The sequence below is a fragment of the Rattus norvegicus genome, chromosome 15 (genome assembly GCF_036323735.1).
Source record: "Rattus norvegicus strain BN/NHsdMcwi chromosome 15, GRCr8, whole genome shotgun sequence".
NCBI lineage: Eukaryota > Metazoa > Chordata > Mammalia > Rodentia > Muridae > Rattus > Rattus norvegicus.
In genome coordinates, this window is record NC_086033.1 from 84839101 (window position 1) to 84983279 (window position 144179).

General features: G+C 42.4%; 4 protein-coding genes, 1 long non-coding RNA gene and 2 pseudogenes across 51 annotated transcripts in view; 2 read left to right on the top strand and 5 right to left on the bottom strand.

The window, feature by feature from the left end:
- Tbc1d4 (TBC1 domain family, member 4) overlaps positions 1–9776 on the bottom strand; it is a 178121-nt gene extending 168345 nt beyond the window's left edge. The window contains exon 1 of one of the 3 annotated variants that reach the window (NM_001427219.1): positions 8698–9593. In NM_001427219.1, the coding sequence (NP_001414148.1) occupies positions 8698–9195 (498 nt within the window). In that variant the 5' untranslated portion in view covers positions 9196–9593. Of the gene's footprint in view, positions 1–8697 lie in introns of all 3 variants that reach the window. The other 2 variants (XM_039093969.2, XM_039093970.2) reach the window with 2 other exon arrangements.
- Uqcr10-ps1 (ubiquinol-cytochrome c reductase, complex III subunit X, pseudogene 1) lies at positions 27643–28075 on the bottom strand (annotated as a pseudogene).
- On the bottom strand, positions 42969–50024 carry Commd6 (COMM domain containing 6). 3 transcript variants are annotated; one of them, NM_001109105.1, is made up of 4 exons: positions 49759–50024; positions 49658–49669; positions 46379–46531; positions 43448–43925 (listed from the first exon to the last, which is right to left on the bottom strand). In NM_001109105.1, the coding sequence occupies exons 1-4, from the start codon at positions 49867–49869 to the stop codon at positions 43875–43877; spliced, it is 327 nt and encodes a 108-aa protein (NP_001102575.1). In that variant the 5' UTR covers positions 49870–50024; the 3' UTR covers positions 43448–43874. The 3 variants fall into 3 exon arrangements, with proteins under 3 accessions (XP_063130637.1, XP_063130638.1, NP_001102575.1); XM_063274567.1 differs by lacking the exon at positions 49658–49669 and having other exon boundaries at positions 42969–43925; positions 49759–49894; XM_063274568.1 differs by lacking the exons at positions 49658–49669; positions 49759–50024 and adding an exon at positions 46761–46992 and having other exon boundaries at positions 42969–43925.
- Uchl3 (ubiquitin C-terminal hydrolase L3) lies at positions 49747–102995 on the top strand. 17 transcript variants are annotated; one of them, XM_063274573.1, is made up of 10 exons: positions 49747–49878; positions 50967–51036; positions 56239–56355; positions 72773–72901; positions 73586–73742; positions 74119–74204; positions 75681–75728; positions 92923–93114; positions 97750–97825; positions 101792–102993. In XM_063274573.1, exons 4-10 carry the CDS (start codon positions 72827–72829, stop codon positions 101992–101994), a joined length of 837 nt encoding a protein of 278 aa, XP_063130643.1. In that variant the 5' UTR covers positions 49747–49878; positions 50967–51036; positions 56239–56355; positions 72773–72826; the 3' UTR covers positions 101995–102993. The 17 variants fall into 17 exon arrangements, with proteins under 17 accessions (XP_063130643.1, XP_063130639.1, XP_063130648.1 ...); XM_063274569.1 differs by lacking the exons at positions 49747–49878; positions 50967–51036; positions 56239–56355 and adding exons at positions 60762–61098; positions 61204–61215; XM_063274574.1 differs by lacking the exons at positions 49747–49878; positions 50967–51036; positions 56239–56355; positions 92923–93114 and adding exons at positions 60951–61116; positions 80658–80780 and having other exon boundaries at positions 101792–101850; positions 102770–102993.
- A 6455-nt stretch (positions 102996–109450) lies between these two features.
- Positions 109451–110275, bottom strand: Hax1-ps3 (HCLS1 associated protein X-1, pseudogene 3; annotated as a pseudogene).
- Positions 110276–139942: 29667 nt separating this feature from the next.
- On the bottom strand, positions 139943–142604 carry LOC134482002 (uncharacterized). The gene is made up of 2 exons (XR_010057998.1): positions 142214–142604; positions 139943–140179 (listed from the first exon to the last, which is right to left on the bottom strand). It is a non-coding gene; the product is annotated as an uncharacterized LOC134482002 (long non-coding RNA).
- Lmo7 (LIM domain 7) overlaps positions 142589–144179 on the top strand; it is a 202866-nt gene continuing 201275 nt past the window's right edge. For 19 of the 27 annotated variants that reach the window (XR_010057841.1, XM_039093521.2, XM_039093520.2 and 16 more), the window contains exon 1: positions 142606–142917. Coding sequence is in view for 26 of the 27 variants with exons in the window: in XM_039093521.2 (XP_038949449.1) it covers positions 142849–142917 (69 nt within the window). In the remaining variant the exon portion in view is untranslated. Of the gene's footprint in view, positions 142918–144179 lie in introns of all 27 variants that reach the window. The other 8 variants (XM_063274456.1, XM_063274460.1, XM_063274459.1 and 5 more) reach the window with 7 other exon arrangements.

Below are 144179 nucleotides of genomic sequence, written 5' to 3' on the forward strand. Positions count from 1 at the left end.
CCCATGTGCAGACACAGGCTCCCACTCGGGAGCCTGCATTTTCCAATTGTGAAGCTGGTCCTCAACGGCCCTGGTGTTTCAGATAGGTCCTCATCATAAGGCTGCTGCCACCTTGAAACTGGGCAGCTCTGTGGACAGGTGTTTGCCTTTCCCCAGATATTGTGGTTCTTCCACAAGGTCAAGCCACACTAATGTCCGCCTCAAGCCAACAGGATGAGTGTACTAGTTACGGTTGCTGGTGCTGTAATGAAGCATCATGACCCAAAGCAAGTGGGGGAGGACAGGGTTTACTCGGCTTACACTTCCATCACTGAAGGAAGTGGGTAGGAATATAGAGGCAGGAGCTGATGCAGAGGCTGTGGACGGGTGCTGCTGACTGGCTTGCTAAGCCTGCTTTCCTTACAGGACCCAGGACCATGACACCAGAGGTGGCACCATCCATGATGGGCTGGGCCCTCCTCCATCAATTACTCAGAAAATGACCTACAGACTTGCCTACAACACGACTTACGGTGGCATTTTCTCAATGGAGGTTCCCTTCTCTCAGATGACTTCAGCCTATTTCAAGTTGACACAAAACTAGCCAGCTCAAGGATGAAACAAAAGGTGTATATGGCAAACCAGAAAAGCCATCTCTGTGCTTGAGGATGTGGCTCAGTGGCAGAGTGCTTGCCTAGTACATATAATCCCCAGTGCGTGAATGCATGCACATACATGCACACACAAAATACACACACACAAACATACAAATACACAAATACACACACAAATACACACACACACAAATACACACATACACACACACAAAATACACACACATTTATACACACACAAATACACACATACACATATACCCACACACGAAATACACACATACAAACACATACACACACACATACACACATACACACACACAAATACACACACAAACACATGCACAAAATACACACACATACACAAACACACAAAAAATATACACAGGAACACATACATACTTAAACACACATACACAAATACACATACATAAACACATGTACACAAACACACACAAAATGCACACACAAACACATACCCACATACTCAAACCCATACATACACAAATACTTATACATAAACACACGTACACAAACACGCACCCCCACAAACAAATGCACACACTAATAATAATAAAATAACTTTTTTGCCTTTGAGACAAGACCTCTCTCATACCGGCAGTCCTGGAGCTCGCTATGTAGAATACGCAGGGCTTGAACTCAAAGATGGCTGCCTGCCTCTTCCTCCTGAGTGCTGGGATTAAAGGTATGTGCCACTATATCTGGCTACGAAAGAAATCTAGGCATGTCGTTAGTCATAATGCAGTGTCCAAACCTTTAATATCTTTGTAAAAACTTTAAAGAAGTTGGGCATGGTGGAGCACAGCTGTAATCCTAGCTCTCAGGAGGCAGAGGCAGGTGGATCTCTATGAGTTCAAAGTCTGGCTGATCTACACAGAGTTCCAGGCAAGCCAGGACTACATAGTTAGACCCTGTCTCAAAAGAAAACACAAAACTAAAAACACTTTGATTTGGGGATGGAGATGGTGCTCAATAATTGGAGACTGACTGTTTCATTTCCCATCATCAACATGCAGGCTTAGAAACCATCTTTTACTCGAGTTCCAGGAGGCCGTCTTCTGGCTCTCTGCTGGCCTTTGCAGGTACTAGCATGTAAGTGGTGAGCATACATACATGCGGGCAAAACATCCATCGCATGAAATAAAAACTAAATTTAAAATATCATTTAATTATGTGTGTGGAGGGGTGTGGTCTGGGCCACGTGATTGCAGGTGCTATTGGTGGCCAGAAGAAATTATGCTCCCTGCAGTAGAGTGACAGGCTGTTGCGAGCCATCTATGGTAGGCTGGGAGAGGAACTCCAGTCCTCCTCAGGAATAAGGGTGACATGATTTTATGTTTTTCGTTGTTGTTATTTTAGTTTTGTTTCTTGTTTTGCTTTGTTTTGAAACAGGGTTTATTTCACTATTGTAGCTATGGCTATCTTAGAAAGCTATGTAGACCAAGCTGGTGGGGAACTTACAGAAATCCACATGCCTCTGCTGGGTTTAAAGGTATTTACCCACACTAAATCTTAACCATATCTCCAGCTTCAACATCTACAATCTCTAATTCTTACAAGCATACACTGACTTAATTATTAAAATGTATATGTTACAATGTATAAAAACTTTTTTTTGAAGAGGGGTCTCACATAGTCCAGGCTAGCCTCGAATTTGATATGTAGCCCAGGCTAGCCTTGAATTCGATATGTAGGTGAGGATGACCTCCAGCTCAGATCCTCCCATCTTCATACCCCAAGTGTGAAAACCTTTAGATTTGTACCACTACACTGTGTGTATGGGTTCTGGGGGTGAACCCAGGGCTTCATGCGTGCTAAATAAGTAGTCCAGCGACTGTACCATGTGCCAGACCGCAAACTTCCTTTTAAATGAAGAAATGTTAGATGTGCACAGACTCTTTTTGAAAGGAAGTAAAGATACCTACTTGCAGATTTGTGACCTCTCCTTGCTCGTGAGAAAGAACCATGTATTCCACAACCCAATTTATGCCAATGGGATCTATAAAGAGTTTAGACAGACACATCCTTTACTAATTTAACATGCTAAAGCTAACACTGCTTTCATGTCATGCTACAGAGACTGAGACAGATGGGGACTGCTGGACACACCATGACATACACTTAACCTCCTCTTCGTCTCTCCTCATACCTGAAAGACCTGTACACGTTAAGTCTTTCCAGCCGAGTGCTTTTCCTGACACACATTCTTACCTCTAAGGAAGAGGTGTGAACCCAGGGGGCTTATCACCATGGCAACCCAACACAACAGACACAAGCTATCAGCTCAAGACTTCCATCTCTGAGATCACCCGGAAATCCACCCTCAGAAAAGACATGTGAGCAGATATTCTGTAAAACATTAGCCTTATCTGCTAGACAAGCCTCTAAGTCAGTGGCCCAAGTGCAAACTCTGTGATTAGCTGCCCTGAACGTGTGAAGGCCATTCTGCCTTGCCCAATCCAGGTGTATAGCTTGTTATACATGGGTAAACAATCTCATGGCGGTGTCCTCTTTCACAATAAAAGCTATCCCAAATCAATAAACTATATGGTCGTCCTCAAGGTAGATGCACATCAGAAAAGGGATTGCCTTGTGAGACAAAGGAAGGCAAGTTCACTGGAGATGTTTGCCCTCCACTGCTCTAGGCTGCCTTGTAGACTTTGCTCAGTGAATGAAGGAAAGAGTAGGCTCCCTCAGCAAAGAGCTTGACTCTCCATTTCAAATAAAGAACATGGGACAAAGCAAACAGAACCCTCTGTCCATGGCAAAGGTACCCAGAACCTTAGCCTACTTCGTAGGAAGCAAACCCATAATGATAAAACTGTTGAATGTGTCAGCATGTCTGGCTGAAGAGTCGCCGCATTAGAGAATGCTCACTGTGAATTCTACAAAGACGGTTGTTCCAACTTTGCCAACGGAGTCCTATGCAGCCAACGGAGGTGCACAGGGAAATGTGGCAGACAGTGCCAATGACTGAATTCACCAATTTCCCAAATATTTATATTTGGTGGAAACTGGAGTTACCTGAAACCAAACCTTCTGTGTATTGCTTGAACCAAAGAGGGTTCTTAAGTGTTTAAAACATTTACCAACGCTTTGAAATTGGAGACAGACAGACAGGCAGACAGACAGATAGACAGACATCCAATTTCTTCATTTTCTTGTGAAATCAAAATTTCAATGCAGAGTTTGCATCCATTCCTGTAACTTCCAGATAGAGCTGAGTACCACACCAAGAAGGGACCCCCACCCCCGTTCAGTTCCCCCACAGTCCTCATGCAACTCTCTTCCAAGGCACTGGAGGCTCTAAAGTTGGGAACTAATTCTTAGCAGAGCTGGTCTCTATAGAGACCACATCTGGCCCTTCGAATAAAAGATTCCTGGCAGGACTTTGCTCAGTTCAGAGCAAATGAGAGTACAGCCCTCCCCTGTGTAGTCTATCTTTCATAATATCAGAAGGTGCTATCAAGCTACCAAGAGAGGGAACAATAAATTGTCCTCTAAGTGTGACGCCTATGAACCACAATGGTGACCTATAAAGCAAGATATCTGTAACAGCGCACTATCGGTACTCACACCTTGGTGGTAAGCACTAGCTGTCTAGATGGGTTTAAGGCCCACTCGGGAGTGAGATCATGCCTAGTACTGGAAACCTAGCCAACTACCCAAGGTGAGGAAGGTCAGGGTCCCAGAGGTAAACCTATGACATCACCACTTATTAGAGCAGCATAATTCCTACCTGCACTCTAATACTTATCCTCGTACTGACAGTTACTCTAGAGTTCTACTGGCTGACAGTAATCTTTGTACTACAGTTCTCACCCACCATCAAAGAAGCTGCTTGTCTTCCTTAGGGTTTTACTGCTGTGCACAGACACCATGACCAATGCAAGTTTTATAAAGGACAACATTTAATTGGGGCTGGCTTACAGGTTCAGAGGTTCAGTCCATTATCAAGGCAGGAGCATAGCAGCATCCATGGTGCAGGAGGAGCTGAGTTCTACATCTTCATCCGAAGGAAGCCAGGAACAGACTGAGCATCCTCAGGCAGCTAGGAGGAGGGTCTCCAGGCCCACCCCCCCACAGTGACGCACTTCCTCCAACAGGGCCACACCTTCTAACCATGCCACTCCCTGGGCCAAGCATAGGCAAGCCATCACACTGCTCTTTGCAGAAGACAGAGACCATTACAGAAAACTCAACAGGTCAGCTGCAGAAAACAACTGATCCTGTGGTACCCAGCCCCAATGGATACATCTACAATACAACTCCTGGAAAGATTGTGAGAACAAGAATCCCACTGTGAGACTGTGTCTCCTGAATGACAGAGGAGCTACAAGCATGATACCTCAATGATACTGCTGCCTAAACAAAACCTGAACAATAATACCAATAAAAATACTAGGGTAGAAGGGGGAGCTCTCGTTGGACCCCACCCCTACACAAAGAACTACAAGCAATTAATAACTGCTGAGAAAGAATTGGTCTTTCCCACATGGCCCCTCAGAGGCCCAAATAGCAGCTGACTGAGACAGATGCAGATACTTACACCCAACCAATGGACTGACGTCGGGGACCCCTGTGTTTGAGTTAGGGAAAGGGTGGAAGAAGCTGAGAAGGAGGGCAACTCCACTGGAAGACCAGCAGTCTCAACTAAACTGGACCTCTGAGATCTCTCAGACACTGAGTCACCAACCAGGCAGCACCTGGTTGATATGAAGCTCCAACACAGATACAGCAGAGGACTGCCAGGTCTGGGTTCAGTCAGAAAAGATACACCTAACCCTGGAGAGACTGGAGGTCCCAGGGAATGGGAGGCCTGGTGGGGGGCAGGGGATAAGGTTGGAGGGTGGGGTGGGAGCATCCTCATGGAGACTGGGGAGAAGGAATGGGATGAGCAGAGGGGAGGGGGATAACAACTGAATGTAAAAAAGATTAAAGATTAAAAAAAAGAAGAATTAGTCTTTCCCAAGGATGAGCCCCCCGGACTGGTCACCAAATACAAGTGACCAGCCCTGAAATCATATGCATAATAAATGTTTTATTACATATTGTATATATATATATGAATATACATATAAAGGAATATATAAAAGGATATACAGAGCAAGTCATATGTGTATATTTATGCATACATACATAAAAAATAATTAAAGAAAAAGAAGGTATGAATCTGAAAGATAGTGAGGAGGGTGTAGGAAGGACGGGAGGAAGGACACATGAGGGGCTAAAGGGAGGAAAGGCAAGGGAAATTTTGTGGGTTTTTTTGTTTTGGGTTTTTTGTTTTGTTTTGTTTTGTTTGTTTTTGCTTTTTGAAATAGAGTTTGTCTCTGTATACCTGGCTGTCCTGAAATTCGCTCTGTACCTCACGGTTGAACTCAGAGATCTGTCTGCCTCTGCCTCCTAAGTGCTAAAATTAAAAATGCATGCCACCATGTCTGGCTTTAAAAAATAATTTTTTCCCTTAAATCCATATAGGTAAGGGAGTGTGGAGAGTTAGTCTAAACATTCTATGTGTAAAGTAATAGCACATTCAGCCTCTAACACTTAAATATACAGTGGAGGGAAATCCAAGCGTGTGCATAATTGACCCCAAATCCATGCATCCAGAAGGGACTCAGTAACTACTACTGAGAGCCCAGAGTGCCAACACCCACAAAGAAATGAGCAAAGATACTTCACAGAGCAGATCCAAAGAAAAAAGGGTAACTAACCTAAACCAGCCAGGGTCACCACAAGTCTAAGGCCGGGAAACTGTAATGTATTCCTTCTTCCTAATTACCAGAGCCATAATATTGCATTGGGAGACAGTAAAGAGACTGATAACTTTCCAATTTCATTTGTGAGTTTTAAATAAATACGTGTAAAATGAACCTGACTGGCCACCCACGGTAGGGAACTTCATTTGTAGAGAAGTATTCTGTTGCAAACATAACAATTAAAATCACCACCAGGAGGCCTCAACCCTACATAGGGAGCTGTAGGCAGCTCAGGAATGCTGAGTCTTCCCCAGGGACAAAAAGCAATTGGTTATCCAATGGTCAGCCCTGAAGCCATACATACAGGTAACATTACACAGACCTAGCAGCTTGATTTCATACATATACTGTTTTGATAATATGTATATTTCATATCTATCATATCGTATAGACATACATCATATATATTTATACCAAAACAATTAAAGAAAAAAATAGGCCGTGAATTTGAGAGCAAGGAGGGGTTCATGGAAGGGCCTGGTGGGAGAAAAGGTAGTGGGGAATGATGTAATTTTAGAATCTCAATAATAAAAGAAAGTCTAATTGCCCTCTTCATATTACCAGTTCTGGTTGTTTAAGGCATTTGTCTCTTGGGGGCTGGTACAGTAGGCCAAAAGCACTTCCTGCTCTTCCAGAGGACCAGCGTTTGCTCTCAGCACCTGACAACCGCCAGTACTTTATAACTCAAGGGCATCCAGAGCCCTCTTCTGGCACAAGTATGTGTACACACACACACACACACACACACACACACACACACACACACACAATTAAATATAAATGAATCTTTAAAAATAAACAAAAAGGTATTTTTCTCTTCTACAAAGTAATGAAACAAACTAAAGGCAATTCTCTTACTTCAGTTTTGTTATAGGACTTCTATGGAACGCTAGTACGAAAAAATATTCTTTTTCTCAAGCAATATTTTTAGAATCCAATTATGGAGTGATAATAAAATGAGGACTTATTATAAGCTGTTCTTCTAGTCTTAATTTCCCAGCTACCATAAGAATACCATGTAATAGAACCTGTATTCATTTATGTTTAGTCAACGAATTATATTTTTAGAAAACAGGACAGGGTGGGGCTTTAACATTGGAAAGCAAACAAACACAGAAAACACACACACACACACACACACACACACACAAACATTCTTTCCACACTTCTAAGCCTGTTTCCCAAGGCACAGTTACTAGAAGATTCCCTCTTTCTACTAGAGCAGTGGTTCTCAACCTTCCTGAGGCTGTGACCCTTTAATACATTTCCTTACGTTGTGGTGACCCCTAACCATAATATTTCGTTACTACTTCATAATAATGACTTTGTTACTGTTATGAATTATAATGTAAATATCTGATATGCAGGATCTCTGATATGCAACCCCCAGGTTGAGAACTGCTGTGCTAGATAGACCTGCCCCTGCTTATTAAGGAACTCAAGGTTCTATTTAGTACCAGAACACTTCTAGTTAGAAAACTCCGGAGAGGGTTGGGGATTTAGCTCAGTGGTAGAGCGCTTGCCTAGGAAGCGCAAGGCCCTGGGTTCCGTCCCCAGCTCCGGGGGGGGGGGGGGGGGGGACAAGAAAACTCCGGAGAAGAAATACTGAACATGAAGCTAGAAGAGTATAACACTTTTAAAATGACATTGAAACCTCTATCACACTGATTTTTAAGTTACTCAAGTATGCATTTATTGTCTCTGTGGGTGCGGAAAACCAGCAGAAAGGTCTTCCAATTCCAAATTCGCAGAATCATACTTAGCTAACATTCTGGCACGTCTAACTCTTCCCTAGCCTAGCCTCGGAAATCACACATCCCCAGGCCCAGATACTTAGAGATACTTTGGTGACAGTGACGCGCTAGCCAAACTAGTATAAATGCAGGACTACCGAGACTGAGAGCCGGTGCCCCGTGGTCTCCGGCGCTTCCAAGAAACACATTTGCGCGCACACACACACACACACACACACACACACACACACACACACACACATTGATGAAAGCCACGCAAGTCATCCATCACCAGTCACCAGGATCCTCCTGGGATCCGCGCTTTTCCTTGAGTCTTGCCAACTCCTACCGGGTCCCAAGACCACTGAGTCTACTTTCCCCTCTCCTGCTCAGGGCAGCCAGCTGGTCCCTAGAACCAATCCAGCCGCTTTCCCCCCACTCCCATATCCCAAAACGGAACCAGGAGAGCACTCGAGCGCGCCACGTGGAGCGCAAGCCAGCAGCCAAGATCCAAGACAGTTCTTAAAAGAGAGGTCACTGCCTCGCCAGTCCTCGCGGCTCTTAGCCCCGCCCCTGGCACCTAAAACTTACCTGGTTAGGGTCCGTGGCACGGAAAACGTGGCAGGCCATCTGTGACTCGGGGTCGTCGGGCTGCGCCTTGATCAAATAGGCAAAGTAGGTGAGGTCGTGGCTGTTGTGGATGAAGCGCGAGATGTGCTGAGCCTTGTGCTCGAAGATGAACACCCCGGTGTTGGGCTGTACGGCTCCGGAGCCTGCGCCCCCGCCGACCCCGACACCTGGCGCGGGGACGCAACGCAGGAAGGGGGCGCTGAGCACCAGGAGCACCTCCCGGGCCGCGGGCGCCCCGCAGCCGCCCGCCTCGGGCTTCAGGCTGCGCCGACGGATCTCGGCCATGAGCCACGGGAGCATAGGCAGCGTGGTCCTGCGATCCAAGCAAGACCCTCCCACGTACCATAGCCGGAAGCGCTTGTCGCCAGGCTTGGTGGCACCTGGCTGCGCTAGGGCAATCGGCTCCGGCTCTAGGGGGTGCGGGAAAGGCTCATCCTGAATGCAGCTAGGCGACTCCATAACTCGCGCCTAGCGAGGGCACCGCGCCCCCAACTCTCACTGTGCAGGAGCGGAGGAAACTGCTAACTGTCGTCCCAGGCCCCCGCGCCTGACTCGGTGCCACCAGCCTTTAAAGTCCGTGCTTCAGCGGCCCTGCCCCATGCGACACTTCCCCGGGCACGGCTCAGAGCCTCTGGCTGCAGCTCAGTAGACTAGCGGGAGACACAGGCTCACGCGCGCATCCTCCTTCCTGGAAATCGCGTCCCGGGGCCGGTCTGTCCTCCCGCCGCCCGTCCGTCCTCGGGGTCAGGGACCAGGGCAGCCGCGGTCTCCTGCTCCAGCTCCTGCTCCTGCTCCTGCTCCTACTCCTGCAGCCCGCTGCGGCCGGCGCGCTCGCCCTGGGCTGGCACTGGAAGGCTGGGCGGAGAGTGAAGCTGTGGGCGGGAAGGGGCGACTCGGGGCGGAGCTGACTCCTAGCAGGGTGACCGGCTGTCACCTGGAAGGTCGGGGGTGCCCGCACGGCCCGCTCAGTCTCGGAGAACTACTCCAATGGAAAATAACAAAAACAAACGTGGCCTCGCGCGGGCGGCTCCTGCACCCGCCGACTCTGCAGCCCGGCTCGCTGCTCCTCCTCCAGGGTTCCCGTCCCTCCCTCGTTCCTTCCTTCCTTCCTCCCAGGCTGCTACTTTAAAACCGGCTGCTACTCCGCCCCTAGTCCGCGGGAGCAGAGCTTTCCTAAGAAGCTGAGGTCGCCTCCCTGCTCCTTCCTCCAGCCTCCGCCCCTCACCTCGCCTCGGGGGGCAGCCGTACCCAGCCGAGGTAGGGCACTTCCCGGAGCAGCCTGGCCTCTCCCCTCCTGGAGACTCTACTGCCCCCTGGAGAGGGGCTGCTCGCAGTGGGTTGCTGGGATTTTGTTTTTGAGCAATATTTGCTTGGTTTTATTCTGTCTAAAGCCTAAATATTACTATGTTCTGCATCCTTTTTCCTAATCTCAAGGACTGCTCAGGTTTTCTCTCAGTTCTATGGCAAAATAAATTCCAATATTCCCTTTAAATTTTAACATTGCTTGATATGAATCTTAAAATACAAAGAAGCTAAACTTCTTTACCAATGCCCACTTCAGAGCTAATGCAAATTCATGAGGATGCATATTTCAAAAGAAAACATTTTAGGGGTAATTTGATTATCGTAATATTAAAACAAAACAGAAGAATATAATTCCTTTTCCGTTCTAGCAGATTAAACCGGCTTTATTATTGCTGCTGCCGCGAGTTTATTGTTAATATTTTTAAGTCGAAGTCTCCTTCCTGAATAATACAGGTTGACTGGAACACTCCATCCTCCTGCCTCAGTTTTCCAAGACCCGGGGTTATAGGAATGTACCATCATCCTGGGTGAACTCTCATACTTTCTTTATTCCTTTGCTGGACAATACGAGATGAGCCCAAGAAAAACAAAACGAAGGAGGAAACTTTAAACTTAACTTTTTTTTTCCAGGTGCTTAAACTCTGTTTTGTTTTGTTTTTTGTTTTGTTTTTTTGTCTTGTTGTTTTGTTTTGTATTTAGTGATCTTGCTTGTTATTTTCTCTATGGTCATTTTGCTTCCTGTTCAGACAAGTCAATGTGCTCAAATATGCTACACTTCTGGGGCCACCACGTAGCTAGCCTCTTCTTAATGACCATCGGAGCTCCAGGATAAGATGTTATGGATTGGTTGAAGTCATTCATTTTAAAAATTAAAAAAAACCTCTTTGCAGAATACGACCCAAGTCTTCAAGGAGCAATTAAACACTCTGAGAACACACACAGAGTTAGTCTAAGACCACAGCACACACAGAACACACACAGAGTTAGTCTAAGACCACAGCAGAAGATTGCGGACACAAATCTCATCTCCCAAAGCTGAACATCTGACACTTGTGAAAGCAGTGACTCAATTACAGAAGCCATAGAGATCCCTCCCAGTCAACCAGTGGGCAGACTAGGACTGCATTTGGAGCCCCACTGGGCCAGTTCCTTCTGGCATAATAAATTCAAGCAAGAGAGAATAAACTTTGGCGATTGATAGGAAACCAGAGATAGTGTCGTCTATCACACAAGCTAATGTGGTTGTACCGGTCAGCCCACTCTTTATTTCAATGATGCTTATCTTTCGTTTATAAATAGTATGATTGCACGGTAAGATGGCTGTCTCTGCCCTCTTAAAGTCAAACATGGTCGTGTGACGTGACAGTGATGTGTGAACTGAAGTTACTTGGGTCACGTCTGAAGTACAATCATTTCATTGGAAGTGGAATGGTGGACACTCGACCCACTCTTGCTCTCCAGTGGCTATGGTGAAAATAGCACATCCAGATGGTGGTGCCTCGTGATCCGAGAGGATCTTAATGCTGAGCCATCACTCTGTGGACAGCTGTCCTGGAAAATGACAGGAGCAAGAGAGACTCCTCACTCAAAAATAGTAAACTCTTGTCCCATTAAGCCACTGAGATTGTGAGTGTATTTATTTCCTTATAAACCTATGCTAGCCTGTCAAATAAAATGTGCATTCACTAGTGTATACTTGCCATAACCTATCTTATAAATACTGATGGAGTTGACTCAGTAGTTACAGGAACTATGTGGTAAACTATTAGATTCTTACAACTACTGTCTCGCACCCCCCAGAACCTACAGAATCATTCACATATAAAAAGCACACAATCTTGTAATCATCCTTCGAATTGTGAAGACAATATGTGTCTTGGTTAGGGTTTTACTGCTGTGAACAGAAGCCGTGACCAAGGCAACTCTTATAAAGGACAATATTTAATTGGGGCTGGCTTACACATTCAGAGATTACCAAGGTGGGAGCATAGGCAGCATTCAGGCTGACAAAGGGCTGGAGGAGTTGAGAGTTCTACATCTTGTTCCCAAGGCAGCCAGGAGAAGACTGACTTGCAGGCAGCTAGGATGAGGGTCTTAAGCCCACACCCACAGTGACACACCTACTCTAACAAGGCCACACCTCCTGATACTGCCACGCCCTGGGCCAAGCTTACATAATCCATCACAATATGCCACTGTAACATAGAGGACTTTATTACACAGCACATGCAGGTAGGCATATAGTGTTTACAATGCACTGAGGCAAACCTCCAACAATAACCTCCAGTCCTTCCACTCTCAACCCCAGCTATTCCAAATGAAGGCCGAAAGAAGATGTGCAGAGACGGCGTTTCCAAAGACCTGGAATCCTCTCTTCTGTGGAATCTTGGAGAAATCTGTATCTATCATGCGCAGAAATGAACTTCACATACAGCTAAAATGACCCTCTATTACCCAAAATAAAATCGTACCAATATTACTAAAAAGCTGTAAGGTGCACTCAAGTCCTTAAATAAATAGCACATGAGAAACAGAAGGCCTTGAATTAGTGTAAATTTGTAAGATTAGAAAGACTTGGAGGTTTGTGGTAGCCTTTTACCCTGATTTCTTCCTCCCAAATAAAAAGGGTCATCCTCCCTCTCCTCCCCAACTCTCCCCCTCTTTCTCTTTCTCTCACGTACAAGCGTGCATTCACACACACACACACACACACACACACACACACACACACACGTACACATGCACTTTTTTTTTCCTGCTTAAAAATAAATATGCAAGGCTGGAGAAATGGCCCACTGGGGAAAGCACTTTCAAAGAACCTGTGAGGACCCGAGACAGAATTCTCAGAAGCCATATAAAGCCGGGAACAATAACACTGAGTCTTCCCAGAAACTCATGAACCAGCTAACCTGGTGGACTTAGTGGCAAACAACAAGGAGATCCTGTTTCAAAATAGAAGGCAGAAGATGTTCTATTTACAGAGAGAGAGAGAGAGAGAGAGAGAGAGAGAGAGAGAGAGAGAGAGAGAGAGAGAGAGAGATCAGCCTAACAAAAAAGTAAAAATAATAACAACAAATGATTGCATGCTTCTGTCTTTATGAGGCTTCTGAAGTTTCTTCCCCTCTGACTGACTGCCTTCTCTTCCCATCATCCTGTAACCTCTTCTGTCCTTCACTACAACACCCTTCATTCTTCAAGATCCAGTGCAAAAGTCACATCTCATGAGGCTACCCTAGCTCAGCCATGCCTAGGAGCTGCCTCTCTTTGCCCCCTTTCCTGTGCATCCCTGTGCACCCCAGTAATACACTCTTGTTACTTTCTTCATAATTACTGAGTGGCTCTCTGTGCCCCTGCAATAAAGCGACTCCATCAGGATGGTGTCATTTGGAGGGGTCCAGGAAGGAAGTCATTTTTCTCTGCTGACTTGAAGAATTAAAAAAGTCAAGAAAGACAAGGTCAGAGCAATCAGCAGAGTTTTACTGAAAGTGAAAATGCACATGAAAATGCACATACAAGGCAGCACACACAGAGGCACTTCGTGAAGGGAAAGAACCAGAGCTGGCAGCCAAATCTGCCCACGAAATCAAGGCTTCTTATGTTTCAGGGCGGAGTCGAGGACCCTCTTTCGCCCTCCGAATTGGCTGGCTTGGGCTGTTGCTAGAGGATTGAGTAACAAAGACAAAGAAGTTGATTGGGTTCCACCAGAGGAGCCGTCAGCAGATGGGGAAGTTCTGATGAGCCAATCCCACTTGGGGGACTGGGGATGGGGGAAAGAGTGGGGAAAGTCGGCCATCATAAAAATGATCATACATGGGGTTGGGGATTTAGCTCAGTGGTAGAGCGCTTGCCTAGCAAGCGCAAGGCCCTGGGTTCGGTCCCCAGCTCCGAAAAATAGAAAAGTAAAAAAAAAAAAAAAAAAAAAAAAGATCATACATGAATTTACCTTAGGCATTTTCCATGTCTGCAGACTAGTGAGCTGTATGAAAACTCTTAGTCCCACAAAGAGAGTAGCCGAAAAGAAGGGTTTGACTTGCCTCACACTTCTCTCCCACAGCAGCTGATAATTACTGGGTAGATAATAAGTATTCAGTGAGCGATAGGGTTGAATAAGTAGCTAATTAGAATTTACAAAAAAACCGAAGAGATTTACTATCGCAGAGGTGATACGCCAGATTCTTAATTAGATAATGTCTGGCTAGCAAATAGATCCCCTGGATAATGGCGAAGCCTAGAAAATGAAAGGATTGCCTTCCTAAAAGGAGGGTGGAGTTCTGACTGGGATAGCATAGCCCTGATGGAGGGATGGGGTTTCGAAATGCTCCCAGGGATTCCCCCGTTCTCTGAGACCTTGCCCAGCCCAGGTAGCTGGGTCATTCAAGGTTCCGACTTGAGGGAAAGCATGACACAGCAGAACACTGAGAACAAAAGAGCCTGTTCTTAGCATACACTGCTTCAAAAGCCAGAAGCTGGCAAAGGCCCCGAGGATGTATCTTTCTTGCTGTAGATAGTAAAGAAAAAGAAAGAAATCCTCAAACTTGGAAGACAGAGAGACAAAAGGTAAAAGGGCTTAAGTTCTGCGAGTCTCCTGAGGGGAGATCTTCGCTCTGTCTCTCAAGGTGAGGCCAATGAATGGAAGCTGTAGACCCTGAAGCAGAACACTTGCTACTCTCCTGGGACGGGGAACCATTTGTCTTGAGTGGTAAGGGAGCTGCAACTTATTTGCTCATGCAGCCCAGACTGGCATGCTGTCACTAGGAGGAGGAAGAGAAAGATGATGATGATGATGATGATGATGATGATGATGATGATGATGATGGTGGTGGTGGTGGTGGTGGTGGTGGTGGTGATGATGGTGATGATGGTGGTGGTGGTGGTGGTGATGATGATGGTGATGATGGTGGTGGTGATGATGATGAGAGTGGTGGTGGTGAGGAGGAGGAGGAAGAGAGGGGGAGCAGGAAGAGGAGGAGGAAGAAGAGGAGGCGGAGGAAGCTGTATGATGTGGTGGTGGTGGTGATGATGACAATAGTGGTGACGAGGATGGTGGTGGTAAGGAGGAGGAGGAAGAGAGGGGAGGAGGAAGAAGAGGAGGAAGAGGAGGAAGAGGAGAGGAAGGAGGAGGAAAAGGATAGCAACTTATGAATTATGTAAACTGCTGCCCTGGGTGCACCTACTAGGATATACAATAGAGGAGTAGCCCCATTTCTTCCTCCCAATGCCTCCATGATTTTCTGGAACATTCTGCCATGAAGCTTTAGACAGGGAAGGAAGGAAGGAAGGAAGGAAGGAAGGAAGACAGACTTCAGTATGGGAGCCAAAAGTGACACAAAATATAATATATAGCTTAACTGAATTCTTGATCATATAAGAAGCTTGATTTATTCCCATCTACATACAGCCAGCCCAAATACTGCATTTTATTGGTTACTTCTCTGTTGCCTAAAACACCAGGACCAAGGCAACTTAGAAAGGTTTTATTGGAGTTTAGAGCTCCAGGGGGATAAGAGACACAGCAGGAGGAGCGGAAAGCAGAGAGCCCACCTCTTGAACGACACGCACAAAGCAGAGAGGGTGCGCTGGAAGTGGCACGAGGCTTTCGATCTCAAAGGTCACCCCCAGTTCCACACGTCCACCAGCAAGGGTGAACAACCCAAATCTCTCCCCCGCCGCCTGCTCATTGTTCAAGTGACCAAGACTGTGGGGAGCACTTCTCACTCAAACCACCCCATTCCACTCCACGGCGTCCTTGGCTTGAGGCCATATCATAATGCAAAAGATGCATTTGGCCGAACTTCAAGAGTCCCCATAGTCTTTCACCGTCTCAACATTGTTTAAAATGTCCAGAGTCTCTTTGGAGACCCAAGACGATCTCTTAATGGCAACCCTTTGTAAAACCCTTCCTGCAACACGTATCTTTCTCCGGCTGATTCCACTTCCTGTGTGCAGCCTCCTTAACGGATATCCCACAGGTGTGACATCTCCAAGGTCTAGGAGGCTCCACGTAACACAGGCTTCATCTTCACAGCTTACGAAATAGCTTTTCGGGGCTTTCACGCAGGGACACCTCTGGCACACACTGGTCTCAGCCCGCTCTCTGAAACCACAGAGCAAGTACCTGCTTCACGCTTTATCCTTCATGCTTCCAAGCCAGCCCTAGGTGGTGACGCTACCGAGTTTGCCTGGAAGCCTGGGGTGGGCCCTGCACCCCTTGAATCATATTAGCCGCAGAACTCTTATTCAGTTGCTTTCTAGGAGCAGGAGCCCCCTGGGACCCACTTTCACAAGGAGAAAGGTTCCCTTCCCTTTATTTCAGGGGTCTCATCATAGGAAGGTGCTGATTTTAGCCAGGCAGCTCCTGCCTTTAATCCTAGCACTCAGGAAGGCAGACGTATCTCTGAGTTTGAGGCTAGCCTAGTCTACAGGGCAAGTTCTAGGACAACTGAGGCTTTACAGAGAAACCCTGGGATAAAAAAGCAAAACACAGGAAGATACTAATCTCTTGGACCCTGTCAGCAGCACAAGCCTTTGATGCAACATCAATTTTCCTGGTGCCCTTTTCCACTTCCAACTGTAGGCTTTGTATTTCTTCCTCCACAACTTGCTCTTTTCCATATGCACAGATATGCACAAGAAGTGCTGAAAACAGCCAGGCCATAGATCTGAGGCTCCCTTGGAATCAGTTGCCTCTACCAAAGAAGTTAGTCTCTGACTTTTTAGTGTAGCCTGTGGCAAGTTCTCGGGACATTCTTTGCTCAAGTTTTACACGAGCAGGCCTCCACAGAGCACGCCGCTCTCGACGACTCTGTGCTCCATGTTCACACTAGAGTGGACTGTTAAACTTATAGAGTTTAACCACCTTCCTAGTTGTGAAGTCCTCCTCATTCCCCTTCCCCCCCCCCCAAAAAAAAAGTCAAAACCGATATGGTCAGTGTCTTCACAACACTGCCCTTACCAACTTCTGTCTTAGTTACTTTAATGTTTCCACAGCATGGGGGCCCCAAGGGAGGAGTTAGGGGAAGGACTGAAGGAGCTGAAGGGGTTTGCAGCCCCATAGGAAGAACAACAATATCATCCAACCAGAGTCCCGAGAGCTCCCAAGAACTAAACCACCATCTAAAGAGCACACATGGAGGGACCCATGGCTTCAGGTGCATATGTAGCAGAGGGTGGCCTTATCTGGCATCAATGGGAGGAGAAGCCCTTGGTCCTGTGAAGGCTCCATGCTCCAGTGTAGGAAATGCTAAGGTGGTGAGGTGAGGGGAGCACCCTCAAGGGGGTGGGGGGGGAGGGAGAGATGAATAGGGTTCATCTAGGGGAGGGGTTGGGAGGAAAAGTCGGGAAGGGGATGACATTTGAAATATAATAAAATAACCAATAAAACAAAACAAACAAAAAACACCATAACCAAAGCCGGTTAGAAGGAAGGAAGTTTATTTGGGCTTACTGTCCTGAAGAGGCCATCACAGTGGGGAGGCATGGCAACAGGAAGGTAGACAGCAGGAACTGAAACACATCTTCACACTCATGCAAGAAACAGACAGGGCAAGCCGGAAGAAGGGGCAGGAGGCTTTTCATCACAACACCCACTCCCTAGCTGCCTACTTTCTCTAGCAAGACTTTTCCAACAAAACACTCCCCATCCCCCCCCCCAAAGAAAACCACCAGCCGGGGAGCAAGTGTTCTAATAGCTAGCACTAGGGGGAATGGCTCTCCTTCTGCTCCATGGGCTGATGGCTAAGCTGGTTCTCTGACTCTCAGGAGCACAGATGACCTTTGTTAGGCTACCTGGCCCCTACTGGGCAAGCCTTTCTAACACATCCCCCTTTCTGATACAGAGTCTTTTGGTTCTGTTTCTCAAGAGAGTTCTGCCTAATACAAATGCTAACTGGAAATTGGTTGACCATTCAACCAGCAAAGGCACAGTGTAAGGTTAATGGTATAAATTCCCAGAAGTATGATTTAAGTGGCAAGTTCTTGATATTCTGACTAACAAGGAGTCAAAGGGTCCTGGAATCTCAGGAAACTACACTGTTACCACCAGAAGACGTCTTTGTGCCCTACAGCTGGGGACTTGCACATTTCTTTTCTGTTATTTTTTTTTCTTATTTACCTTACGTTTTCCCCTTTAGTACAGTCAGAAATCAACCCTTTTCTTCCTCCATGAGTTGACAGAAGGTTATAGCAGCTCCAATCTAATGTCAGAAAACAGAGCACCCCCACTCTTGCTCAGGAAACCATTCAGACTTGGCTCTGAATGTTGCTGTGTAAGAAGTCACAGCAGAATTAGATCGAGTGTTCTGAATGGCCAAGCCTAGATGGCATGCAGACCTGTGAAGATGTTTTTGGAGGTTATTTCAAACTTCCTTGTGTTGTAATAAATATTCTTGAGTGGGGAACAAAACGTCCATGTCATTATTACATCCAAAATCAATCCTAAAAAAAATAATTTAAAAAGAAAAGGAAGACATCATAAACCAATTTAATGTACAAGCATATATACACAATTCTGCAATAAAATCCAAATTAAATGCAGCAGTTTACATATGTGAAAGATAAGCTGACAAGAAACAGATTTCACATAGTCATACATTGCTTTGTAACAGGGATAGTTCTGAAAATTGCATTGTAGAAAACATGGTTCATCATTGGAATACATCATAAAATGTACTTACATGGTTGGGGGAGGAAAGGATAAAATAAAAGTGTATCGTGTGTAAAAACTTTTAATGTACCTCCCCGGACTCAGATACCACGACACCCCTAAGTGATGCACTGTTATTAGACAGCCCAGATATATGCAGTCTCTTGAGGACCAAAAGAACACCATGCGTCATATGCAACTGTAAACTTATCTAAATAATATAAAATTATCTTTAATTAGTAAGTACATTGATATGAGGATAAAAAGATGGCTTAACAGTTAAGAGGACCTGATTGCTCTTCCAGGGGACCTAGTTTTAGACCCCTAACACCCAGATGACTCCTATCTGACTGTAACTCCAGACAGCGCCCTCTTCTGGCCTCTGATGATACTGCATACATGCAATACACACTCATACGAGGCAAGCAAAATTTTTTTTAATTTAATTATTTTTTTTATTTAGAGAATACTTTATTAGTTATTGTAATCAAACCCACGTAGATAAGACCTTACATATTTAATACAGTGCGTTACCCCTGTACAAATGGAAAAAACTTAAGTTCAACATTTCTAGACCAATATGGCTGTTAATTTCTGTACAGTGCCAACTCAACACAGTAAACGGGGATACTTTTTTCCAAAGTTGACAGCACAGCTAAAGTTTCAAAAAATTCAAATTATATATCTGTATATATATATTTATATTTATATAAAAAGACCAATAATAGCAGTGTGTTATGCATCAACAGCAGCAACAGCTTTTCCAGGTTCTGCAGTCAGTCATCTGAACAAAACTGTAGAGACATCCAGCACACTCCATTAAAAAAAAAAAGTAAAAAAACAAAACCCGAGAAAACAGCACAGTTCTGTTACTCTTGTGGTACCTGGCACCATTTTTTTTTTTTAATTAGCTTCTCAATCATCATCTGGAAAGAAAACATTCTGAGCAACATCATTAAAAACAGCTCTGATAAAGCACGGTCACTACTACGTATCATAAAGCAGGTACAAGCTATTTTACATCCACAGAGGTATGATACAGTACTGTCCTACATCTATAATACTAGAGGATACAATTTAAAAGGCATTATTTGAGACTTGATTCTACTTTTCCAGCAGAGGGCCCAAAGGATGGTGTGACACAGCTTTGTAAAGAAACATACTCTAGACAGGATTTCCTTTCACTAGTGGCACAGTTCTAAGGATTCATTCTCTCCATGAATGTCAGCTAAAACCGTTATTAAAAAAATGAAATATCCCTAAAACAAAACCGTATAACCACCGGATTCACATGAAGATGACCTAGTGGAGACAAGCTGGACCTCACCTTACCAACAAGCTATCAAATCTGTTATGTTTAAACAGTGAGACCTCCAAGGAAGGAGAGAGGCAAGCAAAATTAAGTTTAAAAAAGTATATGACCGGGGCTGGGGATTTAGCTCAGTGGTAGAGCACTTACCTAGGAAGCGCAAGGCCCTGGGTTTGGTCCCCAGCTCCGAAAAAAAAGAACCAAAAAAAAAAAAGTATATGACCCTTGGTTCTGCTGAGGTTGGACCCCCCAGTGTAGGGAAATGTCGGGGCAGGGGGGCAGGAAGGGGGTGGATGGAGAGGGGAACACCCTTATAGAAGAAGGGGAGGGGGAAGGATAGGGGGCTTATGTCGGGGAAATCAGGAAAGGGAAAAACATTTGAAATGTAAATAAAAAATATCCAAAAAGAAAAAAGTATTTCAATATAACATATATATTCAGAGTTAAAATACAAAATTCAAGTGATCAACCCAGATGGACCCACTCTATAAAGGACAGAACCAAGAAAAAAAGTATACACATCTAAGACAGTAGATTAAAATGTCAAAATATTAAAACTTCCTAACCATGTCAAATGCCTAAGAAAGCACTTGGTAAAACTTCACTCCTAGTTTATTCTACTAATTTATCTGGAATCAGAACACTGTCACCTTGATAAAGGTTACTGATCAGATTTCAATAAGAAATGTTCCTCATGGGTTCACGTATTAAAGTTGCCAGCTGATGGTGGATTTTGCAGAAGTACCTCCTGGGAGCTCTGACCTAAACAATGCATTAATCTTTGAAGGATTAATAAATATGATAGCATAATTGGGGGATGCTAAAAGTAGGAAGTGGACATTATCTTAGGGTTGCCATTGCTATGACCAAAAGCAACTTGGGGAGAAAAGGGTTTATTTCATTCACAGTTCTACATAACGGTTCATCACCAAAGCAAGGAGGCCAGGAACTCACACAGGGCAGGGGTCTGGAGGCAGGAGCTAACGCAGAAACCATGGAGGGATGCTGCTTACTGGCTTGCTCCACAGGACTTGCTCAGCCTGCTTTCCTCTAGAACCCAGAACCACCAGCAATATCCAGAATGGTCTAGGCCCTCTCTCATTAGTCGCTAATTAAGACAATTCCTTATAGACTTGTCTGCAGCCTGATCTTACACACTCAGACACATACAGATGGTAGATGAGTAAATATATGTAATATTTTTATTTAAAGACAGTATTTTAGAGAATGAATGGAGTGCTTCAACTGATTGTGAATCAAATGCACAGTACCTGTCACACAGAGGATGATTCATAAATATTTTATAAGTGAATTTATCTAGAGCTCTGTTGGATTCCAAGAATAGAATCAATTTGTTTCAGCAATTAGAAATTTTTCTAGAGAAAACAGATTTTCATTCTTGTCTTAATTTAGGACGATACGCAGGGAAAATGTATGTGCCCACAATGGTCTGCGACTCTATTGTGATAAACCCAATTTAAAGGGTAAAGGGGAGCACAAAGTTAAAATGAATATTAAAACACAAAGTTAATAATGTATGCCTTCATCATAAATTGTCCCACTTCAGCCAAACACAGGGCCACAAACTGTAAAATACTCTATGCTTGCATAAAAATACCAATATGGAGATATTAAACACAGTCTGTCCACACTTTGCCACCAAGTGAAACCTCACGATTATGCATTTTGTGCATTTGTATTAGCTTCATGACTGGCTTTCTCTAGGGAAAACCTTTACAACTAAAGGCAATATTAATGTCTCAATAAAACTGTCCTCCTGGGAAATTGTTTCTTGCTTGTTTTTTTTTTCAATAGGTCCTTTTTTAAAAGTTTAACAATCAATTTATTTTAAATTTTGTGAAGAGTTATTTTTCCTAGTTTTTGAAATATTTACTTATTTATTTATCTATCGGTTTTTGAGACGCCTCCTTCTATGTTGCTGAAGGTGGTTGTAGGCATAATGTTTTTTGTGCATTGTGTAAAAGTTATTCTTGTGTTGTTTAAATGCTGAATTCTCTGCCCTCAAATCTTATTTCAACCCAGACACTTCATTGTAATGATTATATCAAGAATCTTCTGTTGCAAGTTTGCGTTAACAAATCTTACCATTTATTCTCTACCCTGTGAATAAATGCTGATCACCCATTGGCTGGGCAGAAGAGAGAATAGGACAGGATGTCTACCAGCGTGGGTGGAGGATGGGGGTGGAAATGCAGATGACTGCAAGGAGAGGGTCCAAGAAGACAGCATGAGAAAAAACATCTGAATCCCAAAGAGCCAGATCAATAATAATATGCAAGTATCCTGTGTTCGTGGCTGGGAGGTAGCCAGATTAGCTTAGAGGTTACGGTAGATCATTTAACCGCTCAGCTCTTGAGGGGTTAGCTTGAAATAAAGCATGGTTTCTCTGTGTCGTTATAGGAGACTGACAAAGGTAAAGAAATACAGCCACTGGATTAATTCACTCTTTACATTTATATCAAAAATATTTCATCTTATGGGTGATCTTGAATTCACAGCCCTCCTTCCTCGTGTTCCCCTTCCTAGTCCTCAGATTACAGACGTGTGCGACGTGCACTATCATGTGTCAGTTTCATTGTTGTCTTAGATATACTTCCTTCTACCTTTCCAACATGCCACGTGCACTGGAATTGTCACCATGATGCAGATTTCCATAGATGTGCTTACAGGAAGACTATCTGGCTCAGGGCTGAACCTTTGGGCACTGGAAAAGGTAAAGGCTAAAGCCCCAGGTGAGGAAGGAATTCCCCCTGGTCAGTGAAGGCTGAGCAGCTTGAGGGTGGCCTTTGTCTGACTAGACATTCAAAAGGAATCCATCCCTCACATGCTGAGGCTTTGTGGTGCTGAGAAGAGGAGGACGCTCACACCACTCCCAAGAGGGCCAAGCCGAAGAGAAAGCAGGTCAAACTGGCAAAGCCGGAAAACCTTAAGGTGGACAGAAACAAGGAAATGAGATGCTGGCATCGAGTGCCTTGGTTCTCAACTGGTGGGGCGCGACCCTTTTGAGGATCAAACACCAGTATCCTGCGTACTGGATAAAAGTTACAATTCCTAACAGTAGCAAAATTACGGTAATGATGTAGCAAAGAGAATAATTCTGTGGTTGGGGTCCCCACTACATGAGGAACTATATTAAGGGGTGACAGCACTAGGAGGGTTGAGAAGCACTGTTCTACACTGTCTTCACATGAATGGGGTGCTGGAGTTTTCAAGCCAATCACTTTGACAGACGTGGCAGTGAGGGTTATCTGGCTTACTGCTTCAACAAACAAGGCAAGTTAACTGTGTGAATTAAGAAAAACATAGGAAATTAATATGTAGGTATGTGTGTGTGGTATTAAGGACGGGACTTAGGGAGCCTTAGCACTTACTGCTGACCTGCTAGATCAGATCTGGGAGAAGGGGCAGCACTGTGTCCAGCTGTGGATTCACAGGGGAGCCTACCGGGGTTGAATGGAGAGTTTCAACTCCACGGCACATAGGAAGTCCTAGATACACCCTAGAAACCAAACAGAAAGTCAAAAACAAGAAAGAGGCTTGTAAGGAAGAAGTGGGGCTGCCAGGCATGAGGGAGAGGTAAGACAGTGGGGAGAGAGTAGCCACGATGCATTAGACACATTTGTGTGAAATTGTAAAACAAAAAAAAAGTATTAGTAAAGCAAAATAACAGCTAGAATGTGGGGTGATGCTTTAACACAATGTTGATTCTGTAGTAGTTTTGTCTGACACCCTATGTAGCATTCTTTCTTGATGTGTAACTGACGCCTCAAAAAGACATGTTGGGGAGAATGTATGTATATGTGTATGTGTGTATGTGTGTGTGTGTCTGTGTGTATATGTCTGTGTGTGTGTCTGTGTGTGTCTGTGTGTCTGTGTGTGTGTGTCTGTGTGTGTATGTGTCTGTATGTGTCTGTGTGTGTCTGTGTGTCTGTATGTGTGTGTCTGTATGTGTCTGTGTGTGTGTCTGTGTGTGTGTTTGTGTGTGTGTCTGTGTGTCTGTATGTGTCTGTGTGTGTCTGTATGTGTCTGTGTGTGTGTCTGTGTGTGTCTGTATGTGTCTGTGTGTATGTGTGTGTGTCTGTGTATGTCTCTGTGTGTGTCTGTGTGTGTGTTGCCTTCTGCCAGATCTGTCATTTGCTAACAGTATAGCAGTAAGTAACTAAGGCTCCATAAGTTCCTTCCTTAAAATCACACACACATACCTACATATTAATTTCCTATGTTTTTTAATTCACAGTTACTTGTCTTGTTGTTGTTGAAGATAGATAGATAGATAGATAGATAGATAGATAGATAGATAGATAGATAGATAGATTATAGATAGATAATAGGCAGATATATGAGAGAGAGAGAATTGTAGAGCTTGAGTAATAACTCAGTCGATGAAGTCCACGAAGCACAAGCCTAGGCTCTGGCTTGCATCCATGGCAGCCACACAGAAAGTGCATGTGGCACCAGCTTGCAGTCCTGTGGCTGAGGAGATGGGAGACGCAGGTCTTTGGGGATTAGGAATGACTTTGCTTGACATGCTCTATTTCCCAAGTGACTACTGTGTCCCGGGTGCTGGAGCAGTCTTGCCATCCTCACAGCACTTGCCTTAGTAGAGATGCAGGGGAAAGGGTGCTGCTGCATGCCTCTCAGAAGGAGGTTGGTGCCATAACAAGTGTCTAAAACATGTGCCACTGATTCCAGGACCATGTGGCAGACAGGAAGGACATTTTCAGTAGAGGCTCCAAAAATAGCAAGGGAACTAGTGTAAGGGGCTGAGGGAGCGGCACTAAACATACAATCATTCAGGAGGCCGGGCAGATGCCACTTGATGCACTTTCGGATTGAGCAAAGAGATTTCAAGCAGAAAGAAGAGAGCTTAGAATACAATATGACACTTCAGGGAAGGAGATAAATTCAGGAAATGAGTGGTCAATTTGAAAACAGAGAACTATAGAGGCGTTAGGATTTGATGGTCTAGTGGGAAAAAACCTTCTTGTTTCCAAATCCTCATGCAAATAAAAGATTCTCAATTTAAGAAGTGGCATTAAAGGGCTATAGAGAGACTCTGTGATTAGAGCATTCACTGCACAAGCTGCAGGGCCAGACCCCAAGCACTAATTCCAGAACTCTGGAGCTAGCTAAGGGGATCCCTGGGACAAGCTGGCTGGCTTACGGTGAGACTCTGGTGAGACTCAGACCCTGCCTCAGTAAATGAAGTGGGAAGAGATCAAGGAGGACACCTGAAATCTACTTTTAGCCTCCAAATGCATTTACACACACATACACACATGTACCTGTACATGCAAACATGCATATATGCAAATGTATACCACACACATATACCCATGCAAAAGAAGAGAAAATGGACTCCTAGCTGGGAGTGGTGCCCCACGACTACAGTCTCAGCTCTCAGAAGGCTGTGGTAAGAGTGTCAGTCATGGTGAATGTAACGAACTCAGTAAGTGTCCTCGCTGCTGGTTCATCTCCATCCAAGAGCAAATTCCACCCTGTGCAAGCTTTATGTTACTGGTGTCCATTTTTCTTAATCTCCTACTGCTCGCACTCAGGTTTCCAGAACTTAGCCGCACAGGTTGTAGAGCCAAGCCATGGATTTGTACCAGCTGTGAATTCATCCAGCACAGGAAGTGTCAATTCCATTCATAAAGCAGATGGTTACCCCTATACCAGTCATGCCACTGTTGCTGGAAGGTTTAGTAATGAAGCATGCAGAGTCCGGCACGGGGTAAAATCAGTGGTGTCTGATATTCAACAGAACACAGTTTGGAATGTGTCCTCTCCAATGCTGATATTTTCCCACAGTTTTCTGTGTACACCTCTTAGGGGAAAGCTGTTGGCTTCTTCCTTAGCCTTGTGAAAAGATTCACTAATTATTAATACTAGAAGTAACGCAACCTTCTGCCATCCTCTCCCAGCCTTTTACTCTTCCCCTCAACAGCTATTTAAAGAAGTATAAGTGCCTTTAAGTCTTGGTTCTTGATTGAACATGCATTAGCAAACACCCTTTAGACCAATAGTAGTTTCACCATTGCCTATTTAGTCCCCTAATTTTTTCCATAGCACTCATTGGTGGAGTGTTACCTATTGTGAACTGAATGTAGGACCTCGAGCATGTTAGCCAAGCCCTCGACCAGTGAGCTGCATCCCTAGTCCAAATTTTTGTTTTAATAAATACAGCACATTTGGGGCTGAAGAGATAGCAGTTAAGAGAACTAGCTGCTCGTCTAGAGGACCTAGGTTGGATTTCCAGGGCCCACATGGTGGCTCACAGTCTTCTATAATTGGTGCACAAACATACGTGCGAACAAAACTCTCATGCCATACACATAAAATTAATTATTAATTAAAATAAAACAGTTATTTATAAAAAAAACTGATGAATTTTAGGAAGAGGGATAAGAAATGAGAAGGATATATGAAAAGTAGATCAGACTAGCTCACACACACTATCTGGAAATAGAGACTACTACTTCTAATTGTATACTGGAGGGGCAGAAGAAGAAAAGGAAGGTGTTTTTAGCAAATCTCAGTGTTTTTCATTATAGGAAACAAATGGAAAAATTACTCAGGGTGTGACACGATGATAAACAACCGTATGAACACAAAGGCAGGGCACATCAGTGAGAGAAAACTCAGAGGGAATGAATAAAAAGACTATTTCAGTAAGATTTGCACACCCACATATATTAATATATAAAATACGACAGGGCTGAGTGAGGAAGACAGAGTGGACGTGAATTTATTTCATATTATTAAAGAATATTTGACACTAATGAAATCTGAAATGGTCAGAATTTCCTAATGGATCAGACTGAACAGGAAGATGTAGATACAGTACAGTACCTCATTACATTTATTAGAAGGTTCCCGGACTTAAGAATCTTCAGACACTGCGCACCGAGAGAAACAGGCTGCTCCAAGTTTGAAGACGTTTTCTGTATCTATGTGTAGAATTACCGAAACTCCCTAATTTTACCTCTCCTGTCCTAGGGGGTCAACTGGGAGGGGCCTGAGAGGTGATCCTGGACTGAATGCTACCAGCTCCTGCCATTTGTTGGCACTGGAGAATGTCGGTCCGCTGTGTCTAGATCTTTGAATATTTTTTGTCATTTTTAAATCATTATTATTTGTAAATGTCACATCGTGTGCCCCAATCCCACACATTTTCCAGTCTTTCCATATCTACCCTCTACCCTTGTAACCTCCCCTGAAAAAGAAAATAAAAAATAAAACATCTCACTGTGGACGCTGTCCTGTGTCACACTGTGTCACACAGCATGTCCCTTTGCCCAAACACCTTACTTGGAAATGTTCGTTGCAATGAGTCATTGGTCTGGTTCAAAGCCTCTGGCTTCTGCTACTCTCTCAGTACTGGATCCCCACTGGGACTTCTCTGGGATATCCTGGTGTTGCCCTGTGTCATGGAGATCCTGCAGCTTCGGGTCTGCAGGAACAATCCCTTCATTGCTCTAACAGTTCATGGGTAGGATAGATGATGGAGTAGGCCAGCTCAAAACCCAGGATCTGGGCCTGGGTAGTGGCTGAGTAGGTCAGCCCACCAGCTCACTAGCTCCTTCGCCAATGGTTTTTTTTTTTTTTTCTTTTTCTTTTTCTTTTTCCGCATGAACAATTTACATTTATGTGTTGACAGCCGTAGTCAAATGCACTTCAAACACAGCAGAAGTTAGAGTCCGTTTGTACGGTGGAGGCGCTGCTTGCCAACGCACTGGTGGTCCATGAAGAGACTTGAGGCTCATCCTCAGGCTGAGGCCCCAGCTCCAGGCTGACAGCTGACGGGTGCCTGTCCCTTCTGGCCGGAAGGCGCAAGGAGTTACTCCTGGTTCTCGTACTTGTGCTTTATGTGTTTCCACAGTTTCCCCTCCTTGCTGTGATCATAGATCGCGTCTGCACCCTGATCGAAGGCCCGCTCGAAGAACAGGGAGCTCACTGCGATGGTGAGGGCGAAGGTGGAGGTCCTGTGGAACAGCAAGGAGTACAAACGCGAAGCGACCGTCGGCGACGCCATGTTGCCTCATTGACGAACTGGCGCCACTAGCCAATGGGGTTTTTAATGTCTTCTGAAAGTCTTAGGTCTGTGGAGGGGCGCCCAGGAAGCAGGATATCATTTGAAATGTAAATGAATCTTCCTGGTTGCTGCCACTGCAGAGAGCCTGTGGGCAGCACCCCACGAGCGAACCTGAGCCTCGGGACCACAGGTAAGACCAAATTTTCTGCTGCAAGAAAGCTGCCTGGTGAGCTTGGGACACACCGAAGCAGAATTTCTCTAGGACCGGGCACGTTCTGTGTTTACCTGAAGTCCCACACCCGCGGATCCCGGCCCGCAGCAGCTCTCTGCTCCCAGACCCGGTGAGAGAGAGACCCAACCGCCTGGTCAGGTGGGCACTCCTGAGGCTGCAGAGCAGAAGAGACCACCAACACTGCTCACCCCTGCCCACATCCCTGGCCCAAGAGGAAACTGTATAAGGCCTCTGGGCTCCCGTGGGGGAGGGCCCAGGAGCGGCAGGACCCCTGTGCCTGAGACACCGCCAGAACCTGAAAGAAACAGACCGGATAAACAGTTCTCTGCACCCAAATCCCGTGGGAGGGAGAGCTAAACCTTCAGCGAGGCAGACAGGCCTGGGAAACCAGAAGAGACTGCTCCCTGCACACACATCTCGGACGCCAGAGGAAAAAGCCAAAGACCATCTGGAACCCTGGTGCACTGAAGCTCCCGGAAGGGGCGGCACAGGTCTTCCTGGTTACTGCCGCTGCAGAGAGCCCGTGGGCAGCACCCCACGAGCGAACTTGAGCCTTGGGACCACAGGTAAGACCAAATTTTCTGCTGCAAGAAAGCTGCCTGGTGAACTCAAGACACAGGCCCACAGGAACAGCTGAAGACCTGTAGAGAGGAAAAACTACACGCCCGAAAGCAGAACACTCTGTCCCCATAACTGACTGAAAGAGAGGAAAACAGGTCTACAGCACTCCTGACACACAGGCTTATAGGACAGTCTAGCCACTGTCAGAAATAGCAGAACAAAGTAACACTAGAGATAATCTGATGGCGAGAGGCAAGCGCAGGAACACAAGCAACAGAAACCAAGACTACATGGCATCATCGGAGCCCAATTCTCCCATCAAAACAAACATGGAATATCCAAACACACCAGAAAAGCAAGATCTAGTTTCTTTTTTTTTTTTTTTTTTTTTTTGGTTCTTTTTTTCGGAGCTGGGGACCGAACCCAGGGCCTTGCGCTTCCTAGGTAAGCGCTCTACCACTGAGCTAAATCCCCAGCCCAAGATCTAGTTTCAAAATCATATTTGATCATGATGCTGGAGGACTTCAAGAAAGACATGAAGAACTCCCTTAGAGAACAAGTAGAAGCCTACAGAGAGGAATCGCAAAAATGCCTGAAAGAATCGCAAAAATCCCTGAAAGAATTCCAGGAAAACATAAATAAACAAGTAGAAGCCCATAGAGAGGAGACACAAAAATCCCTGAAAGAATTCCAGGAAAACACAATCAAACAGTTGAAGGAATTAAAAATGGAAATAGAAGCAATCAAGAAAGAACACATGGAAACAACCCTGGATATAGAAAACCAAAAGAAGAGACAAGGAGCTGTAGATACAAGCTTCACCTACAGAATACAAGAGATGGAAGAGAGAATCTCAGGAGCAGAAGATTCCATAGAAATCATTGACTCAACTGTCAAAGATAATGTAAAGCAGAAAAAGCTACTGGTCCAAAACATGCAGGAAATCCAGGACTCAATGAGAAGATCAAACCTAAGGATAATAGGTATAGAAGAGAGTGAAGACTCCCAGCTCAAAGGACCAGTAAATATCTTCAACAAAATCATAGAAGAAAACTTCCCTAACCTAAAAAAAGAGATACCCATAGACATACAAGAAGCCTACAGAACTCCAAATAGATTGGACCAGAAAAGAAACACCTCCCGTCACATAATTGTCAAAACACCAAACGCACAAAATAAAGAAAGAATATTAAAAGCAGTAAGGGGAAAAGGTCAAGTAACATATAAAGGGAGACCTATCAGAATCACACCAGACTTCTCGCCAGAAACTATGAAGGCCAGAAGATCCTGGACTGATGTCATACAGACCCTAAGAGAACACAAATGCCAGCCCAGGTTACTGTATCCAGCAAAACTCTCAATTAACATTGATGGAGAAACCAAGATATTCCATGACAAAACCAAATTTACACAATATCTTTCTACAAATCCAGCACTACAAAGGATAATAAATGGTAAAGCCCAACATAAGGAGGCAAGCTATACCCTAGAAGAAGCAAGAAACTAATCGTCTTGGCAACAAAACAAAGAGAATGAAAGCACACAAACATAACCTCACATCCAAATATGAATATAAAGGGAAACAATAATCACTATTCCTTAATATCTCTCAATATCAATGGCCTCAACTCCCCAATAAAAAGACATAGATTAACAAACTGGATACGCAACGAGGACCCTACATTCTGCTGCCTACAGGAAACACACCTCAGAGACAAAGACGACACTACCTCAGAGTGAAAGGCTGGAAAACAACTTTCCAAGCAAATGGTCAGAAGAAGCAAGCTGGAGTAGCCATTCTAATATCAAATAAAATCAATTTCCAACTAAAAGTCATCAAAAAAGATAAGGAAGGACACTTCATATTCATCAAAGGAAAAATCCACCAAGATGAACTCTCAATCCTAAATATCTATGCCCCAAATACAAGGGCACCTACATACGTAAAAGAAACCTTACTAAAGCTCAAAACACACATTGCACCTCACACAATAATAGTGGGAGATTTCAACACCCCACTCTCATCAATGGACAGATCATGGAAACAGAAATTAAACAGTGATGTCGACAGACTAAGAGAAGTCATGAGCCAAATGGACTTAACGTATATTTATAGAACATTCTATCCTAAAGCAAAAGGATATACCTTCTTCTCAGCTCCTCATGGTACTTTCTCCAAAATTGACCATATAATTGGTCAAAAAACGGGCCTCAACCGGTACAGAAAGATAGAAATAATCCCATGCGTGCTATCGGACCACCATGGCCTAAAACTGGTCTTCAATAACAATAAGGGAAGAATGCCCACATATACGTGGAAATTGAACAATGCTCTACTCAATGATAACCTGGTCAAGGAAGAAATAAAGAAAAATTAAAAACTTTTTAGAGGGGCTGGGGATTTAGCTCAGTGGTAGAGCGCTTACCTAGGAAGCGCAAGGCCCTGGGTTCGGTCCCCAGCTCTGAAAAAAAGAACCAAAAAAAAAAAAATATCTGATGCCCTCTTCTGGTGTATCTGGAGACAGCTACAGTGTACTTATAATAAATAAATAAATAAATCTTAAAAAAAAAAACTTTTTAGAATTTAATGAAAATGAAGATACAACATACTCAAACTTATGGGACACAATGAAAGCTGTGCTAAGAGGAAAACTCATAGCGCTGAGTGCCTGCAGAAAGAAACAGGAAAGAGCATATGTCAGCAGCTTGACAGCACACCTAAAAGCTCTAGAACAAAAAGAAGCAAATACACCCAGGAGGAGTAGAAGGCAGGAAATAATCAAACTCAGAGCTGAAATCAACCAAGTAGAAACAAAAAGGACCATAGAAAGAATCAACAGAACCAAAAGTTGGTTCTTTGAGAAAATCAACAAGATAGATAAACCCTTAGCCAGACTAACGAGAGGACACAGAGAGTGCGTCCAAATTAACAAAATCAGAAATGAAAAGGGAGACATAACTACAGATTCAGAGGAAATTCAAAAAATCATCAGATCTTACTATAAAAACCTATATTCAACAAAATTTGAAAATCTTCAGGAAATGGACAATTTCCTAGACAGATACCAGGTATCGAAGTTAAATCAGGAACAGATAAACCAGTTAAACAACCCCATAACTCCTAAGGAAATAGAAGCAGTCATTAAAGGTCTCCCAACCAAAAAGAGCCCAGGTCCAGATAGGTTTAGTGCAGAATTCTATCAAACCTTCAGAGAAGACCTCATACCAATATTATCCAAACTATTCCACAAAATTGAAACAGATGGAGCCCTACCGAATTCCTTCTACGAAGCCACAATTACTCTTATACCTAAACCACACAAAGACACAACAAAGAAAGAGAACTTCAGACCAATTTCCCTTATGAATATCGACGCAAAAATACTCAATAAAATTCTGGCAAACCGAATTCAAGAGCACATCAAAACAATCATCCACCATGATCAAGTAGGCTTCATCCCAGGCATGCAGGGATGGTTTAATATACGGAAAACCATCAACGTGATCCATTATATAAACAAACTGAAAGAACAGAACCACATGATCATTTCATTAGATGCTGAGAAAGCATTTGACAAAATTCAACACCCCTTCATGATAAAAGTCCTGGAAAGAATAGGAATTCAAGGCCCATACCTAAACATAGTAAAAGCCATATACAGCAAACCAGTTGCTAACATTAAACTAAATGGAGAGAAACTTGAAGCAATCCCACTAAAATCAGGGACTAGACAAGGCTGCCCACTCTCTCCCTACTTATTCAATATAGTTCTTGAAGTTCTAGCCAGAGCAATCAGACAACAAAAGGAGATCAAGGGGATAAAGATCGGAAAAGAAGAGGTCAAAATATCACTATTTGCAGATGACATGATAGTATATTTAAGTGATCCCAAAAGTTCCACCAGAGAACTACTAAAGCTGATAAACAACTTCAGCAAAGTGGCTGGGTATAAAATTAACTCAAATAAATCAGTTGCCTTCCTCTATACAAAAGAGAAACAAGCCGAGAAAGAAATTAGGGAAACGACACCCTTCATAATAGACCCAAATAATATAAAGTACCTCGGTGTGACTTTAACCAAGCAAGTAAAAGATCTGTACAATAAGAACTTCAAGACACTGAGGAAAGAAATTGAAGAAGACCTCAGAAGATGGAAAGATCTCCCATGCTCATGGATTGGCAGGATTAATATAGTAAAAATGGCCATTTTATCAAAAGCGATCTACAGATTCAATGCAATCCCCATCGAAATACCAATCCAATTCTTCAAAGAGTTAGACAGAACAATTTGCAAATTCATCTGGAATAACAAAAAACCCAGGATAGCTAAAGCTATCCTCAATAATAAAAGGACTTCAGGGGGAATCACTATCCCTGAACTCAAGCAGTATTACAGAGCAATAGTGATAAAAACTGCATGGTATTGGTACAGAGACAGACAGATAGACCAATGGAATAGAATTGAAGACCCAGAAATGAACCCACACACCTATGGTCACTTGATTTTTGACAAAGGAGCCAAAACCATCCAATGGAAAAAAGATAGCATTTTCAGCAAATGGTGCTGGTTCAACTGGAGGGCAACATGTAGAAGAATGCAGATCGATCCATGCTTATCACCCTGTACAAAGCTTAAGTCCAAGTGGATCAAGGACCTCCACATCAAACCAGACACACTCAAATTAATAGAAGAAAAACTAGGGAAGCATCTGGAACACATGGGCACTGGAAAAAATTTCCTGAACAAAACACCAATGGCTTATGCTCTAAGATCAAGAATCGACAAATGGGATCTCATAAAACTGCAAAGCTTCTGTAAGGCAAAGGACACTATGGTTAGGACAAAACGGCAACCAACAGATTGGGAAAAGATCTTTACCAATCCTACAACAGATAGAGGACTTATATCCAAAATATACAAAGAACTCAAGAAGTTAGACCGCAGGGAAACAAATAACCCTATTAAAAAATGGGGTTCAGAGCTAAACAAACAATTCACAGCTGAGGAATGCCGAATGGCTGAGAAACACCTAAAGAAATGTTCAACATCTTTAGTCATAAGGGAAATGCAAATCAAAACAACCCTGAGATTTCACCTCACACCAGTGAGAATGGCTAAGATCAAAAACTCAGGTGACAGCAGATGCTGGCGAGGATGTGGAGAAAGAGGAACACTCCTCCATTGTTGGTGGGATTGCAGACTGGTACAACCATTCTGGAAATTAGTCTGGAGATTCCTCAGAAAATTGGACATTGAACTGCCTGAGGATCCAGCTATACCTCTCTTGGGCATATACCCAAAAGATGCCTCAACATATAAAAGAGACACATGCTCCACTATGTTCATCGCAGCCTTATTTATAATAGCCAGAAAATGGAAAGAACCCAGATGCCCTTCAACAGAGGAATGGATACAGAAAATGTGGTACATCTACACAATGGAATATTACTCAGCTATCAAAAACAACGAGTTTATGAAATTCGTAGGCAAATGGTTGGAACTGGAAAATATCATCCTGAGTGAGCTAACCCAATCACAGAAAGACATACATGGTATGCACTCATTGATAAGTGGCTATTAGCCCAAATGCTTGAATTACCCTAGATCCCTAGAACAAACGAAACTCAAGACGGATGATCAAAATGTGAAGGCTTCACTCCTTCTTTAAATGAGGAAAAAGAATACCCTTGGCAGGGAAGGGAGAGGCAAAGATTAAAACAGAGACTGAAGGAACACCCATTCAGAGCCTGCCCCACATGTGGCCCATACATATACAGCCACCCAATTAGACAAGATGGATGAAGCAAAGAAGTGCAGACCGACAGGAGCCGGATGTAGATCGCTCCTGAGACACAGCCAGAATACAGCAAATACAGAGGCGAATGCCAGCAGCAAACCACTGAACTGAGAATAGGTCCCCTATTGAAGGAGTCAGAGAAAGAACTGGAAGAGCTTGAAGGGGCTCGAGACCCCATATGAACAACAATGTCAAGCAACCAGAGCTTCCAGGGACTAAGCCACTACCTAAAGACTATACATGGACTGACCCTGGACTCTGACCCCATAGGTAGCAATGAATATCCTAGTAAGAGCACCAGTGGAAGGGGAAGCCCTGGGTCCTGCTAAGACTGAACCCCCAGTGAACTGGTCTATGGGGGGAGGGCGGCAATGGGGGGAGGGTTGGGAGGGGAACACCCATAAGGAAGGGGAGGGGGGAGGGGAATGTTTGCCCAGAAACCGGGAAAGGGAATAACACTCGAAATGTATATAAGAAATACTCAAGTTAATAAAAAAAAAAAGAAATGTAAATGAATAAAACGATGTATGTAAAAAAGAAAGTCATAAACTAGTTAATAAACTTGTTACAGAGCTGGAAAGATGCCTCCGTCATTTGTAGCACTTGCTCTTGCAGAGGACCCAGATTTGGTTCCCGCCACTCACATGGGGGCTAACAACTATCAGTAGCTACAGTTCCAGGAGACTCTTGGAAGTCGTCTTCTAGCCTCTTGGGGTTCTAGATGCAGGTGATACACAGACATACAGTCAGGTATGTCTCACACACATACACTTTAAAACATAAATAAACTTTTTTTTTATAAATAAACTTTTTAAAAATGAATTCTCTTAGAGACATAACAATACCCTCGCTGATAAACAGGACGGCCTCCTACGCGGAAGGGAAGGAAAATACTTTGTACGGCCACGACTGTGTTTAAAGTCTTAACAATAAACACAGAATGATAATAAGTTGTGGCATTGCTCTCTGATTTTCTTCTTTTTTTAATCTCAAGGAAATTTTTATTTGAGTTTATAAGAAGGAAAAGGTCTCAGCGCCGGCAAATTGTAAATCTTGGCAGCTCCCCAGGGGAGGACAGTGGAGAAGAGAAGGGAAAAGCCCATGTTGTCTGAAGTAAGCAGGCATGGAGGTCAGACTTATAGCAGCAGGTAGACCCAGGGTGGAGAGGAGACCTTTAGATAAAGAGGAGAAAGACGTGTTGTGGAAAGCATGCTTAGAAAAGAGGTATAAAGGAGAGAGAGGAAAGCTACACTCTTTTGAATGGTTCAGAAGAGGGAGCAGACTTATGAAACCACATGGCCGCACACTATTGGAGACTGCCATTACACTACAGTCTTGAAAGTAACTGTTTTTGCAGGGTGATGGTGAGTGCCTTTTATCTTAGCATTTGGGAGGCAAAGGCAAGCACATCTCTATGAGTTCAAGGCCAGCCTGGTCTACAGAGCAAGATCCAGGATATCCAAGGCTACACAGAGAAACCCTGTCTCAAAAAGCCAAAATGGAAGAGAAAAAGAAAAAGAGAAAAGAAGAGAGAGAGACAGAAAGTGGGGAGAAGAAGAAGAAGAGGAGGAGGAGGAGGAGGAGGAGGAGGAAGAGGAAGAGGAAGAGGAAGAGGAGGAGGAAGAGGAGGGAAAAAGAAAGGAAAAACTTGACTTTTTTTCTTTCTAGTTTTTTTTTTTTCATTTTTGTTTTGGTTAGTTGGTTGGCTGGTTGGCTGGTTGGTTAGTTGGTTGGCTGGCTGACTGGTTGGTTGGTTGGTTAGTTAGTTGCCTGGTTTCATTCTGGTTTTTGAGACAGGATCTTGCTATAGATTTCTAGGTTGCATAGACCTCACTTCATAAACCAGGCTGACTTCCCAAATATAAAGATTATAGATGAGTGTCACCCTTTTGTGTACATTATTAATTTTCTTTTATTTATCATGTTTGACGCAAGGTCTTGGTAATTGATGTAGGTATCCTCAGACTCACAATCCTCCTGCCTCAGCTCTTAAGTGCTGGGATTATAGGTCAGGTATATGTTGGGGTTCAAGAATCGCCACAAAAACCACTCAGACCCTGCTCTCAGTTAAGTAAGAATTGCTTGTTTAATGGACACTCCCAAGACTCATCCATCAGGGTCACAAGCTAGACTCAGGAGCTAAGGCTGGACCTTGAACATTTCTCAGGGTCAGCTTATAAAGAAAAGAAACCACAGTGAGCACGTGTTCAGATGCAGGAAGTGTTGCCCAGTGGTCATCTCTGCCTCAAGCTATTTTGGCTAACTAGACAGAACAGACCTTTATTCGATTGGTCCTAAGTGGAGATTCTGTTTGTCAAATTTCTCAAGGTTAACCAACCTCAGAACATGCAGAACATAACAAGGTATGTGGTCTGAGTGAAGTTATTTTTTTCTGTCAACAATATGAAATAGGTGGCAGGCAGGCATGGAACAAAATGGCCACAGCTATGCTAGGAGGAGCAGGCCTCAATGGTATGTACCACCACAGCAGGCTGTTTTCTGGTATTACTCCCTACTCGTATGCCAGTGAACCAGGACTACTTGCCTTCCACTCTGCACCATGACAGGTGAGAGTCCTGAGCTCATTTAGAACGATCCCTCTGTCAGCTTCTCAGTACACACAATGCTTTGATGACTTTAGTCGAATCAATGCTTGTCAATGATCTAAGTATAAAACCACTTTTGAAAACTTGCCGGAGCCAAGCAGGTATCATTCTGCTGCCAGTGTCCCTGAGTAGCTAGGTTTTACCAATCCATGTGTCACCAGTCAAAACATAAATGGTCTGGAGCGAAACCTACTTCAGTTCCGCAGCATGTATGATTCAGCCCAATAACGTGACATAAGCTGCTGTGTGAACAAACATGTGTATAAGCTGACATGCTCTGGTCTTTAGACCTTTCATAAGACATGGTAATGTTCCAAAAGGTAAACAGATTTTAGTATGGAGATTTTCATATAAACACAAAGTCAGTAGTATTTTATCCCAAAGAACTTACTGTCCAACTGCTGTTAATCGGGGATGACTTGTCACCTGAGCCTCCCTTACCATCCCCTCCCTCAGTGGCTTTTGAACAATGCCTACTCATTATTAAACCATGGCAGCTGAAATGATTCTTATTTATTTATTCATTTTCGAGACAGGGTCTCACTGTGTAGCCTTTGCTGTCCTGGAACTCAATTTGTAAACCAGTCTATCCTCAAACTCAAAGGTTTGCCTCCCTCTGCCTCTGAAGTGCTGGGAATGAAGGCCATTATGACCAGCTGATCATAATTATTTTCTTAAAGCAATATAATACAATTGTCATAGTCCAAGATAACAATTTGCTGTCACAAATCTTGTCGCATGACTCCTTTTGTAGTCTGCTTGAATCAGAATTTAAATAAGAGCTGTGTGTTACCACTGTGCACACTCTACTCTTTCTTGAGTTGTTATTGCTGTTGTTTGTCTTTTGTTTGTCAAGGCATGGTTTCTCTGTGTAACCTTGGTCGCCCTGGTCCTTGTTCTGTAGATCAGCTAGCCTCAAATGCACAGAGATCCACTGCCCTCTGCCTCCCAAGTGCTGGGATCAAAGGTGTGCACCACCACTGTCCAGCTGAACACTCCTTTAATCTAATAATTCCTTCTCCCTGTCTTTTATTTTATGCTTTTTTGAGTGCAGGGATAAAGAATTTGAGCAACTCAGACTTCTATCTGACCCCGTAGAATACCTTGGATTGCTACAGTGGGGGTGTGTGTAGTCAAATGACGGTTTAGCAAGAACAGAGAAGTACAGTCAAACAAAGGAAACTTATAATCATCACCATGGTTAAGGTGAATTAAAAAAAACCTTATTAAAATTTTCAAATTTTTATATTTATTTCTAATTTATGTGTGTGGGTGTTTTGTCTACATGTATGTCTGTGTACCATGAGTGTGCCTACTACTCTGAAAGGTCAGAAGAGCTTCTCAGATCCTCTGGACCTGGAGTTACAGTTGTGAGCTGTGTGTGGACACTGGGAAGTAGACACAAGTCCTTGGGTACGCTAGCTAATGTAGGTGCTGAGACAGCCTGAGGCCCTGGGGAGAGCTGTTGTTTTTGTGTGGTCTTTGATGTCTTATTCAGATGTGGGATTACTAAATCCTATTGTATTTCTACTTTCAAGGAAGTTGGTTTTGTTTTGTTTTGTTTTGTTTTTGCCACTCTTACCCCACAGTATACAGTTCCAAGTTTTCCACATCCTCATCAAACACATCTATCGTCTTTATATTTTCCATATTGACAAAGGGAAGGTAATATCTGTCAGGAGTCTGATTTACATTGCCCTGATGATTAAAACGTCTTTTTATCGTTGGTTGGTGTTGTGTTTTCTTTAAAGAAATGTCTCAACCGCCCACATTTTTTATTTTGTTTGAGACAGGATTTCTCTGTAGCTCGGACTGTCCCGGAACTTGATCTGTAGACCACACTGGCCTCGAACTCAAGAGATCCACCTGCCTCGGCCTCCGAGTGCTGGAATTAGAGGTGTGCACTCCCACCACTCAACTCAACTGCCCACTTTTAATTGGATTATTTGCTCTTTTGCTTTTAGGTTGATGGATGGTTTTAGATACTCTGGATATAACCCCACTTCCAAAATGTATACCCTTTAACTGTTTTTTCTTATTTCATAGCTTGGCTTTTTCCTTGGATCATTGTTTGTAGGCCTGGAGTCATTTTGACATAAGGTTATTCATTCTCTAAAGGATAGCGTCCATTCTCATGGGACAGCAACTCTACTGGAATAGGTAAAAATCGATTTTATAAAGTGCTATTTGAAGTTATGGGGTCATGGAGCTTAGGACTTAAAGATGTTGTTTCTCTCAAGTCAGGGTTACAGATGATGCAGTAATGTCCCTGGAGGCTTTCAGAAGCTTCTACATTCTGCTGAGGTCCCGAGATGACTGTATTTTATATCTCTTTGACTGACAAGATGTGTAAACGCCTTCCAGGATATAAGAACTGGATTTCTAAGTCAGACTACCTAGGTCGGTGGCCCATCTTGACCATGAAAGCATTAGTTGCATTTTCTTTTCACTCTGACTTGGGCATTTGTTAAAAAGGATAACAGTACATACTTTAAAGGGTGGTGGTAAGAATTAAACTTTGTAAAGTGTTTGGAAGGTGCCTGTCACATAAATAATGTCTAAACGCTATCAGAAATGAGAGTACCAGTGATTTGCTCTAGCTCTCTAACATGAGGCCCATGCACATGGAGATGAGTATTTCCATATTCAAATACAAATGCCGCTCCCAGGGGTAAAGTTTTTTTTTTTTTTCTAGTTTACACACTTATTTATACAGCAGTCAGGAACTTGGTGTCTGCACACATGGAGAGACTGAGATAAACTAAACTGGTAAAGGGTGTCACTGGGCAGGTGCAGATCCAGGAGGGACATACAAGGCATTCTCTTGCTGTCAGCAAGCAGCTTTGGGGCCCTAGCTTGAAGTCTAGTATAAGAGAAGAGTTGGGGTTCACCAGGTTATAAAAAAGGGAGCGGGGATATAGGATAAAAGGTAGATTCTCATATCTCCTTTTAGATTAAGATTGTATTATTGATAGAAGTTTAAAGTTATTTCGCCCAATTTTTGCTTAATGTATTTTACCTATGCAATTCACTTTAAAATGTAAAGTTCTAGTCTTATGAAAGCTACTATTGCAAACTCTTTAGTATACTTAGAAAAGCAAGTTAGCAGTCACCTATAAATAATCTTATGTGTAGTCTTGTTGGGTACTAGTTTAATTACAGAAATAAGCTCTATTTAGCCTATGTTTTCAAAGTTAAGCAGAAAATAAATAGCTATTATCAAGCAATGTTTGTCCATTTAGATAGACTGAGATAGGTGATCCTTAAACACTTCAGAGATCTTAAGAATATGGCATTTAAGATGTTTAGCTCCATTCCTTGTAATGAGCTTATGGGCTTCCTTACAAATCTGTTGTCCCTTGTCCCTCTCCCACGGGTTCATCCCTAAGTCAGGCCTCTGAATACAGTCCAACTGTCAGTACAGGTCAGCGTAGGCAAAGCTCCACGAACTACTTCTACCGCAGTACTTTTCCCCCTACACTTTATTTTGATCATGTTTTATTTTCCCTCAACTCCTCTCAGATCTTTCCCATCTTTGTTCATGTTCCTTCCTTCTCAATAAAACAAGAAAAAAAATGAAAACCAAAACAAACAACCAGTAAGACGAAAATGTTGAAACAAAAATGCAAAAGCTAACAAAAACAAAGGAAGGAGAAACACATGGAATTTCGTGTTGGACAGCGTCTCTGCAGCCTGGCCTGGAGCTTCGCGGACACACTCAACATCACATTGCTCTTAAATCAACCCTTGGGTGCTCTCTCTGTTCCCAGTCCCTGTGTTCAATTCTAATGCTGCAACTAGCCACTCCCGCTGGTACCATTACTTACGCCATTGGGGTACCAGGCATGCAGAGAGGGGGAAAGTATCCCTTCCAGAACCTTGACTTTGGGTTGAGTTTAATGAAGAAGTTGGAACCAGCTCTGGACCCCCCAGCGCATGCAGGATGAGCAGGACGTTGCTACACACGTGTCTATCACTCCCAAGAGTCTCACAGCTGTGCACCTGGACTTTTCACCGTGGGTGGACTGATGTCCCATCTTTAAGGGCCATTTAGGTGTCTTCTGTATGTTTCCTAAGCTTGTACAACACCCAGAGGGTGCATCACTTGTATCGTGAAATAGGAGCGAGTGTCAAAGGTAGGCATTAGGTCAGCATCCTTTAACAAACATCTTTTTCGATGCAGTTTGCATAGGTTTTGCAGAATTTCAAGTTATCTGATTTTCTCAAAATTTCCCCCTTCGGTTGACTAAGCCCTCTAGGATGCCTTTAGCAGTCCACTCGTCTCTTGTGTATTCATCCTCCACATGTGCCCTCACTGTAATGGAAGAAAAATTACTCGTCCTCTAACATTTGTTCTTTCTCACTCTGTGGGACTTTTATTTCGTCCAGTCAGGCTATTATTTAGAGGAAGCCTCTGGTGATATAGGCTCCATCGTTTGTTCTTTGTGACTTTTTATCATTTCAGTACCAAAGACAGGAGAGGTTGAAAAATGCTAAGGAATGATTTATAACCAAATCTCAATATATTTTGGGTATTTATAGCCAAATTATGCTAATTGCAATCTAGTCAATATAGTTCTCGAGTCCACCTGATAGAGGATGAGAGATACAATCTCCTGAGAGGTCTAGTTGAAACAACGTATGAGGTAACATTTTCTCTTCTTTCTAAGGGCATATCCCTGGACTGAACTTTCTATATAAGGCCTAACTGTTTTGCAAACCAGGTACCATAGGGGCTGGAGCAATGGGTCATCAGTCAAGAGTATATGCTACTTTTGCAGGGGATCCAGGCTTCATCCACACCCATCCCCATCTCCTGTTCTAAGTGATCTGATCTCTTCTGGATCAGAGGGTTCTGCTTGACTTTCCACCAATGTGAGAAATTTGTGGAGACTCAGAAAGATGAAGAAAGCAACCGTTAGCTCACCACAGGTGTGGTAGGTAACTTAGTTACTGTTTTATTGCTGTGAAGAGACACCATGGTAGGAGCAAGTCCTACAAAAGAAAGATTTAATAGAGGGCTTGCTGGCTGGGCAGTGGTAGCACATGCCCATGTCCTAGCACTTGGGCAGGAGAGGCAGGTAGATCAATGAGTTCAAGGCCAGCCTGGTCTACAGAGTGAAATCTAATGCAGCCAGGGCTACACAGAGAAACCCTAACTTAAAAAAAAAAAAAAAAAGATAGAAAGAAGAGGGCTTTCAAAGGTAAGTCATCGTTATCATGGCACACGCGCGCGCACACACACACACACACACACACAGGCGGTGGGGGGAGGCAGGGAGGACAGCAGGCAGGCGTGGGGTTGAGAGCTTATATCCTGATCTGGAGACATGCAGGTAGAGAGACACTGGACCTGGCAAGGGTATTTGAAGCCTCACAGCACCTCAGTAACACACCTCCTCCAATAAGGCCACACGTGGTAGTCCTTCCCAAATAGTTCCACTAAGTGGGCATGGAGAATTCAAACATACGGGCCTATGGGGACCAATCTCATTCAGAACAGCACAGTACAGCAGCCTGGACATGGCAGAGATGTGTAGATACTACTGCGGGACGCTCTGGTGTAGATACTACTGCGGGACGCTCTGGTTTGTGCTGCCCTCTGCAAATTACTGGTGATGCATTTTCTACAAACAGCAGCAGCAGAAACAGCCGAATGCAAAGCTAATGTAAGGAGAACTGGTTTAGTTTAACCTGATTACAAATGTCTGAGGAAGAGAGCCTTATTCTTCTCACTAATTCAATAATTTCTTTATTTCATGAGGCATGTCATAAAACTGAATTTGTAAAGCAGTTTTAATCGATTATTACTTTCTTAACTTCATATAAATTCTAGACAAGATTTTATTTATAGTTAGTTGTTATCAGTAAGATTTGAAAATTTTCTTTTTTTCTTTTTTCTTTTTTTTTTTTTTTTTCGGAGCTGGAGACCGAACCCAGGGCCTTGCGCTTCCTAGGTAAGCGCTCTACCACTGAGCTAAATCCCCAGCCCCGAAAATTTTCTAATACACAGAACTGAGTTCGATTTAATAATATCCCTACTTATCTGTTTATGAAGATATAACACATAATTTACACACATTAGTGGTCAACGCACTCACTTTTAGCTCACTGACCAGGCTAAATATTGGTCAGCTCTAAAATAAGGGTTTATCTGATTTTTTTAAAACTTATTTTTAAAAATTAGAAGTGAAATCATTTTTTTAAAAAAAGATTTATTTATATATACACTGTAGCTGTCTTCCGACACACCAGAAGAGGGCATCAGATCTCATTACAGATGGTTGTGAGTCACCATGTGGTTGCTGGGATTTGAACTCAGGACCTCTGGAAGACCAGTCAATGCTCTAGCCCGAAATTCTTTTCTTAATTATTTTTACTCTATATGCATTGGTGTTTTGCCTGCATGTGTCGGGGCCTCCAGTACTGGAGTTACAGGCAGGTGTGAGCGTCCACATGGGTGCTGGAAATTGAACCTGGGACCTCCGGAAGAGCAGCCAGTGCTCTTAACCTCCAAGCCATCTCTCCAACCCGAGAAGCCAAATTTTCACCGTTTAAATATCCTGTGATCCATATGCAGTGCTCTTCTGGAAGGAAGAGTCCATCACTTTAGAATCATGAATCAGATCTCACACAGTCTCAATTACAGCAGCTATTTCCTTGAACTGTCTGTAGAAATTCTGGAGACAAAGGAGAAAATATTAATTTTGCTTTTAAAGGATATTTATGAAGTTTCTTTAAGTAGATCTAATCAGCAGATATATAGTCAGTATTTTAATGTTACATTCTTGGTAAAGACCATTGGGGAAAAAAAAATATTCCTAGGCAAGAGGGGTCAGAAAATATAGCTTAGTTGAAAGTTGAGACAAACTCCAGGATGACCATGTCTACAAAACAAACAAGAACTGTCTCCTCAAGAACACATTACACATTACACGTGTACATGCTCCTGTACATGTGTCTCAGTGTCCATGGGGCAGATTCAGAAGACCACGAATATCAAAATCTACAAATGTTCAAATCCCTTACATGTATACATGGTAGTCTCACGTAACATCCACATGTATGTGCTATTTGCCATATTGTAGGCACAGGCATATACACACAATGAAATCACTCAGCTATGAAAGAGGAAAGCCTGCTATTTCCAACCCAAGTGAAGCCAGAAGTTCGCTTGCTAAAGACCAACCAGACACAGCAAGGCAGACACTACATGGTCTCAGTCATATTAAAGACACTGAATTCACAGATACAAAAAATTGCAGGTGGTTGTCGGGTGCTGGGGTTGGGGCAAGAGAGAAGATTTTGAAAAAAGGGTGCTGACTTAGCTGTAAAAGTCCTGAGGATCTAATGTGCAGAATGCCAAGTATGATTAGTAATAGCATATTGCTGTGAGAGATCACGACCATAGAATCTTCTTAAGAATTTTTAAGATGTGCATTGGTGTGAGTGTGCCAGATCCCTTGGAACTGGAGTTACAGATAGTTGTGGGCTACCATCTAGGATTGAACCCAAGTCCTCTGAAAGAGCAGCCAGCGCTCTTAACCACTGAGCCATCTCACCAGGCCCTGAGAGCAAAGACTTTAAATGTTCTCAGTGCCTACACATTACACACACTATGGCTAGTAATGCATATGATAATTACCTTCATGGACATGGTCACTGAATAACACATATTTTTTAGTCAAATCACATTGTGTACATTGAAAACATAAAATTTTTATTTGTCAATTATACAACAACAGTGCTTCAGGGGACAGGTGATGAATTTACTTATTTATTTATTCCTGAAGAGAAAAACCTGTAGAGGTAGAATGAGGGAGAAGGGCCAGCCTTCTCAGGTACACGTGCATACCTGAGATGCTGAGCTGAGCTCTTTAACAGTCAATGACTACACAATCCACTTCCTTGGCCCGTGGCCCATTCCTTCAAACACTTAGCAACATTACTGAGAACAGAGATGTGTGGTCTTGTCTATCAAGAGCCCCTTAAAACCCAGTTTATAGAAGAGGAACTCAGAAGTCATGCAGTGGTATGGGAAAGACTTTTCCAGAGTTCATGGTGGGGAGGGAAAGCCTTGGCTTAGTGGTAGAGCATGAGCAAGCCTCTAGGTGTAACCCATGTCACACACAAATACAAAATAAAGCTCGGGGCTGGAGAGATGGCTCTGTAGCAATGAACCTGCTCTACCAGAGAACTGGGTTTGATTTCCAGGGGCGCTGACACAGTGCCCATTACAACCTCCTAAAACTCTAGTCCCATGGGGTCTGATGCTCTCTTCTGGTCACTGGGTACTGCATGCATACATGTGGTGCACAGACATACTAGCTGACCCATATATCCAAAATAAAACAAGTAACAATAAAGGAATTCCGTGACCGAAGCATTTCTATTCTCTTTCAAAAAAGTGACTTTTTATTTCCATTTCATTTACTATGGCTGCTTTTCTAGAGCATTCGACTGTCCTTTGAGAGCTAACTGCTTTAGCTACTGAAGGTCTCATAGCAAACCGAACCCAAATTGTTAAATCAGCTAACAATGTGCGTCTCTCAGCATATACCCTCAAGAGGACATCAGACTTGATACTCACTCCCATTTCCTGCCTGGGGAAAAAGGTAAAAACGATAGCATGAACGGCCTAAGTTTAAGAATAAACTATTGAGTTACTTAAGTCTCTGGCTAATAAGACTGGCCAGTAAGTACTTGATCTAAACTGTGTTTGTAAATGTCAGCCTAAGACTTAATGTCGATGTTAGTCAAAGAAAAGATTAGTTTTGTTTAAAATTATCAAGCCTAGGGGTTGGGGATTTAGCTCAGTGGTAGAGCGCTCCGAAAAAAAAGAAAAGGAAAAAAAAATTATCAAGCCTAAAGAAAAATAATAAAAAGTTAATTACAAAGTAGATATCCTATAGAGAAGGTGAAGTATTCCTAAATATATTCACTGAATGCTGTTACAGTAATTAAGTGGTAAAAGAAAAAAAAACCCTTAAGCTCCCAGAGAAAATAACTTTAGAAATGACTACATGTAAAGTACATCAACTTGCAAGTGAATGAATTTTCCTTTAAGAAGGGAGAGTGCATACAGCTTTTGAACCAGCGATGACACTTAAATTCAGTGAGTTGAACCACAAACCTGAAACTGTGGGATTGTCATTTCAATGGACTTGCTGCTCACTTGGCCAGAATGATCTGCCACCTTCAGCAACACTGCCACGTACGGATACTTGAGAGATCTGCAGCTGTCGGAGCTCACAGCCATGCCCAGTTTCCACTGAAAATCTACAAGCTTTAACACAGCAGTGCAAATATCCCATGAGAAACACCTCTGCCCTGAACAAATGCTGCCCTCTGTCCCCAGTCTTGTATTCGCTTCGGTACTGGTCACAGTACAAGAAAATACCTTCCTTTACGTGGGCGAGCAATGGTCAAATGGCAAAGGAGAAAACACAGGGCATAGCAGAATCAGAAAACAAGCGAGAAAAGCAGAAAGTCAAACAAAGAAACCCCGTGTCTACCTGATGAGTAACGGAAGTAAAAGGGGTAGAAAGTGGCTTTTGCCACAGGCTAAATGTCTGCTCTGCTTCAGCGTTCTGGAGCATTTTTAACCTTTCTTCTATTCCATAGCCAAGTCCTAAAACAGAAGCGGGAGATACGGTCCTACAGTTGCATGAAACCGGACCATTGCTTCCTTACCACGGTATCCAGGTAAAACCCACTATTACAATGGAGTGATGTGGCTTTAGATTGCATCAGCCCTCATGACAGACACATGCCAGGTGACACACTATGCACGTGCTCAGTGCCTTACCACAGGATCATAGGTTATTATTTCCATTTTGCAGATGACAAAACCCAGTTTCCGAGAGCTTGGGTGATGGGCTCACCATCACACATTCCAGGAGGAGAACAGAAACCCAGGTCTGTTGGGCGCCGAAGATTCCAAACTTACGGACTACTGATTTAATCTAGTTCCTATTACACATTCTTCAGTGTTGTCCTGGCATCAAACAGAACTGGATAAATGCAGCTCTTGATACTGACACTAAAACACGGGTGGAAAAAAATCGTCTGTCTTATTCCAAAGATGAGGTGGTGCCTGGCACTCAAACTACACTTACTGATTGATTCCATCTTTTGCAGCAAAAATAATGAGTGCCTTGTGACAACACTCCTTTGACAAACACAAGCAGTGCTAACTTTTTCGTTTCTAATTATTAGGACTAAGTGATAACTTCCAAGGTCCCTATACACCAAACTAGACATTAGAAGTTCATTGCTTTTCACAAATAAAAACATCTTTTTTTTAAACTCCTATTTTTTTTTTGGGTGCATGGACGTCAAATGTCAAATTGAATTAAGTTTGTTTTCTGTTTCACCATGTGTTCCAGGGATCGAACTCAAGTCATTACGCTTGGCAACAAACACCCAGTGAGTCAACTCCCTGGCCCTCCAATTTCCCTCGTAATTATGTGAAACTGTTCATTACATGGTGGTTTGGTTTTTGGTTTTGGAGACAAGATTTTTCTATAAAGCCCAGGCTGCCTTTACAATCATGGTGGGCTTCTGCTTTAGCCACCCAGATACTAGGACTGCAGGTGCATACATGGACCTTGGTAGATTTACTTGCAACATACTGTATAGTTTGGTTTTTGTTAAGTTGTGAAACTTGTTTAAAATTATATTTTTCACCTCTTTGTGCCTGAACTATGCACATACACGAAAAAAAAACTTGAATCATACTTTTAAATTTCATTATTAACTCTAAAAGTCTTATAAATTATCTTGGCTTTTCTTGTGTGTATATGACCAACCACTGGTGAATGAATGTATGGAAGGGATTTACAGCATACTCATCACTCAGATACGTCCATGTCCTAATCACAGAGACTTTCTCCATGTGAGAAAGCAGACATTAAAGATTTAACAGAATTAAGATCGTGGGCTGCATTTTCCTGGGTGTGCTCCCAATGTAATAACAGTTTTTCTGGAAGGAGACAGGGTTGGAACCATGCAGAGGCCACAAACCAAGAGAGGAGGCAGGCTCTAAGAACAGGAAAAAACAAACAAGAGACCCTCCTCTGCAGCCACACCACAACTTTCCTTCACCTTGGCCCTGTGAAACTTGTTTTATACTTCTGACTTCCAGAACTGTAAGAGATAAATTCATATTGCTTTAAGGTGGACGTTTCCTAATACATACATACATACATACATACATACATACATACATACCTATCTACCTATAGCACAGTACAGTTCAGTTCCAGGGCCTCTTTGATGGAACATATAAAACGAGAGGACAAAATAACTTGAGATTGAATAGTAATAGTAAACCAACACAGTTAGTTCTGGCTGGAGACATGGCTCAGCGGTTAAAAGCACTTGCTGCTCTTCCAGAAGACCAAGGTTCAGTTCCCAGCACCTATATGGCAGCTTACAACCATCCATAACTGCCATTCTAGAGAATCTGAGGCCTCTTCTGGTCTCTAGGGACCCATGTGTTATACAGACAGATAAAATCTTAAAACAAAAGCAAAACAACAAAAAGCCACTAACTCATACACTGTTAAGCAAAGCAGAGCAGGTTTATCCGTGTCACAGAGTTCCCTTGCAAGAATCTCGCAAAGCAACAGCAAGATAAGCAGGAGAGTTGTAAGCTCTAAAACCAGCTACTTGTGAATGCCGAGGTTAGAGGATCACAAGTTCGAAACCAGTGTGGGCTACAAGCTAAGTTTAAGGCCGGCATCAAAAGAGAAAAAAAAATCATTTGGAGACAAGTACTAGTCAGTTGACACTTCTCCCAGCCCCTGCATTCTCATAATGTTTTAACGTCAGCATTTTCGTATATTTATGTGAACTTAGGTAACCCCTGACTAAAACTCCCAATTTTCCGTCTTGGAAAAACTGGTAGTATTAATTTAGAAAGCCAAAAATCTTATTTATCCCTAATGTAACACAGGAAAGGTTAGAAAGGTTATAGTTCATCTTCAAAGTAACTTCTTCAAAGAAATGGCTGAGCTTGATGTCTCACATCTTTGATCCCAGCGCTTCAGAGGCAAAGGCCGGTGGATCTCAGATAATGTTCCCGGCTAACCAGGGCTTTTCAGTGAGACCCTGTCTCAAACAATCAAAACAGTTAAAAGAAAAAGGAAGGACGCTATCTTTGCAAATGTTAGCAATGTCTCTTGTAGCCCTCACTTTGTAAAGCGTCTTATTCCTACCTTGGAATAAAGGCTGCCTAATAAAGGTGGAACAACGCTCGGGCTGCACTCTAGGGGCAGGGCAGTTTAAATTACAGCCACAGCGGCTAGCCCTTCGGGTGCAAGACAGAAGCGCAGCCCGGGGAAGGGTCCGCGAGCAGGGGCCGGGACCGCGCGCACGCAGCGGCGGACCAGGCGGGGCGGCCACTCACCTGGCCGGTGACCTGCAACGGAAGCAGAGACACGATTTAGAGAAACGCCGTCTGAGCGCCAGAGTCCGCCCCAGACACTTCTCCTCCTAGCCCGTACTTACCTCCGACTTGGCGTCCAGCACCGGCTCCCTGTACTGAGATCCCTCCATGGCCAGAGTGGAAATCGCAAGCACCGGCCAGCACTTCCGCTTCCGGCCCGAGGCCCCGCCCATTCACGCTAGGTAGAGGAAAATAGGTTTCTATGTAATTCTAGTTTGTTCCCATTTAAACATCAGTTTTAGGAGATACTGGAGAGAGGGGAAGTTCTGTGGGGAGACAGGCCAAAGACGTGCAGGGAAAGGATGACGGCTCCCCCACTCTAAGAAGTTGCCTCCTCTCTGCGCAAGCGCAAAGTCACGGTGCCTGTAGTGATTCTGTAGTGACAGCCATAGGCTTGCGGCCACACCCCTAGTGTGGACTCTGGTGTGACCATAACTGCAGTTGTCTGGAGAGGTCTTTCGATGGGGCCGAGTTCACCGGCCTAACCTGACCTGAGGAGGGTGGGGCCTTTTTAAAATAGTAACAGACTATTATTCCAAATTTCGACCCGATTTCAGCAGCACCCTCTCGTCCTGTTTTCTCTTCTGTTGACCCCAGATGCATTCTGCATAGAATATCCACGCTGGTTTTTATTCCGCTGCCAATATTTTATTTAGAAAACAACTTGTAAATATTTTCAGACAAGTTGCAAATAATAACCATCCACATTTACCGAGGGTTACCGCGTCACTGTTTGCTTAATGCTGACTACAGACATAATGAGTATTTCTTACATCCGCGAGCACCTGTCTCTTAAGAACACTCTAACCATAAGTCAGGAGACTTAACACCGGCCAATTCTTTTTGATCCTTAAAGTTCCACAAGTAAGGCATGAACATAGCTGGTGTTCCCTCAAGGGCTTGGGACAGAATCTGCTTTAAATTCATTGGAACTGTTGGTAGGACTTAGCGTCATATTTTGCTAAGTTTTTTTTTTTTAAGGGATTCTCAGTTTTTAGAGACTATTCATATCCATTTCTTTGTGTCTTCACCACCACTTAAAAGCCAAATAGTAAACCACGTCTTCCTCATGTTTGCTAATCTAACTAGCCAATTTCTCCTTTGCTTTGCTTTTACCTACATTCTCTGTTTTTAAGGTTTCTAATGGCTAAATAAGGCATACTCAAATGATCTAGAATAATTTCTGTAGGCATTAAAGTATATGACTGAAGTTACATATTCGGAACAATATCTATTACAGTTTTGTTGACCAGAGATGATATCTTTGCAGGCTGAACATCTTTGGAGTTCCACTTGCCATGAAACAGCTCTCACAGGATTGTTGAACTGTACTCGCTAAGGTACCTGCAACGAACACCATCTCTGGCTAGTGTTATTGGGCTTGCTTAAATGTACTAATTAGCTTAGGGAAAGAATCCCTGAATGAAAGCAAGCCTTCACCCATGGAAATAGGATGAAAAGATAGAACAGTATTATAAAGCCAGCTGACCAATGCATTGGTTCTGGTTATTAGGATATTTTCCTTTTTTAAAAGTCACAGGATTTTTAAATCACTAGGAAACCCTGGCTAGCCTGAGATTCACTATGAAGACCAAGCTGGTCTCTAACTTACAGCGACCTATCTTCCTCTGCCTCTTGAGTGTTGGAATTAAAGACGTATATCACCATACCACAAAACACGCCCTATACACATATAACCCCGAGAGGCCAAGTCTTTTAAATCCAGACTCCATTGTAGAGAACCTGACCTAAGTTTGAATTCAGACAAACTAACAAGCTAGCATTAGTTTCCAAGTTAACCCCCAACAAAACCCTAGCCTAGCTCCAATCTCTAGACTAATCCTCAATAAGACCAGCATCTTCAGGTTATTGCCCAACACATCTGCATCTCCAGGTTACAAGCCCACCCCCTGCCTAACGACCACCAATGCAGAGGAAAGCCAGAGTTAAGTTTATGATTGACTCCCAGCACCAGCCAATCATGTTAAAGGCCATGATAGCTCTCCAATTAGATGCTTAAACATCCACCCCCCTGCTTGTAGCTCCTAATAAAGCCTTGCCCTAATAGATACTGGGAGCCCCCCACCACCAAAAACATCCTGCGTGATAGCAGTGCCCTGGGAGCCCTCGAGCTAGCTGGAATAAAAAGGCCCTACTGTAATTGCATTGGATTGGCTCCTGTCTATTTTGGGGGTATTTCAACCCTTCCCTGGCACTACACTCCCACCTGATCCTTACAAAATGTTCCCATAGCAGAACGGACGAATATAACAGATAACTTCTGTTAGTTTACAATATTTTACGTGGATCTTTTAAAAATCTTTTTATTTATTTATTTATTTTTAATGTATATGAGTATACTGTAGCTGTCTTCAGACACACCAGAAGAGGATATCTGATCCCATTACAGATGGTTGTGAGCCACCATGTGGTTGCTGGGAATTGAACTCAGGACCTCTGGAAGAGCAGTCAGTGCTCTCAGCCCCTGAACCATCTCTCCAACCCCACGTGGATTCTTTTTATTTTATCTTAATTTTTTGAAGCAGGGTCTCACTTTGTAGCCCATGCTGTCCTGGAACTCACTATTTAGACCAGGTTGCCTCAGACATCATCACACATGGCCAATGAATTTTGATGATTATTATTCAATATGAGTGCCTCTTTCTGAAAATGAAACTCTTGAAAAGAAGCTGTGTCTGCAGAAACTGACTGGCTGACTAGAATTCCAGTACTGTAGAGAGATTGGAATGGAGCAGTCCAAAGGCTAATTGTCTTGGACTAGTTCTAGCCCCTCCCCAAACAGCCGTTCTCCACCCACTTCTGTGTCAGAAGGAACAACTTATGACTTGACAGATGGAAACCTTGTAGAATCTATTAATTTAGCACACTCCTTGCTTCCACCAATCAAAAAGCTAAGAATGCCGTCAGATAGCATCTTGAGGCAATAGAACAGCTTCTCTCATCTTCACGTACCTGCTTTTGTGATGTAACCATCCATCAATGTATTCTGAACTTGCCTTGATTCATGGCATTGTTGTTGCTGCAATTGTTGTGTTGTTGTGTAACACTATGGGGATCCCATGGGACTTCTTTTACATTGGAACATGGAGTTTGGGTTAAGCTAAATCTGTGTTACAGGGCTTGGCCACTCAAAATGGCTCCAGAGTAAAGTAGCTTTTATTTCCTTTAAGACAAGAGCTGTGTGTATGTACACTGCATACACACACACACACACACACACACACACACACACACACAGAGAGAGAGAGAGAGAGAGATCTGTGATCTAACGGCTCTCTCTCTTTCTGTCTCTGTCTCTGTCTCTCTGTCTCTCTCTCTCACTCTGTGTCTCTAACACACACACACACACACACACACACAGAAAGAGAGAGAGCCATTAGATCACAGATATCTCTCTCTCTCTCTCTCTCTCTCTCTCTCTCTCTCTCTCTCTCTCTCTCTCTCTCTCTCTCTCTCGGGAATCTGGCCACATGCTCCTACAGCCTCTCCACTGACTCAGAGGCCTGATAAAACAATGATCCCATTTGGCCTTGAGGTTCTCTCCCTCCCTATGCAGCGGTGTGCAAGCTTAAGACAACCTTGAATTGTCTCTATCTCCCTGCCTTATGACTCCTGGTACAAAGGCCAGGCCAGGTCACATAGTCTGCAGTTTATGCTCCCTCTGAGCGTTCCCCACCCCAACCTGCTCCTGAAAACCTACACGATTCTGAAATTCCCTTTGTCCTACTGGAAATTCCTGTGGCATGATGACATCTATGCTAATGCTCTCCCACTGGTGGACCTTATCATGGCCGGCTATGATGAACCTATAACTCTCCTAATATAATCCTTCTGAAGGTCTCCTTTCCTAGAAATCTCATTTCCTTTTATAAGTTATAGTAAACACATGGCAAACTGCTGTTTTCAGAACCTACATTTTCCAAGATAGCAGAATTTACACAAGACTTCCCCTTACAAAATGCAAATTTTGGGGGTCCGTGACATGACTCCGTTGGTACAAGAGCTTACTGCTGAGCCTTTCGATTTGAATTTGCTCCTTGGGACCCTTGTAGTGGAAGAAAGAGAACTAACTGACTGTCACAAGTTGTCCTCTGACCTCCACAATCACCTATGGCACTAATGCATGTAATGTACACATTCACTCAATAATTTATTAAAAACACAAAAATGCAGATTTTCATAAAATGAAAAAAATTGCCATTATGTATCCATTGTTATAGCTTTTTAAATTTTATCTTGATGCAATGACATTTATATAGCTAGGATATATAAATCAGAAGGCACTTTTGGAGCGTTCAATAAGCCCCCTCCCCCAGTGTCATGCACTCTTGATGTAATGAAGGCTACAGTGGGATGGAGAAGACAAAAAGACATTTTCCCTTCTAGTTAAGCATTTATTTTAGTTGTTTTTTAAGTCCCCAGTAGTACAGATCTAAATCCAACTAGCCTAACCCAAAATAGCAGAAATTACTATCTCAACAGCTGTGGCCCTGAAGCGTGGGGTGAAACACACTGTCGTGCCAAGAGAATTGTGAGACTTGCATAGCAAAAAGAGCCCAACCCCTTGGCTCCCACCCTGGTTTGGCCTCCTGTCTGTGTCTTGGCTCCATTTTCTTTGTCTTCTCCCTTGGTTCTTAGGGCAGAAGGATGCGTCTGTAGACAGGGATGACCAGTGTCTTCGACATCACAGTCATGTGACTAATATTCCAAGAGGAAAGAGGAAGCCCTAAGGGGAAGCAGAAGCTGGCCTTGAATCTCAATTCTGAAAAGAAAAAAAAAATCTGATGAACAAACCGAGTCGTATACCCACTCCGTGGCCCACTATTAGGTGCATTAGTTTGCGTCTGCTTTGCGGCCCCTGCTGTGTCTAGAAAGCATATAATTACGTGACTGTTAAAGTCACTAGCGTACCAGAGATGAGAGATGGCACCCTAAGGAAAGATGAGGATGACTCAACCCAACTTAGGTTAGAAGATGCTAGGGAAACAAAACCACCGGAAGCCCACTAAACGCATCCACTAGAGTGTGCTGTGGTATCCTGAGCTGTCGGTATATGCAGTCTAAGTTGTCCACTTCCTAATCCATAGTCCGAGTAAGTTACATTACAGCATACACAGGAGTGAACACTGCCCATCAGCTAGCCAGCTGTTACTCAGGTGACAGCAATGTGATGACAAGTGCCCTTCAATGGGGAAGAAGGAGGTGATGAGCTATAGTCACAGGAAGAGTTTGTCACCGTAAAGCAATGTGACAAAGACTCGCCTAATTTGCTGGCTTTGTAGACAGAAAGGAACTAAGAGGCAAAGAATGCAGGTAGCTTCCTGAAGACAAAATAGGGAAAGAAAATGGGTTGTCCCACACAGATTACAAGAATATGACCCTCTGGACACTTGAAAGGCCAGCGATGTCTATTTCAGAATTCGGACCCTCAGTCTAGAGTATAGAAGCTAGCCCTGGCTTGTAGGATTAATGGGGTCCCACGTCCGCTCCATGAGTTTGACTATCTAATTATTAATTTGCATTTTTAAATCATCCCTAGTAGCTTGTAACTTGTATTTGTTTTAATCATCCCTAACAGTCTGTGATAGCAGCTTAAAAAAGCACTAGAACTTTATATAATACCTTTAAGAATTATATAAGTATAATGCCTCAGGTAAATGTTAAAAACACATACACTATCGAGTGTTAAATTCTCGTTGTTTTAAATTAGGAACTCCCGTGATGGCTCAATGGGTAAAGTCCTTGCTACATGAGCACTTGGGTTTGGATCCCCACTGCCTATGTAAAACAGACAGGCACCACAGGACACAGCTGATCCCCAGCTGATCCCCAGCAGTAGGAGGCAGAGACAGGAGGATTCCTGGGGGCACACTGCCAACCTACTCAAATCTGTGAGGGCCTGGCTCAAGGAGAAATGCTGCCTCAAAAACACAGAGGCTAGCGATTGAGAAAGATATCTGATGATAATCTCTGGTTGGCCTCTGACCTCCACAAACACACACTCCGGGTTATGCACAAACACAAATTTTTTTTCAAGAGAATTAAATCGTTTATTGAGTGAGTACACATGATAATGGATGATACACAAGCTTCATTCCCATCTGTTATTTTATCTGAGACCATTATTCAATTTTGATATTGCATAGGGTGTGCCAACAACCATTTTATAACCAAATTGTGATCTTGCTTGGATGACCCTTTAAATGGTGAAACTCATTAAGTTACAACAGTAACTGGACAAACACAAATTTAAAAAAGAAAAAAGTCATCAAAGCTACACAATATTGACGGGAAGCCAACACAGTGTGAAGAATTACTGAAGTGCTGGGGGCTTCAGAGTTACTTAAGCCCACGCTCAGGTCTTTTTTCAACCATTCAGCTGGGTGACTTGGTAGATTATCTGAATGGTTAGCTCTCCTGCCTGTAAAGAGAGGGCTGTTAATGTTCCTCACAAAGTTTTTCTTTCACGTGTGTAAATGAGATCATATACATAAACACAGCAAAGTTCCTTCATGCCACAGGTACTGAAGAAACACCGGGAGTTCCTACCAACAGCACGCCACTCAAACTTCCAGAGTCCATATGATGCCCAGAACAAACATCCGCTTTATTTCAAATGCAAGGGAAGTGAAGTCCAGGTATGTTAAACCGTATCACTTTCCTCCTAAGTAAAACTTCTAGTAGTATCGCTTAATTTGCAGTTGACATTCTAATTTCAGAGGCCTGCAGAGGGATTCCACACTCCCTGAGTGCCTTCTGGAATCTTCAATTGGCTTTTTTGTGGATTGAATATTATACTTCAGGCTATTCAGGGATATGATGTGCATGTATATAATCAGTAAATAACATAAACAAAGATGGATGCCTTTCATTAGACTTGATTGGTATTCCTTACATCATAAGGGATTTACAGTTTAAAGAAAGGCTAAAAATTCTTAACTCTTGAGCCAAATCTGACCGACCGACATGTTAAATTAGCAACAAAGAGAAGAAAATGAACAGTATTATAAACACAGGAATTCTCCTGGCCAGTTAAGGTCCAAATGTCAACATTTCACTTCTCTCGCTGTGATAAATACTCAGATAAAAGCAACTTGGGGTGGGAGGTGGGGTTACCTTAGCTTGCTGTTCTGGGTTGCGGTCCTTCCCCGTGGGGAATGATGGAGTCCAGAGACTGACAAAGCTGGTCACATTGCACCCACAGTGAAGAAAGCAGAGAATGAATTAAGGTGTGCATGTTAGTACTCTTTCTCTACGCGTTTCTCATCCAGAGTCCCTGCCTAAAGAAAGATGGCCCCCATAGTGGATGGTTCTCCCTACCATAAGGTAATTAAGATAATCCCCCACAGACTTGGCAAGAGGTCTGCCTCCCGGGTGATTCTACATTTTTGTCAACTTGACAATTAAAATAAACCATCACAGTTGTGAACCTTTGGCTAAATGGGACTTCCATGGTTTGGTTTGTTTTTCTTTCTTTCTTTCTTCCTTCCTTTCTTTCTTTTTCTTTTCTTTTCTTTCTTTCTTTTTTTGTGAGACAGAGTCACTAAATGTAAAGCTCACTGATTTGGCTGGCTGGCCAGGAAGCTCCAAAGATTGTACTATATGTCTGCCTCTCCAGCACTGGGGTTATAAGTTCATGACACCACACCAAAAGTTTCTGTTTTGTCTTGCTTTATTTTTGAGACAGGCCTCACTATGTAGCCCTGGGTAGCCTGAAACTAGCTATGTAGACCAGGCTGGCCTCTTAAAGTGCTAGAATTAAAGGTTTGGTCTCTCAAGTCACACACATTTTTTTTTTTTTTACACGAGTGCCAGGCATTCGAGGTCTTCATGTTTGCACAGCAACAGTGTACTCAACTGTCTTCCTGGATTCCTAGTGTCTCCTTTAAAAGAGATATAAAGGGGTGAATTGTCTGGCCTACGGGAACAGCGCCATTTTATTGTAGTCATCCTCTCTGATCATGTGTTGAGAATTATTACCTCATAGCGAGCACAGATGTTTTCAGACCGGGTGAGACCAGCGTGTCTTTACTTGCAAGGCTATGTTCAAGTTGACAGTTTGGCAGTACAGATGACATGGTACTTCACAGGCATCACAACGACAGCTGGCACCATTTCTTACAATGGAAAACAATACAAGCTGGGTGATAGTGGCGCATGCACTCAGGAGGCAGAGGCAGATGGATAGCTGTGAGTTCAAGGCCAGCTTGGTCTACAGAGTGAGTTTCAGGACTGCCAGGGCTACACAGTCAAACCCTGTCTTGAACACACCCCTCCAACAAAAAGAAAAAAAGGAGAATAGTCAAGGTGTTGTGTCATGGATGAACCGTGGTTAAATGGAGAAATTGATCTCCTTGGGACAATTAAGACCTGAATCTGGGATGATTACAACTGTCATGCTAAACTTTGATCAGGTGTTGAAAAAATACCAAATTTCATTAATCTCCTCCCCCTCGGGCAGAATGGAGCTTATCTGTTGCTCAAGCTGGTATCAAATTTGCATTTCTCTTGGTTTAGCCTCTAAGTTGCTGGTTACAGGAGCAAGGAAGGCACTGTGCCCAAACTATATTTAATCAGTTCTTGAAAGCTTTTAATTCTACACTTAAAAAAAATCTCAAAAAATGTTCCTGCTCATGCGATACGTTCTTCTACTGATGGTTCCCTATGTGGCATCGTGACTCAGTTGTTTTTCCAGAAGCAAGCACGAACTCGCTCATAGCTCTTTAAAATTACTCCTGAGTGATGAGAATCACAGCCTCTGTAGGTATCATATGTAATTGCCACTTAACCTGTCTTTTAAAAGATTATGCTGTGACTTGGCATAACAAAAGACTGCTGTTGGTGGAAAAGCGTGAAGACTGGATTTTAGGATACTATGGATTCCTGAGAGAATGAACCTCTCTCTCCCTGTCCTTTCTTCCGTCCTCACCTCTCTAGTCCATCCCTTTCTCTCATCATTCCTCTCTTCTGTCTCTTTCTCTCTTTGATCGTTTCTCATTACATAGCTAAGACAGACTTGGAGCTCGCTACGGAGCCCTGACTGGTCCTGAGTTCCCAATCCTCACCATGATTCTCCTACCTCGACTTCTCAAGTGCTGGGGTTACAGGTGTGCACCATCCCTTACACGTGGAAACTCATTTCAGGGGTGGGAGAGGTCTGTGCATGTCTGTGATTGACTGCAAAAACACAGCAATGTTGTAGTTACGACATTCATGTTGAAGACAAAGAAATCTTAGCAAGGAGAAAACCCCCAATCAATAAATAAGGCATATGGATAGGACTTTGTCCCCTAGGAGATTAAAAAAAAAAAACACCTCAAAATCATATGACATTGGGACATTCAAACATTGGAGGCAATGACACTAAATCTTGAGCCCCACTTTATTCGTAATGAATCAAAATCAGTGCTTCAGATTCAAGCATTCATATGTGTGGTCAAGTCTGAGGATTAAGGCTCTTTGTACTATGTAGGGACATCCATGCCAATGTGGGGTTAACCTAACAGACTGGAAGTAAGGAGACCGGAAGCCTGATATGTTTGCAAGGGTCTGGGCAGTGGCAGTTCTGTGGGGTGCTACGACCACTTCTCTATGGCAAAGGACCCGTTATTGCTATCACCCATGCTTGGAGAAGACTTTCCAGTGTGGATGCTTTGAGGTTGGCCAAACTCTTGCTAACAAGTCCCTCCTCCATGTTGGGTAGCTAAGTCCAGTTATCTCACTGGTTTTTCAAAGTAAACTTCGGTAGGATTGTATTTTGGTTTGCCGTTGGGATTTTATGAGGTGGCAGCCACAGTTTGTGTCTACCCAGGGAAGAAATTCTCATGGCAGGGGGATAAGGGTGTTGTGAGGAGTATTAGTCAAGCAGTAAGAGGAGAAATACAGGGCAGAACTGCAGGAGTCTGGAGAAAAGCAGGCTATCTGAAAATTCCCCTGGCACGCCAAAGAGCTCCAGTTGAGGCTGAGAATGTAGCAAGCACCACAAGAAACCAGACAACTGCAACTACCGATCGTGAGCCCCAGGTTGCCAGATTTACCAAGTCACGATGTTGGGCAGATATGGCATCAAGCCATCAGACAGATAGGAAGGAGTCAAAGGATTGGAAAAGTCACCAAGTTATAAAAATAATAGCCAAAGCATGTGTGGGAGAGCTGGAAATTCTCCAAGAAAGACAAATTCGGCATAATAATATTTCCCCCACGTCTTAAGTGATCTCTCCCTGAAATCCTTCTCTCAGGTACAGAATAGTAATATGTCAGATCAATTTCTGGAGTCTTGATTCCTACCTACATATCAAAAGGATGGCCTCTTGTATCTTCTGCTTCTCTGTTTTCATAAATGCTACCTTGTGTCAACTTTCTGTTTTGCATTTCCCCACATAGCTGATAAATGATATTCCTGCATAGATGATTATGCCATTCCTCTCCTCTTTGTGACACTGAGATTGGGCCCAGGGCCTTAAGCACGCTAGACAAGCACTCTACAGCTTCCCAAAAGCCTTTGAGAATCTACTATGCACTAGCCATTAGGTTAAATCCTGAAAACTAAACAAACAAACAAAATCATTACATCTGCCATCCTGAAATTTAGTGGGACAGAGAATGGACGTCCAAAATGCTGCTTAAAGTTTTTCAGTTTGTACCCAAACAGTATATTGCCCGATTCATCTTTGTAAGTGGTTCCATATTGTTTCTTAAAGCAGAACTGAGTATCTATCTACCTATGGCCTGTATCCATCATCTGCCTATTACCTGTATCTCAGGCAGTGCAATAACAGATAAGGCCAACATATCATTTCAGTAACCTCACAAAGGAGCAAGAGGACCATGATTCATTGCAAGGAGTCAACCTCTGGCTTGGCGGCCTTAAGGCTAGCAAACCGGTCCCACTCTCACAGAGTAGGAATCCATAACGCGCCCCCTAGAGCTTCTGGCTGGCATTGCAAGGAGGTGAGGGCGCCTGCAAGCACGCGGCCCTGGCCAGCGTGTGGCGCATGCGTAGAACTCGGGTGCTCCCTCTCAGGAAGGGAGAGTCCAAGTGTGAGGGGGATTCCCTGTTGATTCCGGCTCGTTTGTTTTCTCATGAGATAGGACATGGCTTCGGTTTATCATCTTAATCCGCTTTTTTATTTAATTAATAACTCTATGGCTGCGTCTCCGTAGGGAACGATTAAGCATCCTGGGGGCCGTGGAACCTCACTCGTTGGTTCCCCCCGCAGGACGGCGTTAGGATGGTGCCGGCCAGAGCGCGCGGGGGCGGAAGCAGCGGCGGTGGTGGTGGTGGTGGTGGTGGCGGCGGCGGCTGCTGTCAGAGCTGGAGCGCGGCCGGCTGAGCAGTCATGGAGGGTCAGCGCTGGCTGCCGCTGGAGGCCAACCCTGAGGTGAGCGCGGCCGGCCGGGTTCCGCAGCCGGGGGCCTAGCGGGTCGGGAAGCCGGCGCCAGCCCGCATGCGCGCGTCTCTAAACTCCTCTACTGTCTCGTTTCAGGTCACCAACCAGGTGAGTGCGGTGTCTGTCACTCCGGACCCCGGAGTCCTCTCCGCCTTCCCCGCCAGCCTCCCCGCTGGCCTTCACCTCTGCATCCCCACGGATCCAGGGATCGCATCCCGGGAGGCCCCGCTCTGCGGCGGTGGGCGGCTCCGCCCCTCTCAGGCCAGCACCTGGCTCCGGGAGATGCGGGTGCAGCGTCCTCTGTCCCTCCGTCCCTCCGTCGGACCCCGGGTCGTCGCCGGCGCTGCCTGGGGCCTCGGGGTCTGAGGTTTGGTTGCCTCTCATCTGGTTCCCTCCAGCCCCCCGTGCCTTTCCCCTCTTCGTTCGTCTCCTTGCCGTTGCGGGTTCCATCCTGTCCCTTGACCCTGTCCCTTCTAGGTGACTAATTTGCCAACACTTCCTGACTCCCGGCTTTGTAAACTTGCCCACCCAGTTCTGGTAATTCCATCCACCTCCTGTACAATGAAATCACCTTTCAGTCATCTTCTCTTGCTCCATCAAGGTCCTGCTCTTCCCCGCCACGCCCCCTTTCTCTTCCCGTCCTTAAAAGGTGGACCTGGTAGTCGCCTCCTGTACCACACAAAACCCGGTTTAATCGTTGTCATTGCAGTTCATAGCCACCTGATAACTCTTAAAAGGAAGATTGTTTTGGATTCTGAAGGTTGGGGTTGGGGATGCCTTTCAGCCTCCAAATTAGGTGGCGTGGGGGTGGTGCTCTTGGCTATAGATTTTTTTTTTTTTAAATTTGCACGGGTATGTATTAAGTAGCCTGTTTTTTTCTGCTCGCAAATTTAGTTCACCTTTGACCGTTCTCTTAGTTTTCTTTTCTTTCCTTCCATCTTTTTTCTCATAACCGAAGGATAAAGAGTTATTACCTACATTTAAAAACGTGTTTTGAGACCAGACATGGAGGCACATGCCTGTTGTATCAGCCTCTGGGAGGCTGAGGTAAGGAGGATTTCGAGTTCCAGCCCAATCTGGACTGAGACACTATCTAAAAACCTGCTCCCCTCCTCCAGTTATTTATTTATTTTTTAATGGTTTTTGGTTTTCAAAGCATTTTAGCAATTTTTTTTTGTATAAAGCACACTTTATGTTAGAGGTGACATCCTTTTGGAATTTTTGAAAATGTTTACATTTATTTTGTGTGTGGACACTTGTGAAGGTGGGAGGACAACTTTCAAGATTCAGTTCTCACCGGCCCTCAGGTGGGTCCTTGGGATTAAACACGGGTCTTCATACCTGCTGGTGGGAGTCGCCTTTACCCACTGGCCTGACTCCCTGCAGCTTATGTGGGTTTCTTAGGTGTTTTTGTTACCTTCAATTCTTGTCTTAGAAAGGTGAACTGTGTAAAGTTTAAATCACAGCACTTCCCGGTTACGCTACTGCTCACAGCACCCTTTCTTGAGGAGACCAACTTTCTTTTGTTCTCACCTCTGTGGAATTTGCTCATCTGCCTTTATTTTATCTGTCAAGAGAAAAATCTTAAGGAATTTGCCCAGAGAAGTGTCTATTTTAGCTATAATCCAGCCTATAGCCGTTTCTTAATATATGTGCATAGCTTTTGTTCCACTGACCTGACTGTTCATTTTAACATTATCGTCCTATTTATTGTGGTTTTATAAGTCCTCAGATAGTAAGAATCCAAGAGTGTACCTTTTCTGAGTTGTTTAGGCTTTTCTAATAATTACTTTACCTCCCAGATAAATTTTATCATGCTTGTCAGTCTTTACAGAAACTTGATTGGTGAACGGTCCACTGGATAGATGTATTCTGAGGACTGAGCCTTTATAACAGTGGCTCTTGTAATCTCCGACCAAGGTGCATTGTCATCTAATTAGGCCTTTCATTTCTTCATCAGTGTCTGATAGTTTGAGTACAATCTTGGGGAAAAAAAATTGTTGGATTCCTACAAATTTGATGATTTGAGGTGCTCTTGAAAGTAGTAATACTTTAAAATTTCATTTTCGAGTTCTTTACTACGGATTGAATATAGTTTAAAAACGGGCCCATATCCTCAGCCTCGCTAAAATCAGGGAGCAGCTGCATGCACCTCTGTATTTAGTGACTTCTCTGTAGGTCCTGAGGATTTCCTGTGCAGACAGAAGTGCGCTCTGCAGTCAGATGCTCAGTCCTAGTCCACACACCGCTATCTTTTTCTCGTCTTAATACGCCTGCCAGTGTCCTAAATATGAGTCTGAAGTGCTGGCTTCTGGTCTTCGCTGGAGACGCATAAACTCCTCCACTCTACAGTGAGGCAGTCACTACAGTGAGGCAGGTACAGGTATCTTGTAGAGGCCTTTTCTCAGGCTAAGGAAGTTCTACTTTTTCCTGATTTGTAACGATTTTTATTATGAATTCATGTTCAGATTCTCCAAGTGATTTTTTTAAAAAAGCAGTCCTTGGTGATGACCATGGAAAGAATTATATAGAGTTATATGTAAGATAAAGAAACAGATATTACCAATATTACTCTGGCACCCAAACTAGAAAAACCGTAAGAAAAAAATGCACACATACACATAATACACATATATATTATATATGAAAAAACTGGACACTTAAAGTTTGTGATTCGGCTGATACAGAACCTCATGCCTAAATAATTTTGATACATTATAAAATGCTCACTCTATGGGCTTGTATCCCTTGTTAATATGGCTCTAGAAGCCTTCAGCAATACATGTATTTTAGATTTATTTATTTTTGTATGTGACAGTGAAGACACTGTCCTGTCTTCAGACACACAGAGGAGGGCATCAGATCCCATTGCAGATGGTTGTGAGCCACCATGTAGTTGCTGGGATTTGAACTCAGGACCTCGGGAAGAGCAGTCAGTGCTCTAACCACTGAGCCATCGCTCCAGCCCAATACATGTCTTTTAAAAACATAAGAACATAACCAAGGGCAACCTTTTTCATATTGAAGATTGATTTACCATTTAAAAATCTATCAATGTAATTAGCCTTATCAGTTGAACCTTTAAAAAGAACCTTTTAAGGAGCTGTGGGAAGGCAGAAAGTAAAGCTGACAAGTAAACCGTTAGCCATTGTTAGAAGCACAACGAGGACATTAACAAGGTGTTGGGGTCCGAGCCTAGTCAGATGGATAGCGACCGGAGGCTTTTCTGGACTGACTGAGAGATGTCAGCGGATGCCGCATCTGCCCTGCTGTGGTGTGACTTGGTTTACTTCTGTTTTCTAGCCACATATGGTGGCACACACCTGTCATCCTAACACTGGGGAGACTGAGGCAGGAAAGAGTCAGAGACAGCTTGGTCTACAGAGAGAGAGAGACACTGTCTCAGTTTTTCATGTTGTTTGTTGTTGGGGACTATGTTTTTACTTAGAGAATGGGCAAGCATCTTAGAAGGAGTTAGTTTTAACCAGAGTTTGTGTTTGTCTAGTGCCCATGCTCTATATATGACTGAGGGTAGACAGTGAGCACCTTTGATCAACTGATTTGTGATTTGGAGAATTTTCCCAGCAGGCATGTAGGTGACAGGCCTGACACCTGGCCCAGCCCTGGGTTTTCTTATTTTATTTTTTAGCCTAATGGGCTCACAAGAGGAGCCTGATCCCGACTTAACTGTGCTACCATTTGGCAGTTACGGGTCTTATTAACACTTAGTTTGAGCAAGTACTGTTTTATGCTGTGACGATGCCTGCTGTTATGTAAGAACAGTCGTCATGTGTCTGTAGCATGAAGATTAGTAAGGACTGCTAGGCATCGTCTGGAAGAGTGTGTCATATACTACATCTGGTAAACAGTGGGTGATTTTTGTTAATATCCTGTCAACCTCCTTTAAGATACTTCATTTTGCTGCAGATTTGACTTAAAATAAAATAGTTTAAAAATAGAATTTAAGCTCTACCTTGTTTGCATATATGTTTAAATGGGTAAAAGTAGATGATTGAAAATTGCAGGTAATTGAGCATTAACAATTACAGCTCTTTAAAGAAGTATAGTTGATCTGGGTAACCATATACAAATGAGTGTACTAGGGTGTAATTTTTTTTTTTTGATTTGAGTATGGTCAGTTGATTATCATTGGAATATATATGTGTATATACATATACATACATACATATATACACACATATATATGGAGAGAGAGAGAAGAGAAGAGAGTTATAACTTAGAAAAATTATGAATTTTTAAGTAGGGAACCTCCCTAGAATTATTCTTAGCGTGATGTTACTGAGGAAGTAACATTTTCTTATCTCATATCTAAAGAAAACCTAAGCATACCTTGACATAGTTTTGCTACTTATGTAAATGATTAAAGTTAGAAATAGAGCTGGGCCATCTGCGAGATTATTACCAAGAAAATAATATAGTAATTCTCTCGTAGGTGGATCCCACTTTTGGGAAAGAAACAAGCAGGCCTTGTGCCCTGTCTCTTGTAGCTTCTGCCTCACTTCTGTTTCACCAAGGAATCGTCCTTCAGTACTGTGGCTAGCATCTCATCTCCATCCTCTTGGTCTTCCTTGGTAACTTGCCCCCCCCCCACCATTACCCAAATGGTAACTTCCATCCCCACCATTTCCTAGTAACTGCTTTCATCAGTTCACACGAGACCACCACTCCTCTGACTTACCCACGGGTATCTCATTGTACCTCTTGGCCTCTTAGTGGCAGCCTGCTTTCTTGAGACAGCATGCTTTCTCATTTTTACTTTCCTGATAATCCTGATGCTTCTAATTCCCCAGTTACTTCTTAGGCTGTCCCCGCTCTACCTTCTCTGGAGTTCCTGGGGACTTCTCTGTGAGGTTACCCTCGATTGTCAACTTGGTGGGTATATCTGTGTGAGGGGCTTTCTAGATCACTATTTTGTTGGCGGCGCCATTCTGTGTTCTGAAGTCTAGGACTGAATGAAAAAGCGATGTGGTAGGTGAGGTGCTACAGCAGCGGACGGCGCCTGCCACCAAGCCTGGTGACCTGAGACTGCTCTGTGGGACCCACCTGATGGAAGGAGAGCACCAGCTCTTGCAAGTTTTCCTCCAGAGGTTGCCGTGGCATGCATGTTTTAAGTAAACAATTTAAACAATAATGTTTTAAAGTTTAAAACCAAAACCAAAACCAAAAGGACAGCGGACAGCCAGCATTCTCCTCTCTGGTTCCTGAGCCTACACAAAGTGAGCCTCTGCCTCACGCTCCTCTACCAGGCTTTCCTACCTCGATGGACTGCAGCCTCGAGCTGGGGGCCAAAATAAACGCTTCCTTCTTTAAGTTGTTCTTGTCGGGTTTGTTCCTAGCATCAAGGAAAGCAATGCCCTTCCTTCTAGAGTCGTGTACTCCTCTGTGATATTTCCTGTTCTCCTGTTTTGATAACATTTGCATCACAGACGGCCACAGTGTCCCTCTGAGCTCTTCCTTCTTCACCATGTTGGAAACTGTGTATTTAACTACTACTTTGATAGTTCCCTCTGGATATTATCAATACCTCAAACAATATAGCTGCAGAAGGTGAATTTCTATCTGCTAAAGCGATCTCTTCCTCCGTCTTCCAAAAGCATTGCAATGCATCCTATGGTCAAGCCAGTGCTAATGACTCTTCTGCCTGGCCGTGCCATTGTGAAGATGCCATAGTGTCCCTTGGTTCTCTGAGTAAATATCTCGTCTACCGTATGTGTGTCTGAGACCATGGCTGTCTAGCCTTTTCTGTAGTCTTTCTAATCGTGTAGGTCATCTTCACAGCTCAAGTCCCTCACCTTGACCTGGTCAGCTGCTGTGGACTAATAATTAGTTGTGCTTATGTTTTCCCCTAAAGTCATCATCCCTGCTTTTATTTGGCTTTAGAAAAATGCACACAACACCTTGTGATTTCTGCTTCAGACACTAATGCTTCACGGGTGGTTTTTAGATTACAATGCAAGCTCTTCACTGAGTCAGATGAGGACTACTGCCTGTTTCTACCCCGGCTGAACTCAGGTTTTGAATGCTCCATCTCTTCTTGTTTCAGAGTCTTCAGTCTTTTATCCTCAACTTTAGTCACTTCATTTTAGTTATTTTATGGCAGTGTTTTTGTCTTTTTTGGGCATGTGTGGCATACTAAAGTATATACCTCAAGTCTCCCTTTCCTTTACCTGCCTTCCCCTCTCTTTCTCTTCTTGTTTGGTTTCCTTCTCCTCCCTCACTCCTACTCTTTCCTTCTCCCTGTTTTTCTTTTTGCACAGGGTTTCGTAGTGTGATTGAGGCTGGCTTTGAACTCTTGCTTCCTGTAAGCATGAACAACCATAATACAGTTAAATTTGTTCAAAATTTGCATAAATAATTTGTGAAATTATTTATGTTCCCCCACCTCCTCCCCGTCTCTCTCTGTCCCTCCCCCTCCCCTCTCTCTGTCAGGAGACTTGCTATGCAAACCAGGCTGGCCTTGAACTCAGAGCTCCACCTGCCTCTGCCTCCCGAGTGCAGGGATTAAGGGCAAGCACCACCACTGCTGCCACCACCACCCAGCTCTCCCTGAATATGTCAGTGAACAAAATTCTGTCTTCTAGGGTGCTTTAATTTTTTCTTTTTTACAGCAATGAGAATAACATTTAACTAGTAAAGTGATATTTATTTGTTTTTGCTGGGATATTTTGCCTTCTTAAAACTTCCTAAGTTGTTCCTCAGTCCTTCCATTCAAAGCATGTAGAGCAAATCCAATTGCTCTTTCCTGATACCAACACTCCCTTCAGCCAAGGTTCAGCCCTATCATCTTACCTGAACATGCGCACATGTGTTCCATCTGCTCATCTTCCTGGTGCTGTGATAAAGCAGCATTACCAAGACAACAGCTCAAGGAAGAAAGCTGGTTTTGGCTTCTAGATGGATAAGAAGCCATGGCAGTGGGGAAACATTAGCTGTAAATGCTAGGCATCATGGCTGGAGCAGCAAGCTCATGCTGGGCCACAGCACAAAACAGAATACAAAACAGAGGCAGGGGGAGACTGTAACCACTGAGAGCCTGCTTCCAGCGATGTATGTCCTGGAGCACGACTGCACCTCCTAATCTCCCCAAACAGCACCACCTCCTGTAGACCAGGAGGTCAGACAGGTATATAATGACTGTCTTTATTTGTTTGAGACTGCTTATGTCTATGTAGCCCATGTGGCCTTGCACTGTTGGTCTTCCGGCCCCAGCTGCCCAAGTGGGGACTTCAGCTGTGTGCTGCAATGCCTGACTTTAGCTGTCCCCAATCTGGGAGCAGGTTTGTGATTGGACTGGAGAGTACAAAGTTATTTTTTTAGTATTACTAAATTAATTATGAAACAATGATGCTAACAGTATACTTAAATGTACCAGTACCACCTAGATTTCTTTTATACCATCTTTTAAGAGCAGGCATGTTTTTAAAAAAATACAAATGTTTTTATGGCTGCATATTGTAATTTATAAATTATATTTCTTAATTAAACAACAATGTAAAGTTGTGGGATTTTAATGAACTAATCAGATCTTTATTGTTGATGTTATTTTATTATCCAGTATTTAACCCCCTTCCTGCTCTATCTAAACATAGTACTTCAGTTAAGTAGAGATAGTTTTATAGATACACATGTGGACAATTTCTTACATCGGTAATTGTGAGAACTTTTCGTGGGTCTTGTTAGTTTCATGGGGTTTTTTCTTTTTTCTTTTTTTTTTTTTTCTTCTTTTTTTTCGGAGCTGGGGACCGAACCCAGGGCCTTGTGCTTGCTAGGCAAGCGCTCTACCACTGAGCTAAATCCCCAACCCTTTTTTTTTTTTTAAAAAAAACACATTTTTTATTGTTTATTTATTTTATGAGTACACTGTCACTGTCTTCAACACACAAGGAGAGGATTCCATTACAGATGGTTGTGAGCCACCATGTGGTTGCTGGGATTTGAACTCAGGATCTCTGGAAGAGCAGTCAGTGCTCTTAACCACTGAGCCATCTCTCCAGCGCCAGGGTTTTTTCTTTGATTTTATTTTTAAACTGTAACTCACTGGTTTCTTTATACCGCCAGCAGAGACCTGGGATTCATTTGCCTGTCAGCCTGTTGGAGTGGCATTACAGTAATGGACTATACCCAGGTTTTTACTGAATTCTCAAGGATCGAGCTTAAGTCCTCGAGCTACAAGCACTTTTCCACCTGAGACCCCCGAAGCCACGAGTCTAGTTTTTAAGATTATTTTGCGTTTCCTCATAGTTTTGCAAATTAAAGTAAAAAGAATGCTGTGGTTCTGTAGATTTTGTTATTTACCTTTAAGCTGGACTATGGTAGAATACCACTTTTTTTTAAATGAGACAATAAAACTGGCTGGGTTTATACTATTCAACTAATCGTGGTTGACCGTTTACAAAATGTATCTTTTTAAATTTTTCATGTTTGCTTTAAGTACAGATCTGGTGTTCGTTTTGTATAGAAGCAGGACATTTTCATGATTCCTTTTTGTCTTTTGAGACAGGGTCTCACTGTGTCTGGAGCGCAGTTTGGCCTTGATCTCATAGAGCTCCTCCTGCCTCTCTCTGTCTCCCAAGTGCTGGGAGTAACAGTGCCTGCCACCATGGCCAGCTGTACTTATTTTTAAACTGCTTATTTCTTGTATTATGTGAGGCTCCAACGAGTGACTCATGGCAACCTGGATCCAGAGGATAGAGCTAATATATTTAATAGTTATTAATTGAATTGAATTTTTATAGTCTATCATTTCATGATAGGAGTCAAGAGTTAAGGTAAATTATAACTCTTGTTAAGATTTAATGATTTTTATGATTTATTACAATGTGCTTTTTAATCATTGTGTTCTTAGTGTGATCTTAATCAGTGTCATGATAATTGATGCCTTAAGATCTTGAATTTTGCTTAGTGCTTACTTTTGTTAGCTTTGCTTATATATTTGATTTATACTCAAGTCTCTTTAGAGTAACTTAGCAGTTTTCTCCAGGTTGCATTTTGTATAATTTTGTAATGGGTATAATTTTATGAGTATCAAAATTAACAGATCCTCTGATCAGGTCTTACAGTTGGAAACGTTACTAGTTGGGTACAGCTTGGTGTTTCAGATTCTTGACATCGTATTCAAAGCCCTGAAGCAATGCTCAGAGGTTTGCAAAGGTAGCAGGAAGACTTACCTACAGTGGAGTGGTGGAGTAAGTCAGGTTCCCTGTTGAGGAGACAGTGAGCCATGTAACTGAAGCCCCCCAGGACCCGTTGATGCTGGGACTTTATATGTTCAAGTAAGGGCAACATTTGCTTGCTAGGGATGGAATTGGGATGGCTCTCTATTTTGATTGACAGATGTTGTATGATCATTTTTGTACTGTATATATACCTTTCTACAGTGCATCTGATTTTAATCATATACATGCCCAGTTGTGCATGGACAGATAGTAAACAGGGTTTTCACTTTACCTACACACTTGCTTTACTGCACAGGTACCCCAGACCAGTTCAGACTGTACCGGCCTTTCTATTCTTTGCAGTGGGCTGTGCATGCTAACAGGTTGCTAAGTGCATTGCTCAGAGAAAGGGGTATGTGCATAGTACGTGTAGATAAGGGTCCCGAGCTGTCAAGTTTGTTTTCAGAAGAGGGGTGCTTAGATAGTCCACACCAAGTAGAGTCCCGGGTTTGCTAAACCCTGTGTGCTTGCCTACCTCAGAGATGCCAGTTATACCTTAATAATATGCAGAATTGATTTAATGAACATCAGACTGTAGATAAAGGAGTTGAATGTCTCAGTCTTCTTTAACTGGCAGGAAAAGGAGTATACCTTGAATGTGTATCATAGACAAGCTTGTGTACCATGCAGACATATAGATGGCAAGGTTATCTATTAAAGTGTATCCATCTCAGTTCAAGCACTGTAACTCGAGTGTCTGTGGTTTGGTCAGGTACAGTGCTTAGCAGTGGAGAAAAGATAAGTAAGAGTCCCTTCCTTTAACACTGAGCCTTTAAAAAAAAAAATCCTTCTCTGGTTTCCAGGTAGGATTGAATATTGACTGACCTAGACCAGTAAATTTGGAAGAAGAAGAGATTTTAAGATGTGCTTGTGAACCCTGAACTCCTGTGTAGTAATATGGTGATGAATGACATAGTGGAGGTGCCCTCGCTCCCTGTAGTTCTAGACCATGCACTTGATGGAGAGTGGGTGTAATACATGTTATGTACTTCTGCCCAAGAGACATTCTTGTCTGCCTTTCTGTCCATCCATCTGTCTGTCTGTCTGTCCGTCCATCCGTCTATCTGGGAAGTATTTGCCTGCATGTGTATCTGTGCACATGTAACTTTTTCTTATTGACAAAATGCTTAGCCATCTGTCTTTAAACTCCAGATGTTATTTTTGGATATCAGTATAAGTTGTTTGTTGTTGTAATATAAAAATAAAAAAGTAAAGGTGTCTTTTACCCGGCTGGGTCTGCACCACGGTGCCCAAGGTATCTGCTAGATATCTTGGCAGAAACACATCCCAACTCTGCGGCAGCCCAGTGTCTCTTGCTGCCACACACTTTCCTACATTCAAACCGTCACATAAAAGAACACACAACGGGGTTGGGGATTTAGCTCAGTGGTAGAGCGCTTGCCTAGGAAGCGCAAGGCCCTGGGTTCGGTCCCCAGCTCCGAAAAAAAGAACCAAAAAAAAAAAAAAAAAAAAAAAAAGAACACACAACACAATAATCTTTGACCCAATTGGTAAGATATAATTGCCCACTTAAACATACAAAGCCCAGTACCATCCATCCCTTAAGAACATTGATGACAACGTGTAAATACACAGAGCAGAATGTTAACATCACCTGCCATGGCTTCTCCCCTGTCTCTCTCCTCTGTCCTGTCTCCTCTTCCTCCTTCAAACTTCTCTTCCGCCCATCCTTCCTTCTCCAATGACAGGCTTCCTTCTATCCTGTACCTGCCCCTCTCCTGTACTTTACATATTCAATGGGGAGGTGGTTTTGGTGAAGTCATCTGACTTCTGAGTATGTGACTAGGTAGCTGTCCTTGGGGCAGTGGAATTAGCATCAAAATACAGATAACTTCAGGGCAAACCACAACAGTTGTTGATGTTGATGTACTAAAATAATAATTTGTTGTGTAATTGATGCATTAAGGGTGGAAATAAATCCCCCCCAGCTGGGGACCGAACCCAGGGTCTTGCGCTTGCTAGGCAAGCGCTCTACCGCTGAGCTAAATCCCCAACCCCGGAAATAAATTCTTAAGGTGACTTGTATGTCTTTGATGAAGTCCTGGCTAACATTTAATGCCAAAGTTAGGGATTTTGTAAACAGGTTTGTCTTCTCTGTTGTGGGTTTTAACTGTTTGGTACGTGGTATACATTGCTCTGCTCCTACCGTATGCATTGTAGACTTGCTTTACTGTGTTCTTGACCTCTCAGGCTCTGGTACACTGACAGATAAGGACTATATGTACTTCTGTGGTGCAGTCTGTGTCTGGTAGTGCTGCTTTCTGCGTTCTTACTGAACATTAGTAATATTTGATCGCATTCCTTCTTATATATTAGACACGTGATACACACTTGTTGGTCATTTCCTTGTTAGCACTCTGCAGGTTTTCTCTCACCACTTAACAGTTTGCTGCTTTTTCTTTTACTAGTTTCTCAAGCAACTAGGCCTGCATCCTAACTGGCAGTTTGTGGACGTGTACGGGATGGAGCCTGAACTTCTCAGCATGGTTCCGAGACCAGTGTGCGCCGTGTTACTCCTCTTCCCTATCACAGAGAAGGTAATTGTAAAGCAAGAAGTGCAGTTTTGGATAAATGCGGATTTTTGATGTTGATAAAAAAATAGTCTTTGGGTTGGGGATTTAGCTCAGTGGCCCTGGGTTCAGTCCCCAGCTCCAAAAAAAAGAAAAGAAAAAAAAATAGTCTTTAAGAGCAAATGATGCATTTGTTACATATAATCAGCAAATTAAAAAGGAAGAAAATCTTAGTTTCTTATTAAAATAAAAATATATAATTATAGATTGACAATAAAGCTTTTTCTGTTAGTCTTTTCCTTCAGCTTTCTTCTTAAAACCTTGGTTAGCTTGCCTCAGCTGGCTGCCGTTAACACTGGTGAGTGAGGCTGAGGGCCATGGAGTATGCCTGCCCCCTTTGCTTCCCGAAAGGTTGAGGCAGGAGAATCATTTGAGCTCAGGGGTTGCAGACTGGATTGAGCAATGCAGTGAGACCCTCGTATCTCACAGGCAAGCCCTGAGTGAAATGACATGCCTTTTCTCTCTCAGCCCCTACTGTAAGACAGTTACTGCTTCCTTTCAGTCTTCTGTCATTCTGGTGTACGATAATGTTATGGTCTTACTTAAACTCTATGTTACACCAAACCGCTTCGTTCCATGCCCTTCCTTCACAACTTGTCTTGTTTATTGTGTAGTTTTTGCACGTGGACTATTGACTTTTTCCCCCAATAGTATGAAGTCTTCAGAACAGAAGAGGAAGAGAAAATAAAATCCCAAGGACAAGATGTTACGTCATCAGTGTATTTTATGAAACAAACCATCAGCAACGCCTGTGGAACCATTGGACTAATCCACGCCATCGCGAACAACAAAGACAAGATGCACTTTGGTAAATCCCTTTCTGTTCCAGTTTCCCCCTGCAGATGCGTTAACTGCATTACACAGTAGGGGGCGCTCGAACTCTCTCAACGCTAAAGCCATGCTTATGGGAATGTATGTATGTATGTATGTGTGTGTGTATGTGTGTTTGTGTGTATGTGTGTATGTATGTATGTATACGCTGCCAGGAGAGAAAGACATCCTTCCCATTCTTCATATTGTTGATGAACAGGTTCAGCCAAAGAAAGTTTGACTTAATTACTTATCCCGAGACTCTTAGATTCTTACCAGTTAAAGAATTTTTATCTAAAAAAAGCTATACTATGTTTACTGTTAATTTTTTTTGTAATTAAAGTTAATTTTTTAATCGTTTTTGAACTTCTCAGAATCAGGGTCAGCATTGAAAAAGTTCCTGGAGGAGTCTGTAGCAATGAGCCCTGAAGAAAGAGCCAGACACCTGGAGAACTATGACGTCAGTACCTCCCTTCTCTCCCACCTCGTCAGGGCAGTTCACAGGACTGCAGGTTCTGTTAGTGGTTTGCTGTGAGGCCATAGCTTGGGGAAGCAGCACTGTCCTATCCATAAGAAAGGACTTCTGTTCTACTGAGGTAGCTGTACCCGGAGTATCTGCGATGTTGCTCAGTTGACAGTTCTGTGTCCAGAGTGGATGAATTACAAATTAAATCCTGGACCCTCTAATCCGGTTTGCGGTGATCGTTTTAAACATTCGTTATTTTTGAAAATCATTCTTCTGAAGCCTCTTGCCTTTTAATAACATCAATAGATGATAAGCTCTTTGAACTTGGAAGGAATACGATGTATATTTTTCATAGTTTGTTTAGTTTTCCAAAATAATTTATTTGCTTTAAGTTTAAAAATATCTGGAAATTTATAAAATATCCTTATTTTGCTTAGAAGTAAAGTAAGCAACATAATAGTTGCTAGTGATTACACCAGTGAAAGGCAGCTGTCACTGATGGTTTCATAGGAAACATGTATATATATATACACAATAGTTTTTTTATTTGATCACACTGTAATACTGTTTTATAACTTGCTTTTTTCACTTATCACAAGCGTATTAACACCAGTAAGTATATATTTAACATTATTATTTTAATGGCTGAGTAGCTTTTCATTGTGTATTTAACTAGTAAAATGCTATTTGAAATCTAAGAGTTTTCTCTCTCTTTTTCACTACTTAAAATTATTACAAGTGTATATTACTGTCCGAGGTTTTAGAACCATTCTTAATTTCATATAATCATTACATTAAATATATCAACATATTAATGCCTAGAAGAGAAATTGCTGATCAATTTGCATGTCTAAGGCTTTAATACTTATCACCAAATTGCTATACATAACAATTATACTTTTACCCCTGACTCTTTACTCTGTCCATCTCTCTGCATCTTTGACAGTAGTGGGTATGACTGGAGCACTTTTAAGTTTAGCTAACCGGATTCCCTAGCTTCTCATAAGTGCATGCCTTTTGCACCACGTTTTTAAATTGCCGACTGAAATGCATGGTGAAACATAAATACAGGCAGAGCTGCAGGAGCATGCCCTGTGGAGAGACAGATGGCTAAGCATCTTCAGTCCCTGTGAGATGCTCACTTTATTGCAGTCTCCAGTGAATAAAGTGTTAAATGTTGCTCTAACAATTAAGGAAGCTAAATGACCCTCTCCCTGCACTGTGCAAATTAGGAATGATGAGCTAGTCAGTTTCCTAATGCTTAAGGGATTTGTGGCTAGAAAGGACGGCAGTTGGTTTGCTTCCTGAGACACAATTCTGAAAGGTTTCCTGCTGAACTGCTCCTAAAGTTCTTCCAGTTTCCCGCCTCATTACAGGATTCTAGCTGGTTTAAAACTGAGCTTTGTCGCTGTTTTCATTTAAAAGATCTTGTTGTTTTGTTTTTGTAAATAGTTTATATTCTTATTACAGGCTATTCGAGTTACTCATGAAACCAGTGCACATGAAGGTCAGACTGAGGTATTTCACATTTCTTTTCAAAAATGTTGCTGTGTGTAAATTTGACCTTCTATTGTAGGACTTGTGGAAAAGTATTTCGCCATGTTTGTTTTCCTTTTGTTTTTCCTTAGAACTTGTTTGTTCAACAGCAGCATCCGTAGAGTGATAGCAAACGAAATATTTTGTCCAGGCCGCTAACATGGGCATTAATGGGTCCACTTTGCCAGATCTGTTTACAGGTTTTCGGTGGCTTGCTCCTTACTTTACGTAACAGGTGGCCTGCTGCTCCCCTGTCAGACTCCTGAGACTCCTGCATGTCCATTTAGCCTGTCTGGTCTTTGGACATCGTGGTCATGCCAGCTCCCAGAAAAAAATGGTGTGACTCTGTCCTGGGCCACCGTGATCTTCACCAGCTTCATGCTGGTCGGGAGCCCCGCTGGGTCACGGCTCTGCTCCTTCAGTTGCTTCTCTTTCTTTATGGACTTGTCCCATCCATTCCTTCTTTCTGCTTTTCTAAAGCACTTACTCTTGTGGGAACTTTGTCAGAAAATACTCAGTTAGAATGACTAAAATTTAATTAAAGCCAATGATACATTTAGAGCACCAGGCAACTGTACATTTTCCTCATATGTGACTTGAAATCACACTTTCCAGGGTGGAGACTATTTTGGAAGAAGAAGGGAGCCAGTGAAGGGAGAAGGCATAAGGACAAGAGGACAGTGAGGGACCGTATGATTCACTACATCATATAAAGTGCTGTTATGAAGATGCCATGATAAAACTCATCATTTAATACACTCAATGTATATTAATAAGCAGGAGGAAAAAGACACATTTCACACACAGGATGATATTGCCTATTCAAAAATACATGGACATTTTTTATAACTAAACTGATTTTAGATTAGTCTTAAACCCATTTTAAGGCTGAAATTCTTTGATACTATGATATAGCTGTATTATTCTTATCAGACTGTATGGCTGTGGGCGTTTGACTAATTGAAACACTGAGGTCCTTGTAATTATCCCTTCTAAGCTGCTCTTGGGTTTGTCTTTTAACGTTGTAAACAGTTGGTTTGTACTCAGTTTACAGTGGACCAATGTAGTGGGCGGCTTTGAATTAGTTCAGTGCTCTGCTGTTTACAGTGCTTGTTGTGAGCCTTAGGAAGTGTGGTTGGCAGTGTTGTTGGGTTGAGCTAAAACTAGTGACGAGGACCAATAGAAGATTATTGTAAGATGCCAGTTGCTTATAAAGCAACTCATACATAATCACTTCCAAGAATATTTGTCTTTGTGGTGCCTTCCTTTCGAGTCCCTTCTGAAGCTTCATCCAGTTTATTGGTTTCCCATCTAAATGACAGACAGAGCTCTTTTTGTCCAGACTGAAACTTCATCATACTTGTCATGTGATCCAGGAATGACCCACTCACATTTTAGAATACCCTTGTCCTTGTTCGAGGTTATTATCTGGGCCTTCTTTTCTGTCCCTTCATGTTTTTACAGTTCTAACTCCGTTACATTTTCCAAAGCCTAATTCACAGTTGTAACTCAAACTTTTGTTTTTCTAGTGCAGTCATTCTCAAAGTGGAGTGGAAGGTAGTATTTTTTAGAGGGCTTCTCCCAAGCCTTACTGCCACAAGGATTCATTTCTTCTATTGCTCTATCATGCCTCACAGTTGAGAATCACTGTTAGAGCTGTAATAGTTTCTGTGCACTGTAGCTCTGAGATACATCGGGTTGAAAACAGAGTTTGGGGCCATTCCCACATGGTCCTCTGTTAATGTGGTCCTCTGTAGCCTGACTGTCTTCAAGTCTTTTCTAATCCTGACTGCTTTGGCTATTTCTCTCTAGCAATCTCTTACTTTATTGCTATTCTTTTTTATAATTTCCTTTTCTGAAAATATTTCATATCACAGCATCTGCATTTCTCATTTCTCCTCAGCCTTCAGAATTATCTTCCGTGTGACCCTCTACATAAAGCACTCTATTACCTGGGTATATTTTATCTATGCTATGCACTCATTCATGGGACTTCAATGTTTTGCATTTATTTAATTTTCATATTCTTTTTTAGCTACTCAAATATATATTCTTAAAGCCACATTTGGTAGTATAACCTTAAAATTTTAGTGCTTCAAAGACTGAAGCATAGGGATCAGCAGTTTGAGGTAACCTAGTCTACTCCCTAGTTCCAGGCTCACCTACGCTGCACAGTGAGACCCTGTGTAAACAAACCAACCGTGATGCACATGTTCCTGCATTTTAACAGTTCTAATTCATTTGTTACTGTTTCTACCTTGGTATATAAAATTCCTCCTATAGTAAATAATTGCACTTTAGCTTATAAGGCAGGGAAATTTTACCTCTTCTTGCGGTTTTTAGGCCTAGGATTCATATCTGTTTGTTTGTACATTTCAAATTATTCAGAACTCTTTTTTATACATAAGGCTCACTACATAGTTACTGTTTCCAGTATTGAGTTAAAAATGTCTTTTTGTGCTATGAAAACTTTAAAAAAAAGTCATGAGCTAGGGATCTGGGTCAGCAGTAAGAGCACTTACTGTTGTAGAATAATTCTCCCAGAACTGAACCTGGGCTCAGAACCGAGCACTCACATGGGCCAGCTCATAGCTTCTCCTTACTCCAGTTTCAGCTTGTTTGAGGCCCTCTTCTGGCCTCTGTGGGCACCATGTGCATATGATACAAATACACAGTCAGACGCAACACTGTCACTCTCAGCTCTTAGGGGAGGCAGAAGCAGGGGAGTCTCTGGAAAGTCTAACCCAGCCTGGTCTCTGTAGTAGCTCTGACGAACTACCGATACCCAGTGAACGCACTTGCCCCTGTCTAAGGTTCGTATCTGGGCCTTCTTTCCTGTCCCTTCATGTTTCTACAGTTTTAAAACTCTTTCTACATGTTTTGTCTTTAAAACAAAAACAAAAAGACAAAATCTTAGATTTGTTGGAGTTCTACGGTAAATATTTTAATTAGAGCATTTTTATATGAGGTCAGTCTCTTGTGGAGTTGGTAGTTAATAGATTCCAAGATCATCTTACTACTGTCCCCTAGTAATTATATATTAATGTCCTCTTGGCACTGAAGAAAAAGACCCACACTGTATATATATTTTCAAATCCATTTTACAGCCAGCTTAAACCTCTACCAAGGATAATTTTTTTCTCTTAATCTTTCATTAATCAAGAACATGCTGTACAGGGTGACTGACCACGAGCCCAGCAGAACGAGGTGTTTCCCAGTTGCAGTTTCTCTTCCCAGATAATTCTATTGTGGCAAGTTAACCCACCCCCCCCCCAAAAAAAAAAAACCAACCAGGACACTATCAAATGATAGAGATTTGGTAATAGAACTTTAGTTTTAGTATGATGATCAACCTAATACCATATTTGGACTTTCCATAACATAGTAAAAGCAGGAGCCTTCTGGTCTACCTGTTGTCAGTGCAGAGACGGCGTGGCCCCTCTCTCTCTCTCTCTCTCTGCTCTCGCCTTCAGTCCTTTCCCAGGAGGCCTTCTTTCACCTTCTACCTGTACTGCTGCTCCTCAGATGCCATCTCCTTCCCGGTCTGTCTAAAGGGCATAGCAAGCCTGTGCTTCCTTTCACTTAGTTTTCCGTCTTGCTCACTTATTAAGGTGTGGGCTTCATGAGAGCATGGACCTTGGTTGTCATACATGCTTCACGTTTCCAGTGTATGGCTGTCTGAAACAGGCTTCAGTAAATGCTAACATGGTATACAGTTTAGAGCATAGGGTGTAGGTTTCCATACTGACTCCTCTGCTTCTTCATGTGGGCAGGCTATTTCCCTTGTGTAAGCTAAAGCCAATGCTGCCTACCTTATGAGAAGACTGTAATGACTAGTGAGTTACTCTCCAGAGTTGCTTAAGAATGGTGCCTGGCATCTAACGGGCAGTCAGTGAGTGTGGATGGTGATGCTGTTTTACTAGGCATGAAGAAAATTCATCTGAATGCCAGTGCGAAGGAAGCCAAACCAAAGAGAGCTTGGACTTTACAGCAGAGGGACCAGAGACGCCATGTCTAGTGTTGTCAAACTGAGGTTATGAATTGAGTTTAGATCATGAAATTGTATTTTCTTTGTAATGGAATGTCGTGTGCTTGTCCTATGAAAGACATTGAGTTTATGTGTCTATGTTTTAAATTCTGGCAGATATTTTTAGGCTTTTGTGTTTGGGTAGGAGCTTGTGAACTCTCAGTAGACAATAATAGGGAGACAAATCTAAACTCAGGGTCACTTGGGTGTTAAAAGGAGTGGACAGAGGAAGAGGAGCCAGTAGTTAATAGTGTATACGGAAGTTGCTCATACACCCAGATAGCATCATTTGTACACCCAGAACATCATGGGAATGGAGGGGCCAGGGGGAGGCAGTATTGAATGTTGACATTTGTGAACTAAAGGAGAAATCCGTTAGGTTGAGCTGCTGATATTTCATGGTTTGGGTTTTAGAAGTTTTGTTTGTTTTCTTTTCCAGAAGACTGGCTGTGGTCTACTGCCTTAGCTGAATTGTTCCATAGATGTTTTTCACTATATCACCATTATTGTCTGTCAGACACTGGCTAATTCTGAAATTTGGACAGTAGGCCCACTTCACTTAGTTTTGTTTACTTGCTGAAAGATATTGCTTTTGTTTTTAAAACTAAACAACAACCAAAAAAAAAAAACCAAAACAAAACAAGAAACAAAACAAAACAAAAGCCTGGGAGAATGAGATACTAGTCATTAAATTTTCATCGGAGGAGTCTCTTTATCCTTTGATCTTTCACTTGCTACGTCACCATTTTGTATTCTATTCTAGATAGCCACAATAAAAGTGTATATAGGTTGCTGTCCCTTTAACAATGGTACAGAAGTGACTCAGTGTGTGCTGTTTGATCTGTAGGAGCTTTAGGAATTACAGGTATTATCTCCCTTTACAGATGAAGCAGCTGCCGCAAGGCGAGGTTCAGCCTCTGTCCCCAAGGCTTAGCCAGAACTTGAACTCGGGCAGTCTCGCTGCGTGGTCCACTTCTAGTCCTGCCAGCCAAGTGCTGGGATCACAGGTGTGTGCCCCCGTGCCAGGCCACACAACACAGTAGAAAGCTGATAGGCTGGTTGTGTAGCCACTTTATGCTCTGCACTAAAGTGACGATCATCCTGCCTTGGGTGGGAAATGGACTGACTGAGAAAGTAAATTGATGGCCCTTCGGTTGCACTCGAATTTCATCTCTGTAGTGATTTTGTGATTTTTGTCTTTAAAGTGCCATGTTAGAAAATTCACTGAGATTATATTAAACAAAGTTTTGATCAACAAAAGTTTGTTCTACATATGTGCTACCATAGTATATGGCTTCAATGCTAAATGTGTGGTCAAACATCTGAATAGTTACTGCTGTGAGAGGACTGTTATCAGATATAAGCATATTTGCTTAATTTGAAAAGGACTGTAAGTATCCAGTCCTGTCAGAATGCTGGCAGGTGGTTCAAAGATAATATAGTCTGAGCATCTACCAGATCACCTGGCAGAATAGAAGATTCTTTTTAGGCACAGTGACTCCGATAGCATGAACATTTTAATTATTAATGGATAGTCCACAGTGCGACAATGCACAAAAATCTGCAAATCATACATGAAGCTGAGAAAGGAAAACTCCAAGTATGTTTTGCCTTCAAACTCTACTTTAAGTCATTTGCTAAAATAAAAACCCTTGTAAATTATAGTAATTATTACTTTTTTTAGCTTATAAAAAGCATACTCTTTTAAATAAAGATGCTAAAATTGAAAGTATATCAAAAAATACACTTAGTATTAGTTACATATTTCATTCCAGTCTTTTGGAATAAGCTAAACAGCTCTTACTCAACCTTATTAGAAATAAATGTGCATACTTTCAGATGAGTGAATCATAACTTACTCAACCTTATTAGAAATAAATGTGCACACTCTCAGGTGGGTGAATCATAGCTTACTTTCCAGTTCCTTAACCTTGATGATTTGATTTTCAGTTTTTCAACTTAAAAAGAGACTTTATTAAATACCCTTCTTTACCAAATGTTGATTGCAGGTTTTTCCAAAGAGTTTCCTCATAGCTGTGAGTACTGGCTAAAGGGATAGATAGACACGCATAGGGATTTCAACCCGCAGGGTATTGTCTTTCCTTCACTGGGTCAATTAAACAAGCGAATTGAACAGTTCTGTGCTAGAAGCTGTGCATTGTAAACAGGATACGAAATGTTTTTTCTTCAAAGGTCTTTTATTTCAGTCACTAATGGTATTGAGCATAGCCATTGCTAGAATTAAATTCTTAAATCTTCCCCCTTTTAATTGATTTTTTGACAGTTTCATAGTATATTTTGATACCAGTGTTTAAATTCTGTTTGAAAATTTTTCATTGCTGGGCAGAAGTAAATAATGTTTCCTTGCTAATGACTATTCAAAGTTCTTTAGTAAGTCTGTGAAGTGAATTTAAGTCACAAAATAAAATCAAATTTAATGTATAATGAAATATGTAATTTCATATTCACTGAGATTATATTAAGCAAGGTTTTGACCAACAAAAGTTTGTTCTACATATGTGCTATCGTAGTATGTGGCTTCAATGCTAAATGTATGGTGAAACATCTGAATAGTTACTGCTGTGAGAGGACTATTATCAGATATAAGCATATTTACTTAATTTGAAAAGGACTGTAAGTATCCAGTCTGGTTAGTGTTGTTGACGTCTACACACAAGTTTATTTAATCGCTGAGCAAGGTTCTGATTTCAAGTATATAGTCACAGATAGGTATATATAATTAAGGATCTATATATTATACACAGTTGGGTCACAGTATTTCTGGTGTATAGATTATTCCAGGAATACTCAAAAGAAAAACATTTCTTGCATAAAATGTTTATTTAACTTTTATTTATTGTTCATTTTATGTGTCCTTTGAATAGATTGGTTTATCGTTTGCATATAACCTATATATATATATAGCCTCTTGTGTTCTTAAAATCATTTGTAGATTTCTTATTGGCAGGTATTACATGTTAGGAAATTAAAAGAAAAACTATATTTTGTCAGCACACATACATAAAATGTAATAGTATTTGCAGCCTTTGATTAGTTAAATCAACATATTGAGTGTGTCTCTGTGTGAGAGAGACCCTCTTAGAATCTAGTTATTAATTGTGTAGATACAGTTTATGCTTTCGTTGCGAACTGAAGTGAAGATGTTTAAATTTTTAAGATAGCTCATTCATTACCTTTATTTTGTGTGCATCTTCATGCATGTGAGTGAATACCAGGGCATGTGTTTGGAGGTCAGAAGACAACTTTTTGGAGACGATTCTTCCTTCCTTTGGGTCCCAGGACCCTACATCTGTAGGTCATTGGGTTTGGTGGCAAGAGCCTGTGCCCCTTGAGCTGTCTCGCCAGCCTTGAGGTGTAGCAGAAATCATCCCACTCAGCGCAGAGCAGCTACTGCACATGAGGGGAAGCTCATTCGCATTTATAATCCTTTCTTGAGGGCTTTTCTGTCTCCTTCCCTTTGCTGTGAAGGAAAGGGCTGCTAGGAAGAACTCAGTTCTGTGTAGGACTTAAATTTCTGATTAAGATATGTCAGTCCAATTTTGTCAAAAAGTTTGAAATTGTAGAGGCTGGAGAGATGGCTCAGCAGTGAACTGGTTTGGTGCCCAGCACCCATGTCAGATGCTCCTGACTCTTGGCAACTGCAGCTCCAGCTTACGAAACCCTCCCTGGCCTCCTTGAGTATCTGCACCCTGTGTGCACGCCCACACAGACGACAGATACATAATCGAAAGGTCTGGAGGCAATTTCATTTCATCTTGTTTTCAAAATAAGAAACAGCGGGACTTCCTGGCTGGCTCTGTGTGGGCTCTCTCCTTCCACTGTTTCTCCACTGTGGTCCCTGAATGGAGGGAGGCCTTGCCTTTCTCTGACCTCTCTCCCCCTTTTCCAGTGTCCCCCGTTTAGAAATGGGAGTGGTAAGCTGTTCCTTGAAGGGAAACAGCTACACTGACCTCAGAAAATCCGCCCTTCACGTCTGACTGGGTGCTGTTCTCCCATGTGAACCTGCCTTAGCTACAGAAGCAGAAGTGACGTATGGAGACGGTGAGGTCTGAGTGTGCTGTGCTCTAACTGAACAGGTCAGAAGGCATTTTAGGAGAAAAGAACTTTGTACTTGAGAACTTATCTGGGGCTACTCTCAGATTATATGAAAAGAATTTCTGAGGCTTAGTCTAGGTAGCTGGACAACAGTAAGTTCACATTTCATGTAACATCAGAAATTAGGAGCTGAAGTGAGAACACGACTGTCGGCTGGGCGTGGGCGTCTGCCTCATGGTGAAGAGATGGCGCCTGTGGTCCGCGGTGCTGGTTCATGGTTTCTGGCCTGTGCTTGACTTTGCCATCTTTCCCAGTAGAACAGGAGAAGTTTTCATCTTTTGCATGGATCTGACTTTATTTTTCTATTTTAAATTCCAACTTTAAATTTCCTCTCATCCAGTGTATTGTGCGGAATCAAACCTACAATTTGCAGAAATTTGTTTAAAATTAAATTATAGTGCTGATTTTAAGGTCGGAAGCCTTATATGATGAGCATATGTTTCTCCACACATACACATATATGTATCGTTAAAAGAATATATGTTACAATCCCTTTTACGGTATTCAGCATCCCTAAAGAGGCTTTTGTTTCCCTGTCCATGTTTTAAAGACTCACTCAGTGGACATTCTAGTGTTAGAAGAATACCCTGTGAGGCAGACAGACGATGAGTCAGAGGTCAAGAGCAGTCGCTCCTCTTGCAGATGACTGGCAGCTCACAACTATACTGCACAGCTCACAGCCTGTACGTAGTCTCTGAGAAGCAACTGCCTCTTCTGTCCTCTGTGGGCACTGCACTAGTATGACATACATTCACACACATAGAGCACACACATGCAAATAAACATACCAAAAGGAAGTCTTTTATACTCAATTATGGGTGAGCGCATATTTTATTAATGACTCCTAATCATGGTATAAAGAAAGGAGTTCAGTATACTCTGTTTGGTTTATGGTCTTTATTTCCATAATTATCCCTTTTGAGGATCCAATTAGCTTCTCTAAGACTTCTCTGTAAATCAATCAATCAATCAATCTTAAAGCAAATCAGTCAGTGTCGGGGATGTGACACGGTCATAGAGCTTTCCTAGCACCAAAAAGCAAAGCAAATAAGTAAATAAAATAACTAAAATTTTACTCTTTAAAACCATTTCTTTGTTGCTTAATGTATGTGAGTGTTTTGTTTGGCATACGTCTGTGGACCACATGCATGCTTGGTACCAGCAGAGGTCTGAAAAGGGCACTTGAGTGCCCTGGCACTGGAGTTACAGGGCGGTGTGTGCTGTCATGTGGGCTGGCAATCAAGCCCCGATCCTCCCAAGAGCGCAGGTGCTCAGCACACAGGAGACTGAGGCAGGAAGAGTGTGAGGACAGCTCAGGTATGAAGTGAGACCCCATCTCTACCTCCCCTCTACTCCCACCTCCCCCAGATCCCCAGGAAATCTTAACCTAGGCTTAGTCCTTCAGTAATTATGTTGTATCTGTTGTGGACAAGAGTAATTGTTTTAAGTTATCTTTCATGTTCATCATGTTTTGATGTAATTATAAGCAGTGACAGGTTTCAGTGAAAAAAATGCTTTGGCTATAAGCCAAACTATACTTATTTTATTGTAGCATTTTATGATAATTTAGAATTCACTTACCAAGCATTTGGTTTTTAACAGGGAAAATATAGTAGAGAATCTACTTTTAGGCAGGTTCTCTGGCTCTGTTTTAAAGTTCTAGGCAATTTTTTTTGGCCTGGAAAGCAGTTCTAATTGCTTGGTGTTAAATTATCTGAAGAATAATTTTGTCATTTTTTTTAAATAAATAGAGTGTGTGCATATTATTTGTGAAAGGAAATTTTCCCTTTTAGAACCTGAGATTTTCAATTTTATTTACCTTCTTCCTGCAGATAGTTATGCATTTGACAGTCAGAAAGGAAATCAGAATTATGTTTGGGGGGGTACATGATGATAAAGATGCATCTGCGAATCAGTTAAATTATTGACAATGATGTGAAGTAGCTACCTGTGTTATGGGAAATACTGATCTTGGAGCCAGCTCTTATAAACCCAGTTTGGCGATTGATAAGCTCTACTTATATGGTATTGGCCCAGCTAGATACATCATTATTCTTAGATTAACCAGAATTATACTAATTATAGTCATCATCATCATCATTGTCCTCACCCTTTCTGTTTATTTTTTCTGTTGAGTTTAAATAAGAGTCTGAATGCTTGGTTGTTTGTTTGTTAGTGTCTTTAAGGCCATTCTGCTTGAAGAGTAGAATGCTTTCATCTCTGTAGTATCTTTGGATGTCCAGAAGGTGTCTGTTGGGAACTCTGAGGCAGAGGTTTACAGCTCACCTTGTTCTGTTTCTCTCCCCGTAGTGTTTTTGACAAATTGAAAGTGCCTGATAGTACCACTACCTGCCACTTCAGATGACTGTTAGCATTTCCATAGTAAAATGTTTTAATTATGATCTGTATGCGATACTTATAGATATAATATATTGTATAATTAATAGACTGTAGCTAGTTAAAACATGGCACTACACGTACTGAACAATTAAAAATTGCATGACTTTCTATTTTTATTTCATCACAGTAATCTGGAGTCAAACCCAATATCCTTAAAGTGTACAGTATCATTGCATGTTCTGTGTAGAGTGCTGTAGGTAGTCTCATTCCCCCATCAAAATACCAGTGTAGTTTGCCAGTGGGACATAGGGTTCTGTTAATGTCTTGGCAACCGTTGGTGCTTGTTACTAATTTTAATTGATGATTGCTTATATCTTTGGAATCCTTTATGTGAGAGATTATAGATATGAGATATAAGCAAGTATGAACAGAGTGAAAATTTAGTTACTAACTTTAAATATTTACTTATTAGCCAGGCATGGCGGCACATGCTTTTAATCCTAGTTAGTACTCAGGAAGCAGAAGCAAGATCCCTGAGCGCAAGGCCAGCCTGGTCTAAAGAGCAAGTTCCAGGACAGCCAGGGATACATAGAGAAACTCAAAACAAAACAAAAAAGTCACTTACTAAACCTTAAGACTGGCATAGAGGCAACAAGACCTGAATAGTAAGTAGCTTCACTGTCTAGGAGTCATTTAAATATAGGTTGAGCATCCCTAATCCAAGTTCACACTCTAAATGGCATGCTAACTTGTTTTTTTTTCTTTTTGTTTTTTTTTGTTTTGTTTTTGTTTTGTTTTGTTTTGTTTTTTGTTTTTTTTTTTTAATTCCACAGTGCTTGAAATCTGAAATACTTTGATAAGGGCCACTTGAACTGCTGTGACATTATGGGGAACAAGACAGTATAATAATACATCATCCACATTTAAATACTGTAGAATGCTAGCCACACATACAAATGTAGAATTCTTATGTTTGAAATATACTTAGCCAAGATAAGGACTTTGTTTTCCCCGTTCTTTCCTCTGTTACATACACTTACACTGAAAAGCATGTACAGAAAGAGAGCTAGAATTACACATAAATAATATGGCAATATTTGAGGAAAAATGCTATCTTCATGTTTAGAAATAATCAAACTTTTCATCGTATGGGATTGCTGTGGGAATCTGTAGCCTTAGTATCATTGAATGTCTAGTATGCAATATTGACTATTAGCTGTGGTTATTGTTGCCTGATCACGATATAGAGAGGTTTCTATAAATATTTGTTGGAAATCACTTAGTGTTGTAGAAAACTAACAACACTCTGAAAACACCTTGGTGTCTTCCCAGTGCATCATCTCTGTCACCGTTTAAAGAGTAGTGTGCTGCACTGAGAAGTGTGGAGATGCAATTATTGAGGTGTATCGGCACCCCAAACATATGACTGATGAGAAAGGAAACACAGAGTACCACTTTTTATTAAACAAGAGAAAAAGAAAGAGGTATAAACATTTGCAGATTTTGAAAGGCAAACTGCTATAGGCTTTCAGGTAACTGTAAAGTCCCTGTGAGCTCTCCGAAGAGCAGAGTTGCACCTACTCTCCACAGAGCTCATTGGATACTCAGGAGTTTGACTGCAGGCAGACAAGGCAGGAAAGGTCTTCATGGGACGGCATAGAGGAGGCAAACAGGACCACTGTGGGAAGGCACTCACCTGGGCTCCTCTCTTCCGGAAAACAAAGCTGAAAGACCCTGAACAAACTCCTTCTGCAGTTTCTCTATGAGAGATCCTTTTCTAATAGATGGAATCCTTGGAAACCCCCTGTGCTTGATAAAGAGGAACTAAGGAACTACGTGTTGGTTTGTTGAACAAGAACAGAGAAAGCCTTTTGTCACCACCATTAGCTTAGGAAGCGTTCTAAGTACTGATGTGACGGCGAATGAGTACATGAAGAAAGACCTCTGGGCACAGGCTTTAGGCAAAAGCTTAGAACTTTCCGCGCAACAGAGCTGACAAAGGAGGGTTCCATTAACCCCCTTCTCTCTCTTTACACACTGGGAATACTGGATCTTAACCTACTCTTACACCAGGAGCAACTGTACCAAAAGCAAAACCAAACAGCTCTACCTCTGCATGGATTAGACTCATTGCTCTACGTTAAGGTTTTGATGGGGCATGCCTAAATGTCAGTACTATTTGTCTTAGATACTATACAAGGTATCTAACTTTTAACCAAAAATAGTAAGAAGAAATATATAAGAAAATATTTTTTAAAAAAAGAAAAAGTAAGAAAATATATTAATATCCTGTCAGGAGACAATCAACAGAATTAAGCCCATATGCAATGCAGACGTTCAAATATCATAGAATTGTAATAATGGCATTAAAGGTTCAAGTAGGCAAGATGGACAGAATGTATCAACACATGGAAATTGTTAGTCGAGTTGAAAAAAATATAAGAAAAAACTAAATGGAGATGCTAGTGTTGAAAGTCACCGGGGGTGAAGAATGCCTGGAACAACTCTTCAGTAGGTAGAAAAAAAAGAAAAAAATTGCATGTAGGTCCTGGAGATAGCTCAGCGGCTTATATAGCACTTGCGACACCACAGAAAAGCTAGCCGTATGTAAATGTCCCAGTATTCATATGGTGAGATGGGAGGCAGACACCTTAGAAACCCGAAGATCATGAACCAGCCAGCCTGGTTTGTGGACAAGAAGACTACAGGAGAGATTGCCGCAAAAAAGGCGAAATATGTGGACCAAGATCAAGGTTTATCTTCATCCTCAGTCTTCCAGATACACAACATGGCACAAGTGTGTCTGAACTCATGCACATGTTTTTTAAAAGGCTTGGTGAACTTTTTGACAAGGCAATGCAAGTTTTTTACACCTACAAAAGAAATAAAAATGTGCTAGACACAAAAAGACAGAAGAGTATCTAGGAGTTGTGAGCAGTCCAATGGCTGATCCATGGAAGTGGGATCCTGGAGGAAGGGAGGCAGAGATGGAGTGGGAAAGAGTAGGCGAGGGAGGCCTTTGGATTTAAACCATTGGAAGACTTGATGGTTAACTGTTTTCAAAAGGAAGTGAAAACAGCAAACCACATCTTGAAGAACCTCAGAGGTACTAAGGCAGAACAAATATTCTTGTCATCAAACACCCTCTCAAATATTAAATGTGTGCTCGTATGGGAACAAAATATGTGTAAAACTGTTCGAGCTACTCAGAAGACCCAGAAGAAGCAGGTGTATCAGATACAGATAAAGAATTATAACAGATTTCTCATCAGAAACTATGCAAGTTAGAACACAAGATACTATTTTGAAATAATGAATTCAGAGAAAAAAGGCATTTTGAATGGAGAAATAAAACCTTTATAATGAACAAAGATGAAGAGAACTTAGTTTATTTTCACTGTAAGATATATAGAGGAATCTTTCTACTCAGAAACATTGTGATAACAGGAAAAAATTTGGACTAATGGAGAAAGTGGGAAGTCCTGAAGGTGAGGCAGGTAAAGGTAAATAAATATTTTTAAAAGATTGATTTTATTCTTGAGTGTATGTATGCATGCATACACGTGAGTGCAGTGCCCACAGAGGCCAAGGCATCAGGTCCCGCCTGGAGCTACGATTTCAGGTGCCTGGGACCTGTGTGATGGATGTGCTGGGAGTCAAACAAGACAACATCTGCTGGAACCATGATAAATTATGAATTCTACAGTAGTGCCTGACCTGTTCCATTTCTGACCCTCCTTAGAGAAGTTGATGGTGCTTCACTCGAGGGAAGTCATGCTGGTGCCAAATTTAATATGGACATCCTATCAGCACAGCACACTGAGGCCCAGAGCTTCTGAACTCAAGTGATCCTCCTGTGTCAACTTCCTTTATGGCGCTACCGATGTGCGCCACTGTGCCCAGCCTCCTACAGACCTTGGAGGAATCAGCTAAATGAGCATGTAGGTTGGAGGTGGATGAAAACATTTTGCTGGTAGAAAAGCTTGGGTGATGTGTGCACTGCTGTAACTGAGGGGTTTCCCTGACTCTCTACTCAGTGGACCTTTGTATTCCTCATACCTGCATCTGTAGATTCAACCAGTCATGGGTCAAGAATGTTCTTTAGAAATATGTGTCACAGGGCTGAAGAGATGACTAAGGTTGAGACTCCTCCAGAGTACCCAAGTTTGGTCCCCAGAACCCACTTCAGGCAACTCAAAACTAAGGTTAACTCCAGTTCCAGAGATTCTGATTCCTCATTGGCCTCCAAAGGTACCCGCACTATTGTGCATGTACACTCACACACAGTGAAGAGGGAAAATATATGTATATTAATTAAAGTGTGCCCGTGCTCAACGTCTATAGGTATATTTGTCATTATTCTCTAAATGACGCAGTATAATAACTTTCCATGTGTTGATACTGCATTTGGGTGTTAAAAGAAATAATTGAGGTGACTTTGAGTATATGGTAAGATGCATGCAAGTTACATAGAAATATTATTATAAGATTTTATATAAGAGATTTGAATATCCACAGATTTTTCCATACCAGAATTTCTGGAGCCTGTCCTTTATGGATATAAAGAGATATTTGTGCTTACATGTGAATATATTAGATACTATACCAATGAATGGGTTTTAGTAACCTCAGGAAGAAAAGCTAGGAGGGCAGACAGTACAAGGGCAAATGATAAAGCATAGGGGGCATCACAGACATAACTGGATATTTCCTTTAATTGTGTTTTTTTGTAACTTTGTACTTTGGAAATTACAAGTTTTACGAAACTGAAGAATAAGACTGTCATCACCTAAAGGCATGCTTATAGTAAGCAACGTAAAGGGATGAGAGAGTGTCTGCCTCCAGGACAATGCTGGTTTGCCTACTGCCTGTTTTAAAACAATGGCTTCCTCCAGCTTGACGTTCTTCTCCAGCCATATACCCCAGTGCATATGCAGTATCCTTCTGGACCTTTTACAATATCCTTGAGTGACTTCACATAACTGTCCATCTTCCTTGTGCTACACGTAATAAAATTACATCTAACAGAAATCTGTCTTCTGCCAGCACCCGTGGAAAGATAGCAATTAACTTTTTAGATTTAAAGATAAGAATCAATCCTAGACCTGGTCTTGAGCATGTTCTACTTGTTCCTATTTGTGTGGGGATTTTTCTTACATGAATTCTTGATCCAGAAACCTCCTCCATTTCATCTCCTGACCTGCCATAATCTTCTCAATGTGTAACTGTCACGATAGTCTGGCCTCCCCAGACTCTGAGAAGGTAGTTTGTCTCCACCCCTCTTCAGTCTCTCTCTCCTTCCATTTCTCTCTTTTTTCCATTGCTTCCCCACTTCACTGGTTTGCCCTTTGTCCTCTTCCATTCGCCCCTCACTTGAGTGAATTCAGACTGACTGTAGCAGCCTGTGCGAGCAAACACTGTTGTATTCCTTTGTGTATTTCTGATGGGTGATTAATGTGAATGCTGACATGCTGCTGAACATTTCTTAAACCCTCATGGTGGAAATGCCAATTTTGTTTTTGGTTAGTGTGTTATTTACATACACCAAGAGTAACAACAAAGGCTTTTAAGAGTCAGAAGAGTTTCAGGCTAAAGTCACTTCCTTAATGTCATGGCTGGTGAAATGTATTATCACCAAAGAGCTGGTAACTCTTATTCTCTGTACTTACAGAGATGGTGGCTTTGTCAGGCTAGAAATAAATCGTATATATGGATGCTACCTGTTGAATGTGATGATTATAAGAGGACCTGGAACAACAGCATTTGGAAAATTGTCCCCCAGTATCCATCTTAAGAAAATTATCCATGGGTTCACTATAACCCAGTGTAAATAAAAACTGACAAGAGAAACATTCTCTTGGCCACATAGGCTCTGTGATGGTAATAAGACCACTGAGCTCTAGAATCTCTTCTCTTGGGTGCAGCTCCAGTCCGCCAACATGCTGGTAGCATGACCTTGGTTCTGTCATGTGGCTCATCTGTGCTCTGCTTCCTCTGATTGCAAGCTGTATGCATAGTTGTAATGATCTTCCCTAGGAGGTTAAATGAATGGATAGATGTAAAGTACTCAAAGAATACCTCAAATAAGTGGTACACATTCTATTTAATGTTACTATTTACTCAAAAGGCGGACAGCAGACTATGATGCCTTCCTTATAACTTGTCAGCTGATGACAAGGGCAGTTGATTCGGGTCATAATCTCCAGAGAGATTAGCTTTACTCTTGTTTATAATTGTAAGGGTTTACTCCTCTCTTATTAGAGTTTATACTCTAAATGATTGTTTTCACCAGTGCCTATTATGATATGTTTTTTTTTCATTTTTTCCTCTATGTTGTCTTGTCTGTTGTGTAATTTTTGTGTGTTACATTTTAAAAACCAGATATATATAAATATATAGTGATACTATTTTAGTGGCTTTTAAATCTTTAATTTCATGAGTCTGTGCAATGAAAATGAGGATATGTAAAATTTCAGATGAACCCTTAAAAGTTATGGGATATAACCTTGTGCTTGGTTATAAATTCCCATTTTACCCATTATAGCCAACATTCATATGTGATCTTTTACTAGAATAAAATTATTGACAGTACTCAACCATATGAATACAAGTATGACCATACGTTGCTTTTAAAGATACACGCTCACCCAGTAACGTGGTCTAAGTAAAATATTCTCTCTTTTAATTATGTAGTCCTCCTCGCCATCCTCATCACAGCCTCATTCTAGCCACTGCAGAACGAAGGCCTCATCATTGTGTCACCATGCATCCCTGCCCTGGGTCAAACGTAACCATGTAGGCCCTGCAAAGGCTACCAGTCCATCTCTCCGTCTGCGTCGCTGGCGACCCTTCTTACGCCTGCCATCTTTGGGTCTCCATGCTGTTGTAAGTGTAGTCAACCTTCCATCTCCTCTCCCAGTGACAAGGGCAGTCTCTTGTTTGTGTGTTTGCTTTTCCTTAAACGTCTTCAGTCTTTACGGTGCTTTTCTCTTGGTTCACTCAACCATTTAGCTTTCTCTACTCCAATAAATTGCAAGCATACCTCCATGCTCTGCAGTCTGGCTTGACCTTTGCCTGCCCCTTGGTGGATATCCATCTCTGCACTCCATAGTCTGTGAATGTAAGGGTCCCTGCCTATTGTTGAGTACTAACTGGCATTTGTGATAACACTAAGTTTCTGGGAATTGGGAACGTGAGTGCGTGTTTCTTTACCCATCACCGTTCTGATCTCACCTAGATAACTTAGGTCAGCAAATGCTAGGTCCTCCGAGTCCTTTGCCATCTGTGCCTTCATTGTTATGTTTCATGTTTCTGAGCATGACTAGTCTCTTGCCATGCTCTGGATTGCTTCACTTAGTCTGTCCTCCGTCTAAACCCTTAATGTGTAGTGTGTTGCATCTAAGCTATTTTATTCCTTGATGGGGCTCAGGTATTGGGCTTAATCTTGATCCGATCTTTCCTGCCAGCTCAGTGTCTAAAGATCTTTTCCAATTAGGAGGCAGAACTTTGTTCCTTGTGTGCTGTTCTAGGTGTCCAACAAGTTTTATTTTTTCTCTTGTAAGCTAAAGTTGTCAGTCAACTATTATAATATGCATATATATTGCCGTAAATATCAAAGTTAATAGAATTCCAATAGTTCTCCCACATTAAAATAAATAGCAGAATTAAGCAGCCAAGCTCTTATCTTCTGACGTTTTAAGCTCCTGAAGGCAATGGGTGTGCTTTGATAGAGCCCCTCTAAACACGCAGTATCTGAATGCTTCAGTGTATACCGTACATCCACAGATACTTGCTGTCTCTATAAATTGTTTTGGCATTTGAAGCAAGAGGAGTTTAATTATGCATACATTTTAACATTTACAAGCAGTGAAATGTCCCTTTCTTCACCTCATTTACCTTTTGAAGCTGCCTTCAAACTATCACGACAACCGTTTCTTCAAGCATTTGCTTCTACCAAATATCAGTATGGTCCTTATATACCTTCCGTTTGTACTGAATGTCAAGAGTGCTTGTTATTACTCTCTCCCTCTCCCCCTCCTCCCCCTCCCTCCTCCTCCCCCTCCCTCCCCCTCCCCCTCCCTCCTCTTCTCCCTCACCCCCTCCTCTTTCTTCCTTCTTTCCCTCCCCCTCCTCTACCTCCCTCCTCTCCCCCTCCCACCTTCCCCCTCTTCTCCCTCCTCTCCCTCTCCTCCCCCTCCCTCCTTCTCTCCCTCTCCTCCCCCTTCTCTCCTCACCAGATTACAACATTGATTTGTCATTTTTATTCATTCATCCATTTGATATTTATGCTTCTCTGCTGTGCTATGTACTGTTTGGCCCAGTGAAAGATACAGGGTGAATTGGAAGGACAAAGTACAATCTAATTTTGTACATTCCGACCAGGGGACAATTCACTTAATTTTTTTTTTTTTTTTTTTTTGGTTCTTTTTTTCGGAGCTGGGGACCAAACCCAGGGCCTTGCGCTTCCTAGGCAAGCGCTCTACCACTGAGCTAAATCCCTAACCCCAATTCACTTAATTTTAAGTATGAAAAATTTCTTCTGCGTTTAAAGATTCTAAACATAAATGAAAATGTCATAAATTTTGCCATTTCTAGTTTTATGTTTTTGTGTATTGTTATTGCTGCATATTGATTCCATTGCTTTGTTGCTTTGCAAACACTCCATAGGGTAGAGCTTAAGGACACGGACTGGAGCTATATTGCATGAGCTGTGGTCCGGGGCCATCATGTGTTAGCCATTCAACATGTTACTTCAGGCCTTTACCACCGTGTCCTTGAGTGTAAGATCATATATAGCCTACCTGACTAGATCTGTGTGATTAATTGGTCAGTACAAACATAGCATTCTGTCAGTGCCTAGTATAGATTAAGTACCCTATAATTAATTATATCTTAAATCTTTTCTGAATGTGAAATTTATATTTCATAGTTAATGAATGCATTGATAATTGATTTATATTACTTTTCAATTCTTTGGCATTAATGAGAAGCCTTCTAAATTGGGGATTTAAAAGATACAAAAATGTAATTGGTAAGGCAGAATTTACCAGTCTATAGCTTCTGTTTTTCATCTTTGCTATGTTGTTTGCTATTTGGACAGGCAGACATGCTGGGACTCACTGCTTGCTTACTTTTGGTTTTCCTGGAATACTTGTTGAGCGGTTGAATGATTGCAGGCTTAAACTCTCAGACTAATGAAGTTAGTCAAAGGATAAAGCTTACCAGAAATAATGAAGTCTTGAAGAAAGTTGACATTTACTTTTTATGAAAAGTTGGAAGGCTTTCATATTGTTTTAGAGGGTTTTTGCTTTTTGTCTTAAGACAGGATCTCACTGTGTAGCTCTGGCCTCATGCTCCTGATCAGCCAACCTTATCCTCTCAAGTGCTGGCATTATAGGCATGTGCCAGCACACCTAGCTCAATGCTGGCATTATAGGCACGTGCTATTATATAGCACACCTGGCTTGATATTTGTATTTTAATTTCCACTTTGAGTTAAAAGGGACATTGGTGAATAATCTTGATATATTAGATTTGATACTTGCTTATATTTGTGACAATATATTAATATAATAAATAAAGCTTATATAAAACTTAACAGTTCATAAATATTTTCACAATGTCATTTAAACCTCAATGGAGTAGGGCTAGAAAAATGGCTTAGTGATTAAGAACACAGGTTGTTCTTTCAAAGGCTCTCAATTCAGTTCCCAGCTCCCACATGGCAGTTCACAACCTTCTGGGGATAGTTGAACCTTCAGTCCAGCCTTAGGGGATCTGACATCCTCTTCTGGCCTCTGTAGACACTGCATGCACTTGGTACACAGATATGCATCAGGAAAAACACCCACACATATGAAAGAAAAATTAAAGTTTAAAAACAAAAAACAAACTAAAAAACCAGATGTAGTAGAACAAAACTATTAGCTTAATACTTAATACTTCAAACAGATAAGAAACCCAAAGCTCCCAGGGACTGGGTGCATATTCAGGTTTCCAACTCCAGTTGAAGTTTCTTAACCTCTAGTGACCTTGCACCTTACTGGGCAATATGAAAACTGGAAAGGGAATTAAGGAAATTAAATCACTGTCACACATGTCAAGTATTTGAAGGACTACTAGATTAAAAAAAGATTGGGCTTTTGTCCAGCACAGTGGAAAACACAAGATATTTTAGTATCTTTAGGAGATAAGACTTTACACAATTATCAAATTAGTGGACTAGATTGTCTTGAAGTTTGATGTCAGTTCCTATCGTGAGATGGTCTGCAGGAAAGAGTTGTACAGGAATGGAATGATGATAAAACTATAATGTTGTCTGTGGAATTCTTTAGTTCTAGATGGAATGGACAAGAGTTAGTTTGCCCTAGCAGTTAAGAAGACTTCCTTTCACTCATATCTCAAGGGAAATAATTTCAAAAGAACAAGATTAAATGAGTCATTATGTCAGTAAATATTTGGAGGCATTCTGGATGCTGTATAATATACAATAGTAATGAGTAAAAAAATAGTGTTTGTTCTGTAACTTTAGTTTCTACATCAAATGCATTTATATTAAACTATTGAAAAATATAAAATTATTTGATGGCGAAAATAACACCTTTTGAGTTACAAGCTATTGTGTTGCCTAAAAAGATACTAGACATCGTGAGACATAATTTGATTTGAGCTACTTCAATTAGCGTTCCATATGTATTAAGCTGTGATTACACTTCCTTTCAACTTACTTAGAGTTGGTAAATAGCTAACACATGTACTATCTGTCATAAAATGCCAGCTGATGTAACTACCTAAGTCGTTCAACTGTCTAAGAAATGTGAGTATTACTTGTGTAAATTGAGTTTGATAAAAGGAAATGCAGGTATAGTTCAAATAGTTTAAATGTAGGTGTAAGTAAAATAGTTTATTAGGAGTTAATGAAAAGGAGGAAGAAATAGAAGTTCCATTTTTTGTATATTAATTTTTTCTTTTCTACAGTTATAATCATCAGACTTTCCTTTCATCTCTTCATTTATGAGCTGTTTGGATCTGAAATGATTGTTTATACTGCATTGTTCAAAGCATGAGATTTTTAAGCTCAGGCAGCAGACAACTTACTCTCTGGTGTCCTAAAATTTAAGTTCAAAAGAGTTGCTAACTTTAAGAGTTCTGACAAATGTTTTAACATTCATAGTTTAAAGTTTTATACTTCATAAATGAGCTCAGTCATACATTTCACTGAACAATGTGCATTGTGCATATGCTGTGCACATGTAGAGCATCTTATGCTGGGCACTGGAATTTCCAAGTTAAGCAAAGTGTTCAGTTTCCAGTGTAGGTGAAACTAAAACATGTCTTCCTTGTTGATGGGAACATGGTGTCACAAACATACACATGGCCACTCTGTGCTCACATCAGTAATTGGCCTTGAATTATATTGGGTAAATGTTGTCTTCTGTCATTTGAAATTGTTTATATACATTGACTTGACTGATTTGTTTAACTACTAATGTGTATAATACATTTTCCCTCCTATTCCAGGCACCAAGTATAGATGAAAAAGTAGATCTTCATTTTATTGCGTTAGTTCATGTAGATGGGCATCTCTATGAATTAGGTAAGAACTGTTTTAATTCCTCCTGGGGAGAGTAATGACCAGGCTCTTGTTGTTGTAAATGGATGTTCTCACTTTGTTTCCCGAAATTGATAGCTCTAAAATTGGGTTGGCAGAATAATTGTTTTCTTTTTTAGTATTTTTTTTTAACTATGAAAAGATGTTTTTGATACTCTAGCAAATTATAATTCAAGAATGTTTATACCTCTTTTGCATTTTGGTAAAGCAGAAAATCAAACAAGAAACATTTATGAATTACTTTGGCAGTGTTTGATAGCCTATTAAATTAGTTGTCGTAGCTGAATGAACGGTCTTTACCTTTAAAATGTGTACGTTCAGGAATGAGTATCTTTTTCAGGCTTTTGTACTGCCCTATGTAATCAGAATCACACTAAACTTAGAAGCAGTTGTTGTTGGGCATATAAACTGACCTGCAGCACCCTTAGAAGGTTGCTGCGTTGTACTGATTATTTCTACAAAGTCTGCATGGAAATAGTTGCAATAGTCACTGAAGACCTCATATGTCTGGTTCATTTCTGAAAGCAGAAGTTTGTCATACACATTCTGCTGACTTCAAGGTAAAGAAGTAGAACGAGGTGGTCAGGCTCTTCCCTGGCCTAAGCTAGGCTCTGGGTTCCTTCCTTGCATGCAAGGATGAAAAACAAAATAAGACAAAAGGAAGGAGGTTTGGAAAAGACCAGAGAGACAGTTTATTTAATATATAATCAGAGACCATAGAGTGATGGTAGCATTGAAAATGAGAGAATTTACAGAGAACACTGATAGACAGGATGTTTAGAAATAGCATATGTCCCCGGCAGTTATATCAGACAGCTCGCAACCTCCTGTCACTCCAGCTCCAGGGCGAGCAGCCTGCCCCATTAGCCTCTAGGCAAATACACAGGCACACACATTAAAATTTTGTAAAAATATGTAAGATTAGAAGCCTATGGAAATTAGAGTTTTAAAGGGAGTGTAAAGACATTCAGAGATGTCAAGCAAGCCACAGTCCTGGAGGTGTTGTAGAGAACAGAGATAGCTGCAAGCTGTAAATATATATGCACAGTTACTGATTCCTTATCACAGACTGGCTCTTACCCCAATGTGACTGACAGTAGCGGTCCTAATAGACGCAAAAGGAGTGTTGAGCAAGCTGAATAATTCAGACTGAACTCATGAATTAAAAATAGAGATTAAGAGGATGCCAATTTTAAGAAAACAACAAATTAAAAATCACTGTATTTATTGGTTCGCGGGATTGCACCTAGGGCCTCATGTACTGTAGGCAAGCAGTCTGACCGCGAGTCCCACCTCCAGCCTGTGTCATCTTGGTTCTAAAGCCATCTGATTGTGGGCAGTAATTCCTACAGGACAGTTGCTTAACAGGCTGGTGGCAGTGCTTAATTATTTACTTGTTACTAAGTTGTGGAGTTAACTCATAAAAAGGACCTAGTTATTTCTGGTTTTCTTTTCTTTGGGGCCTCAGAAAGTTTCTAGTATATGTACAAGGAAGTCCTACAAGTTTAAAAATGAATCATCACTCTTTCTGGACAAATTAGCAGATTGGAGTTCAGTGATGAATTCCAAGTAGACAATAAACAGACTTTAAAAATGTTAAACAATGAATTATTACCTGTTTAAAAGTAAGCTTGAAAAGCTTGTATTTTGGGATAATTTGAGATATTTAAGGAAACTAGAAGAGTCTATAGCGCTTTCATTTACCTTTCTCCTGGGTTTGTCAGATCCTGTTAGTGTTTCTGAAACATTTGAAAGTAAGTCACAGACATGACCCTGTATTGTCCTTAACGGCTCTCTGCGTCATAGAGCTGCCACATGTCAGCAGCATTGATGCAGCATCATGGGGGTCTGGCTCAGAGCATGCTTGGTATGACTGAAGTCAGCCGGGGTCAGCTGTGGAAATTAGGGGGCCCTGGTCTGGAACGTTGTCTTCCTCAATCCCTTTTATTGACTTTTGTGTTAGTGACATTTATCTTTAAGGAGCTAGGACATTCACTTTGAAGTGTCTGCTATTTCATCATGTTTTATGCACGTGGGGCATAAATACTGTGGCACTGATGCTCCGTTCCCTCTGTGCACTGTGTCAGAAGGCCACTTGCCCACTTGTACTGGTTTTGGTGATAGTAACGTTTGTCATTTAGTTTAGTTAGTATTGTTTTGGGAGATCCTTTGAGACTATCTATGTAAAAATGTAAGTTTTCATCAAGTTACTCTCCCCCTTTTTTAGATAGGGTTTAAAACTATATAGCCCAGCAGTCCTTAAACCCACAGAGATGTGCCCGCCTCTACCTCCCAAGTGTTGGGATTAAAGGTGTGTGTCACTGTGCCTGGCCAGTGGTTACCATTCATATAAAAATTGAACCAAGATTGTGTTACAGGCCTGTGCTCCTAGTGACTAGTGAGGCTGAGGAAGGATGATTTTAAGTTCAAGTCTTATCTGGGCTAGGAGGAAACTCAAGGCCATTCTGATCAGTGTTGTGAGTTTCCCCTCGAATTAAAAAGTATAAAGAGAATAGGGCCAGGGCTGAGTGAGAGGAGACTTTTCTAGCATCTCTGGTATACTTGGTTCAGGGCCCAGTACCTCACAACATCAGTAACAAAATCCAACTGAAGGCGGGCTCTCTAGCCTCATGGTAGTCTTTGCTCTAAACTGCTCTTAGAGTGGAATATGTATAGTTTCATTTTGCTATTTTCTTCAACATCTCAAGAACAGTGTTCAATATCTACTCTTAGTAAGGGGGGTTGAAATTCCACATTATGCTAAACTCCTGCACCCAAAGGAAAATTGTTCAGGAGGTTATTGCTTCTTAGAGTTTAATCAGAATATAAATGACAGAGCCCAGGGAAATATGCACATTAATTCTTTACTTAGCTAAGAAGGGGAAGCCTACATAGTTTTGCCTTTACATAAAAACTACAACATAAAACAATGTAACTGTGTGGGGTAGACTATAATGAATATTATCTATTCTTAGAACAGTAGGGCAAAGAGGCTACTGAGGAATGTGCATCCGTCATAAAAGAGTATTTTATTATTGTATTTATTTTATGTTTGTTTTTGAAACAAGATCTCATTGTGTAGGAGGTTATAAGGTTTGGATATGGATCAACTCACTTTGATTAGCATTGACGTCTATCATTGTGCTCATTTTCATAATAGAGAAAAGACTAGCTTACTGAAGATTATTGTTAATTCGCATAAGTATTTTAGTCAGTAAATAGTTCTCTGCTGAATTGTTGCCTTATGGTACTTTCATTGATAGTACACAATTAAACCACAACAGTACGGCTTTTCGTTGATAAAATCAATCATTCTTATGTAAATAAGATCCTCTGATTTAGCTTTAAAAGTGAAAAAGTGTTTATATCTCTAAGAGTAAAAATGGTTGCTGGGTGACTGCAGCTTCTAGTCCCAGCACTTGGGGGGCAGAGGCAGGGGATCTGTGAGTTCAAGACCAGCCTGGTCTCCAGCGTCCAAGGCTAAGTCATGTCTACACAGAGAAAGCTTGTCTCTAAAGCAACACAAAAGTAACAGGAAAGATTTCTTACAAGCCAGTTGGGAGTTCTCTTTTGGAGGGACCTGTACATAAAGCAGGAGACTGACTGGAAGATAAGGTGTGCCCCACCCAGAACACGTGTGGAGATTCGAGGGACCCAGAGAAGGGCAGCCCTGATGCATAGCGGACAGAAGGTGCAGCTGCATAAAGTACTTATTGAATGCAGAAACCTGCTCGGGTTGGTGTTAATCCAGATGTGTAGTTGCTTTAAATGTAAATGGCTACACGTGCCAATTGCCTATATTTGGGGGAAGTGAAAGCCTAGGTCGCATATTTGACAATCCTTATTTTAAGATGTCTTACTTAAACTATGTAACTTTCCTTGATTCACTGTTAAGAGGAAATGGAAGGTAAGAATAAGAAAGAATTTAAACTATGTGTCTATTTTCCACAGATGGACGGAAACCGTTTCCAATTAACCATGGGAAAACTAGTGATGAGACATTGTTAGAGGTAACAGTAAACAACTGGACAATTTTAACCTTTACTCACCTTCTTGTCGTCTTTAAGGGTGACTGTGTGCTTTCTTTCTGTACCTGTTTCTTGGTCCTTGGCCATTTTAGAACATCCCCAAACAAAATTGTGAATTCCTCTTAAAACTATACAAGCCAGAAGCTTTGCTCCTGAGCCCTGTGTGAACAGCTTAAATTTGAAAAAGGCAAAAGACTTGCTCATTATAGGCCATCCTTGTTGAATCTATGATATCATCAGTTGTGACTCGATCCCAGCTTTAGAGATCGATCTTTTTTTTTTTTTTCCTTTTTTTCGGAGCTGGAGACCGAACCCAGGGCCCTGCGGCTTGCTAGGCAAGCGCTCTACCACTGAGCTAAATCCCCAACCCCTTTAGAGATCTTTTAATGGGAACAAATTGTGTGGCTTATTATTGAGGCATTATATAATTTGTAGGTTAAAAGTTGATTTTTAAATTTAGTCTTGAGATGGCCTTGCAATGTAAACACAGACTGACCTGGAAAGTGTCTGTGTGGACCAGCTGGTCTTGAACTTGCAGGGTTCTGCCTTCTGAGCAAATCACAACTACTTGGAGAAATTAGAGAAGAGGAATGGGAAATTACTTGCCTGGCTACACAGAGAGTTTATCTACCTAGGCAGCTTGAAACGGGGAGGATCGGGGCTTGAGTAGAATGCTTGCCAAGACTCTGGATTTGATCCCCAGTCCTGGAAGCAGGCAGAGGAACATGGCGGCAGTCTCTACTCTATTTTATGCTAAGCAAATTACTTTGCCACCTGTTTGTTCTTTGACATTTTTAGTTGTCATTTCATATTGGAAAAAGAAGTCTCTAGAATTAGTGTGAATAAAAAAAGCTACAGAATTTATAACTGAAAACTTACACTTTCCCTTTCCCTTCCATAGGATGCCATAGAAGTCTGCAAGAAGTTCATGGAGCGCGACCCTGATGAGTTAAGATTTAATGCAATTGCTCTCTCAGCAGCATAGCATCTTGACAGAAACACCAAATACTGTATTATTTGCAACAAAAGTTAAATTTCTGATGCCATAACTAACTCAAAATTTTTAATATTTTCATTAACTTGACTAATTAAACTTTATGTGAATAAACTTTGACTTTACCTGTATTTTGTGTTGTTTTTGCTGCAACTTAAAGGTCAATTCTCTGCCTTTTCCCCCTGAGTAGATCTCTTAGTGCAGTGCTAGTGAATGCTCTCTTACTCTTTTGATATTTTAAGAACATCGTGTATTAGAACATGGCTGGTCCAGAATTTCACTCCCAGAGCGAATACACATTACATGCTATCTTTCCTTATCTATGTAGGAAACAGTTGTTGAGCATTTACTTACAGCAAGATGGTAACTCTCCTAGACAAGAGGAGTTAGCAAGCTGTGAACAGTCAGCTGATGCCATGGTCATGGAGTTCGTGTGATCAGAGATAGGTAACAAGCACACAGAGAACACACAAAGCAGTGGTGGGGGCTAGACAATTAAAGTAGGGTTGTGCTGGACAGTCACTGAATGGTCTTTAGATGTCCTTGATAAAGAGGGCTTCTGTGAATAGCTGACCAAAGCTGAGACCTGAGTGTTAGATAATTGTAAAGTGGGAAGGAGCAGGCAATAGTTTTTTACAGCAACTCAAGTTCTATGTCCTGCTAGAAGGATCAGATGACCTTCACACAGAAAGCAAGAGATTTAGCAGGAAGCGGGTCAGAGAAGGAAGACTGCTATGAAGAGGACATTTGGACATACGGCCAGTGTGATGTTAAGTAGAAGAGTGAGGACTTAGAACTTTGGAAAATTGGACAACCATGAATGAATATGTAGGACAGAGGGGCTTCAGAATATAGACAAAAGGACTTATAAGAAGCCCACAGTGGCAGTTCAGTGAGTGGATGGTGTGCTTTGAGGAAGGAAGTTTTTAAAGACAATTATAAGACTCTAAAAAAGCAAAAGAACACCTATAGGGTTGGATTAAGACCCAGGGTTACAGAAGTGGAATGTTTTAGGTATTTGTGGGGGAGGGCCACTTGGCTGTGTACATTTCTCAAAGCTCACTGACTTTCACACTTAAAGTCTGTATTTCTCAGTATGCACATTTCTTCTCAAATGCAAGGCAACAAAAGCAGGTTAGGGTTGGACTGAAAGGGGTTGGGGATTTAGCTCAGTGGTAGAACGCTTGCCTAGGAAGCGCAAGGCCCTGGGTTCGGTCCCCAGCTCCGAAAAAAAGAACCAAAAAAAAAAAAAAAAGAAAGGGTTGGACTGAAGAAAATAGGAAAAAGCCAAAAGTCCTAAATGAAATTCTGGACCAGCCATGGGTTATAGTTTATGGATGATCCACAGAGTGACTGTGGATTCCTGAGGCATTTATATGACAGAAATGTCTTTCAGCAAGTGTCATGGCAGTATGGTATAGAATGAACAGTATATTTATTACTAATGTCTAGTTGTATCAGCATCTCAAAACTTAGAAGTGATGTTTCTGACTCTGTCCCACAACCTGCATTTTAAACTAGGTCCAAGTGACTCATGAATGTTTGGGGAATCCCTAGGTTGGAAAACACAAGGTATAATCAGGGCCACAATAGAGGGTGGTTTGCTATTTCCACTCGTGTTAAACTGTAACTTTAAGTTTTCAGTGAAAAACTCATCTGTTTGAGGATCTATTTGCTTTCTTTTTTTAAGTTCCTGTTTGGTTATGTGCCATTTGGCATAAGTGACTCATTTTGGCTTGGTCTGTTGAGGCTTACTGCAGGAGGAGCTCAGTCTGAACAATAGCCTATAGTTCAACAATCCCTTATGAAACATCTTGAAAAATTTCCCTTCTTTTTCCTAAGTGCTTGCCACATCTTCTCTATACTCTTAAGTTCTGTGCTTAGTTGCTTTTTAAGGTTTGGCACTTGTGGGACAGATTAATGGTTTACTGTCGAAATCTGCAGAGACTAAGGCCAAGCAACTTGTGGCCCACTTCTATAAAGTGACTCACCATGATAAATCTGGAGGGATGGTATGTCTTAGTTATGGCTTCCATCACTGTGAAGAGACACCATGACCAAAGCAACTCTTATAAAGAATAGCATTTCACTGGGCTGATTTACAGGTTCAGAGCCCACGCCCACAGTGACATACTTCCTTCAATAATGCCACACTTAATATTGCCACTCCCCGGGCCAAGCATATTCAAACCACCACATTCCACTCCCTGGCCACATAGGCTTGCTCAAACACATGAGTCTATGGGGGCCATACCTAGCCATAGCATAACAGCCCCCATAAGCTAACAGTCGACAATGTTAAAAGTCTGAAGTTCAAGGTCTCCTCTGAAATTCATGCAATCTCTCAACTGTAATCCCCTATGAAATCGAATTATAAAAAAGCAGATCACATACTTCCAACATCACAGGATATACATTCCAAAACGTCATAGGGAGGGAGTACTGGAGCAAAGCTAGACAGAAACCAGCTGGGCAGACTCCAAACTGCACATTCCTGTCTGATGTCAAAGCACTCTTCAAATCCACAATTTGCTTCATCTCTGTTGGCTGCAGCAACAACCTTCTCCAGCTGGTTCTACTCCCTGTTACCAGCTTTCCTCAGCAGGTATCCCAAGTCTTTGGCATCGCTAACATCTTGGGGTATCCAAAGCAACTTCAGCTTCACAGCCTCTTCAATGTCTGGGCTGCTCCAAAGCGCCTGGGTCACTTCTCCAGTTCTGCCCTCTGTAGTATTCCAGGCTCTGGTCAATTCATTCCATTGCTGCTGTTCTTGGTGGCATCCCATGGTACTGGCATCTCCAATACACTGGAGTCGTCTGCTGTAACTAGGCTTCACCAATAGCCTCTCATAGGATCTCTTCATGGTGTCAAGCCTCAGCTTCTTTGCATGACCCCTTCAGTCCTGGGCCATCAACTATTGGCTGCACCTTCACCAGTGGCCTTTCCTGGCCTCTCAGTGCCAAACCTTAGCTGTTCTTCATGACCTCTTCATACCTTCAAAACCAGCATCTGGGTGATTCTGACAGCATTACCAAGTACAGCTTCTATCTCTGGAATGCAGATTTTTTGTGCTGTCAGAAAACAGTTCCCAGATTTTACCTCAGTGATGCTGGTTTCTTCTTAATTACTGCCAATCCCCTAGCTCCAGCTAGCCAGCATCAATTGCCCCAGTGTATTTTTGACTCTAAAGCCAGAGCCACATGACTGAAACTGCCATGTTCTGCTGCTAGCTGGGGCTGGAACATGGCTACTTCTTCTACTACATAATCACCAGCTCTCTGTTTCCCAATGGTTTTCTTCACTGCATAAGCGTGGCTCTTCTGGAACTTGCTCTGTAGACCAAGCTGACCGTGAACTCAGAGATCTATCTGCATGCCTCTGTCTCCTGAGTTCTGGGATTAAAGATGTGTACTGCCTCTCCTAGAACTAAACCTTTCTTTTCCTGGAACTTGCTCTGTACCAGGCTGGCCTTGAACTCAAAGATCTTGTTTCAGCCTCCTGGTACTAAAGGTGTGTACCACAGTGCATGGGTGTTCGTTCACTTTTCATGGCCATTATGCCTCAATAGAAGAAAAACTAGGGAAGCATCTGGAACACATGGGCACTGGAAAAAATTTCCTGAACAAAACACCAATGGCTTATGCTCTAAGATCAAGAATCGACAAATGGGATCTCATAAAACTGCAAAGCTTCTGTAAGGCAAAGGACACTGTGGTTAGGACAAAACGGCAACCAACAGATTGGGAAAAGATCTTTACCAATCCTACAACAGATAGAGGCCTTATATCCAAAATATACAAAGAACTCAAGAAGTTAGACCGCAGGGAAACAAATAACCCTATTAAAAAATGGGGTTCAGAGCTAAACAAAGAATTCACAGCTGAGGAATGCCGAATGGCTGAGAAACACCTAAAGAAATGTTCAACATCTTTAGTCATAAGGGAAATGCAAATCAAAACAACCCTGAGATTTCACCTCACACCAGTGAGAATGGCTAAGATCAAAAACTCAGGTGACAGCAGATGCTGGCGAGGATGTGGAGAAAGAGGAACACTCCTCCATTGTTGGTGGGATTGCAGACTGGTACAACCATTCTGGAAATCAGTCTGGAGATTCCTCAGAAAATTGGACATTGAACTGCCTGAGGATCCAGCTATACCTCTCTTGGGCATATACCCAAAAGATGCCTCAACATATAAAAGAGACACGTGCTCCACTATGTTCATCGCAGCCTTATTTATAATAGCCAGAAACTGGAAAGAACCCAGATGCCCTTCAACAGAGGAATGGATACAGAAAATGTGGTACATCTACACAATGGAATATTACTCAGCTATCAAAAACAACGAGTTTATGAAATTCGTAGGCAAATGGTTAGAACTGGAAAATATCATCCTGAGTGAGCTAACCCAATCACAGAAAGACATACATGGTATGCACTCATTGATAAGTGGCTATTAGCCCAAATGCTTGAATTACCCTAGATGCCTAGAGCAAATGAAACTCAAGACGGATGATCAAAATGTGAATGCTTCACTCCTTCTTTAAATGAGGAAAAAGAATACCCTTGGCAGGGAAGGGAGAGGCAAAGATTAAAACAGAGACTGAAGGAACACCCATTCAGAGCCTGCCCTACATGTGGCCCATACATATACAGCCACCCAATTAGACAAGATGGATGAAGCAAAGAAGTGCAGACCGACAGGAGCCGGATGTAGATCGCTCCTGAGAGACACAGCCAGAATACAGCAAATACAGAGGCGAATGCCAGCAGCAAACCACTGAACTGAGAATAGGTCCCCCGTTGAAGGAATCAGAGAAAGAACTGGAAGAGCTTGAAGGGGCTCGAGACCCCAAAAGTACAACAATGTCAAGCAACCAGAGCTTCCAGGGACTAAGCCACTACCTAAAGACTATACATGGACTGACCCTGGACTCTGACCCCATAGGTAGCAATGAATATCCTAGTAAGAGCACCAGTGGAAGGGGAAGCCCTGGGTCCTGCTAAGACTGAACCCCCAGTGAACTAGACTATGGGGGGAGGGCGGCAATGGGGGGAGGGTTGGGAAGGGAACACCCATAAGGAAGGGGAGGGGGGAGGGGGATGTTTGCCCGGAAACCGGGAAAGGGAATAACACTTGAAATGTATATAAGAAATACTCAAGTTAATAAAAAAAAAATTATATTTAAAAAAAAAAAGCCTGTGTGTTCCAGTCTCAAGATCTGCATCACAGGTGTGTCCTCCATTTCTAAATTGTAATTCATTTCAAATTAAAAGTTCAAGTGAAAATAATAGCCAGGTCATAATAATGCTTAAATATAATTATCCCTTGTTCAATTGTAAATACATAAACAATAAAATTAGCCGGTAGAAACTTGCCCCAAGGTCACCACTCCCTTAATTCAATTTAATGTCCTTGATTTAGCTCCATGTCACTTCCTGGCATCCCTTTATTTAAACCATATATTTTGTATTTTTTCTTTCTAAGCTTGCTATGTATGCTTGATCAAAACACTTCATGAGAGTAAACCAGAGGACAAAGTCTATGTTGGGCTTTTTTGAAACTTCCTTTGTCAATGTAGTTAATATAAATCTCTTTACCTTAGCATCAGGCAGATTCTTTGAACAAGGGCAAAAGCAGCAACATTCTTTATTAAAACATCATAAGAACGATCTCCAGAGTTCAAATCACTCTCAGGGTCAATGTCTTCCATATCCCTACTAGAATGATCCATTAAGTCCCACTTAAAGCATTCGATGGCTTTCCAAATCCAAAGTTTCAAAATCCACATTCCTCCAAACAAAATCATGGTTAAGCCTACCACAGCAATATTCCACTCCCTGGTACCAACTTCTGTCTTAGTTACAGTTTTACAAGTAACACAGGGACTATATGTATTTGCATGAAGGGCTTTGGAAGTTGACTAAGCATCTTTCATCAATGGTAATTGTTTTCTTTGAACTCCCAGCACTGCAAGAAAAAATTATTTGAAATACACAGAGGTGCTTTAAGCGAACACCATGGTTAATCTGTTATACTTTGCATGCATGTTTGTGACTAAAACAGAAGTTCGACATATTCCATGGCAAATCAAACATTAATAATATTTTCAAAAAATCTGTAATCATTATAATAGTGAAGTAAATTTATTTTTATTCATTTAGATTTCTATATAGTGATTATTAAGTAAGTCTTATCATTGGCCATGTGTAACATGTATTCTCTTATTTATTGATAATAATGAATTTTAAAGATACTTCTATCAACTAATGCTTGTCTGCTTCTATAGCCACCAAAATAAGCATCTGCAAGCTGTCCATTCCTCTACCAGTGTTTGTAAAAATTAAAGAGAACATATTTCTAGGACCTACAGAAACTTTACTTACAGAATGTATTTTAGGTAAGGTTCTTTTTAACATAAATAAACACTCTATTGGTCAGCTTGGATGAATGACAGACTGCCAGAAGTTCAATTAAATGTTTTATACACTCAAGACCCTAGGACGATAGAAAAAGCTAAGCTTATTGGCAGTGGGCAAGGGGAAGGGAGTGAAAAGGATCTGAAGGCTTCTAAAGGTTAACAAAGTTACCAGAACTGAAACCACCATCTTAGGAACAAATCCACTATGGAAAAGGGATCATCCAAAGCTGAAGATCTTTGAGAGTCTGCATCGCTTCTCAAACTATCATGTGCTTCTTGATGGGTCACTGTGTTTTCTCTCTGGCCCTCACTGTCCACCACAGTACAGTGCCCCTCCCTGTCCCATGTGGGACTAAGGCTTAGTGACCTTAGTCACAGAGATGCTCTTGAAGTATGATTTGACTGGGCTTGAAGAAGTGGACAGATCTTCCTGGGAAACCTTAGCATCAAGATCATTGTCCTCTCAGGCTCTAGAATGGGGGAGGGGTGTCATAGGCCATATGTTATCCAATGAAAAGGTCCGTGGGACTCCTAGTCTGGAGCTGGTTTGGGGGATTCAGGTCTTGCATGACTCAAAGATCCTGGGTTGGTGACTATCTGGGTACTTAAGCATTGAGTCCTATAGTGTTTGCCCTTCCCACACTAGGTATTTCTGTCTCAAGACTTGGAAGTTCAGAAGAGTGGAAAGGCAAGTTCCAGGCCCCCATCTCGATGAAAATGCTATTGAAATCTTGTACTAGATCATCAAAGCCAAAGTAGCCATAAAATCAGATCCCTCTTCCAGAGCTGAGCTGAAATGGAATCTCTCCAGAGTCCAAGAACCATCAAGCCTATAGCTCCCTTGACCCCATGTGCCTCTTTCTTCCTCTCCTTTGTCATCATCATTGTCATCATGTTGAATCATTCCTCCCAAGGGAAAAAAAAAAGATCTCTGTGGCTCCAAGGTCCAGGAAAGTTGTGAAAGTCTAAGAAAAGATCAAAGAAGCTCATTACTGTAGGAAGACTAGAAACTTTGAACTTCTGCAACCTATGGCACTATGAAACTGCCAGCTTTCACTACCCTATTGAATCTATTTTAGATAATTCTTGCACAGGTCTGTGCATATGTTTGTATGTATATATCCTGTACAACCAGTCTCTATATGTAAGTTTCAAAGGTATCCTCAGACCCAACCAACTGTAGATGGGAAACATTTAAAAACATTAACATCCTTACACAGACCATGGTCATTGCCCTTACCCAATCTAACATCTGTATGTCATATTTGCATTGTATTAGGTATTCCTAATGATATGAAGTTTACTTGAAGTGTTCAGGAGGGTGTATATAGATGATATGAGCATACTGTGTCATTCTGGGATGTGGGTGTTCTGTAGTTCATGTCAGGTGGTTGGGATGAGGGCCAGAATCAGTCCACAGATGAAATAATTTGTCTCTGGCCCATACCCCAGACTCACTCCCTAGCAACAGCCAATCAAGATTAGTTTGATAGTTCCAGATGCACTCAGACCATTTGTGATTGTTCATTATTGCTTCGAGCACCCACTCGCTGGCTTTCACATGTTACAATAGTCATTTAGTTCAATGTCTTACAGGCTGGACGCTCCCTCACCTGTTCAACATTTCCTTTTTCTTTTCTTTTCTTTTTTTCTTTTTTCCGGAGCTGGGGACCGAACCCAGGGCCTTGTTCCTATAAAACCTTGCCCTGCTGAGGGCTCCGGGCTTCACCCGTCCTCCCATCCTGCTTCGTCATGATCAACGGTGAGCCCAAGCTCGAGGTTGAATAAAAAAGACCCTAATGCTATTGCATCAGAACCGGCTCCTTGGTGGTCTTTTGGGGTTCAAGAATTCTTCCTGAATGTGCACAACAAGGAGGTGCCTAGTCCATCTGCAACTTGATATGCTATGGTTTCTTGATATCAATGAGGAGCCTGCCTTTTTCTGAAGACAACATGGCAGGGGAGAGGGAAGGTTGGGAGGAGAGATCGGCAAGGGAAACTGTGGTCAGGATGTAAAAACAAACAGACAGATTGGTTCCTTGTATCATGAAATTATTATCAGGACCTAAGTATGCTCTGTTCAGATAGCAGAACGTGGATCATCGATTCCTTTATTTTGACATGAAAATTTGACCTTCTTAAAATACATAAATATAGTAGTTTCAACACTTGAACACTGAGCCAGACAGTGATGGCACATGCCTTTAATCCTAGCAGAGGAGCAGAGGCAGGTGGATCTTTTTCTGAGTTTGAGGACAGCGTGGTCTACAAAGCAAATTCCAGGACAGCTAGGGCTATGTTGAGAAACCCTGTCTTGAAAAACAAAAACAATAACAGAAAGAAAAAAAAAAAAGACTCTTAAGGCATACGTAGACACTGCCAGGGGGTCATAGTTATTTTGATTTTATTTCTTACTTTTTTTTTTAATAAAAAGTTACTCTAAGGGTTTGGAGAGATGGCTCAGTGGTTAAGAGCACTGACTGCTCTTCCAGAGGTCATCAGTTCAAATCCCAGCAACCACATCTGTAATGATATCCGATGCCCTCTTCTGGTGTGTCTGAAGACAGCTACAGTGTACTTATATATAATAAATAAATCTTTAAAAGAAAGTTATCTGTGTCTTTGGGTATTCTGAACCTGGTGTGTGTGTGTGTGTGTGTGTGTGTGTGTGTGTGTGTGTGTGTCCCCTCATGGTGACATTTCTACAGTCAACAACTACATACTCCAAAACAGTGAATGCAGGCTGTTGTCTGTAGTTTCTTGTCTAATGGACAGTGTGGTTGAGAACCCCTCACTTCATGTAACCTATAGTGGAAACTGTCCCGAAATGAACTAAAATTACCCAGAAAATTATAACAGATTTCAGATATACAAAATCCATATGGCTGCAATGTGAAACACCTCATGCTCTTAGGTGTTTGGATACTTGGTCCCCAGTTGATGGCGTTTTAAAAAGGCTGTGGAAACTTTAAGAGTTGGAGCCTGGCTGGGATGAGTCAAGTCTCAGACCATTTGTCATTTGTATAGGAGGGCGACTGACTTTTGTGAGTTAATTTTGTATATTGCTACATTATTGATAGTGTTTGCTAGTTGTAGCCAGACGTACATCCTGGTTGATCTTGGTGACTTCCTGACTAGAGATCTGATGTGACCAACTACCTCATACACTTGTGGTCCTGCCTCCCCAACCATAATGGGTTAAATCTCTTTCAACTGTAAGCGTCTTTTAGGCTGTAATTTGGTCTGAGAAGAATCATTTTATACAGACCACAACAATAACAATTATTTTAGTTAGGGTTTTATTGCTGTGAAGATACACTATGACCACGGCAACCCTTAATAGGAAAACAGTTAATGGAGTTGGCTTACAGACTCAGAGGCTTTGTCCATTGTTGTCATGGCAGAAAGCATGAGAGCATGTAGACAGACATGGTGCTGGAGAAAGAGTTGAGAGTTGACATCAGGACTGACAGAGGAGGAAGAGAGAGACCTTGAACCCTTCAAACCTCAGAGCCTACTCCCTAGTACTCACTTTTTCTGACAAGGTCACACTAACTCCAACAAGGCTACACCTCCTGATAGTGTGTCTCCTTGAGCCGATGGGGCAATTTTCATTCACATTACCACAGAGGCTATTTATGAATGGGCTGTTGCCTTGAGTTCTTTCTCAGACCATTTGTCATTTGTATATAGGAGGGCTATGACTTTTGTAAGTTAATTTTGTATATAGCTACAATTTCGATAGTGTTTAGTTTACTAGTTGTAGGAATTTCCCAGTGGAATTCTTGGGGTCACTTATGTATGCTATCATATCATCTGCAAATACAGATAACTTTGACTTCTTCGTTTCTAATTTTAATTCCTGTGATCTCCTTCAGCTGTCTTACTGGCCTAGACTTCAAGTATGTATTAAATAGGAATGGAGAGTGGACAACCTTGTCTGATTCCTGATTTTAGTGGAATTACTTTGAGTTTCTCTGCACTGAAGTTGACATTGGCTATGGGCATGTAGTAAACTACTTTTATTATGTTGAGATATTCCCTTGTATCTTTAATCTCTCTATTATCATGAAAGGATGTTAAAATTTGTGAAAGGCCTTTTTTCTTCTAATGAGATGACATGTGGTTTTTGTCTTTCAGTTTGACTTTATAGTAGATTATGGGGTTGGGGATTTAGCTCAGTGGTAGAGCGCTTGCCTAGGAAGCGCAAGGCCCTGGGTTCGGTCCCCAGCTCCGGAAAAAAAAAAGATATAGTAGATTATAAGTATTAATTTCTGTTTGTTGAACTATCCCTGTATCTTTGGGATGAAGCATAATTGATCACGGTGAATAACCTTTTTGATGTATTCTTAGATTCAGTTTGCAAGCATTTTATTGGGCATTTTTGTATTTATGGTCATAAGGAAAATTGGTTTATAATTCTGTTTCTTTGTTGGGTCTATATGTGGTTTGACTAGCAGGGTAACTGTAGTCTTGAAAACTGAATTGGACAGTGTGCCTTCTGTTTCTATGTTGTGGAACAATTTGAGGAGTATCAGCATTAACTTTTCTTTGAGAGTCTGATAGAATTCTGTGCTAAAACCATCTGGTCTTTGGCTCTTTTTTTTCCCCCCATAAATTAGGGTAATTTTAATGACTGCTTCTATTTCACTAGGGGCTATAGGGTCTATTTAAATTGCTTATCTGATCTTGACTTAACTTTGGTAAGTGGTATGTACTGAAAAAATTATCCATTTTTTCCACTTTGGTGGAGTGCAGGTTTTTTTTTTTTTTTTTTTTGGTTCTTTTTTTTGGAGCTGGGGACCGAACCCAGGGCCTTGAGCTTCCTAGGCAAGCGCTCTACCACTGAGCTAAATCCCCAACCCCGGAGTGCAGGTTTTTAAAGCATACCTTTATGAGTCTCTGGATTTCCTCAGTGTCTGACGTTATATCCCCCTTTCATTTCTAGCTTGGTTATTTTGAATATTCTGTCTCTGCTTTTTAGTTAAGTTGGATAAAGGTCAATCTTATTGATTTTCTCAGAGTCATCTCTTTGTTTGATTGATTGTTTATATTGTCATTGTTGTTGTTTCTATTTGTTGATTTCAGCCCTCAGTTTGAATATTCTATTTCTGGCTGTCTATTCCTCTAAAGTGTGCTTCCTTCTATTTGTTCTAGAGCTTTCAAGTGTGCTTTTAAGTTTCTTGTACGAGATCTTTTAATTTATTTTTTTAATGTAGGCACTTAATTTTGTGAACGTTCCTTTCAGTGTTGCTTCCATTGTGTCCCACAGGTTTTGGTATGTTGAGTATACATTTCCAACAAATTCTGGAAACTCTTTGATTTCTTTCTTACTTTCTGTCTTGACCCATTTTCATTCAGTAGTGAGTCGTTCAGTTTTCCATAGAGTTGTAAATTTTCTTTTGTTTCTGTTGTTGTTGGTATTCAGCTTTAATCTGTGGTAGTTTGATAGGATTACAGGAGTTATTTCAATTTTCTTACATCTGTTGAGACTTGCTTTGTGTCTGAGTATGTGTTCCATTTTGGAGAAAGCTCTATGAGATGCAGAGAAGAAGGTGTATTCCTTTGTGTGAAGGTGAAATGGTCTGTAGATATCTATAAGGTCTATTCGGTTTATAGCATCAGTTAACTCCAACACCTATTTAGTTTGTATCTGGATGACCTGTCTTGAAGTCTCTCACTATCAGTGTATGAGGGTCAATATGTGATTAGAGGGGGTTATAATAATGTTTCTTTTACAAACTTGGGCACCTTTGTGTTTGGTGCATAGATATTAAGAATTGAAATGTCATCTTGGCAGATTCTCCCTTTGATAATATATAGTGTCCTTCCCTCTCTCTTCTGACTAGTTTGACTTGAAATCTGTTTCATCAGTTATTAAATGGTGACACTAGCTTTTTTCTTACATTCATTTGCTTGGATTATCTTTTTTCAGCTTTTTACTGTGAGGTGAGTCTATCCTGGATGTTGAATTTTGTTTCTTGGATGCAACAGGAGAGTGGATCTTGTTTTCTTGCCCATTCTGTTAGTCTGTGTCTTTTTATTGAGGAGCTGAGACCTTTGCTGCTGAGAAATATCAATGACCAATATTATTGGCTCCTGTTATTTCCTTGTTGTTGTTGTTGTTGTTGGTGGTGGTGGTGGTGGTGGTGGTGATGGTGGTGGTGGTGGTGGTGGTGGTGGTGGTGATGGTGGTGGTGCATGTGTTTCCCTTGTTTTGATTTTACAGTTCTGGGATTACTTATTTCCTATGATTTTTTTTGGATCTAGTTAACTTTTTAAGGTTGGAGTTTATCTTCTAGCACCTTCCACAGAGATCTATTTGTAGATAGATACTGCTTAAATTTGATTTTATCACAGAATGTCTTATTTTCACCATCTATGATGGTTCAAAGTTTTGTTGGGTATAGTAATCTGGGCTAGTGTTTGTGGGCTGTTAGGTCCAGCAGCACAACTGTCCAGGCTTTTCTGACTTTAGAGAAGAGAAAACCTTCAAAGTATTTGAATTTTTAAGTTCATAAGTTTGTAGATGTGGAACAAGGCGGTGATGATGCCTGCCTGTAATCCCGGCACTCGGATGCAAAAGCAGGTGGATCTCTCAACAGGTGTGTTGGCTTGTTCTATATTGTGATGTCTTCATAAATGTGTGGCCTTGGGGATTGTTTTAGTTAGGGTTTAGTTGCTGTGAAGAGACACCATGACCATGGCAATTCTTATAAAAGAAAACATGTAATTCCTGCTGACTTGCAATGCAGAGGGCTAGTCTGTGATTGCCATGGTGAGAAGCATAGCAGCATGCAGGCAGACATGGTGCTGGAGAGGCAGATGAGAGCTCTACATCTTGATCTTCAGGCGGTAGGAAGAGGCAGTGACACGGTGTACAGGTTTGAACATTTGAGACCTCAAAGCCTTCCTCCAGTGACACACTTCTTTCAAGGCCACACTCACTCCAGCAAGGCACCACTCTCCATGAGCCTACGAGGGCCATTTTTATGCAAACTACCATGGAGATAAGCAAAAAAGAAAGCTTCCTGACTTAACAGTGATCTATTTGTGCGCTAAGTTGACGAGGGTACATTACATTGTGCTGGGTAGTTTTAGGTGAACTTGACATGAGTCGCTGGGGATTGAGGAACCTCAGACTCCATTAGAGAAAATTCTTCCCTAAGATCAGGCCGTAGGGAAGCCTGTAGAGCATCTTTAAAGTTAGTAATGGGGGAAGAGGGGGCAACCCATTTGGGGTTGTGACACACTTGGGATGGAAGGTCAAAGGTTCTCTAAAAAAGCAGGCAAAGTCTGTGAAGAGCAAGCCAACAAGTAGCATCCTTCCACCCCCTCTGCATCAGCTCCTACCTCCAGATTCCTGCCCTATTTGAGTTTCCGTCCTGACTTCCTGCAGTGATGAACAGTGATATGGAGGTATAATGGAAACAGATCCTCTCATCCCCAAGTTGCTTTAGTCATTTGACCATGCGAGTTTATCCCATGCAAGTTTATCCCATGCAAGTTTATCACAGCAATAACAACCCTAACATACTCTCCTCAATCTCTCTCTCTCTCTCTCTCTCTCTCTCTCTCTCTCTCTCTCTCTCTCTCTCCCTCCCTCCCTCCCTCCCTCCCTCCCTTCCTCCCTCTCGCCCTCGTTCTCGCTCCTCTTTCCCTTTTCTCTCCTCTCTTCCGGACGCCCCCATCTCTTTGACAAGATTTCACTCTCTTACCTAGACTGACCAAGAAGTTGTATAGCTTAACCGATCCTTGTACCCCTGACTTTGTGTGTACCTGGGACACAAGTATGGCTTAACATGGTTTTAAATAGAATGCATTGGGGAGGGGGTTGTTTCAGGGGTTCCTGATGCTGAAAAAAATTATCAAGGGGGTCCAATAGCTGTTGATCTGTATATACCAGAGATTAAAAACCATACTTTAAAATATTAACTTATTTAAATTTTTAAAGAAGTTTGCCTTGGACTGCAGTGATGGCACACGCCTTTAGTCCCAGCACTGTGGCTGCTGGCACACAAAGCCACCAAGCTGTGCCCCAACAAGGTCCATGTTCTTTGGCAGCAGACACCAGCTTGGGCAGAGACCAGCCATCCCCACATACACTCATCTCCTACTCATCGTAGCTACCCTTGGGTCTACTGCACCGCGCCCTGGAGCAACGCTGTTCTTCACTGAGCCAAGAGGAACAGGAATCACCTACTATCAAAAGTTTCTGTTGGATCATCTCCATTCTCCCATGGGAGAGACCCTACTTTGTCACCTGTGCATCCTGGTGTCACCAGTCCTGGCACCTGAACTGAATACTCTAAAGTACAAGTAAACAACTTTGACAGTTGTAGCAGAGAGCATGCAGTTGGGGATGTGGCTTAGTTTGAAACAGACATTTGACCTGTTGCCATGTAGTCAAAGGACTCAACAGGCCTGTGGGCACGCACGGGACAGAGAAGCATCGGCTCACCCTTCTCTCCCTCTGGGTACCAAATGATGGGAGAGGCTCTCCATCCGACCCCCTCTTCCCCTGTCTCCTGTGTCCTGCTCCCTGCCCATTGAGGTTAGGTTGAAAGCCCTTGGATTATCATTCTGTGGCACTGAGCGATCCACAGAGAAAGCTGTCGCCATAGCTTCCCTGATTCTTCCTATCCCCCTACAGATTAGCCCCAGATTTAGGGGAGTCACTGTCCCAGCACTGTGGTTGCTGGGAAGGGAAGGAGGTTTACTACCCATCACCACTCCTGTGCTCTCTCCTGTCTTCCTCCCTGCATCCCATTGGTGCTCAATGTGGGATGTTAAACCTGTCAGGAGGAATAATAAAATAAAGTGAGCTGTTTGTCCCAACACTGGAGGTGTCTGTTCTCAGTGTGTGGGCACGGCTCCCATATCTTCTGTACCTCCTGTACCTCTGGACTGCATTTCTGGGACACAAGACATCATCATCCCCTCCCTTTTGTCTGAGAAAAAGGCTTCTGTCTTGGATATAATAGCTCATTTCTCCATTCCTTTAGCGATTTCATTGGCAAAGGTGTTCTTTAAGCCCCTGGCAACCAGTTGGTCTTTGCCTGTCTGCCATTTTCCCCGCCTTCATTTCGCTGGCAGAGTCCACTTTGCTCTGAGATACCCAATGAAGTCTGTTCCCAGAGTAGTCATCTGTGGTGACAACACTTGGGCTACTGTCTGGTCATAGCATCTGCCTGAGGATACCTGCCAGCCGCCCCTGAAGAAGACTGAGCCACACAAGGAGCCAGCCTCAGCAGCCGTGGTTTTGAAACCCAGTGGATCTTTGCAGGTTTGGTGTCCTGAAGTTTATCATCTTTTCACTTGAGTGTTCTTAGAAAACAACTGCATCCCCTGCTTTGAATCTGCTGAGGTCAATACGCATGGGCTGAAAAGGGTGTGTTCCTTCCAGTTTTCTCACTCTTCCCATTGTACTCTGAATTCCTCTTTCTCCTTCCCTCCCTCCCTCTCTTCTTCCCTCCCTCCGTCCCTCCGTCCCTCCGTCCCTCCCTCCCTCCCTCCTCTTTGCTATACTCCTTTTCCTTCTTGTTCTTCTACCAGGCCATTTTCCAAATCTGTATCAAAGATACCTCACATGCTGGTCTGATCGTATCTGTCGCTCCTCTTATCAGAGGAGAGATAATTTATTTCTAGGATGACTATAGACCTATTTTTAGGTAAGTTTTCAATACAATTTTGAACTGCTCCCTTTTTAACAAAACATCGTCTCATGTTAGGAAGGCCTTAAGAAAACGTTCCCAGGCAAGTCTGCCTTAGACGCTGTCCCTGTTTTCCCATGGCTCCTTCGGAGTGCTTCCCTGTGCTCTCACATTTCGGGGGCTATTTGGAGCTTAGAATGGTTGCTTCCTGAAACAGGACTACTCTGCCTTGTTAGGAGTTGTTGGAGAACGTTTCTGGGCTGGCTAGTCTTATGTCACCTTGTCATTCAAATGTTTATCTCCAAATTTCACTTCACGGAATCTTGAGAAATCCTAAGTCGTCTGTTATTGGCCTAAAAAGCTTGCTCAGGACCTCTGAACCAGAGTTTGATTCTTCAGGATCAAGGCTTATGATTCTTCACACACTGGTGGTAGACTCTGACTCCAGCTGAAGGGAGGAGGTTGTGAGTTCAAGAAGAATATCCTCTTCCTCATCGGATCACTGTTTATAGCATAGTGGCTTCCTTCTGCACCCACAACTGGGAATGAATTTGAGACGTGGAAGTTGGGTAGAATCAGGAAACTGTTTCCCACAATGCACTGAATGCTTTTAATCCCAGCACTTGGGAGGCAGAGGCAGGAGGATCTGAGATAGAGGCCAGCCTGGTCTACAGAGTGAGTTCCAGGATAGCGAAGGTTACACAGCGAAACCCTGTCCTGAAACAAGCAAACAAACAAAACGAAATGAAAACAAGGAAACAAACTGTTACCCTTGCTTGCCACCTTGGAGAGTATGCCCATCCCCCACCCCCAGCCTACAGATTCATCTCTGGTATTCCATGAAGTGTCACCTGTATGACAAGGAGCTTTCTCTCCTTGTGTCCTCTGCCAGGACCCTTAAAGCTTGAAGCAGGCATTCTCTGAAGGCCACCCCTACCTACTCTTTGACCTCCGTAAGTGAGCATTTTAAGATAATTGCACCAGACAAGTAGGCTTCCAACTGATGACATCTCGCCATGCCTCTTGAGCCATTTTCTAGTAAGCAGAGTCTAATGCGGGCTTCACCTCTGGGTGTTGGAGAGCCTCACGGCTGGAGCCCTGAACGCAGGATGTGTAATGTCCTAATCTGACAGCCTCCCACCTAGGTGAGGCAGCTGTTAAGGTCTTAGTAACTAACTGTCTGTGCTGTTCATATAAAGGCCATGTGTCTGCACTTGTTGGGATACACCCAGCTGTGTTCTTCCTTTGGAGTTCCTGGCCCTCATGCTCTGCTCATATAGGTGACATCATCCTCTCCAGGACACAGGAGTGAAAAGGCCAGCACATAGGCAAGAGTTCTTCCTTCTGCTTATACTGGTTATCTACTGCCTTGTAACCAATTACCTCCAAGCTTAACACCTTATAATAGTAAACACACTCTGTCAATGTCACTTGGGTAGGGATTCTAGGGCTGCTTAGCATGATCTTGGGAAGGAGGTGGACAAGGAGAAAATTGTGGCACCTTAAGTCGCCACATCCCCAGAAGGAGAAAAACTGGTCCTCGGGGAGGTGGGGACAATCCCAGTCATAAGCTGGGTGCCCAGTGCTATAAAAGGAGCCCCCTAAGATGGGACCAAACTGGGAGGGAAGACAGAGCTCCCTCTCCTCAAAGCTACCCACTTAGGAGAGGTGACAAGAAATGAAGATGACCAAGCCTGTTACATTCTCCTCTGACTACCTGCTCAAGAATGCCTACGTTCGCAAGCTCTTTCCTGGGCTCTTTATGGATCACTTACCCCTTCTGTTTTCCTTTAGCTAAAAATCAACAAAAGAAAATAGGGTCTTCCAGTGGAGCCACACAAATAGGGTTTTTTTTGTTTTGTTTTGTTTTTAGTTTTTTAGTTTATTTTGTTTAGATTTATCATGTACAGTGTTCTGCCTGCATATATGCCTACAAACCAGAAGAGGGTGCTAGATCCCATCACAGGTGGTTGTGGTTGCTGGGAATTGAACTCTGGACCTCTGGGAGAGCAGTCAGTCCTCTCAACCTTTGAGCCATCTCTCCAGCCCTTACAAGCTTTCTTAGCTGGAGCAGGGCTTGTCAGGCAGATGGAGCAAAGGAGTTAGATGGTAGGTTCGTGAGGTGCAGAACAGAAAGGAGTTTCGGGTTCCAGGTAAAGCTGGTGATGATATCAAAGCCAGGTGCCCACCAGAGTCAATTCATGGGCCAAGGTCTCACACCCAGAAGCAGTGTCTTGCTGAGTCAGGGAACGCCTGAGATTATCTGTATGTGCTTGATCGTCCTGATCAATGCGGCATAGAAGTTAGCCCATCACCTCCTGGGCACTTTGATGGAAGTGTACTGCTAAAAAGCTTGGTGCTCTGGGATTTGCTAGCATTTCTTCTGTGTTAGCCACTCTTCTTAGAGTGTACGTGAGGTACTAGTGAACTGTGGGTTTGCTCCTGATCTGAGGAGGTTCCTGGGTGTGGGGTTCCAGTCTCCTTGGGCCTCGGAGACCTTCCCAGTTCCCACAGTAAAAGCCCCACATTTTGATCTGATGTGGCTCAGTAGGTTTCCACGGAGAGTCATCCATCCAGCCTGTAGAGAGAGCCACTGCGGATTGGAATGCTGGTCTACAGGACTCGGGGGTTGGCAGCCTTGTCAGTGTCGTAACCTTCTGTCTTGGTCGTCTGCCTCCTGAGGAGGGGGTAGGATCACCCTTTATATTCCCGTGAGAGGAAGCGCGCCGCCATCTTCAGGTCTTCATGCCTCTCTTTGGTGTGTTTTTTGCATGCTGTGCTCATGGCAGCCATTTATTAGTCTGTGAAACCCAGTGCTGACCTATCCTTACCACGAGGATCTGTAGTGAAGGAACACCATTTGGAGGGTTCTGTTCCAACTTTGCGTAGGGCGTGGTTACCCATCACCGCTAGTGCCTCACCGTTTATTGATAGGAAATAGGGTCCCTGCAGTTCAGTCACAGGTCTTCTCTCTGCTTGTTCAAATGCATACCCAGTAAAAACTGAGCTGAAACATTTCCCAGTGGATGCAAACTGCCTGTTCACCTTCCTGAATTGAAAGGGTGAGAGCAAGAGGCTGCCAGAAGTCTTGTGAACACGTGGCTCGGCTGATATTTCCAGAGGGCACTCCTGCCATTGCTTCCATTCCAAATTCCCAAGTCGTGCAAATTAGACAATCCCACGATTCTGGCACACAGTGCCCACCCACTCTTGCCTCTCTATGCTCCTTTTCTCTTCATCCCAGTCTTTCAGAAAATTGCCCAGCCTGAGCCTGAGGTGGGGGAGGGGAGGTTTATGACTGGACAGTCAGCAGGAGGCTGGGGCCAAAGGGACTACATGAGCTTATGCCCCACCTCATACCCCCCATCCCCCATCCCGTGAGGATGTACTCTATGGCTCCAGTAAGCCTTAAAGGAGTCTTAAAGAGCCCTAGGACTCTGATCTCCAGTTGTCCATTTTTCAGCATCCTGTGTGTGTTTTTAATACATTTTGTCCTGGCTGTTCTAGCTATGTGGAACAGAGGCCGGCAGTATTTGCCCTTTATCCCTTACTGTGCTGTCCTCTCCTCTTCCCTTCCATTCACTGTCAGGAATGGACACCAGAAGGTTCCAGACAATCCTAAGAGCGTCCAGTATGATTCCATGACCATCTTACTTTCTGACTGTCTTCCTAAGCCAATAGGTGTTTGGAACTAGGTGGTGGTGGGGGATTAAATTCTCACCAGGGGTTACTAATACAGTTAAAGACCTTGGAAAGAAAAGAGGCAGGGTCTCAGTTTGTAGTTCTGGTTGGTCTAGAACTCTCAGTATAGCCCAGGATGGCTTCAAATTCCCAGAGATCCATTTGTCTCTGCCTCCTGAGTGTTGGAATTAATGGTAGTTGCTATTGCACATGGTTTTAACACGACCAGTTACCTTAGTTGCTGTTCTATTGCTGTAAAGAGACACCATGACCAAGGTAGCTCTTATAATAGAATTTAATTGAGGAGGTGGCTTACAGCTTCATTGTCCTCATGACCAGGAGCCTGATGGCCTGCAGACAGACATGGCACTGGAGAAGAAACGGAGAGTTCTACATCCTGTTCTGCAGGCCATAAACAAAGAAAGACTGACTGGGCCTGACACAGGCTTTTGAAAACTCAAAGCCCACCTCCAGGGACACACTTCCTCCAACAAGGCCACACCTCCTAATCCTTCAAAACTAGTGCCACTCCCTGGCGACTAAGCCTTCAAACCTGTGAGCCCATGGGGCACATCTTATTCAATTCCCCTACTCCATTTTTATATAAAAATGATTTCTTTTAGAAGGGCGGCACTATTTTCTACTTAGGTAAAATCTTTAACATCTCACATAAGGATGATAACCAGATTCTTCTATTGAATAATAACATACATTAGAATTGGAAACACAGGATAGCATCATCCACCTCTGAGACCAGCTTTAGTTATCATCATGAGAGGACAGAGCCCACAGAACTTCAACCTCAGAGTTCTGTACCATGCATGACTCATAGTCACAGCCAGATCCCCTCTCTACAGTGTACTGAGACCTGAACGGGAGAAGACATGCTTCAGGGAGTACGGAAATCTTGCAAGCACTTAGTTGAGGAAGAGAAATGAAGTCTTAGCTGGGGCCATCACCAGAAGGATTTGACAGTCCTTTAGGAAAGAAAGAGATAACGGAGAGATCCAGGATTGGGGGTGGGGGACATTATCCAGCTGAACATTTTAAGCCTCAGTGAGCACATGAAATCCTAGATCTTGTTAATGCAAATTCTGACTCAGCTGGTAGGTGCTGGAAATTGTGCTATTTTTAGTCAGTACCCTGATGATTCTAAACTTGTAGGTTCCATGACCACACTTTGAGTAGTGATTTTTTTTTGGAGCCCAGTTGAATTGTTGCTGACCTTGGACATGAGAAGGGGTACATTTTCCACAGAATTTGCAGATTCTAGCTGATGATGTTTTAAGAGAGAAAAAGAGTTTTCCTAATACCCAGTAAGAACTATTTCCCACTGTAGCGCTGTCTTATGTGGTCAATAACACATTACCATAATCTGCTTAGGCTTTGAGGAAAGAGATTTCTTTTTGGTTCATGGCTCAGGAGTGTAAGGTTAAGTAGTTGGTGATGGCCTTCTTGCTGTCAGAGCCTGGTAGCCAGTGGAGGGACCAGTATGGTGTATTAGTTAGGGTTGTTTAGTATAGCAGAACTTACATACACAGACACACACACACACACACACACACACACACACACACACACACACACACACACACAAGAAGATTTATTAGAATCACTTACAGACTACTGTCCAACTAATCTAACAATATCAGGCTATGAACAGAGAGTCCAAGAATCCAGAAGTTGCTCAGTCCACAAGATTGTGTCTCTGCTGGTCTTCAGTAGATGCTGAAATTCTGAAGAAGTAGGCTCTAATGCCAGTGAAGAGATGGACTTGCTAGCCCAGTAAGAGCGAGCAATGAGCAAAGGCGTCCTTCCATGTTCCTATATACAGGCTCCGAGCAGAAGCCTATTTATCTACCTATCTATATCTATATCTATATCTATATCTATATCTATATCTATATCTATATCTATATCTATATCTATATCTATATCTATATCTATATCTATATCTATATCTATATCTATACCTATACCTATACCTCTATCTATCCATCATCTATCTATCTATCTATCTATCTATCTATCTATCTATCTATCTATCTATCTATCTATACACACACACACACACACACACACACACACACACAAAACCTGTGGCCCAGATTAAAAGTCTGTCCTGCGGCCTCCAGATCTGGATCAAAAGTGTGTGTCTTCCTACCTGAAAGGTCTGGACTAGAAGTGAATTCACCTGAGCAAAAATAGTCTCTCACAAGAGTTCGGGATTGTAGTCCATTCCAGATATAGTCAAGTAGGCAAGCAAGAAGAGCCATCCTATCTTGCTTATAAAGATACCAGTCATGGGGATGCCATGCTAAGGATTTTAATCCTTGTCACCATAAAGGCTGCACAGCTGTGCACATCTGGACAGAGTATATTCAGGTCTCATTTTACATCTCACAATGGAGTTAAATTTCCAATACACGAAGCCTTGGGGAAGGCCATGGCACCGAAACTATTTCCAAACCTGGGTGTCCCCTAAGTGAATGTATTATGGGAACTCCCTCATTCTAAAACTTCTGACCTTCGTAAATGGAATTCTGCCGTTCTCAGCGCTTCACGGATGACATACATTGCTATTATGATGCAAAATGCGATTCTATTAAAAGAGAGTTTTCAATATCTTCAACAATGGATTAAATTCAGCCCGTTGTAAACAGAACTCAAGCTGCCCCCCCATTGTGTTTATTTAGTGGGTAAGAAGGCACACATATTTGAAAGGTCAGAAGACAACTTGTGAAATTTTATTGTCTCCTTCTACTGTGTGGGCCCCAGGGGCTTTAGGCTGGTAGAAAGGACATTTTTTTTTTTTTTAAACTCACTGAGCCATCTGATCAGCCCAGAGCTCAGATTTTCCTTGAGAGACCTTGTCTCATTCTTGGCACGGAGTAGTCTAGGTACAATTCAATACCTTAAGCAAAAGCCCTTTGATGCAGGTTTTGTGAGAGAATTATAAGTGGAGTGCACAGAAGCCGGCATTGATTTGGCCTTTATCATTACTCCCCTCACACATACAACAAGAGACTGCATTGAAAGTAGTTTCAAAGTTTATCTCCGGGATCACCAGATTTACCTTGGAGAAGAGAATTTAATAAGGAGATGGAAAGAATAGACCACCTTTCATTCCCATGCACCACGGAGCCCGGCACACTTCTGTTTCTTAGAAATGATTTAACTGGAAAAAAAGAAAAACAGCTGAAGTTAGTAGACATGAAATTTAGCAAGGATGATTGGAATTTTGATTTTCTTTTTCTGTAATAATCCTATACCTACACACATTGCTTACAGGAAAACATTTTTTTTTTCTTTTTTCTTTTTTTTCGGAGCTGGGGACCGAACCCAGGGCCTTGCGCTTGCTAGGCAAGCGCTCTACCGCTGAGCTAAATCCCCAAACCCCACAGGAAAACATTTTTAAGTGAGTCGTTTACTTTTGTAGGTGAAGAATATTTATATGTGTATATATTGTACATATCTTTGAAGCTACATTTACAGGATGGAAATCACCCTGAGCCATTATTTTAATATTTCAAATTATTAGTATTATTGATGCTTCTTTTATGGATATTTAAATTTGGGTGAATTTTCAGGTGGTGTTAGAATGGCAGGGTTAGCTCAAGTTCGTTAATAGACAGGTGTAGGGTAGAGCTATTTTAATTTTTTTTTTAATGAGTGCTTTGAAGACAAGAATAATATGTGAGAGCCTTGCTCTTTTGCAGTTGGAATTCTTATACTGAGAATAGCATTCCGGGCCCTGGAATTTGGAAGCCACTCTGGAAAGTCTGTGTCTCTGTTGACTGTCCATATCTTCCCAACAGGGACACCAAGAACGGTTCTTTGCACACACACACTCCTGCTTTAAAACAATGAAGGGAATGGAGCTCCACTAGGCTTTTCTTTTGGAGCTCATGTGGGCAAAATGAAGGAAGTTAATAGAAAAGCAAGAACTAAATTCTGCAACCAAAATAAAATCAAGTCAATTTTACACACCCCCTCAACTTGGAGTTTGATCATCAATGACGACAAGACTGTCAAGCTTGGGTCTTCTCTTACCAGTCTGAGTCACTCTGTGCCTGGCACTGGGAGGTGACAGCACGAGGCATGCTTCGAACCGTGCTTTCCAAGTCCTGGTAGAAAGGCATGCACAAATGTCACCCAAAACATCATCCAAGCCACTCAAAGCCATGGCGCTTTAAATATGTGTACAATTCATTCAACATGAGGATCCTGCTGGACTTTCCTTTGAAAATGTTTCCTCCTTTCTTCTCTAAATCTTATAATTGTCTGTAAGTACACATTTAAATTAAAATGCTCCTAACTCAAATTGTGCTTTTAAGAGCCCTAAAAAAATGTGAGCCTGGAGCTCCTTTTAAGAGATCAAACCAGAAATGATGCTTTGGGCGGGGATCACACTGATTTACAGCCTCTATTGTAACCCGGAATTAAGTCTACTCAATACAGCAGTAAACAGAGGCAATACTGGTCTTTGACTGTGAGTGATTTATCAATGCATAAGGAGAACGTTCCATAGAAGGAATTGGGTAGCATTCCTTCTGTTTCTATTTTTGTGGAATAGTTTGGACAGTATTGGTATAATGTCTTCTATGAAGGTCTGATAGAATTCTGCACTAAACCCTTCTGGTCATGGACTTTTTTTGGTTGGGAGACTTTTAAAGACGGCTTCTATTTCTTTATGAGTTATGGTACTGTTTATATGATTTATCTGATCCTGATTTAACTTTGGCACATGGTATCTGTCTAGGAAATTGTCCATTTCCTCCAGATTTTCAAGTTTTGTTGAGTACAGGCTTTTGTAGTTGGATCTGATGACTTTTAGAATTTCCTCTGATTCTGTTGTTATGTCTCCCTTTTCATTTCTGATTTTGTTAATTTGGACACACTGTCTGTGTCCTCTCGTTAGTCTGGCTAAGGGTTTATCTATCTTGTTGATTTTCTCAAAGAACCAGCTCCTGGTTTTGTTGATTCTTTGTATAGGCTTTTTTTGTTTCTACTTGGTTGATTTCAGCCCTGAGTTTGATTATTTCCTACGTTTTACTCCTCTTGGGTGTATTTGGTTTGTTTGTTTGTTCGTTTGTTTTTGTTTTTGTTCTAGAGCTGTTAGATGTTCTGTCAAGCTGCTGATGTATGCTTTCTCCTGTTTCTTTTTGCAGGCTCTCAGAACTATGAGTTTTCTTTTTAGCACACCTTTCATTGTGTCCCATAAGTTTGGGTATGTTGTGCCTTAATTTTCACTAAATTCTAAAAAGTCTTTAACTTCTTTCTTTATTTCTTCCTTGACCAAGTTATCATTGAGTAGAGCATTGTTCAGCTTCCACGTATATGTGGGCTTTCTGTCCTTTTTGTTGTTATTGAAGATTGGCTTTAATCCATGGTGATCTGATAGGGTGCATGGAATAATTTCTGTCTTCCTATATCTGTTGAGGCCTATTTTGTGACCAATTATGTGGTCAGTTTTGGAGAAGGTACCATGAGGTACTGAGAAGAAGGTATAATCTTTTGTTTTAGGATGAAATGATAAGTGGATATTAGCCCAAAAGCTCACATTACCCAAGATACAATCCACAGACCACGTGAAGCTCAAGAAGAAGGAAGACCAAAGTGTGGATGCTTCAGTCCTTCTTAGAGGGGGGAACAAAAATATTCATAGGAGAAGATATGGAGACAAAGTTTGGAGCAGAGACTGAAGGAATGGCCATTCAGAGCCTGCTCCACCTGAAGATCCAGCCCATATACATACAGTCACCAAACCCAGACGATATTGCTGATGCCAAGAAATGCATGCTGACAGGAGCCTGATATAGCTGTCTCTTGAGAGGCTCTGCCAGAGCTTGACAAATACAGAAACGTATGTTAGCAGTCAACCATTGAACTGAGAATGGGGTCCCCATTGGAGGAGTTAGAGAAAGGATTGAAGGAGCTGAAGAGTTTTGCAACCCCATAGGAAGAACAACAATATCAACCAACCAGAGCTCCCAGGGACTAAACCACCATTCAAAGAATACACATGACAGACTCATGGCTCCAGCTGCATATGTAGCAGAGGATGGCCTTGTTGGGCACCAATGGGAGGAGAAGTCCTTGGCCCTGCCAAGGTTGGACACCCTCAGTGTAGGGGAATGTCAGGGTGGGAAGGCAGGAAGGGGTGAGTGTGGGGGGATACCCTCATAGAAGAAGCAGGGGTGGGGTGGGATGGGGATTTATGGATGGGAAACCAGGAAGGGGGATAACATTTGAAATGTGAATAAAAATTATCTAATTAAGAAAGAGGAGGATGAGGAGGAAGAGGAGGAGGAGGAGTTCTGCCTTTCCAGAGTGGTTGTACCAGCTTGCAATCCCACCAACAATGGAGTGTTCCTCTTTCTCCACATCCTCATCAGCATCTGCTGTCACCTGAGCTTTTTATCTTTGCCATTCTGACTGGTGTGAGGTGGAATCTCAGGGTTGCTTTGATTTGTATTTCCTTGATGACTAAGGGTGTTGAACATTTCTTTAGGTGCTTCTCAGCCATTCGATATTCCTTAGCTGAGAATTCTTTGTTTAGCTCTGTACCCCATTTTTAATAGGGTTATTTGCTTCTCCAGAGTCTAACTTCTTGAGTTCTTAAATCAGTTTGGCAGTTCCTTAGAAAATCGGGCACTTTGCTACCTGAGGATCCAGCTATACCACACCTGGGCATATACCCAAAAGTTGCTCCAACATATAACAAGGACACATGCTCCACTAAGTTCATAGCAGCCTTATTTATAATAGCCAGACACTGGGAAGAACCCAGATGCCCTTCAACGGAGGAATGGATACAGAAAATGTGGTACATCTACACAATGGAGTACTACTCAGCTATCAAAAACAATGACTTCATGAAATTCATAGGCAAATGGATGGAACTAGAAAATATCATCCTGAGTGAGGTAATCTAGTTACAAAAGAACTCACTCACATGGTATGCACTCACTGATAAGTGGATATTAGATCAAAAGCTTGGAATACCCAAGATACAATTCACAGACCACATGAGCTCAAGAAGAAAGAAGGCCAAAATGTGGGTTCTTCAGTCCTTCTTAAAAGTGGGAACAAGGGGGTTGGGGATTTAGCTCAGTGGTAGCGTGCTTTCCTAGCAAGCACAAGGCCCTGGGTTCGGTCCCCAGCTCCGAAAAAAAGAAAAAAGAAAAAAGAAAAAAAAAGAAGTGGGAACAAAATACTCATGGGAGGAAATACAGGGACAAAGAGTGGAGTAGGAATTGAAGCAAAGGCCATCCAGAGATTGCCCCACCTGAGGATCCATCCCTTATGCAGCCACCAAACCCAGTCACTATTGCTGATGCCAAGAAGTGCTTGCTGACATTAACCTGATATGGTTGTCTCCTGAGAGGCTCTGCCAGAGCCTTAATGATACAAATTAAGATGCTTGCATTTAATCATCAGACTGAGCATGAGGACCCCAATGGAGGAGTTAGAAGAAGGACTGAAGGAGGGAAGAGATTAGCAACTCATAGGGAGAACGCCAATATCAACCAACCAGACCCCCTCAGAGCTTCCAGGGACTAAGCCAGCAACCAAAGAGTACACATGGAGGAACCCATGGCTCCAGTTGCATATGTAGCAGAGGATGGCCTTATAGGGCATCAATGGGAGGGGAGGCCCTTGGTTCTGTGAAAGCTCTTTCCCCCAGTATAAGGGAATTCCAGGGCATTGAGGTGGGAGTGGGTGGGTGGGAGGGGGAGCATCCTCAAAGAATCTAGGGGGAGGGGGATGGGAGAGGGGGTTACCTGGAAAGGGGATAACATTTGAAATGTAAATACATAAATCATCCAATAATATATATAATAGTTTCTTCAATTTAGCACCTCACAAACATCTTTGTAGGTACTAGTGCTTTATGGGTAAGCGATAATTTTGGTAGCACCAGTTATTCCTGTACATTATTTTTCTGAACACTGGGTATGGTGTCACATGATTTTTAAAGGTCCGCCGACTTAAAAAGCTGAGTTAGAGTGAGTTCCCAGCCAGTCTGGGCCACACAGATTCCAAAAGAAAAAAAAAAAGGTATAATTGTTGCAGTTAAAAAAAAATGGTGGGCTGGAGAGATGGCTCAGCGGTTAAGAGCACTGTCTGCTCTTCCAGAGGTCCTGAGTTCAAATCCCAGCAACCACAGAGTGGCTTACAACCATCTATAAGCAGGTCTCGTGCCCTCTTCTGGCCTGCAGGCGCATACATGCAGGCAGAAAGCTGTATGATGTATATATACATAATAAATAAATAAATGTTTTAAAAAAAATGGTTTGGCTACCAGTACCCAAGCGCTCCCACTCCTTGAGGATCTGCTCTGGCTGTCTCTCTGCCAGCCACTTTCTCACACTGTCCCCTTGGCAGGTTGTTACCATGCCTGACACACACATCCATTGCATGGGCCGTTCTAGAATGGCACCATGCCACACTAGTCCCAGGCATTCTATAGCCGCCCTCTCCAGGCTGTCTCTCTGCCAGCCAGGAACTTTGCTCCGATCCCCCGTAGCCTGGTAAAATCAAAGTTCTAGAAACTTGTAATTTATCAATCAGATTTATATGTTAAATTCTCAATCCACAATACATCCACACAATAAACCCACTGCCAATAATTAAAGATATAAACCGCCCACCTAGGCAAGATAAAATTGACCTAGTCCGCCTGGATCTGGATCATTCTATTCCGTCGTCTCCATCTTGACTTTTTTTTTCCGTTCTTCTCTTCTGTGTCACAAAAACTTTGTTCCTGCCTTATTCTTTTACTGTCCAGTCGTGGCCTTGACCTAGCTTATCTGCCTTCACTTGCATACTGACATCAACCTACATACAGTGGTGATACAGTTTGAAGAATTTTTAAATCACTTAAAAAACAAACCTGCAACATGAGGGGCTATGTACGTGTGAGGATACGAGTTCTACCCCCCAGTACCCATGCACAAATCTGGGCCTGGTGGTGCATGTCTGGAAGCCCAATGCTGGGGAGGTGAAGACAGGATGGTCCCTAAGTTTTCCTGTCAGTCAGTCTAACAGCTCCAGGGTCAGTGAGAGACCCTCTCTCAACAGTGAGGTAGAAAAAGATAGAAGATGATGACCAATGTTGACCTTTGACCCTCCGGATACACATGTGAGGCACACAGGCACGTCCCAACATTATAACACATACAAAACACAAACAAAAACACAGCAGAGGGATTTTAATCCAGCAACTTGGCTGCTTTGGCAAAGGATCGCATCCAAAGACCTATTTGATCTGGCTGGAATGCAGACTCATTAAGGATTACAGCATGATCTGGCTGGAATATAGATACCCACTAACACTTATCCTTGATCCCTAACCATAAAGATAAAGTTAGTTTGTAGAAGGAAGCAGCCATGTTTGGAAGAGATGAATCAGAGAAAGATTTGACAGAATGAATCAAAGAATATGCTCAACTCTCATGAGAACAACACAGAAAAGAGGCTACTTAAGAGGGGGGTGGAGAGAAGGGTGTCGGTGTGTGTGTGTGTGTGTGTGTGTGTGTGTGTGTGTGTGTGTGGCAGTTTTGCTGGGGCAGTTTTACAGAGACAGGTTGAAGAGAAAACGAGCGAAACAGAGGTGAAGACAGAATGAGACAGAGAATGAGAAGGACCTGCAAGATTAGAACGGATTGTCAAAGTCAGTTTGAAGCCAAGCAGAGCAATTCAATCGGAAGCCGAGAGCAGCCAGATTGAATCAGTCCTCTTGGAAGATTAGCTTCCGGGCCTAAGCCTAAGGGTAATTAGAACCGAGAAAGAAAGGCTCTGAGCTCTGCTCAAGCTCTGGGTTTGCATGGCTTGAGTACAGCTCTCATCTTGTCTCTTCATCTGGGGGAAAATACTCACCTCATCCTGGGGAAATAAAAGCAGTATTTCCAAAAAAAAAAAAAAAAAAAAAAAAAAAAAAAAAAAAAAAAACCAAAACAAAAAAGCAAAAAACAAAAACAAAAAACCCACAAACACCCAAAGCTTACAATATGAAATTAGTCTTTCATTATAATGTTTACAACAAATTGTTCTTCTTCCACCCCTGCCCTCCCTCCGTGTGTCTCCCTCTCTCCCTCCCTCTACCCCCACATTTGTTCTTTTGATAGCTTAAGTGTAGTTCAGATTTGACTCAACCTCAGTTCTATTCTGACCTCCCACGCTGTGCTACCTCCTGATTTTTTCCCATTGCTCATCTGCCTCCCTATAGCCTCTCCAAGCCTTCTGAAGAGCATGCATCTCCATTCATCTTGTTCAGTTGTTGGCTCCAGTCTCCCCATCTGTGATAGCCAGTGGGCCTGCCCAGTGGTCCTTTGTCTCATGCTGGCCATTAGTCACTCCTCAAGTGCCACGACGGAAAAGCTAACATTTACCCCTTACCCAAAGTTTCTACAACTGAGCAGGATATTAGTTTTGGACTAGAATGGATTTTACCTTGTTTCTTCACATAAACTATTTTATAGATCTTTCAGAGGGCCTGTTTTCCTATTTGGAAAACATTCTACTTACTACCTGTTAGGAGTAGGTTTTACTCTGACACTCATGAGATGGAACGAGAAGCCTCCATCTGACGGCGCTTGCTTCAGAGTCTGTGCCATGGCGGAAGTGATTGGCGAATATCTATAAGTACATTGTAGCTGTCTTCAAGAGCTTGCTTCAGAGTTTGTGCCATGGTGGAAGTGATTGGCGAATATCTATAAGTACACTGTAGCTGTCTTCAGACACACCAGAAGAGGGCATCAAATCTCAATGCAGATGGTTATGAGCCACCATGTGGTTGCTGGGATTTGAACTCAGGACCTCTGGAAGAGCAGTCAGTGCTCTTAACCACTGAGCCATCTCTCCAGTGGCGAATATCTATAGTTGCAGAATGAAATAGTTGTCAGCATCCTGTGATGACAAATGCATCCTAACTTCAAACTTTCACCCTTAATTCTTCTGATTGTATGCCAAAAAATTATTATTCACATTGCTAAGATTTAGTAGATTATGTATGTGTGTAGATGCATGTGAACGTGTGTGTGTGTGGGGGGGCTGTGTGACTTTGAGTCATATCAAAGTTTTAGACTCCTCCCCCACTTAATTGCTTCACTAACAGAATTAAAGCAGTAGATAGACAGATGTCCTCTGTCTACAGAAAGCTCTTGTTCTGTGGATTTTTTTTTTAACTCCAATGACAATGGAGTGGACTTCTTTGGTCTGGTATGTTTTGGTCAAGGTAACATTGAGGTATAGAATAGAGGCATTTCTTTTTCTAGTCTAAGAAGTCACAAAACACTAAACAGAGACCATATGACTTGGGTTCTGATCTCTTTGAACTCTAACTGATCCCCAATTTCTGAAAAGCACCTCACCTTCTTTCCTAGAGAGACTTCTGACTGAGCTGGTTATAGTGCAAGCATGTTCTAACTTTTGGGTTGGGAAGGCCTGTTTCCCTAAAGGCAAATTTTCCAGTCACACTGGAACAATGAATGAAGTCAGGAAATCCAGTACAGAGTGTGTGTAGAGGTTCTTCTCACTGAGCAGAAGTGATAGAGTCCTTGATATCTTTGTGATCGAATGGTAAAGACAGGTACAACCTGAGCCCCTTGTTTTGAGGACGAGTCGGTTCTGTAGCTTAATCTTTTAATTGTATCATTTTCTTTTTTTTGTTACTTTTGATCTTTTGGGCCAGGGCTTCAGTACAGCTTAGATTGACCTCAAGCCTATAATCCTCCTGCTCCAGACTCTTGAGCACCTGAGATTACAGATGTGTACCCAAATACTTGGCAGTTATCACAGTTCTAGTGTATAAATAATATTTAAGTCTTTGCCCATCTTTTTAGGAGAACAAACAGAGGCCACAGGAAGGTTATTTCTCCTATTGAATATAGTTAGTGGGAGATTAAGTAGAAATTCTCTGCCCAAGCAGAAAAACACAAAGAAAACCATAAATAAGTTGCAGGGGAAAGGAGACTTGCTTATTTTTGGCTTTGAGTATCCTTACTAAAAATATCATTCTAGAAAAAATGTCGTCTTTATTTTGCTCATTTCACTGAGCTTCAGGGAGAGAACTTCTGTAAACACATGCTCATTCCTTCTTTCCCAGGAGCCCCAATAGTTTATTTTAAGGCTAATTCTAGGGTAAGTCCTTTTGATGCCATTGCTCTCTGAGAATTACAATATGGCCATCCAATTCCGGCTGTAATGAGAGACCCTGAGAGAGAGAGAGGGAGAAAGAAATGCCTTAAATTGTGAATTATGTGAATAATTTGAGTGTGATGGTGTAAAACTCTTCTTTAGGTTCAAAAAGAAAAAGAAAAAAGAAGAAAGGAGGGATTCCGAAACATCTTAAGATCTTCACTGTTGGCAGAAAATAACCCACTGCTCTTTAAATTGCTGGTTTGGCCCCGTGTTTTGAAAGTTGCCATCTCAGTTGATCTCTTAATGACATGTCTGCCCATCCAGGGGGGAAGGTCGATAAGAAACAGGAGCTTCTCGTCTTGTCTCCTCTTCTTGGCTGGCTAACCATTCAACAGACTAAGAAGATACATTTAGGAACCCTGCCCTAGTGCTCTAGGGCACAGCTCCCCTCCTCCACAGGCTCTCCTGAGAACTATGGTCTGTTTGCTGGCGAGCAATGCTGGATGGAACACACCTCATGAATTCCTTCCTGGCACTTCCATTTCCCTGATTATGTTCATTTTTAACCATTATCGATGACGTTGTGGCTTCTCTCCCTTGCCTGGCTTTCATGTCCAAATACAGAACCTTCCTGTCTGAATACCTTGACGTCAACACCATGATCCTCTCATCATTAACCCTGAAGGATCTGTTTTTTATGGGTTGACACGGAATAATTAGAGATGGGATAATTATAATTATTGTTGTGCATATTATAATCTTTATCTACTTTCTAGCAGAGATTCTTCTCGTTGATTATGCTGCTAGAAAGCACAGGAAATGCACGTGCGATCCAGATGTTAGCTGCCTGTGAATTCACAAGGGTTCAGTAAGAGTTTGAATGATTTGAATGGGCTAATTCCCACTGTTACCTGCTGTTTTCAACCCTGCCCAGCACCAGATCTCTTCTCCCTTTGCTCCGAACATTATTCAGCTTCCTTCAAAGAAGTTTTCTACCCCACTCATCTTAAGTCCTCTCAACCATCCTCAACTCATATGTGGCAAGAAACATGGATCTAAGATCTTCTTCTGATGTACTGAAGAGTTTTCTAACAAAGTCAGTCTATCTTTGAGGACCTAGAATAAGAGAATAACCAACATGGGTGATTTGCCCTGAGGGACACTCAGCAGTGAGTATCTGAAGACTTTGGATTGCTACATCTACAGGGACTATATTGTCATTTGGTAGGAATAGGAAATGGAATACTAAATAAACAGTGTATAGGACTGACCCTTCTAACAAAGAATTATCCATATCCAGTTCAAATCTTTTTTTTTAAATACTTCTATCAAGAACCCCTACAGTAAAGTAATTCTTGTATTGGCTGCAATAATAATCAGTATCTATCTTTCTTTTTTTTTTCCTTTTCTCATTTCTTGTTTTTGACTTTGAGACAGGATCTTCTGTTGTAGCTCAGGTTTATCTTGAGCTTAATACATATCCAAGTATAATACCGAACTCCTGACCTTCCTGCCTCTACTTCCTAAGTGCTAGAAATACAGGTGTGAGCTACCATTGCTGGCTAATCGGTGATGATTTTGTTCTTACACTAGACATACTTTGTCCTATATATTGAGCTATAAATCAAGAACCAACCAGACGCCTGGTTCATTGAGGAAATCAACAACATGAAGTCTTGGAAATGCTTGCATAAAGAAGATATATCCAATGTAACCAGGATTTGCCAAGATAGCTTTAAGGTTTCTGCAAGGAAAGAAAGGAACGGCGTTCAGGAGAAAGGCAGGCAGATAAAGCAGAGGAGATGCACATTATATGCTTCAAGGGAGAAGCTCCGTGTGGTAGGTTGAATGAGAACAGTCTCCATGGGCTCACATCTGAGTACCTGGTTCTCCGTTAGCAGAACTGTTTGGGAAGGATTGAGAAGCGTGTCCTTGTTGAAAGAGGTGTGTCACTCGGGGCAGCTTTAGGTTTGAAGGATTGGAGCCGTTTGACACGTGATATCTCCACTGTTCCTCCTGCCATGCCTTTGCTCCTCCTTCATATACTTAGCCCTCTGAAACTGTAAGCCCAATTAAATCCTTTCCTTTGTAAGTTATATTGTATTGGTCATGGTGCTTCATTACATTAATAAAAAAGTAACTAATATAGAAGTTTGAACCAGGAGTTGGGTATTGATCAGACAGACTTTAAGCATGTATTTAATTAATTAATTAATTAATTTAATGGTAGACTTTGGAACTTTAGAAAAACAGTTGAACGCTAGAAACTGGGATTGATGAGCCATCCTAGTTTGGAAGACAGTGCTGAGAGCTGTGTAGCTTGTGGAGGTCCAGCGTAACAGGAAACGGAAGCAAGGACTTTAACAGTCCACCTACACTAGAAATCAACTTTGTGATAGTTGGGAAAGAAATGTGGCTGCTTTTTGCCCTTGTCCTAAGAATCTGCCTGAGACTAAAGTAAAAAGTGATAGATTAATTTTTTTAAAAGATTTATTTATTCATTTATTATATATAAGTACACTGTAGCTGTCTTCAGATACACCAGGAGAGGGCATCAGATCTCCTTTCAGATGGTTGTGAGCCACCATGTGGTTGCTGAGAATTGAACTCAGGACCTCTGGAAGAGCAGTCAGTGCTCTTAACCGCTGAGCCATCTCTCCGGCCCGATGAATTTTTTTTTTTTTTTGACAGAGTAGATTTCAAGACAGTCTAATGTTGACTCTGTTGTGTGCCTATTGGTAGTAACTCTTATGAAGGTTTGCAATGAAAAAGAGAAAGTGAAGCGAAAAGAAATACAAAATGCATAGTTTAAGGAGAAGAGGAGCTCCAAGAAAATAAAAAATACACATATATTTAATTGATGGGGATGGTGAGGAAGAACTATGTGAGACCTACATTTTAGCAAAGTCAGACTATTTCTGAAATCTAGCAGAATGCTGAGGAACTGAACCAAAGGAGGAGCGATGATGGGAAGAAAAGAGAAAAATAAGGAAAGCAAGATTAATGGAGCTCGGAATGGGGTAGACTTAGAGAAGGGAGATAAAGTCCAGTATGATTCCCCAAACTGTGAGCTCCACACCATTCACCATCACAGGGAAGGGAGGAGGAAATTAAAGCTTGTGGCGTGAGATGCAAATCAAGTTTGAGTATATCTTCGTGTCATACGAGTTTTCTCATTTATAAACAGAGGGGAAATAAAAAAACAACCTGGCATGGTGATGCTCACCTTTAATCCCAACACTTGCGAGGCAGAGGCAGGTGGATCTCGGAGTCTGAGGGCAGCCTGGTCTTCAAAATGAGTTCCAGGACAGCCAGGACTACTAGTAACAGCCATTGTTAAAATTTCCCAATCTTTACTACATGGTAAAATCCATGAATCTCAATAATATTAGCTGTTAGCTGGTCCTGGTCGCACATGGTTGTAACCCTTCAACATGAGAAACTAAGACAAAGTCAAGAGGTCAAGTCCAGCCTTTGCTACAGAGCAAGCTTAAGGCTAGTGTGGACTACATGAGATTCAGTCTCAGGAAAATGTATTCCTGATTTAAGGGTGCTGCATAAAGGAAAAAAATATGGTATTTTTTCTTCTAGAAATATATTTAATCGATTTATATATTTGTAATAGGGTCTTACTAAGTTGCCCCATCTGGTCTGAAATTTCTGACTCAAATAATCCTCTTGCTGTACTCTCTCAAGTAGGTGAAACTCAGGGCTGTGCACCCTATCTTGCTCTTTGTAGTATAATTTAAGCGTCTTTCTGCACCATTGACTACCTCACCGTTTTAATGATGGTATGGTATCTCACTCCAGGGAGAACGCCTATTTATTCTACCTCGTCAATTAGGGGAGGTCTTGACTTCTTTGGGATTCTGATTTTGTAACCAGTCACCCTTAGGTTCTGACAGCTGAATCCTGTAGAGTGGAGCAAATTCTGGTTTTTGATGGTGCCAGGCAGGAGTAGGGATCGGAGCCGGTGAAAGGAGGAGTGGGATTTCATGGATAGGGGAAGCTAAAGAGAAGTTTACATAAGACGGATACATCGATCGACCCCAGGATCCACTGGAGAAGACCAACTAGCCTTGTCCCTCGCAACATTGAAACGGACGGCTGAGGTTTTCTATCTCGAGTCATTCAGTCCGTAGAGGAGGCAGCTGCTCTGAGAGGGCCTGACCCTAGGTGAGGAGCTGGGAGCGTCACACACCCTGATGTGTGACCATACTTCCCACTGTTGGGCTGCAAGTGTTCCTAAAGAGGAAGGTTTGGGTGGGGCCTGTCTGCATCCGTGGCAGATTTCAGTCTGGATTTCGTCTTTGCTCATATCTTTGGGATGCATTCCCTTGAATGGACCATGGGGATTTTAACAGTGTTCATTAAATGCATTTACAGAAAGATTATGGCCCTCTTTTCACGGATTAAATGAACATTGCATTCCATTGTTAATGTATAGGAAACAGGGCAACTATGTAGCTTGTTTACTTATTTAATTTTTCTGTAGCCTAGGTTAGCCTGGGGCTTCCTGCCCTCCTTCATCAGCCTCCTGAGTGCTGTGACTAAAGGTAAGGGCCACATGCCCTCCTCTATGTTTTCTAAATATTGAGAAATACCCTAACTTTTCTTGGAATACACTTTTTTTTGATGCTTAACTTTTAAAAATCTTTAAACATTCAGTCTTATTTTGTGTGTGTATGCCTGAGTGTGTGGATGTGCACCATATGGATGCAGGATGCTTCACTTTTTATTGTGTTTGTATTGGTGTGTGTGTGTCTGTGTATGTTCTACAGCACACATGTGAAGAAGGAATCTGTTTTCTCCTTCTACCGTATGAGCTTCGGGATCAAATCCCGGTAGTCAGGCTTGGCCTCAAGCATCTGTACCTGCTGAGCCATCCCCCTGGCCCCACATATTTAATTTCCATGAAATAATGAAGCCAAAGAATTATGCTTATGTGTTCTGAATTGTGACCCTGCAGCCTTCAGGAGGTTGAGCAGTGTGTCTGAGTTGACTTTAAACCATTTTCAAGGTTCTAAACCACCTGCAATATCTTCATTTGAACAAGTAATGACATTTCCATTCAGTAGGAAAATTCTGAATGGGAAAGCAAATACACACACACACACACACACACACACACACACACACACACACTCACAGTGTGCCCACAAGAAAACAATTCCTCTTTTGTGGTAAATATACTCATTGGCCTTTACAACCACCATCATATCTAATTATTATAAATCAATCCTTCCGAGATGTTTCTTATTCCACACTTTTCGGACGATGATACTGGAGATCTGGTAACGGTAACATAAGTTGTTCAGCTTCCCAGGTCTGTGCACTTCGCATCCTGGGCAGCTGTCTCCACGGTGAAGTATCAAGCTCCAGGCTCCGGGGCATGTATTAGTTACTTATTTTGCTGTGAGAAAACACCATGATTAACCATGATTAAAGCCACTCCTGGGAGAGTTTATTTTGCCTTACAGTCCCAGAGCATTAGGGTCCATCATGGCTGGCAGTGGGGTCAGGGGGAAACAGCAACAAGCGTCCAGAGCAGGAAGCTGAGAAAGGACATTTCCAGCCACACCCAGAAAATAGAGATAGCAAGCTAGAAGGTGAAGCTCTAATCGTCCAAAGCCACAGCTCCCAGTGACGTGCTTCCCCAGCAAGCCTGCACCTCCTGAAAGTTCTGTAGCCTCTCCAAACAGCTGCGGACCAAGTGTTCAGATACTTGAGTCTGTGATGGGCATTTCTCATTCAAACCATCATGGCCACAGGGGATGCTTCAGATAGTATATGCTATACATATATTACACGGTAATCCTCAGAACCTCCGTTCCCACTGCACTGGTACTGTAGAAGTGCTGGTGTCTCCGAGTATTTCAGTATGATATTTTGTGTTTTTATCAGGGTGGTGGCTCACCCTTGTAATTTCAGCCCCGGAGTGGCCTACCAAGGTAGGGGGACTGGCATGAGTTCCAGGCCATTAGAGGCTACATTAATGAGGGCTTGTCTCAAAACAACCGCCCTTCCCACTCCCTTAAATAAAACCATTTCGCTTTATATTAAGGTTTTACTCCATGTTTACTAAAGACAGAGCAGTTCTGCGATAGAGAAAAGGAGGGAAACATCCTCCTGGTTTCTTTAACCCTTCCACTCTGCTCTTGGATTTGGCCTTGTAAGAGTATAGGCAGCAGACAGAGATGGCCCAGTCAACGGCCTCCCACCACAGCAGGAACAATTGTATCCCTGAAGCTTGTCAACCTTCTCCTCTAAACAGACCCACTGATTACAGCCGGTGCCAATAAAAAAAAAAAGGATTGAACAAAAATAAAACCTCGGGATAAACAGAAACCATCACCCCAAGCCAGATGGTCTTCATTCTAAGAGCAAATGGGTTCCAATCCAGTCTTTAGATCTAACTTCCAGGGGGCAGGAAGTACTGAGGGAGAAATATGTTGAAGACACCACAAAGAGGCCATAAGACAAATCCAGAAGGCAGCCTGTTTCAACACACAACGCCATTCCAAAAAAGGAAGAAGGGGGTAAGAAGGAGGCCCTTCTAGGGTAAAAAATCTGCAATCAGATGGAATGCAGATTCTCTGATTGCCTCTAGGTCTAGGTAAGTCAGAGGCAAACAACATTTTGGCATTGCAGGGAAACCCGAGCCCGAGTTGATGATGAATTAGCAATTTTATTGGCTTTATTTAGTTACATGTGAAAATGGTATATGATAATACAGGATAGAGTTCTTTATGAACTGTATCCTGGGATATTCAGGGGTGAAATGTATTTGACTTTAAACCTCTCTATAATGAGGTAACCCTAGGTGCTAATGATCATTAACACAGAAGCTAGGCTGTTTCCATAGAACAGTTTCTCCGCCATACGTTTGAAAAAATTTTAATTACACACACACACACACACACCCACACCCACACCCACACCCACACACACACACACACACACACACACACACACACACACACACAAATCAGCAACCAATTAGGAAAAAAAAAAGAATGAAAGGTCACTTCTCCTCCAGAAAAGAAGGGCTGATCTTATCTGTTCCCGAGGTGAAGGACTGGGTACCCTGGCTGGAGCCCCGAGTGAGTCCCCAGAGTAGCTTTGGAAACATCACAGGCGTTGGACAACCTGTGTACCTTGCTGGCCTGGCGCTGAGCATCTAACTCTGGCCCTCTGCTCACACTGAATAACCTGTCACCGTTGCCACACCACAGGTTTTGACTCTCCGGGTGAGGGCGGCCCAATGTCCAGAACTGGGCCAAGCAGGCGGGCGAGGTGGGAGAAAAGCCAAGTTCCTTCGGTTCACCGAACCCGTTGTAGCGAGAGGGGAAATGAAGCCGCAGGTCTTCCCAACCGACCCACCTGTGATCGGGGAGGAGCGATGCCAGCGCCCAGGCTAGGGGACCAGCCGCCAGTGCACCCTCACCTGCGGCCGGAAGCCGGGGCGTTGACGGGGACCGCGCAGCGTCTGGGACCGGTCAGCCGGCTTAGTGGAGCCGGAGGGTAGTGGCGGGGAGGCCAGGCGGCTCTGCGTCCCCACGGGGGAAGTTTCTTGGCCCGGAAAGGTGCAATTGTGTGCAGCTATTCCTGGTATGTCAGGCCGCAGGCAGAAGGGGCGCCGCCTCCCGAGAGAGCCCAGGACAGGGAAGGCGGGTAGAGGAGGGAAGGATGCGGGCTGGGGCGCATCCCGCCCAGACTTTCAGACCAGAGAGGTGGCGGCAAGGACCCTGGCGAGGGGCAAGGACGGAAGCTGGGACCGGCCCGCAGGGGGTGGGCCGGGGCGGGGCTACCGTCGAGGGCGGTGACAGCGCTTGCGACTTTTGAAGTTCCCAGGAGTCCCGGCTCCCTCTGCTCACCGCTTCCAGTTGCCTCTTCACCTCCTCCTGCTCCAGTCCTGCTGGATTTGAGCGGATTTCAGGAGTTTCGAGAAAGCAACTCCCGCAAGTTCTCCTAGGTTCCTGAACTTAAACTGCACATCGCTACAAAGCGAGGGGGACGCGTGGGGGCTCGGAGTCCCGGCGCGCACCCACTGAGCTGCTTTCTCCCTCTCTTGCCCTAGTCATGGAAGGGATGGAGGACGCTGAGGCCGATTGCTCCGTTGCATTCGCGGAGGCTCAGAGATGGGTGGAGGTGAGTGTCTTTCACAGCTCTTTGCAGATGGATTTGCACTTTCGGTGCCGGAGTCTTCTTGGGTTTCCAGCCAATCTGAGCTTACGTCTGGTGCCCTAGCCTGAGTAAAGAGGCAGTTTTGGGTACTGTGCAGATTTCCCCTTTCCAATCTCTTGATGACTACCCTCCTCGGACTTTTCGGCAGATCTCCATTAGGTTTGGGTACCGCACATCCCAGAGGTCTCCGCGAAGGCACTTCCCAAAAGGCTGGGGACCTTGGGTGCATTTCTTTGGGATGCTGATGCCTACCACGCACCTGGATAGCCTGTGTATTCAGTACGGAGTGTGAGCCTAGAGAGTTGGGGGCTGCCATGTTTCCCTCTCCCCCTCTCCTCCTCTCGAGTTGAGGAACTAAAATATCCTAGGCCTCTTTACTTGCTACTCTTCCAGCTGTGCCTCGAAGACAGGATCTTCTGTTCCTTTTATTCTCGTGAAGGAGAAACAGTCTCTACCCGATCGCCTTCGGACTAGCCTGTTTTAGTCTGTTGTTGACGACCTGGGAGGTCGGGTGTGCATGTGTGTGCTTGTGATTGAACTCAAGGCACCGCACACCTGGGTTCTGGTACCGAGTTACAACCCTAGACTTATAAGGTGACTTTCTGGATGGGTCAAAAGAATCCTCAGAATAACTGCTTGTTATAAAATTGTTGCCTACAGTGATGTTGACATCATTTTGGAGTTATTAGAGCCACATGGTGCTTTACCCAACAGCTAGGAATTTAATTCAGGGCCTGGGGCACGCTACTCCTGATAAAGAGCGCTGTACCCCTGAATCACACCTGCAGCCCCTCAATACGTCTAAAAGTTCAAATTAGGCTACTAAGCCTATAAAGGAAGCTATTTCTTAAGTCATTTTATTTTATTTTTTTAAAGAAACACATGTAGGATTGGAGAGAAGGCTCACTAGGTCTTACTCGCTTGAGGACATGCATTTGGGTCCCTAGCATCCATGGAAAAAAAGCCACTGCAACTCCAGGACAGTTGGGGCTGCTGAGGCAGAAGTATTCAGTTTGACTTAGCCAAGATGGTGGCTTCCAAGTATCTGTCCCCACCCCCATCGTAATCTGCATCCACAGACCTACCTAGACACACATACACACACACACACACACACACACACACACACTAAAAAACACCATGTACTTATGAGGAAATAGTAAAATTGATAAATGTTAAGTGTTACACTTCTGTTTAGTAAGAAGGCATAAGATGAGAGTGACCAT

Bases quoted from the DNA above. Each gene is read 5' to 3' on its own strand.
- Commd6 (NM_001109105.1), bottom strand. From the start codon at position 49,869: ATGGGCGGGGCCTCGGGCCGGAAGCGGAAGTGCTGGCCGGTGCTTGCG. The intron at 43,926-46,378 runs GTTTGTGGTTCA...CTTTGTCTCCAG, and splicing joins TGACAATCCCACAGTTTCAG to AATTTCTACAGACAGTTCAA.
- Uchl3 (XM_063274569.1), top strand. From the start codon at position 61,057: ATGGAGGGTCAGCGCTGGCTGCCGCTGGAGGCCAACCCTGAG. The intron at 74,205-75,680 runs GTCAGTACCTCC...TTCTTATTACAG, and splicing joins GACACCTGGAGAACTATGAC to GCTATTCGAGTTACTCATGA. The intron at 97,826-101,791 runs GTAAGAACTGTT...TATTTTCCACAG, and splicing joins TGGGCATCTCTATGAATTAG to ATGGACGGAAACCGTTTCCA.